Genomic DNA, 144179 nt, shown 5'->3' on the forward strand with positions numbered 1-144179 from the left:
TATCAAACTAGCATTTGGGGTAGAAGCAATGCCAAAATGGTCGTTTGATGAAGGGGCTTCTACTAGTGCTGCATCATCTTAGTTTCTTTTTTTTAAGTAATTCTTATATTACCAGTGGGAAACCTCATTGCGAGGTGAAAACCCACATACAAAACATCACTTGGGGGTTCTACTACAAAACTAATAGCTCATGGATTACATACTAAACACAACACACATAACAAGCCAAACATGTGTCCTTAACTTTCATGTACTACTTCAATGCTTCAAAGCAGCCAAAGAAGCCTTGGACAACTTTTAAGTAGTTTGCATTGATTCAAAGCAATTAAACAATACTTTAATGCTTTTTAAGCAGCTTGTACTACTTGTTTTAAGCAGCTTACACTTTGTTTTAAGCATTTTGTACTACTTTGAATGCAAACTCAATTACTTTTAAAGCTCCCTATACTACATTTGAAGCACTCTACACTTTCAAAGCACTTTGGATTGATTTAAGTGGGGCACCTCTAAAGTACTAAGCACTACAAAAGCTAAGAAACCCCTTGGTCCTATAAATGCTACCTTAGCAAGGAATGCTTCTTGGTATGCATTACTTTGTAAGTAGCCTCTGTTGCTTTGAAAGTAATCTTTATTTTGAAAGTAGTTTCAATAGAGACTTCTTAAAAGTAGTACATGTTGCTTACAAAGCAGCACAGACTAAGAAGCAGTCTCCATTGCTTTGAAAGCAATCTCCAATGCTTTGAAAGCACTCTCCACTAATTTAAAAGCACTCTCCATTGATTTGAAAGCACTCTCCAATAATTTGAAAGCACTCTCCAATAATTTGAAAGCACTCTTCATTGCTTTGAAAGCAATCTTCACTACATTGAAAGCACTCTCCACACTGCTTTGAACTACTGCTTATATAACAATAATATACTACCTTTTTAGCACTCTATACTACTTTTTAAGTAGTATGGACTTATTTAAAGCATCCAAATGGGGTACCTCTACACTTCTTGGACTACTTAGAAAGTACTACTTGTTTTGTACTTCTTTTTAAGCAATTTCCAATGCTTTGTAAGCAGTTTCTAACTACTTTATAAGTTCTCTATGCTACCTTCTAATCACTCTAAACTACTTTCTAAGCTACGTGAATTGATTTAAAGCATTCAAACGGGGCACCACTACAATACTTAGCACTAGAAAAAGCTTTACACCTCCTAGTCTTGGCAATGCTACCTAGAAATTGCCAGTTTAAAGCCTCCACATGAGGCACCCTTATAGCACTTAGCACTAGAGACCACTTAAGGGAAACAAGCAATGCAATGTTACTAAGCACACCACTAGCACATAATGTAAGTGATACGTAATGGTAGAAAAAAGTGCTAAACACATTTCACCATTTTATGGTCAAAGTGTTTCTGAGAGGGATGATTGGACACTATCATTTTTGCAACATCGGGAATTCTATGTGTGCACCCATGCTGCACATAATCTTCCTTTGCATAGCACATACTAACAAAACATACAGGATGGTAGGGATGTCTACATAGAAGCATGTAGACACCCACTACCTCGTCCTTTATTGATAATGCATAAGCAACACTCGTCTGCAATCACAAAGCTCCCCTTATAAACACTTGTATGGGCTTTAGGAGAGAGCCAAAGTAGGAAGTTGACTTTTCTATACTTGTTTCAAGTCATCCACAAAGAGTGACATTGCATAACCACTTCTTTGACTTCATTCAATAGAGAAATTTGTTGCTCCTACAAAAAACACAAGGCAACTTTTGTCACAAGTAAACATTCTAGAGTAGTTCTCAAATAACTTTTACTTCTCTATAAACAAAAAATGCCAACAAAAAGGTCTAGTTATTTGAATTTAGCAAACCTACACTTACATCCAAGGTGGCTGAGTGTACGTCTGAGCCAAGTCAACCCAATGCTACTTTGTATCCCATGATATGAGCTTTGCAATTGCATATAGAAACCTCATCTAGAATTAAAGCCTTTTCCAAAACTTGCATCTCTTCCTTGGCTCTATTGATCTGATCTTGTAGTTCAGTATGCTTGACACTTTAACTTCATCTCTTTGGCTTTTTGCCTCATCTAACGAGGCTCTAACCTTCTCTAGCACTTTTTTATTCTCTTCTAGCTTTTCCCTTATTGCACTCACTAGCTACCTACCATTTGAACATATTCTCAAGAAGCTGGCTATAGCATTATATGGTAGTGATGTGTGTGAACACACTTAGGACCATCGGGCCTCGGGGGTTGTCTAATGACACCCTCTTCCTAGCCTTGGGGGTTGTCTTATGACACCCTCTTCCTCACTTTGGGTGTGCTAGGCTTTGGGGCCCCCTAGCCTTGAATTTTGAACTAGATGGCCTAGTTGTGGCTAGTCATTTTTACATAAAAGAGCCAAAAATAGTAAAAAAAAATTCTGATAAATTTTCCCTAAACTCAACCAAAATTAATAACCTTAAATGACGGTTCCCCTCTTTACATAATCCTTCACTTAGTCTTGCTAACCTCCAACACTTAGTCATGCCAACCTTTAATACTTCGTCTTACCAACCTCCAATACTTAGTCTTGCCAACCTTAAATGACGGTTCCCCTCTTTACATAATCCTCCACTTAGTCTTGCTAGCCTTCAAAACTTAGGCTTGCCAACCTCCAATACTTAGTCTTGCCAACCTCCAACACTTGGCACTAAATTAGTTTCCAAACCACACAAATTAGATGGTCCTAAGGAACTCCATGCTTCCTCCAAAATTATTGCTTGATTTATTTATTTACATACTTATCCCATCATAGATCTGATTACCATGGCAACCTTATTTCTCCATAGATCCCACATCTGAGCTTCGATTTGAGTGTTGTGACTGGAGTTTGGATGGTCTTCACACTTTACACCAATAAAATTGACACTTCTTTTTAAATCTATATTTTTGCTTGAAAGCTTTCTTTATTCATATATATCAAGTCTTTATTAACAAGCATGATGTTTCCACAAGGGGCCTATAAATGGTTCTATTTATTGATATGAGATCATTTCACTATAACTCAAATTATGATTTACAAGTTGAAGGTGAAAATTTTGCTTTAAAAATGCATCTAATTTAATTGTGGCAAGAGATATAGGAGCACCATTTGTAGTTGTTATAAAATTTATATCATTTGGACCGTACTTAAAATTTTCTAATTCAAGTAACAACTTTTTAAAGAAAGATTTTGATTATTTTGAAATATTTTGTAAAGGTTAGAGGGACTAAAGAAAAAAAGTCCAAATTGGTGCTCAAGTGAGCATCAATTTGAGAGAGGGTTTGAAGTTGCATTATATTTTTTGTAATATTTTCTTACTAAATGGGAGTAGAATTAAGAAAAAACCCTCGAAGGGATATCCATATTGGAGGGGGGGAATACGTTGTATCATATCCCAATGGACACTTAAGCTACAACAAAAAAGATTTAGAATACAACAAAACGTTGTGTCATATCCCAATGGCTACTTAAGTTACAACAAGTTATATACTACAATAAACTATCTTCATAATAAGTGGAAGAAATAATAATGAAGAATAAGAGTGAAGCTATAACTACATAACATAAAAGTTTGTGACAATGAGTGGGATTGTGGATAAAACTGTGCACTAATAACAAGAAAAGACCACAACAATGTTAAAAATCAAAGTTTGAAAGTGGTTTCAGTAGCAAGAAAAAGTGTACACAAATGTGATATAAGAATTGAAATTGGCAAAGTTAGGCTTAGGAAAATAGAGATTTCTTCTAATTGAAGGATTGAAGATGGCTATGAGAGGCCAAGCATGCCATTGCAACAAAAGAAACTTGAAGCATTAACTTTAAGACCAAACTAATAGATTAAATTGCACATGTTTTAAGTCACGAATTGAGATAAAGATGCCATTTCCACAAAACTGCACACACTAACGAGTCTATCATTTTGCTTGCAAGTTGCTTCATTGTTAAGAAGAACGTTTGAAGGGGCTTAAAAATCCATGTTGCACGTTGTTACTATCAAAGAATGTAATAATTTGGGTAAAAGTTAGTTGAGCACGGATGTGCACTATTGTTGCCCATCTCCAAGCTTGATAAGGCTTGTGTGTAAGGTTCCTCTAACTCATTAAACCCAAGTCAAGTGCATTTCTTTAGTATTTACTACTTTGTTAGATGAGAAATTTGAAGGTCTTGTGGGAACTTGGGTCCAACCCCCCATCCTTTAATTGGGCCCTTTGATAACCTAGCATATCCTCTCTCTATAGGAGTATTCATGTATACATGGTATGTGTGTGATGGGTAATGCACCCATTGTCTAGTTCAATGATATGAAAGTAAAAGGGGTAGAGGGGGCAAAGAGACTGAGCAATAAGGTGTCGCCACGTAAGCAACAATTAGATAGAGCGAGGGCTGTATGGGTTGTGGGATTCTCATCCACAAACGAAAAAGATAGGGTCTTCTATAATCCATCAGCGCCCACTAATGGTGGTGGCAGTGTGTAATTCTCTGTGTAGCTAGTGACACCCAGCTGAGTTACAAGCGAAGCCATGGCTGCAACAGCTGCTGCTACATCTCTGGCTTCTTCATTTTTGGGTGCATCAACCCAGGAGCTTTCATCTACTATCATGTCTTTTGGTGTGAGCAATGGGTCGCGGGTTGTTGCTAGGTTCGGGGGCAAGAAGGCGGCGCGCCCGCCCCCCAGGAAGAGCGCAGGGAGCATCAACCGCCCCCTGTGGTATCCGGGCGCCAAGTCTCCTGCATGGCTGGACGGCTCGCTGGTTGGCGATTATGGCTTTGACCCCCTCTCTCTGGGTAAGCCTGCCGAGTATTTGCAAATCGATTTCGACTCTTTGAACCAGAATCTCGCCAAGAACCCTGCAGGAGATGTGATCGGGACCAGGGTGGACAGCGCCACTGACATCAAGGCGACGCCCTTCCAACCCTACGCTGAGGTCTTCGGCCTGCAGAGGTTCAGAGAGTGCGAGCTCATCCATGGAAGATGGGCGATGCTTGCCACGCTTGGGGCGCTTGCTGTGGAAGCGTTCACTGGAGTAACATGGCAAGATGCAGGAAAGGTAAGGCAAATGCAGAATTGTGTGCGTACGGTTAACACGAATGTAATCAAAATGCTCCCTAATCTGGTTTAGGATCGTTGTGGAAGAACTGTGGGTAAGGAGGTCTATGTGGTGGCTGTGCTAGGTTGAGCTTGTGGAGGGAGCGTCCTACTTCGGCTTGCCGCTGCCCTTCTCCATATCCACTCTGATTTGGATCGAGGTCTTGCTGATCGGCTACATTGAGTTCCAAAGGAATGCTGAGCTGGACCCCGAGAAGCGTCTGTACCCAGGTGGCAAGTTCTTCGACCCATTGGGTCTCGCTGCAGACCCTGAGAAGAAGGAAGTCTTGAAGCTTGCTGAGATCAAGCATGCCAGGCTTGCCATGGTGGCCACCTTCGGCTTTGCCGTCCAAGCCGCTGCCACTGGCAAGGGCCCCCTCGACAATTGGGCCACCCACTTGAGTGACCCCCTGCACACCACCATCATTGACACATTCTCCAAGTGATTTCGCCCCTTCTCCCCTCCTTGCATCTCCTTGTACCCTTTTCTCCCTGTGTAGCTCGGAAATGTGATACCAATGTAACTAGTTTTGGAATGCATTCCCTCTTTGCTTTACTTGAGAGAACTCTCTAATGGTGATTAGAGTTTTGGTGCTTGCTCTTGCGGATCATCTAGAACTCTCATATCTTGATCTTATGATACTCAGTGATACTCTTCTCTATTTGGAGATTTGCTAAATCAAGTTGTAACTGCGTGTTTGATGTGGGTTTTCAAGTTTAGTGAACTGCGTATGTTTATAATGTGATATGCAAATGATAAGACTTTTAGATTGGAAGAAAATTGTCCCTTCTTGCATGCAGATATTCTAATTGATTATATTGACTCGATTGATAAGCAACTTTCGGTTGTGCGCCGTTTTGGAAACTAGTCAGTAGACTGGCATACTTCACATTTTAATCAACACAATTCGCTTGCTTCTGATTCAAGAAAATGGATTAAGGAAGAATAAAAATTTTAGACGGAATTTTATTATGCAGTTGGTAAAAAGCGAAAGTCGCTTTCCTACTTTATGAAGGAAGTTAAGTTCACTGACAAACTTGAATAGTAAAGGAAGACAGCAATTTGGGTGAGTGTTCTGACACTTGAAAATTTATGTAAACATGACAAATTTATGTAAATATGAAAAATATATGTAATTATGACTTAGACAAACCCGCGTCTATAGGAAAAACTGGCTTTGCAATAATGAATTAATTTGTATTGCTCCAAGGTCGCACAAAGATAAACAGTACATATACAAATTTAGAGAGGTCCTTCTGAAATGTACATGATATGGTGCACATCTGATAATGAAAAGCTTTGAGCTGAGGGGCTTTACACACTGCCCGATCCTGCCAATGCGTGCTCATGGTTTTGACATGAGTTGGTATTCTTCAATGGGCAGGAGATTTACACTGACCAAGCCAGAATCCTTCAAAAGGTTAGTATTCAACACATTATTGACAGAAGACTGCAACTGTACTTGAATTTGATTGGTGGGATGAGTGGGTACCCAAGTTTGGCAGCCAACATTGGCTGCCCATGAAATTGCTTATCATGGGTGCCAATCAACTGCCACCTCACCTTCTACAGTTTGCCTGGGGTGTGCCCATCCAGCCCAATTTAAGCATCCGATTGGCTCCCAACATTAACGGTAGACGGGCAGACCTTGGTGTGTAAAGGTCCTATTTCTAATTCTACATTGAATACTCTTATGGAAGAAAAAGATTCAGAGGAAGGGAATAGGCGGGACTACATTGCACGGTTCCGGCAAGGTGCTGTACAAAAATGGAAAGCATGGTGCTGTACAGAAATGGAAAAGTGAAAAGATGATAAATAATGAGCATGCCTCTTCTTGCATTCTCACATGTGCTAAGCTACACAACCCCACGTATAAAACTTCCTTCAGAAGCATCTGCTAAGAGAGAAATGAGCCGCTACCTCCTGGGCTACAGCTCAGTGATAGCGCCCATGCCTCCCAAAAGTGCAGGTACTGGATTCTAATCTGCCTGGAGGCATCTACCTACTCTTTAGCACACGAAAAGAATAAGCGCAGGGAATCAACCTAAACAGACAATCAAAGCATCATGGCAACATTCACATATCATACCATAGATTTAGAAACCTAGATTATGGACTATCTAAAGAGTGGGGTTAGTAATGGAAATACTCTGATTACTAATAGCGAGACAGCATGTACTCTTCAATACAATGGAGATAAAGCAGCACATGCCCTATTAAGTCATCCTCCATACTCAAACATGTACTACATTTTAGCCCCATACTATCTTTGGGCGTTTGGTGTCCCTTTACTTTAAACATATGTATATGATAACAGATCGCGAACATGTACTACACTAGGATCAATAAGGGAGTGTTTCTGTAGAAGAACTTCTCAGGGGCATTGGTTTCTTTCTTTCTTCTTCTTTTTTTGCGAGCATCTCTTTGTGTAGTGAGGGGGAGGGAAGGGCCGGGACTGTCCAGTAGGAGAAAGGGCACAGCCTACCCAGCTATTTTCCCCACCCTCCGAGAGGTTCCAGCTCACGCACGCAAGGTCACAGTAAAGTCGTACATGATGCGCAGAATCTACCTAAGGATATCACTTTTATTCCTGACAGCTTATTTGATGTTATTGCTTTGGCATTAAATTGAATCGTTTGCAAAGTTAAGCTCTTGAGTGTCTTTACAGAAATGGCTCCCACCCATTCAAAAGGAAGATTTCACCCACCCTTCCCTCATGGGCTGTGGATCTCTTGCGTCCATTCGATAGAAGCCAGCGCATGCCTATAAAGACCCTCAGATGTTCCATCATAAACCGACTGCCATCAACAAATGCATTATAACACGAGCCTGCCTGGTAAAACTGATTAGGTTAAAGCTTACTTGTACACTCTCCAAGTTGAAACAAGCATTATGTATGTCAGTGCAGTAGAGAATTAGTGTCATGATGAATTTGAACTGGTTAAATGGAGGTATCACCTCTGAGCTTCCTTGCCTTCTCAAATCTTTACAGAAGCATCCAGCACAAAATCAACTTGTCTATTCTGTAATGAGCCTAACAATCTTCAGGCTTGCTCCATACAAAGATCTACTGATGCCTGATTAAAGATTCACATGTGACTCCTGGTACATCATATGCCACTCATCAAACAACAGGCACCAACTGTGCCGACAATCTTTCTCTATGAACCACCCCTTTCTGTACAGAGCGAGTTCAATATGAGAAACTCTACTGTTGGGGGCTGAAAAAATCACCTCTACCTAGCTTTACTACATTCTGATACCATAATCTACATGAAACCTAGGCACCGCAATACCTTCCCTTCATTGAGGAGCCAAGCCTTCATAAAACCTTTGTCTTCTTTTACAACATATACATTGCCATCTGTAACCTATGCTCTGGGGCCCTTCGTTACGCCCTCGTTGTCGCTGTCGTCTGATCCAATCTCTTCTTCCTCAAAGTCAATGCCTTCATCTGCCTGGCATTAGCAGCAACCCAAGAACATTAAATGTTGTGAGAACCTGAAAAAGCAAACAAAAAACAAGCAAGCAAGCTCATATAAATTCAACAAAGCAAGGCAACAACATCGCTTCGTGTACCTTGTCTACGTCAGAAGCATGCTTCTCATGGTCAGAGCCATCTCTGTCTGAATCACACATCTCTTCATACTCAAACTGCACATCTTCATCTGCCTCCTCTTCAGAATCACTGAGCTCTTCCTGTTCCATGACTATGTTCTCTTCCTCGCCAAAGTCCACAACATCAGCATTCCCTTTCTCTCTCTGTTTGCACAAGCGTAACTTGTCAGCATGGCCAAGAGCTTTCTTAGAACAAGCCCTCATGCCACCCTTCCTGTTAAGGACAAAGGCCGACACACAAGCGCTCTGCCTTTTTTGGTTATGAACTGAAGCTGAGAGCTCTCCCTGCTTGTGTTGCAATTGCACAGCACGCCTTGGTTCTGGCCGTATGACTGAATCTGGGAGTACTGGCCACTCTGTATGCCCCCTACCCAAATTATTTCGATTAATGGATACTGCATGGGGATGCTTAAGTATGGAGCTTTTCTGATCCACTGTAACTCTGACAGTGTCAAGCAATCCACCTTGATGCTCACCCTCTTCCTGCAGGAAAGGGTGAAGTTCTGCAGCCCCACTTGTGGAGCTTTCTTTAGGAGCTGCCAAAACCTGCCATGAGGCCGGGATACTTTTGCCTTTTGAAGCAGGAAAAAAAGGGTGAAATCCAGGAATATCTTTTGGTAAATGTTGCCCTGAAAATGCTTTATATGGAGATTTCTTGTTTGATATCGGTAGAGATGGCATTCCTCCTGATTCAAATGTTGCCTGCATAAGAAGGGGGTGCATCTTGGCCCAAGGAGGCTTATTGATAGATTCCATATGATTTTCAGATGAAACGTTTCTGCCATGAGAACCTGGAAGCTGAGAAGAGCCTGCAGATATTGTTGTAGGACAGAAGACTGACTTGTTTTTGGACACTGAAAGATCATATGAATTTTCAGGTTGAGAAACACACGATGACAAATCCTTACTACTGTTCTGCTCTCGCAAAGGTTCACCTGTCAAGAAGGCTGGGGTTGGCACCACTAGAGGCATGGAAGTGCAAGTTGAACCATTTGACAGAGCTAACAAGCTTCCTTTCTGGCTTTTAGAACTTCCATTTTGCAAGAAGATATGGGAGGTATTGTTGCCTGTTGAGGTATGATTATTGAACTTTGCTTGAGAGATGACACGAACACAAGGTGGAAGATTCAATGATGGCAAGCCAGGAGCTAGTTTGATTGTCTGCAAACCCTTCCTGGGTGGCCCACTAGTCCAAGAGCCTTGGTGTCTCCTTTTTGATGTACTAGGAGTAGTGTTGCAAAAAGTCTCAGATGTTGAATGACTATATAGAGGGCCGCTTCCCAGCATTCGCAGAGATTTGCTCCCTGACACAGAATGGTTGGGCATACATGAGCTTCTCATGGTGTTCTGCACTGCATCACTAGCTTGGCATGGAGTTGTAGAACAGTTTCCCAACTTGAAGGGAGAGAACCCACATGAAGTGTCTGCAATAGGAAGGGCTGCAGGTGCAGAAGAGTGGCATGGTTGCGGATTCCAGTCCGTCAAGAAAGCTTCATGCAAGTAAACACCAGTTGCCCCACACGCTTCATCTCCACTGTTCACCTCTCCATTATCACCATCATCTTGTGTTGTCAAGAAAGCTTTCTGCAGAAAAGTAAGCCAAAAACACAAAATCAGTGCCAATGAATTGATTCGTACAAAAACATATCCTGGATACCAAGGCAAAAAAGACAGCATTTTACAGTTTTCTCTTGTACCCAAGCATCATTTCCAGGTACAATGGCCCCCCTAAGCATAAACAGTCTTCATGCTATGTACGCTATCTCAAACACCCCAGCAGTGTAGTAGACGGGGCCTTGGTCCATAGGGCTGTGTTGCACATTGGTGAGACATCTACAGAGATTGCCATACCATGCAAAGGCCTTTGTAACACAATTTAGGGTTTAGAAATGTACCATTACGTTGCACCGTGTTATACATTTGATAGAATGGAAACTTGGTGTCGCCATCCGGTCAAGACTCAACACCAGTGGTTCTAGACCACATAGCCAGCATCACCTAACAGGGATATCCAATTGTGCCCAATGCCATGAGAGGGCAGAACATGCCCAGCACCAACTACATTCACTGGGGACCTTCTGGAAGTTAATCCAGACAAGACAGAGAGCAGACAGTCCTCTGGAAAGACTACTGCTAGCAGAAACGAGCATATAGGCATTAGCTAAGTGAACTTAACAGCACTTCTTGGACACAACACACACACCATAATAGACCATTGTATTGCATTCCAGACAGTACATATATGGCTCAAGATGGGAGTAACATGAATACATGAGTCCATTAGGCTATCCTCTGGTGCCAATCTTACAAGACAACTCCTAATCTCAATTATCATCATCCCCTAATCCCTGCCTAGCATTCTCCCTCTTCTCCCCATACTACCCTTTGTAAAAGTTGTTACAATCAAGATTCCCGGCTTCAGCTCATGATGCTTCAGTTCCTGATCAAGAACAGTTGGCATTCGTTGGCAGTGAACTAAGGGGCCTGTTCACACACCATCACCTGGCATGCCTCGTGGACAATACGCCAACAGTTAAACCCTTCTTCTGGCCCTTGACCTGCAGGAATAATTTTTTCCGGAACTACTACAGATCTGGAATTATTTATTCCCATTCCCATCCTTTGTCATCTGAGTTGAGTCAGCTGGTTCATTAATGCCCCCATATACAAACTCTATCTTTGTTCTTGTATTGTATCTGGGCTCATGCTCTCTTCTGTGCTTGCTCATTGCCGCGTCCTAGGCCTATCTTCTCTTCCAGTCTCCCATGCTCTACTTCTATAACTTTGTCTTCCGGAAATCTGATGTGCTCTTTGCATGGCTGAAACGCTCATTTTCGCAGCAAAAGCGTAAGGCTTTGAGTACTCTATAGCAATGGTGTCATCAGAATAGATTTGATTTTCTGGCTCGTTGGTTCTACATACCAGTGCTCGAGGCCCATCCATACGGAGGCCTTCTAGAATCTTCGTGGAAGGGGATCCTCATCGGTTTTTTCCTTTTCAGCCAACCTGGTCGGTTGGTGAGTGGTACTAGGGGTGTCGCCCTTGCATGGGCTTCTACCCCCTCACTCAGAGCGGCTAGTCAAGACATGGCTGTAGACATCTATCATCTCTGTCATGGGTAGTGGTGTGTGAACACTCTAGGACAAGCCAGGGCACTTTTTCCCTCACTAGGAGGTTTTTTCCCCCGTGCACAGGAACACCCTCTTATTTCACTTATGGTGTGTCCTTATCTTCGTACTTGTTTTCGGGTACACTTGCTCCAAGCAAATCTAATCGAGCTGTGTGCCATCTCTCCCTCATGACTGCTTCACTGTGTGTGTGTGTGTGTGTGTTGTATACTGTTGTTGCTAACCCTAATACAGGTCCAACATTTGGTATTAGATGTCATGTGCATCATAGATGCCATGGACATTCTCAGGGCTAGATCCAGAAGAGGCAGCCAAATAAAGAGTAGAACCGAGATGAAGGAGTACAGAGCACTTGTGGCAGAGTAGACTGGCATGGAGAACAAGCTGAAGATCAGAAGTGTGTCGGTTGCTGCAGGACATTGGTGCTGGCTGCATAGAAAGGACTGTCGGCTGCTCTGGAGGTGGTCGGCTGAACCAGCATCAGGCGCATCAAGATCAAGGAGGACCACCCAGTCGGCTGAATTAATAAGCATTTAATGCATTAATACTGGCCGACCAGCAGTCGGCCAGTCTACCCTTTGTCCAAGGGACCTATAAAAAGGCCCAAGTACTCATTGTTTTAGGCATTCTCTCCCACTAGGGGATTGGATCATTAGAGGTCCCATAGGGGACAGATTTTAGGGTTAACCACCTTTTCAGGAAGGCAGCCAAGGGCTGCAAGATATGTACCCTTTTTGTAATATAGTATATACTGAATTTCCAGCACTTCTCACTCTCTCTCTACTCTCTCTCTACCTGCGTTTTTGCATCAGATGGTGCGTTTTTTGCATCAGAAGGTTTCCAAGAGTGTTTAGGGCTGAAAGAAGACTACCTAGAGCTTCCGCGTGTTACATTGGTATCAGAGCATCAGGCTCAGCAAAGCTAAACACTGAATCAGTCCCATATGATGGTGTACAGGTCCAAGGTACAGGAAAGTACACGGATTCGAAGCCCAAGGCGAGGAGCACAGAAGCGGGAAGAACTCCCAGGAGGTTTGTTGGTGGTGTTCCACAGTGCCAGATGGGGATGTCAGTTCCGTGAGCCAGATAGGTTCTCAGGTAACGGTCCCAAGGGAGGTTGATCCTCCAAGGGTGATGTGAGAGTGCCAGACTCAGTTCCAGGAAAGAAGACCAAGACGGTGTTCAGAGTCAGGGCAGGAATGGATGGTGGACTAGAGGAACCAGATGCATTGATCTTCATCAGAGACAGAGTGGTTTGGAGAACAGACCGGATTTTCAGAGAAAAAGGTTTGCCAGGGATGGAAGATGACAGAGGGACTTCGGGACAGGATTGGGATGATGACAGTCATCCAAGAGCAGGTTGGATTCCCGTCATCAAGTTTAGCAGAGGGGGATGTCATGTGCATCATAGGTGCCATGGACATTCTCAGGGCTAGATCCAGAAGAGGCAGCCAGATAAAGAGTAGAACCGAGATGAAGGAGTACAGAGCACTTGTGGCAGAGTAGACTGGCATGGAGAACAAGCTGAAGATCAGAAGTGTGTCGGTTGCTGCAGGACATTGGTGCTGGCTGCATAGAAAGGACTGTCGGCTGCTCTGGAGGTGGTCGGCTGAACCAGCATCAGGCGCATCAAGATCAAGGCATCAGGCGCATCAAGATCAAGGAGGACCACCCAGTCGGCTGAATTAATAAGCATTTAATGCATTAATACTGGCCGACCAGCAGTCGGCCAGTCTACCCTTTGTCCAAGGGACCTATAAAAAGGCCCAAGTACTCATTGTTTTAGGCATTCTCTCCCACTAGGGGATTGGATCATTAGAGGTCCCATAGGGGACAGATTTTAGGGTTAACCACCTTTTCAGGAAGGCAGCCAAGGGCTGCAAGATATGTACCCTTTTTGTACCATAGTATATACTGAATTTCCAGCACTTCTCACTCTCTCTCTACTCTCTCTCTACCTGCGTTTTTGCATCAGATGGTGCGTTTTTTGCATCAGAAGGTTTCCAAGAGTGTTTAGGGCTGAAAGAAGACTACCCAGAGCTTCCGCGTGTTACATTGGTATCAGAGCATCAGGCTCAGCAAAGCTAAACACTGAATCAGTCCCATATGATGGTGTACAGGTCCAAGGTACAGGAAAGTACACGGATTCGAAGCCCAAGGCGAGGAGCACAGAAGCGGGAAGAACTCCCAGGAGGTTTGTTGGTGGTGTTCCACAGTGCCAGATGGGGATGGCAGTTCCGTGAGCCAGATAGGTTCTCAGGTAACGGTCCCAAGGGAGGTTGATCCTCCAAGGGTGATGTGAGAGTGCCAGACTCAGTTCCAGGAAAGAAGACCAAGACGGTGTTCAGAGTCAGGGCAGGAATGGATGGTGGACTAGAGGAACCAGATGCATAGATCTTCATCAGAGACAGAGTGGTTTGGAGAACAGACCGGATTTTCAGAGAAAAAGGTTTGCCAGGGATGGAAGATGACAGAGGGACTTCGGGACAGGATTGGGATGATGACAGTCATCCAAGAGCAGGTTGGATTCCCGTCATCAAGTTTAGCAGAGGGGGATGTCATGTGCATCATAGATGCCATGGACATTCTCAGGGCTAGATCCAGAAGAGGCAGCCAGATAAAGAGTAGAACCGAGATGAAGGAGTACAGAGCACTTGTGGCAGAGTAGACTGGCATGGAGAACAAGCTGAAGATCAGAAGTGTGTCGGTTGCTGCAGGACATTGGTGCTGGCTGCATAGAAAGGACTGTCGGCTGCTCTGGAGGTGGTCGGCTGATCAAGGCATCAGGCGCATCAAGATCAAGGAGGACCACCCAGTCGGCTGAATTAATAAGCATTTAATGCATTAATACTGGCCGACCAGCAGTTGGCCAGTCTACCCTTTGTCCAAGGGACCTATAAAAAGGCCCAAGTACTCATTGTTTTAGGCATTCTCTCCCACTAGGGGATTGGATCATTAGAGGTCCCATAGGGGACAGATTTTAGGGTTAACCACCTTTTCAGGAAGGCAGCCAAGGGCTGCAAGATATGTACCCTTTTTGTACCATAGTATATACTGAATTTCCAGCACTTCTCACTCTCTCTCTACTCTCTCTCTACCTGCGTTTTTGCATCAGATGGTGCGTTTTTTGCATCAGAAGGTTTCCAAGAGTGTTTAGGGCTGAAAGAAGACTACCCAGAGCTTCCGCGTGTTACATTAGAGCATTGGCTATTATGCATCCAGGGGATTCCTTCTTCTGCAACAAGATAAGTGGACCAACTCTAAGACCAGCTGGGGCACTTTTTCCCTCACTAGGAGGCTCTTCCCCCATGCACAGGAACACCCTGTTATTCTCACTTATGGTGTGTCCTTATCTTTGTACTTGTTTTTGGGTACACTTGCTCCAAGCAAATCTAATCGAGCCGTGTGCCATCTCTCCTTCATGCTGCTTCACTCTGCATGTGTGTGTGTGTGTGTGTGTGTTGTATACTGTTGTTGCTAACCCTAATACAGGTCCAACATTCGGTATTAGAGCATTGGCTATTATGCATCCGGGGGATTCCTTCTTCTACAACAAGATAAGTGGACCAGCTCGTGTTTTTTTTCTTTTTACGGCCAATACTTTCGTGGACACTCTGATCCTCTTTGGAGGTCTCCTTTGTAAAGCCTAAGGGCCTATAAGGCCCTCTTAGTAAGGAGCTCAAGCTCCTATGAAGCCCATGGGCTGTAGAAGATAGCACCACCCACCAACTGCTCATCGCCGCCCTCTTCTCCACTCCATGAAGCCACACACACAAATCAGCATATGCCCAAGGCCCAATTCGAGATCCCCCATGTCAACTTTTTGATTTGAACATCTCCGCCACCTCCACCCAATTTTCGGTGGTTCAGTCCATTCCTGGCCGTCGCCGCCCAACTCAGTTGGCGGCGCCACCATTGCAAAGCCAGTTTTTTTTAATCTAAAATTTTTTGAACTATTTTTGCACCATTGCATTCCTGAGTCTCCCAATACCACTTTTGCGTAAAAGCCCCATCATTTGACCCCTCAAAAGTTCTCTGCAAATTTTCAGCCAGTCAAAAAACAGAGCTAAAACGACAATGGCCGGGAGTCTTCGGGCCACTCATCCATTGCATTGAGCTATGGCTGGCAGTGATGTATTCAATTGGTTGGGAATAGAGGACAAGTTGGATGGCTCCAACTACCCTCTCTGATCGTACATGATGTGTCATGTGTTGGTTGCCAAAGGCTTGTGGGATGTAGTTAGTGGCCGTGAAACATGTCCTATTACACCAAAGGAGCAGCAAGCTCCTAGTGGTGAACAAGGAACTGGCATAGTGGAGACTACACGTGGTGAAAACACAAATCCACGTGGTTGTACTCATACACGTGACTCATCACATACAAGTGATTCAAGGAGTACACGTACTGGTGGTGCTGACGTTGGTCGTGCTCCTACTCCGGAGCAAGCAAGATGGGATGCCTGAGATGCACAAGCACATGCTCTCATTGCTCTATCAGTAAAGAGTAGCAATATACCTCACATACGCTCATTCAGTGGACATTGCATTTGTAGTGTGTTTGGCCACTTGCAATGTTTCGGTCAGATGTTTTGTGCACGTTATTATGGTTGGTAATTATGAACACTTGAACTTTGGTAGTCTACTTCGCCTTCAAAGGCATGATATGGTTTCCGTTTTGCCTCCACTTGCAACACCGATCTGCAGCCCCTCGTTGCTGCGTTTTCTGAACTGCAACTGCTGGTAGCTCTACCTTCACCTAGGCTTCATCATTTTCAGCCGAAGGTACCTTCTCTTCAGCATTTTTTCCTCATCTGAGGTGTGGAAGCTGGTCAGCCTGTATTTTCAGGATTGCAGCCCCTTTGTTGGCTGTGTTTTCTTCTCTAGTAGACACATATCATTTGCAAAGGGAGTCTTGTGTGGATTGTGGCTTTGGTGACAGCTTGGTACCTGAGGAGGACATTGAATTTTCTGATTTCAGTCAGCGTTTTGCTGATTTTGGAGCATCTATACCTGCGTTTTTTTCATGGCCTACACAATACCCCGTTTTCTCCTGTTTCTTGCCTTCTATTGGCGGTGGAGTGCAGTTTTTTGTTGGATAGCACTGTTTTGGCTGCGTTTTGCTTCCCAAAGGAGTTTTCTACCCTCAGAGGGGACCCATCTCTAGCTACTTCACTTAAGGATTAGTTTCGGGACCTGTTTTGTATCTTTGGAGACTTTCTTTTGCGACTAGAGTTTGCGGATCTTGGAGGAGAGTAGTTCTTTCTTGACGAGAGTAGTGATCTTTTCAGGGATCCTGAGCAGAGTTTTATTTTGTCCAAGCCTGTGTTATTTGGAGTGTTTGCAAAGAAAGGAGGGTGTTTTGCCTGTGAGGTGTGATCCTGCACAAGGATCACTTGTTTGTTTTGCTGATTCTTGGGATCTTATTGAAGAGTCTTCTACTATTAGTGATGCTTTTGAGGACCTTGTTACCACTGCAATTTATATTCCTGCTTCCCTTCCTCATTGTGAGGAGTCTTATCTCTGCCTCTCTTTTGTGATGCTTCTGAGGCTGCCCCTCCCCCTACTAGTTCTGCATTTGGTTTCATGCGGCATGCAAGGTTGTTTTGGAGGATGGAATTTCAGACCCGATGGGATGCTTTGGATCTCTGGTTGCTAGCCGTGCCTAGGTACTTCCAAAGTTTTTTGGATTTGGATCTGAATCAGGTTGGGCTTGTACCAGTTTGACAACATCAATTTTCAGAGGGGGATGTGGAGTCCTTCCATCTTGCGATGCCAACCTCAGTGGAGTGTGCTTGTCTACAGCATTGGGCAACTCATGGTACGGAGTTTAAGCAAATGGACCCCATCTTTTCTTCAGAGTCTTTACATCTTGCAATGCCGATCTTTCTAGAGGATGCTTCTTTTCAGCGTTTGGCAACTCTTGTTACAGAGTTTGAGCAAATGGACTCAGAGGATTCCAGTGAGGAGCAACCTGCTTCTCCCAGGATTGATTATCTACAGAATCTCATCTTGGTTGGTTTTGAGGTTTTTCATACCTTCTCCAGGTTGGAAACACGACATTCGACTTCGGGGAGTGTTCTTACACTTGGGAGTGGAACCAATATTTAGAGCAACACGAAGCAACCTACATGGTTGTTTTCTTTCAAAGGAGAGGTATACCTAGCAGCTTGTTCTGTTGCTTTTATAGTAGCGAAAACTTCACTTTCTTGCCAGATGGCAAATTTATCATGTTTGATTTCTGTAACTTGGCTAGCTGCCTTGCTGCAAGCAGATTGAACTTAAGTTCCTCCCATGGCAGTTTTGCAAATTCTTTGAGGCCTACTCTCTGTAGCCATTCTACATGCTTTTCAGCTTCTTTGAGGATAGCAGAGCTCAAGTGTTCGAATTCCACCATCTTGTTGGGATAGTTGATTGGGTTGGTTGATGATAGAGAGCAAGAGACATAGATAGCACGATTGCAGAGGGCAGCAATGCTTAAAAGGCTCAAAGTTGCAGTGAAGTGCACGCTCAAGAAGAGGCTACATTCACTAACGGCCGTTGGTAGCAACGCTTAAAAGGCTCAAAGTGACAGTGAAGCATGTGATTAACCCACCTCAGGAAGAGGCTACATTCACTAACGGCCGTTGGCTCCGTGTCCGCTTTTCGAAGACTCAATCGTGTACCGCCAAGATCCTCATGCTTGAGCACGATCTCCAGCTTTTTGAGTATTTATATGAAAAAGACACACTGAAAAAAACAAGAGAAATAATGAGGGGGTAAGGGTGAGCATTTACTGATGTGACCTCCATATCCTTTTCCCTATGCTCACTATTTATGGCCATTTCCTTTGCTATTATTGGCATCGCCAACCCTACAACTGGCTCTTCCTCTCCTATTATCACATCAATCATAAGCACATTATTGAGGATCTGGACGAAAGCAGGGATAGCCCAACAAGATCTATGGAGGTTCAAACAAGATCACCATGATGAGAATGTGTAGATGTAGAAGATGGTGAAGCTTAAAGGTGATGAAGCTCAAGCCATGGAGTGCAAGGGTTAGAAAGAAAGAAAGAAAGAAAGAAAGAAAGAAAGATATATTAAGCGTCTACTAAAGACCCAATGGACCTATGAGACCAAAGTGATACAATAATGTCCATGGCATATCTCATCATGGAATGGAAAATAAAACAGAAAGAAAACCAAAGTTATCTCATTGGGGCATTGCTAACGTACATTTGGGGGTTATCATCATTTTGACAGAGCAATATTGGGCATTTCTCTTCTTTTGTAAAATCTTGCTAACGCATTAAACCCTAATGCTTAATCAAATTTCAAAATTGAGGGCGCATTCCTTGCATTAAGATGTCGCTATAGCCTTCTCTAGCATCATTATTCAACAACCCTAAATTCTAAAACCCTAATTTTTGGAAACCTCAATTTTTGGGGCATTCTTTGTAAGGGACTAGACGCTCACATTGGATTCCATCCTTTGTTAAAACTTAAGACCTTCCCGTCATTTTGCTTGAAACGACTTCCCATTTGCTCATTGAGAAGTTTGATTGAGAAAACTTCCACATGGACAAAACTAAAATTCAACCTCATGAGAGGAGGACTTTGGCCTTTTATTGAGGGCAAAGATGAAGATGCACCTAAAAAGGCTTGGAAACTAAGGGATCAAAGTCCTTATAAGTTATCCATCATGTCACAAATCTCCCGACATCCAAAGAGGCATATGAAGCGTTGGATAAACTCTTTGGAGCTCAGGGGGTAAGAACTCTAAAGTTTCATTACAGATAAGAGTTCTATGGACTCATCCTGCAACCACATGAGAGCTTTGACGCTCATGTGAACAAAATGAAGTCCCTCTCATGAACCAGCATGCTACACTCAAAGCGAAAGTGGAAGAAGATGTGACCGTAGCTATGCTGATAAAGTCGATGCCATATGAGCTTTAGGAGAACCTCATCACCACCTTGAAGAACCTGCCCAATCTTACATCGGAAGGGGTCATAACCTCCTTTAAGGAAGAGGAGAAGAAGATGAAGGACAAAGAAGCAAAAGATGAAGGACAGAGAAGCAGGAGGGAACGACTCCTTCACCAAGAAGAACTACAAAGGTATCAAGTGTTTCCTTTGTGGTAGGAACAACCATGCAGAGAAGGATTATTACTCAAAGAAGCCATGCAAACATTGTAAGAAAAACAAGCACAATGAAAAACATTGCTTTCACAAAAAGAAAGATGCCAACATCATTGAGGAGACAAAGCTTTCCAAAGAGGAAGCAAACTATTGTAATGATGAATGGGCTTTTTAAAAGTCCAAGTTTGTGTTGTTTCAGTTATGTTGTGTGTTGTGACCTGATCTTGTGTGTACACTACCCTTTGGATCCCATAACTGGCCTATGAAAATAGGGCCATGTGATTTATCCTTGACCAAGAAAATTGGCATGAGAAACCATGAGCCTAGATTTATCTTGGACACCCTTGAGGGAGGGATTGTTGGGAATCAAGATCTTACATGTGCCTGTGGAGAAGAACCTTTGGACCTATAAAGGTCTTGTACTTTCATTGAAATAGACACGCAACTATCCCATCATTGACTCATGTAACTCTCTCTCTCTAGAGAGTACTCTAACACACTCTCTCTTTAAGCTTTCACTATCTATGCTTTAGCTTTAGCCATGTTTGTTTATCAACCTCCATAGCCTGCAGCTCAAGCTCCACCATATCCAACACACCTCCCGTGCCATGCTAGTCCCTCAATCAACTTATGACTGGAACTGAGATTATTGCTCAGTCACCCCCCCTTGACTCCAACAAATCCGAAAGACTTCCAAAAATACTCCGATTTTGGGGGACAACCCAGGCAAAGAACCCTAGACCCAAACATAAATAGAAACTAAAAATTGAGAAAGATTTGCCCCTCGATGCCGATGAAGATCCTTTTTCGGCATCATTTCCAAGATTCTGACACTTGGCTGTCGAGTGTGAAATGTGTACTTGCAAGAAGCAGATGTTTCGTGATGATGCTTGCAGTACAGATAGTTGAAAACCTTTTTAGCACGACAGTGGCTAGGACAGAGGATCCGAGTGAATGGACGAGGTCATCCATGATGCTTTATCTCAAAAAGATAAGGATATGATCAATGTCAACCTTTCTAGATGTGTGTTGTTTTGCAAAAGCAGGTGGAGCACAACGGAGAGGTCAAGCTGAAGCTTGATGTCCTTGTCGTGGTCTTTGAAGGAGGTTGAAGTGCGAGGAAAAAATGGTTCACTTATGCAGGCACAGGAGAAGACTGTCACCTATGGCAAAGTGTCACTTCAGAGGAGGTGCCAAGGAGGCACCCTTGTGGAGAAGGTAGCCTGTGTGGAAGATGAGGCAAGGAGGAGCTAGGGGAACAACCCCCAAAAAATGCACGCAAGAGGAGCTAAAAACGTAGGCACGAGAGGCTAAAAACGCAGCTCAACTCAGGGAGAGAATCGCCATGAACCTACCAAGGAAGACAGAGAAGGTGGAGCAACATGTGGCATTGCAGAGGAGGCAGCACACGAAGAGCAACTGTGGCAAGGCGGCTGAGCAGCGCTAGCGGAGGCGGCCCCACGGCCACAAGCACTACTCGAGTGGGTGTTGGGAGTGGCGTCTATCCTCTACAATCTGATTCATACGCTCTGTTTGCCCATCAGACTCGGATGATCAAAGGAACTCATACTCAAAGCGGAAGCACGCTCTAAACGGCGGAGGTTGGCAACAGGCAGGCGCTTGGCGGCATGGGCGGCGGGCTCTGGACATTTTTTGCAGGCGGCAGATTGGTGGTCTTTGTAGAGGCCTGCTCCTACCTTGCGTTTTCAGAAGAGTGGTGATGGGAAAGGGAAAAAACAAGACTATGGCCATGGCTCCGATACCATGAAGAAAATAGGGATAGCCCAAGATCTACGAAGGTTCAAACAAGATCACCGTGATGACGATGTGTAAATGTAACAGAGATGGTGAAGCTTGAAGGAGATGAATCTCAAGCCATGGAGTGCAAGGATTAGAGAGAGAGAGAGAGAGAGAGAGAGAGAGAGAGAGAGAGAAGTAGAGCTCAAGTATGAGAGAGAGATTGCACAACTTGAATGATACTCATTAATCTAAGAATGAAGGACCCAAGTACATGCTTTTATAGGCACTAGGCCTTATCTTTTGACGTAACCCTTAATAAGGGGCGTTCACACCTAAGAGGGTGTTCACACCAGACAAGACCTAAACAGTCCTTTCACACCACTTAGATTCTGACTATTCCTTCTCTTTTTGGATCCAGTTTCTTGAGCGGTTTTTTAGAACAAATCCATGGTATGGCTTCAGCCTATACCCATTGACTTGCTTTGGTAATCTTTCACCATCCAAACTTTCTAATTCAAATGTTCTTCTACCCAACTTACTAAAGATTTTGAAAGGTCAAGTCCGTCTCATTTTTAGTTTTCCTGAGTGTGGTCCCATCCTGGAATTGAACAACATCACTACATCACCTTTCTCAAAGATTTTGAACTTTGAGTTTATGTCCACCTCGATCTTCCTTCTCTTTTGAACCACTCTCTTCTCTGAACCACTTCAACTACTGAATAGCCTCTTCTCTTCCAACTTTAGGAGGTTATCTATCCTATGCTTCTCAGATTCCTCCGAAGACAGTCTTTCTGTTATAGCTACTCTAAGAGGAACTCCATGGGCACAACAGCCTCCAACCCATACACCATGCTAAAAGGTGTCAAACTTGTGGTGTTCTTGTAAGTTGTTTTGAATGCCCACAATGTAGAATGCAACTTCGTGTCCCAGTCTGTTCGGTTCTCATTTACACTCTTGATTAGTATTCCCTTCACGATCCGCTTTGTGGATTCCGCTTGACCATTGGCTTGTGGATAATACACAGTTGACTCCTTGTGTATCAACATGTGCTGCTCCATCAGTTTCTTGATTATCTCATTCAAGAAGTGTGTCCCTTGGTCACTTACTAACTCGATTGGGCACCCAAATCTTGTCATGATCACCTCATATAGGAATTTGGCCGTTGATGCTGCTTTGTAGTCCCTCATTGCCTTTGCTTCAACCCACTCTGTACAATAGTATGTTGCCATCAAGCTATAATTGTTGCATGTTCTTTGGGTTGCAAGTTTGAATAGTTCTACAAAGTCCCAGCCCCATTTTTGGAAAGGCTCAAGAGACAGTACTGGGTTAAATGGCATTATATCTGATGCGTTCAATTGTCCCATCCTTTGGTACACGTCACATTCTTTTGCAAAAGTGTGAGCATCCTTCAGTGTTGTTGGCCACCATAGCCATGCTTGAAACACTTTTCTTCATATCATCTCTCCAGAGAAATGTCCTCCATTGACCCCTTTATGCACTTATGGCAACACAATTGCATGTTCATGCTGCTCTAGGGACGCATCTTCTGAGTATTTGATCAATGCCCATTTTGTAGAGTTGCCCAGCCACCACCATGAATGACTTACTCCTGAGAGTCAGCTTCTTTCTCTGGTCTCTTGATATATACTCCAGAAAGAAGAAGTCAAACACGAATTGCAGCATCTCTTCCTATCAGTTTAACTTTTCACCATCCACTCCGAATAGCTATGCATCTGGAAAGTCGTCCTATTGGAGCTTCTCTGAACTCCAACCTGGACAGGAAATCAACTACTACTGCATGCTGATTACCCGGGGTGTGCTTGATGGTAAAGTTGAACTCCTGAAGAAGCAACATCCATCAGGCCAATTTCCCTACGATCCATGTGAAACTCAAACACGTTCCCCAGCAAAGAGTGCTTGAACTTTTTGATGGAATAGATCATCCCCAATGATTCCTTTTCTATGGTGGAATGGTTCATCTCTCCTTTAGATAGCCTTCTACTCGCATAGTACACTGATCAGAACCATCCCTCTTGTACTTCTTGCATTAGAGCGCTCCCTGTGGCCACATCCAAGGCATCCACAAAAACATGGAAGGTGAGATTATAGTTGGACTGTTGAAGTATGGGTATGGAAGCTAGCATCTTCTTCAAATTTCTAAATGCCTCCAAATATCCCCCAGTCTCGACATGCTCTGCATCCTTTCCTATCAAGAAATACAAAGACATACCCACATCAGCTAGAAACCTCAAGAACCTGTTGTGCCATTTGATCTAGCCTAGGAATTCGGTTAATTCCTTTGCATTTCTTGGTGCTTGCAATTTTATGATGACTTCAATCTTAGCCAGATTCACTGCCAATCCATCTGCTGACAGTGCGTGTCTTAGCAGGGACCCACTAGTAACTGCAAAAGCACACTTTGTTGGGTTTAAGCTCGGCCTTGTCTCTCTACATTTTTCCACGCATAGAGTGAGGTGGTGCAGGTGATCCGCCTACTTTCCAAACACGCTAAAGTCATCCACAAAGACTCTCATGAAGGTGGTCAGGTATTCATAGTGAAGGGAGAGAGTTAGGGTTTCATGTGGGGATAAGTCAACACATCAAGTATGAGTGTGTGACTCCCCTATCACACATGTATATTTGCTCTAGTACACATAGTGCACTTAGTCCATTAAAAGTACTAAGTGTACTATGTACTATAAAACTTATGGGCTTGTACACACTATAAGGGTGGGCATAATGCCTTTACCCCAACAACCTCCCACTTAAAGGCAAAGTGCCCTTAAATGAAGGAAAAGAAAAATCAGCATGTACATGATAATATACAAGGCCATATCAAGGCTGAAACTGGCCTCATCCAATGCCCATCAAGTGTCTGCAATGAGCAAATCGCTCTGGAGGCAAACTCTTTGTCAACAGATCAGCCGGGTTGTCATCCGTATGAATCTTGACAAGCTGAATTTGCTTGTTCTCTATCACCTCTCTGATGAAGTGATACTTCACATCCACATGCTTCGTCTTTGCATGAAAGACAGGGTTCTTTGCCAATTGGATGGCACTCTGACTGTCACAATGCAACAATGGAATATCCCCTGTATAACCCAAATCAACCACTAACCGAGATAGCCATAATGCCTCCTTGCAAGCCTCTGTGGCTGCAATATACTCGGCCTCTGTAGTAGATAAGGCAGTGCACTTCTGCATCCTGGATATCCATGACACAGCACCTCCTGTGAATGTAAACACATAACCGGTAGTAGACTTCCGGTTATCTGGATGACCAGCATAATCCGAATCCGTGTAACCATGCACTAATGCATCCTATTTGCCAAAGCATATGCACATATCCTGTGTGCCCTTCAGGTATCTCATGACACCTTTCACTACTTCCCAATGCTTCTTGCCAGGGTTGGCCATGTATCTAGTAACCACTCCCACTGCAAATGCAATGTCCGGCCTGGTAGCAACCATGGCATACATGAGACTGCCACAAGCTGAAGCATACGGAATCTTGGCCATATCAGCCCTATCACTATCCGACTGTGGGCTGTCCATAGAACTGAGTTTCACATATGGAGGCAACGGAGTACTAGTCTTCTTCCCCCCTTCCATATTGAACCTCTTCAAAACTTTGCCAATGTATTCCTTCTGAGACAAATACAACACATGCTGATTTCTGTCCCGAAGTATCCGCATACCCAAAATGTGATTTGCATCACCCAAATCCTTCATATCAAAGGTCTGATGCAGCCTCTTCTTCAAGGCATCCATCTCTTTACGAGATTTCCCGGCAATCAACATATCATCAACATACAAGATGAGGATCAATAGACTGCCATCCAAAGCTTTCTTGGTGTATAAGCAGTGATCTATGTCACTCCTTCTGAAATCCTGGGATTTCACGAATGTATTAAATTTATGATACCATTCCCTTGGTGCCTGTTTGAGCCCATAAAGACTCTTTTTCAGTTTGCATACAAGCTTCTCCTTTCCATTCACTGCATAACCCTCTGGCTGTTGCATATATATCTCCTCATGGAGATCACCGTGAAGAAAAGCAGTCTTCACATCCATCTGAATCAAGTCCAGATCATCATGAGCAACCAAAGCTAATACAGCTCTAAGTGTGGTCATTTTGACCACTGGAGAGAAGATCTCATCAAAGTCCACACCATATTCCTGCTTGAAGCCCTTAGCCACTAACCTGGCTTTGTATCTTGGCTTTGCATCAGGTGCAACTTTGAGCCTGTAAACCCACTTGCATGGCATAACCTTCTTGCCTGTAGGCAAATGCACCAACTTCCATGTTCCATTTTTGTGCAGAGAATCCATCTCTGACTTCATAGCACGCTCCCAAAGAGCTTTGTCTGTCCTCTGTAAAGCCTCCTTATAACATGAGGGCTCCCCACAGTCAGTGAGCATCAAGTAGTCAACCCCTGGAACAAACCTGTCAGGGAGTCTGGAGGGTCTTGTGGACCTCCGTACCCAATGACCATCATTTGCAGGTTGCTGTCCAGCCTGCATATCACCTATTGGTGGCTCCTGTTCCATGCCATAAGGTTGAAAGATCATGCCCGGTATCTCCTCTAAGTGTGGGATATCCATTGGGATATACTATTTCAATTTCTTCTCCCCCAACAATGCCAAGTGGCCAGAACCTTCTTTGATCTACCATTCTCACTTGAAACACGGCTGGCAGGTGTGATCCCTAACTTCTTTGCTAGGCCCTCCGACATTATGTTCACACTAGACCCACCATCCAGGATTACTTGGGACACCACATGTCCTCTTATGCTAACGAACTGCAATGTCACAATCCTGTACTTTCTCCACATTCCTACAATCTGTGGTTGGTGCCTCTGTATCAATGCTTGAGAGTTATACCAACATCTCTGTGGCAGATACTATGTTCTGGAGCAGTTTTTTGCTTGTAATTAGGCACCAGGTTCAAGAACTAGTCCAAAGAGATGTTGAGCCTCATTTTTCTCAGGTCTTCCCATACCTCATAACCCACTCCAGTCCCGCTAGTCTCCTACTTGCAGGGCTCCCCTTGCTCTGGGTTTCTTCTTTCCTGGCCATTTCCAGTCCTGACTCCATTTGCTTCTTGCCTTTGACATTCACCACTGAGATTCCCTTGCAAGGAGTCTTCAACATCTAGGTTGCTCCAGGCTCTTTCTGGCTATCTTGCATCCTTTCCTCTAATGCATTCTTGCTGCCTTATGGCATCTTGCCTACAGCAATTTCTTCTTGACCTTAATTTTTTCACTTTGTACAGCAAACATCCATCCTTGGTCCGGATCTGTTTTTCGTTGCGTGTCCTCCGGCAAGCTTGGCTAGGGCGGCCTTCACTTCTTCATAAAAATCCACTGCCTGCTTCCTGCCCTTCTTCTTCTGGGGTTTCAACTCTTCTTCGGGATCCAAATCTGAACTATAGTCTGAGTTAGAAGTGTCTTCATCAAATTCTAACACTGAGGATTTTTCTTCTTTCTCCTTACATTTCTCAGACTTATTCTTTTTTGGTTCTTTCTTGTTTTTTCTCAGTACCCTCTCCGCTCTCATTGCTCCTACTTCTTGTTCAAACGTTAGAGTTTTCAAATCAAATGATGTCACCGTTGTCTAGAGCAATGTCCACAAACCACCATGAACCATTGGCTCAGGGTAGCTGATGTTGGCTTGTCAACTTGATCCGCTCTCATCAAGAGTGCTATGAACTCAACATCATAGTCTTCTGTGGGTTTTTTCTTTTGAGTCTGCAGCTTCACCAGCACTTCCGTAGTAGCCTTGTCCTTTCGGAATCTCGTTAGGAAGGCACTCTTGAGCTCTTCAAACATCTGGAAGTGATCCATACCATACCGTGCATACCAATTGGTAGCCTTGCCACTTAGTCTCGTTACAAAGAACTCTATTTTCTAGGCTATTGGAGCTCTTATGGCCAAAAATGTGGTTTCGAATGAGAAGACATGAGCATCCAGATCTTCATCACTCTTTCCCTTGAACTTTGAATATTTTAGTGCCATTGCTATTGGTCGAAGTTGTCTGGCTTCCCTTTGATCTTCCTGCCCTCTCTGTTTTGTCGACCATTGCCTTGTCCTTCTTGAACTTCTTGATTACTTGAATTTCTTGAATTCCCTGGTCTTGCTCCTCTTGATCTTGGAATTCAGCCTCTCTCACAACTTCTTGTTGATCTTACTCCTGCTGTTGCATGTCTTCTCCCCAGAGCTGATTAGCATGATGTGGCTCACCACCATTTCTGTTGTGGGTCTTGGCTGGCTGCACCGATAACGCATTGCTCTCGATGAGTATCCCTCATCCTCCCTGAGGCTTCTATGTGCACAGCTTCTAAGAACCACTTGTCATTCCCACAGCTCTTATTCAGACATGGTGATCCTACTCTCTTCACAATTGGTCAGGCTACTCCCCTCAGTCCTTCCTGCATATGCAAGTCCTCCTAACCTCCCTGCTTCTAAATTCATAGCGGCCAGTTTCTAGCAGTCATCCTTCCTAAAAGTCATCCTCTAAGCTAGCTGGTCGCCTTGGGTAAGACAGGTCCCAAGAAGGATTGCCAAAAGTGTCACCGTCCAATCAAGAGTCAACACTTCAGTGGTTCTAGACCACATAGGTGGCATCACCTAGCCAAGCTATCCAACTGTGCCCGATACATAAGAGGGTAGAACATGCCCAGCACCAATTGTATTCATGGTTAACTTCTAGAAGTTAATCCACACAAGGCAGAGTGCAGACAATCCTCCAGAAAGACTACTGCTAGCAAAAACAAGCATATAGACTTAGCTAAGTGAACTTAACAGCACTTCTTGGACACAACACAACATAGTAACATACACCATAATAGTATAGGCAACGTGGGAGAGCAGAAGGTGTGGAGCTCAGATCAGCTATGGTGGCTTAAATAAAAACATCATTGAAGCATGATTAAACACACACACACACACACAGAGGAAGAAATGAACATGACTGTAGATAAGCACACAGAAGCTTGCTTCTTTCATTGATTTGAGAGCCAATTATAGGCTGAGTTCAAAATTGATCAGAGCACATGATTTGTGATTAGGTGCTAGATTAGGTGCCCATGATAGTGGCCCATGATTCTCTCCACCTCCCTTGATTAATGCACCATGGCCTAGCTTCATGCAAGGGTAGATGCTGCTTTAACTTTTATGCCTTGTCTTACTTTTATGCTATTACATTCTTCTGCCCTTCTGCCTCGGCTTGCTGATATATCAATGTGATGCAGGGTCGGGACGCTTCTTTTCTATTCGAAATGTGTGCTGATGACAATCTCTTTTGAGGCAGCCTGCATATGAAGCCTTTTAAAAAAGGCTTATTAAGCCTTATATTATAAGGCTTATGAGGCTTTAAAGAACTGAGAGCAGCTATGGTGGCTTAAATAAAAACATCATTGACGCATGAATTAAACACAGAGAGAGAAAGAAAGGGAAGAAATGAACACGAGTGTAGATGAGCACACAGAAGCTGGCTTCTTTCATTGATTTGAGAGCCAATTTACAGGCTGAGTACAAAAGTGACTAGAGCACACGATTTGTGATTAGGTGCCCGTGATGGTGGCCCATGATTCTCTCCACCTCCCTTCGTTAATGCATTGTTGCCTAGATTCATGCAAGGGTAGATGCTACTTTGACTTTTATGCTTTTACATGCTATCATTTACAAGATGCAGGCCACTTGCCACACATTTATATTTGGATAATGCTTGACTTCCAACAAATAGAGCATTGCATTGCATTCTCCAATCCTCTGGTGCCAATCTTACAAGACGACTCCTTCTCTCAATGGTCATCATCCCCTATTCCCTGCCTAGCAGTCTCTCTTTTCTCCCCATACTACCCATTGTAAAAGTTGTTACAATCATGATTCCCGGCCTCTGCTCATGATGCTTCAGTTTCTGGTCAAGAACAGATTCATTGCCGGTGAACTGTGGTGTACGTTCACCCCCAAACACTTGGAAACATTTGTATGATTATATTGCTATCTGGCATGTATGGCACACCAATTGCCGAAGGTTGAAGATTTTGTGGCCATCATAGACGATACTTGATTTGCAGCACAGGAAGGGCAGAGTGCATGAAATTGTTGACTTCAGTATGGAATGCTTTAGAAAGAAAGGGAATCAGTCACACAAGCACACCATGAGGAAAGTTTCAAACATGGACACAAACAAGCTTCATTCTCACTGGTAGATTACTTTTTACACTAACCTTCTTTCGGCGCATCTTCTCAGCAATTCTATGCTTCTCTTTGGCTTCACTACTAGCACTGTAAGACTTCTGGCCACCAATAGCTGCACGCCATAGTCGGGACAGAGTTGCTGGGTCTCGATAAGGGACATAATGCTCCCAAACTTTGGTCCAATCACTCTTAAAAACTTTGAGGCCCTGTCAAATAGCACTCCAGTAATTGACTAGTGCGAAGTGCCTTTCGAAAAAAAAACAATGCTACAAAGAAAATGCCAAATCCTCTCTCTCTCTCTCTCTCTCTCTCTCTCTCTCTCTCTCTCTCTCTTTTTGGTCTATACATTGACGAGATCTCGGATTACATAGACAGACAGGGAGGACCAGGAGCACATTTGGCAGGAGTCTTGATACCGATCCTCTTGTATGAGGATGATATTGTTCTTATTTCTGATTCACCAGAGGGGCTGCAGAGGCATTTGGATGCATTACGGGCCTTTTGCGAGGACCGGGACCTTACTATGAACCTTGGAAAGACCAAGGTCATGATCTTTAACACCTCCTCACAGTGGCTAACTAGATCTGCAGTACAGTTTACATACAGTGGAGAGCCTGTGGAGTATGTTACCTCATATGTATACCTTGGGATCACTTTTGCTGGACCTCAGTTCTCAATGCGGAAGGCGGCCGACGCTAGATTGACGAGGAGATATGCAGCCCTTGGCTCGCTAGAGAGGCAATGCTCACAGATACAGTTTCAGGAGCCGAGGACGAAGCTTTGGCTATTTGATACTCTAGTTACACCTGCACTACTGTATGGTGTCCCCCATCTGGGGTCCTAGCTTATACCACAGGAGGAGACAGAGGAGAGAGCCGGCCGAGACAGATACAAAGGAGGTATATGATGGGTGGAAGCCGATGGAGAGGCCCCTAGTGGCAATGATCTCACGCATGATTAGGAGTAAACCATCAGTGCCACATGAGATTGTGCGGGCAGAGATGGGCGCTGCACCGATAGTCACAGAGGCTCTATTCCAGACAGTGACATACTAGCAAAGGCTATGGGAGCTTCCACTTGATAGATACCCCCGGCTAGCCCTAGAGTCCTCGAGACAGTTGACACTTGAGGGAGATACAAAGTGCAGGTATGCACAGGTAGGCACTTGGTTTGGCATGCACGGTATGCAGATGGAGGCACTCCCCCCCTTCCAATATAGCATAGATGCCCCGTCATTTGCTCTCAGCCGCACAGAGCGGAACAGGGTTATTAGGAAGGGCATTGTCAGACTCGATACTCAGAGGACATGGAGTTCACCTAGTCGTCCACTGGGGACAAAGATGGCCTTCTACAGAGATCACCTCCTATGCCTGACAGAGGATAGGTTCATGATCCGTCCACGCTACATGGACATACACCGATCCTTTGGGGTGAGATGTGCGATCGGCCAGATCCGCACCTCGTCCCACCAGCTGAGAGTGGAGACTGCCAGATATGGGCCTAGGGCGGCTGCACCAGAGGACAGGATATGCCAGCTCTGTCATACAGAGCCCGAGACAAAGGACCATTACATATGCCGATGCCCCGTGTACTATGAGATTCAGGGGAGGTTCCACTGCCTCTTCCGAGCTGGGTTCGGACCACTTTCCAGGATCATGGACTACCCAGATCAGAGATGCCTGGGACTTTTTCTTCTAGAGCTCCATAGACACAGGGAGTCCTTAGTGAGATCCAGATCAATTGTACTTGCTCGAGGACCAGCACAGAGAGCTCTCACTGACTTCTTCCATACCAGCACTCCGAGGACCGATCCACCCATCATACCCAGACCACAGGCTAGTGTAGGAGCTCGGCCGAGAGGTGTGACACTCGACAGAGCCACTGAGTTATGCAGAGCTCGACGCCCCAAACCCCATGGCCCTCGCCCACGGCCACAACACCACAAGAAGATCTGGGCCATCATCTCCCATCATCGTAGGACCTTCTCGCGCCAGCTCAGTTTTACCACCTTGAGCACCATGTCACAGCGGCCCATGAGGGATGTATTAGGGTGATATGAGAGCTCTCTACTCATGTACCTAGATCAGATTTTAAAGTTCTAGATTTTTGTTATCTTTCTTTATTACTATTTTGTACCCAGGATTATGTACCTCATGGATATGATGTAACCTTTTGGTCTCATAGGTCATTTTGGCCTTTTGAAGACGTTAATACAACTTCCTTTCTTTCTTTCTCTCTCTCTCTCTCCACATCCTACGCTCCAGACAGGGGGGGGCAAGTCCGAGACACAGGCCAGCGCACCCTTACCAACTTCTTAAGAGCAGCAACGACCCCGCGTACCGTTGACCACGAGTCGACTGGGCCCACACAGCCACCTTGAGGAGTCACCTTGGACAAAGCTGGAGAGCTATGTAGAGCACGGCGTCCACGACCCGTTGGGCAACGGCCCCAGCCGAGAAATTACCAAAGGATACAGGCGATATTGGCACGACCTCGGCGCTTCAGCCTATCTATGCTGGATCGACCTATGTGAGACATTATGGGATGAGTCTATCTCAGCTGCTTCCCATAGAATACCATTTTTCTAGTTCCACACTTTTATCAGATATGCCTTTTTTTGGTAGTTGTATCAGGCCACTAGTTCCTCTTTGGCCACATGTTATAGCTAGTTGTTTTTCAGTTTATGCTTTTCATTTTCTACTCAGGACATTTAGTTTCCTTGAGTTTTGGATGTATTGGTACTTTTGTCTCATAGGCCACTTTGGCCTCTTGTAGACGTTAATATATCTTTCTTTCTTTCTTTTCTCTCTCTCTCTCTCTCTCTCAAGGGCTGGCTCCACTGGCAAAGACAGTGGTGTCTATCCTTTTTCATGCAGATGTAGTACTTTTGTCACCCTCCAAAAGAGCTAGAACATCAATTAGATGCCCTAGAGAAGTTTTGCCACGACAGAGACCTCACAATTAATCCTGGTAAAACCAAGGGGTTATGGTCCTCCACACTGGCCTTGTTTAGTTGCACTAAGATTCATGTATGTTTGATAGAGCTCTAGTGGAGATTGTACGAGCATACGCATACTTGGGAGTTAAAGCCTTAAATTTACAATGATACCAGATGCCACATCATGGCTAGTGAGAGAGTTTGAATAATTGGCATGCCTTGAGAGATGGTGCTTTCAAGCCCACTTTCAGCAGGTTCAAACCAAGGTACTCCTTTTTTATTCCCTTACAGTAGCAATGTATGGTGAGCCATTTTGATCTGGGGACATCCCTCAACTAAAGTCGAATCACATAGAGACTACAAAAAAAATGTTCCCACTAATTTATCGGCAGTAAGCCTCTATCCCACATCGTATCATCTTAGCTGAGTTTACAGTCAAATTGGCATCCACAAAATATGGATTCAAATCGACTGCTCTAGTCTATATAGAGACCACTTTCTCACGCTGACAAAGGAGGGGTTTATTGAGATGCCCGAATACTCACGGATTCACTTATCACATGCATTGAAGATTTATGCTCCATGTTTTATGATTCATCGCACAGGATGACAGGTTACAGCCCTGAGGAGGATGTCACAATGGGAATGTACAGAGCTCAGGATATGCATGGTATGCAGCACATAGGTGAGCTCGCATAATAGCTGTATAACAGCGCTTCTGATCACGTGGGCAAGGTTGAGGGTCACTTGTGCGCAGCTAATTGATTGATTGGGCTTGTGGGTGGTCCACCGAACTTTTATGCTGCTAGTTATTGCTCCAAGGGGTGATTGGAGGTCTAGTTGGAAAGAGGGAGTATGTTACGACTCCAAAAGGTCATAATGTGGCTGGAATGTGTTTTGAGGCTAGGCTTATACCTAGGGCGGCCCAAGTTAAGACACCTAGAGAATAAGTGACTTATGGGTGCCTATTGGCAAGGGCTAACATGAAAAGCTATATTTAGGTATATTTAATAAACAGTGTACATTTCTGCTTCATTATTAGCCCAAGCCCTATATAATTACGTTATTGTCCGTGCTACCTGGTGAGTAGCCTAGCGGTGTGAGTTTGTGACTTAGAAGGGGGAGGTCTTGAGTTCCCGTCAGACTGCTGTGCGGCCACAATTGCACCACCTTCAATGGAAGGCAAGAGTATTTAATCATTTATTATGATTTCTAGCCATTGTACTTGTTGAACCAGCTCTTTTACCTACTGTACCAACCACTGTATTGGCTGTATCAGTCCTTGTACTTGTTGTACAAGATGTACCAGCCATTGTACCAACTATACCAGCTGTACCAGCCACTATACTTGTTGTACCAATCACCATACCTATTGTACCAACATTTGTACCTGTTGTACTAGCCATTGTACCGACTATATCAACTTTTGTACTTGCTGTACCAACCACTGTACCGGATGTACCAACCATTGTACCTGCTGTACCGACTGAATGGAGAGTTGTACTTGCTGTACCAACTCTATTGCATGAAGACCCGTGGTTTTTGGGGAAGAACCAGTACCCACACGGAGGTATATGGATTATATTGTTGGTTCAGCATTTCTACAGCTTGTGTTCCGGCTTGGTTGCCTCGTGTTGGGCTGTGTTATGGCATTTGTATATGGATAATCCGGCATCTCCCATGGGGAGAGTAAGGCCCTCAAAGCTTGTACATGATATTATTCTCCTTGGGTAATAAAATACTCCAAGGGGGGGGGGGGGTCGGCCCATTCCGGCCTCTATGTGGTGTCACACGTGCAAGCTCCATTTTCAGCATTTGTGGATGTTTTGTCCAGCTTTTATGTTTCATGCAAAGTGATGATGGATATATGTTAAGGCTGTGGCCATGTTTAAATGTTTTAATATGCATTGATGGTATCAACAAGTGTGTCAAAGGCCCTAGTCCCCCGGGCACTTACCGCGAGTTACAAAGCAACTACATGGACATCCTCCGGCTTTATCATGGATTTAGCCATCTCATTTTCCAATAAAGATGCAATTTTACAAGGTCCATTTTCTACATAATACCACTTGTTATTTCATTCAAAGACAAAAGAATTTACAAAGGCACATGTCAAATGCTATGAGGATTGCAATTGGCCAGATTAGGATCCACTCACACAATTTGAGATACAAGATAGGGCTATATGGAGATCCAAACTCAGGAGAAGCGCTCGCGTATTTGCCATCAATGTAAGATGGACATGAGACAAAGAGGTGTTACCTTTTTTAATGCCCCGTCTACTATGAGATCTAAGGTAGATATCATTGCTTATTCCATGAGGGTTTTGAGCCTCTATCACAATTTCTTGAGCATCCTAATCAGCAATGTATGGACCTCTTTCTTCTCAAAGCGGCTTCAACACAATTTGATGGCTTCTAAAGAGACCACTCATCAATCACAGACACTTATCACCTCTTTCTTTGAAAATGAAAAGGGTAGCAAAAAGCAAGGTCGGAAGGATATCAACTTGGGACGGCAAAATGAACCTAGGCTGTGACTGCTGTCTCCCTTTCATGTACCGCCCTTAGAGACCTTTTTCACAGAAGACCCTAATTGCCTATATCAGTATATCAGTAACCATAGAAAATACCACCCAAGTGATAGTCACTAAATGGCCCAGACCCAAAACAAGGCGTTCACCCACTCAGAGGCAAAGATAGGTAACCCACAGATCCAAAGCTAACAGCCCACTACTTCACTGCCTATCCTCAACCCCAAGTGAGGCTCATGACCAGAGGCTACATGGTTATATCTAGGAGGCCTGTTGCTGACCATTTTCTTAATGAGGTACTTGATGCCGAAGCTCAAGTTTTTTTATGACTATTTTCTTTTGGTTTATTTCGTCGTATTACATGCCACTGTGCATATTGTCTCACAGACCCTTGTGTTCTTTTGTTAGATATTAATAAAATTTTCTTTTTCTTCCTCTCAAAAATCTCCAGCTTTATTTACACTTTAAATTGATAAGCTATCCACCATGCATACGCCAGAAGGAGAGGGCTTACTCTTAGCACATACTACAGTAGTGGACCAAGACAACCATATTGATTTGAATTTTGGTTGTCCAGAAAGAAACTGCACTTTCACTTACAGCTTTGCTTTTTGGGGTTTTGATTTTTTATCTCTGACATGCTTTGCCATCCACTCATCTTTTTTTTTCCCCAACTAACCTTAGGCCCGAAATCCTCCCATAGTTACCATTTTTTCACCACCCATAGGTGCCCGCCCGTAGACACTTTTTTTAACCGCCCCTAGGCAATGCCGCCTAGGAAGCACCTTGTGGGGTTTTGGACCCACGACCTCCTGGTCCTAGGCAAACACCTTCACCAATTGGACTATCACCTCATTGGTTGCCATCCACTCATCTTTATATGCCTTTTAAGAGAAATATCACACAGAAATTGCCTTATTTTATAGACAAGGGATAATATCAGCAGTAAAGAAACATAGCACGTAAAAAAACATGTTCTAAACAAATTTTTTGTTGACCTACAAATGCTAAATCTTTTTTAAAAAAAGGAACAGTTTTTAAAACACCATGTCCCTATGAGGAGACCCGGAAAATATGAACAAACCTCCTCAATAAATGACTGCTCTTCTTTTGTCAAAGGAGAACTTTTGAGCCTTCGCACTGCCTGAAAGGAAAAATAAGGTTGTGTGTTCAGTTGAGAGGGAAAGGGGACACACACACACACACACTCAAATCTCTAGACTTGATGCACAGTGAGATGTATTCAGCACCTTGATAGAATTTTCCGGAGCCCTAGTTGTGCTCCGATTCTTTTGCCGGACAAAAATCTGCCAAGAAAATTAATGCTATACTCATAACCACCAAGCCAGCCCTCAAAAACACAAAATGAGGAAGGGAAGGGAAGGAGGGTTGTGGTGACATTTCATAAAAATTAACAATGAGCGCATACCACAATTTCTTCAAATAATGAGTTTTGACACTTGAGAGGACAGAAGTCTAACTCTGCTAGGTGGCACCTGAACTGTTGGGTTAAAATCTGGCATGGGAAGCCGTATGGATGAAGATCTGTAAAAGCTTCAGAACTATACCCACAAATATCTGTCATACTGTACAAACAAGGTTCTGGTTTTGGGCACTTAACTTGCTGCTGGCCAGTAAATAGGCACCTACTACTAGAGGGGAAACCTGCAAAATGTTGCAAGGTGATTTGGGTCTTCTCATGGGAGGGAAAAGAGGTAAGATAGTTTCTTGCTTATGTGGTTGGTTTTCAAACACTGGTTGCACTCCCATTCCAGGGTGACTCCTGTCCCTCAAAGGACGGATGGTTTATAGCCTCCGGAAGCGACCGGGAAAGTTTCCCACACATGGTGGATGGTTTTATTGCGATCCCGGAAAATCCTGACCACTCCCACTATGGCGAATTCTGACAATGAGAGGGAGCACCAGATCCCAGCAGAAATTGTTTCCTCGATAGCGACTGCTTCCAGAAGCCAGGTCATCACTTATGACACAAACACCATGTTCCGAGAATTTATGTGTGTCATAACACGCCAAGGGGAACAAATGCAGGCATGTACAGATCCTATACAGACCTTGGAGAAACAGATACCTCTTCAAGAAGCCTCGACACCCATCCCCCCCCCCTTCCCTTCTCCTCCACCAATCATCACCGAGCACCCTTCCCAGAACCATGCTTCAGCTATCTCCCTTGAGGAGTTAACACAATATTCCCATGCGTTATATGAAATGCAAGTACGAGAGGTAGAGCTTCGAACACACACGGTAGCCCGCGCTGCGGCACTCGACGACCAACAACGCCATGTGGAGCATGAGCAATACCTTCCACTTCTCGATGCAAGGTCAATACCCACGACTTCCTCGACTCATCTTCACAAGAAGGTGAACTTCAATAAGTATAACGGTAAACTCGATCTCACAACTCTTCATTCTTGGATTCATCAATTTGAAGCCTACTTTGCTGCTGGTAGGAAGTCAGACATAGAGAAGGTGGTGTTAGCTAGTTGCTACATCGAAGGGGAAGCCATCTCATGGTGGACTCACTAGGCCAAGTTAATTCCAACTATGGAGTTGCTGGCTACAGGTGGGACCAGTTTGTCACTGATCTCAAGAAGCGGTTTCTATCGCCTCCTTATGTTGAGTGACTCCAGAACACGTTTCGGGGATTGCGCCAGATCGCGCTACCTGTCCTACAATTTGCAAACAAAGTCACTCACTTGGCTTTACAGTAGCAAAAGTTGGACACAACCAAAAGAGGACAATTACAGTAGAAAAAGCCATCTCATGGTGGACTCACCAGTCCCAAGTCAATTCCAACTATGGAGTCACTGAATACAGGTGGGACCAATTTGTCACTGATCTCAAGAAGCAATTTCTATCGCCTTCTTATCTTGAGCGACTCCAGGATGAGTTTCAGGGATTGTGCCAGATTGCGCTACCTGTCCTACAATTTGCAAACAAAGTCACTCACCTGGCTTTACAGTAGCAAAAGTTGGACACAGACAAAAGAGACAATTCCTCTACGGTTTGGACACGCAAGTCCAGTGGGATGTGTGCATGTTCAAACCAAAAACTTTTGGCTTGCGCAAAGTGCCGAGATAAAGTATAACGATGGGAAATCGAAGACCTCCCAGCCCGGAGTAGCCAGGGCAGCCATTGCCTCTAGCAAGAGCCAGAACCAGACTAAGTCAAGATCTACCCCGAGAGCCTCTAGCTCCAAGAACTCGAACAACGAATATCGCCTTCCTTCAAACCAGAAGGCTCTAGCCGCCAAGGCTTAGTGATGAAGAGCGTGAACGATACAAGGATGAGGGGCGGTGCTTCTTTTGTCATACAAAAGGACACACTTCTAGGGCTTGCCCTAAGAAGACCCCTTCTCAGACCACCACCCCGGTCTCGACAGCTTCAATGGTGAGCCAACCTCCCACACTAACCCCCCAGGTTGTCTCTGATCCTCCCACTCCCACATCTTTGGTTGGCGCCATTGTCAGTCGCGAGCTCGAAGTTAGGCAGAAGGGCAACCATGACCCGGAGTATGAGCGTAACGAATTGCTCAAGACCTTTGGCTACGTAGGTGGCCAAAAAGTCATTGTCTTGTTTGACAGCAGTACAGAGGACGTGGTCACTGAATAGGCCGCTCGATGAGTCCAATTTTCATTGACCTCAGTAGACAAGAAAGTGGAGGGACTTAGCACGAGTATGACAACAACCATCAAGTTTGAAGCTCGCCGGGCTAAATTAGTCATAAGGACACAAAACTTGTGCAGGATTTCATGGTTGCCCCTCTTGTAGGAGCGGAGCGGCAGACCTAATCTTAGGGATCCAATGGTTTTACTAGTTTAACCGGGAAATTGATTTGGACCAACACACGTTCCGGATTACCTGAAATGTGTCAAAGGCCCCAATAATCATTGAGTGTGAACCCAGGATACCTAACTTTCCGGTCATTAGCCATCTACAAGCTAAAACAAAGACTCAAAAAGACGCGTAGTGTGTGGTGGTGATCTATGTTCAAACCACCCACACTGTGACCAGTGCTTTGGAGAAGTACAAGGCCCTACATGACAGATTCCAGAAGATCTTTCTTCGGGACAATTTACCTCTCAGACTTCCCCCACCTAGACTAGAGGACCATAAAATTGAGCTCCTCCCAGGTTCTGAACCCCCCAGTAAATTTCCATACCGTCTAAGCATGGCCATGGAGACGCAGTTGGATCGTCAACTCCACGAATTGCTACAGTCTGGCTTCATACGTTCTAGCGTGTCTCCATTCACAACTCCGATCCTCTTTGTGAAAAAGAAGGATGGATCTTCCAAACTTTGTGTAGATTATCGTGCGCTCAATAAACTAACGATAAAGAGAAAGTTCCCTATGCCTCAAATTGATTATATCTTAGAGAGGTTGAATGGAGCACGGGTTTTTTCAAAAATTGACCTCAAAAGTGGCTCCTATGAGGTGAGAATTGTGGGCGGGGACATCCCCAAAACCGCATTCCGAACTGAGCGGGCCCACTGCAAGTTCATGGTCATGCCTTTTGGATTAACCAACGCCCCAGCTACGTTTAGCCACATGATGATGCATGTTTTCAAGGACTTGATAGGAAAGTGTGTCTTCATCTTTTTGGACGACATATTGATTTTCTCAACTACGGAAGAGCAGCATGACATTGATGTCGACAAAGTGATGAAATTGCTGGAAAGCAACAAGCTTTATGTCAATGAGAAGAAATCGGAATTTTATTTATACAAAGTTCCCTACCTCGGATATATAATCAATGCCGAAGGCATCCGATTAGACCTAGCTAAAGTGACACAGATCCTAGGGCATTCTAGAAATAGCGTATGATGTTAGGTTGTTTGTGGGTATTTGCCATGCACATTCCACCCACATACACAAGTTTTCCGACGTTTCGGCAGCTCTTACTAATCTACTTAAAGGCGTCAAGACTCGGAGGCAGAAGATCAAGATGACCCCTCAGGGTTTGCAAACTTTCAAGGACCTCAAGGTTGCCTTATATGAGGCTCGTTGTTGAGCATTAGCCTCCTAGGATGATCCATTTCAGGTGACCGATGCGAGTAACATTGCTATCAGAGCAGTCTTGCAACAGAATGGCCATCCAGTAGCTTACATGTCCCATAAGCTAATCCCTGCAGAGAAGAACTACTCAGTTTATGACCGAGAACTCCTCGCAATGATACATGTCCTGAAGCATTGGAAACATTTCCTTTATGGGCACAATTTTGAGGTTCGCACAAATCACCCAGCTCTGCGTTGGCATTAGACGATGCCAAGCGCAAATTGGAGTGACCGTCAGCACTGTTGGAGCCAAATTTTCCGGCAGTTTGGTGGTATGATCGAGTACCTTCCGGGCAAGGCCAACCCTGTGGCCGATGCCTTGAGCAAGAAAGGAGCCATCTCCCACATTTAATCCACTCGACTGGAATTCATTGGTACAGGACTAATGACATGAAGCACATGTTAGAATATTGTGCATCTGTGTGTGGGAACCTTGCCTATTTATTAGGGTTTTATCCATTTTTCTCTTTATTTGAAGGTTGTGGAGCAATTGGCCAGCTCCTAGGGGCACTCCGCCAACTCTTTGCATCACTATGAAAGGGGCCTCCTCATAATCACTTGACTTATCCCATCCTAGCACATTGTAATACTCTCTGCTGGCTATTGCCATTGTAAAAGCCTCATGCTATAATAAAGGTGATCTTGTCAACAAGTGCTCTCTCTCCTTTGCTCTCACTTTCTCCTTTATCTTGCTTCCGCATTGTGCAACTTTATCATGGTATCAATCGCTTTGGTGCTGGCATCCGCATCTCGTTCCCTCATCTGCTGAAGATTGGCGTTTTACTGGAAATGAAGCCTGCATTTTCTTGTATCTGCGGAAAGAAGTGGCTGCGTTTTTGCTTCATTGCAGGTGGCTGCGTTTTCTTCATCTACTGGTGGCTGCGTTTTGTTGTTGTGTTTCCATCCAGGTGGCTGCATTTTCACCCTCCGTGTCGCGTTTTCAGCATAGCAGCTGCATTTTGGTGGGTGGCTGCGTTTTTCTCTGCTTTCGCCATCTTCTTCATCAGCTTTTTTTTTCTGTTGCTGGTGGAGTGTGGGCTACGTTTTCAGCACTGGTCAACAGTTGGTGGTCTTCTTCGAGGGTGGAGCGCCCCCGACTAGTGGCATTAACAGCCTGCCTCTTCTTTGGCAGTTCTACCTACTTCGTGGGTGTTTTCCGGCAAGATTTGTGGGCTTGTTTGCTAGAGTCCAGTCCCACTCTACCTCCATTCTCAGAGGGGGCTAATCGGTCCTTTCCTTCCGTGGCGTTGGAGTTTGTTGGAGAAGTTTTGGAGATTGGTGGCTTGCTTGCAAAGGCTTGCTAGTGCTGTGTATATGGCAGCTGGCTCCCCCCTATACGAACAAGGAGGACATGTTGGACGGAACCAACTATGCCCATTGGAAGCTGAATATGCGGACTTGGTTCATCCATAAGGGTCTGTGGGAGATTGTTCAGGGCAATGAGAAGCCGCCCGAGCGTCCTCAGAACTCAAGGCATTGGACCCAGGTTCAAGAGGGTGAATTCCTTGCGGAATTACAAGAATGGGAGGATCGTGATTCAAAGGCGCACTCCATGCTTGTGCGGACCATTATGAAGGAGGTCTCACCGGCCGTGCAAACTCTTACCAGTGCACACCAAGTATTGTCCAAATTGGAGGATCTCCATGCTCAAGATTCATCGATGCGGGCAGTTACTTTGCAAGGACAACTCTTCGGTCTGTTATTTCCGACTGGTAGTTCTATGCAGTCGTTCCTTATGAAGACCAAGGTTATCCATGACTAGATTACTGGCAATGGGTGTTGCCTTGTCCTCTACTCAGTTGGCTGCACTTATCCTCACCAAGCTTCCCTCGAAGTATGATGTGGTTTCTCGGGCTTTGGGTGCCAGGTCACAACCACGATGACCTACGAAACCCTAAAACACACCCATGATGACCTAGGGAACCCTGAAAACAATAGACGAAACCCTAAAAATGTAGTCTCCTAAGCAACGAAAACCCTAAAGATGCAGACATGACTTGCAAAACCCTAAAACATCTTGCGAAACCCTAGAGAGAAAGAGAGACTCACAAACGGGAGGGCTGGGGGCAGCAAAGTGTCAGGCAGACTATGCAGGGGAGGAGTGCGGAGCACAGGAGGAGGGATGGAAGCGGAAATCAAGGGGAGGCAGAGGCGAAGAGGGGGATGGCACTATAGCAAAGGAGGGAGGAGAAGCGAAGGATAGAGACAAATGATACCCTAGAGGAAGCACAGGGGAAGCGCAGGGGATCTGTACACATCGTCAAGCGTGCGTGATCTTTCGCCGCCTCGTGCGGAGAAAGACGCGAGCCTACATAGCGAAGTTGGAACATGAGTTGTACCATCTTTTCTTGGGACAGGATAGCAAGAAGGCGTGGCAAGTTTTCCAAACACCCAAAGCCCAAACACCTATTGCATCACCGAAGACATGGCATGCTTATGCTACCTCGCTCTACCAGATACCCGGACAGCCACCTCTCCCCCGACCACCAGACAACCGACTCACCTCCTCCACCTTCATCTCTATCGGCATGATCCGCGACGCCATTGACCTCGAGCCCAGGATCATGATGGATTAGTGGCAGAGCACCTTTCACATGCGCGGGATGTGTTCGCGCCACTCTTAGCCCACCTGTTCAATCGGGCCCTTTGCGAATGTTTCCTTGCCAGTTGGTCAACGAATACTATAGTACCGATCCTAAAAGCAGGTGATCCTACGGTTCCGAGTAACTATAGGACCATCATGGTTGGCCATGTGCTAGCCAAGCTCTATGGATCGGTACTAGAGCATGAGTTGAGCAAATGGGCAGACGAGACACATCAGCATCGGGCACATGGACAGGTGGGGTTCAAGAGGGGATACTCTACCCTAGATCACATCTTCACGCTTCGGGCCATCATCGAGGAGAGCTCATGGGAGGAGAGTATATTGTTGCTTAGTGGATTTCCGCAAGGCATTTGGCACAGTACGAGGGAGGCTGATGCAGAGGCTACAGGACATGGGGGTGCCCGCTAAGATGAGACGGGGAGTCTTAGTTTTGTATGAGTCAATCAGAGGCCAGGTCTAGGCTCTGGGAGGGATGTCAAAGGAGATCACCAGCACTATTGGGGTGAAGCAAGGTTGCCCGCTATCACCCACACTCTTCCGGCTATACATTGATGAGATCTCCGACTACATTGACAGATTAGGAGGACCTGGAGCTGGCTTGGGAGGAGTGTTGATCCCTCTGTTGCTCTATGCTAACGACATTGTACTTATCTCAGATACACCAGAGGGGCTGCAGAGACACCTGGATGCATTACGGACCTTCTGCCCGAATAGGGACCTTACAATGAACCTTGGGAAGACCAAGGTAATGGTGTTTAACACCTCTCAGCAGTGGGCCGAACGGTTGCCTGAGTTCACCTATGGTGGGGAGACAGTACAGAGAGTCAAGAGATATGTCTACCTCGGGGTCACTTTTGTTGGACCGCGCTTTACCATGAGGAGGGCAGCGGAGGATAGATTGACTAGAGGATATGCTACACTCGGAGCCCTAGAGAGCCAATGTGTACACATTCAGTTTCATGAGCCTCAGACAAGCTCTGGTTATTTGTTTACATGTTGGTTACACCAGCGCTTTTGTACGGTGCTCCCATCTGGGGGCCGAGTCTCCATCACAGGCGGAGGAGAGGATCTGCAACAGAGCAGCCACCCTCCAATGGAGGGGAGTTTTATGATGGGTGGGAGCAGATGGAGAGACCATTAGTGATGATGATCTCCTGCATGATCAAGAGTAAATCATCAGTACCACATGAGATAGTCCGGGCAGAGATGGGAGCCCCACCGATCGTAGCCAAGGCCCTCTTCCAAACGGTCACTTTCATACATAGGCTATGGAGCCTCTCCATGCACAGATACTCTAGACTCACACTAGAGTCACCAGACAGCTCGCATCACAGGGCGACTGTCACGTGCACACCCATCAGGTGTACAAGAGGCATGGCATCATCAAGTATTAATCAGGACATTTAAACATTATTCAGGCATTTTCAGCATATGCAAACATATGTTTGGGGCTGTTTTCAGTACCAACATCAGTACATTAGCCATCTTCAGCACATAAAGGCATTTAGAGCATTTATGGCATGTAGTCGGGGCTGTTATGATGATCAGCCGACAGCACCTCTACAGCAGCCGACAGCATCCATAAGCATTTATTGCATTTATTGCAAGTCGTGAGCATCTAGGAGCTGGCCGACAGCAGCAAGGCTGGCCGACCAGCAGCATCTCACCATATATATAGAAGCGCATTATTCTTCAGCAGTTGGGCACCTTTCCCTTCAGTGTTTCCACTTTGGGAGCATAGGGAGTCTCCAGCATCAGCATATATTCAGCATTAAGGCAGTTTCCAGCACATCATCATCATCAAACATCAGATTCAGTCCATCATCTCAGCTTCTCTTCAGCGTTTCCTTGCCAAGAGACCAGGGAAGTCAACGGGACAGCAGTTCACTCAGCATATAGTCATCATAGGCAGCATATTCAGTCCATGATCTCATCTCTCCTCAGCATGTCTCATCCATGGAGCAAGGGAGAAGCAGATCAGCAGTTTAGCCAGCATATTCAACACATAGTTCATCATTCCTACCCCCTACATAGAGGGAAGCCGGCATCGAAGGGTGGACCTCAGCATTGGAGCAGGGAATAGTCCTCAGCATCAGCATTCACCGTATCCCTCTCATCCCGAGAAGGATCTTCATCTAGGACAGCATCATAGATCTATTTAGATCTCATTGTAACCCATTCATCTAATATAGCTACATTGCATTGCATTGACACTATTTGTCTATCTCTTAAGCATCATTAAGTGAAGTTTAGTTAGCCTAAGGTTGTGATTACTACGATCAATCTCTCACATGTCACATTGGTATCAGAGCGTTAGGGTAACCAGCCTTAGACCATTTTCATTCCATCATTCATTCAGTCAGTCAGTCATCATGTTAATCGCTTCCGCACAGTTAAACCCAGTTCTCAAAATCTTGCAGGCCATCCTTAGGGATTTCCCCTTAGGCATGCATTAGTGACCCATCCATCTGCATTCTTGCACAGCATATAGGGTTGCACATGGCTTGCATAGCACTCAGTCTTGCATATGCAAGGCATACATGTTTTGCCCATGAGTTCTCTGGGGAAGAATGACGTCCATCATCAAAGGAGTAACTAAAGTTTTGGGTTTCGACTGGCAGGGCAGCAGGGGGTTCTCTTCCACATAAGAAGACGGAAGTTTGCTCCAACATCGCCTCAGGAGGTTCAGAGGTTCAAGAACGACAGAGATGGTGGGTGAAAGGATTCCAAGGATAGGTCAGAGGTGACTCAGGTATTTCCAAGCAGTTTTAGCAGCATTTGCCATTCAATACCCGCAGTAGACAAGTCTATGGCTCAAAGGATTCAACTCCTACAATCGACCTCAATCCCGACAGAAGAAGTCAGAAGGGGGCAGTGGTTTCAGTGGAGAAGGATCACCAGAGGAGTCGAAAGGTTGCCAGGTATACCACCTAACAACAGTTTAGCAGAGGGGAATGTCACGTGCACACCCATCAGGTGTACAAGTGGCATGGCATCATCAAGCATTAATCAGGACATTTAAACATTATTCAGGCATTTTCAGTATATGCAAACATATGTTTGGGGCTGTTTTCAGTACCAACATCAGTACATTAGCCATCTTCAGCACATAAAGGCATTAAAGCATTTATGGCATGTAGTCGGGGCTGTTATGATCAGCCGACAACACCTCTACAGCAGCCGACAGCATCCATAAGCATTTATTGCATTTATTGAATTTATTGCAAGTCGCAAGCATCTAGGGGCTGGCCGACAGAAGCAAGGCTGGCCGACCAGCAGCATCTCACCATATATATAGAAGCGCATTATTCTTCAGCAGTTGGGCACCTTTCCCTTAGCGTTTCCACCTTGGGAGCATAGGGAGTCTCCAGCATCAGCATATATTCAGCATTAAGGCAGTTTCCAGCACATCATCATCATCAAGATCAGATTCAGTCCATCATCTCAGCTTCTCTTCATCCCAGGAGACAAGGGAAGTCAATGGGACAACAGTTCACTCAGCATATAGTCATCATAGGCAGCATATTCAGTCCATGATCTCATCTCTCCTCAGTGTTTCTCATCCATGGAGCAAGGGAGAAGCAGATTAGTAGTTTAGCCACCATATTCAGCACATAGTTCATGTCAAAACCCCATAGGATCTCCTTGTAGAACGCTCCTGGTACAAGACTCGAAACCTGCAAACAAACCAAACAAACAAGACGGGGGTGCAGACCTAACTCACCTCCCAACCTCGACAGCCGTGGGCAAGCCCACAAGACTTGGTTGTCCCCACCGAGCCACAAGCTGAGCTAACTAGATGGACGCACCGACCAATCTCTACCTCGTGACGTCCCATACCGCCACGAAGCTACCCTCGCGGGCCTCGAGACTGCTGCCAGCCTCGGCTGCATGAAGCAAGTGCACGTCTGCACTAGATCCAGGCTCCTGACCATAGAGCTCTCACGAAGTCACGCGAGACTCTATATGACTAATGACTTACCTTGGCCACCCTTTTATAGGCTCTTGGCCGGTCATCGGGCGTCCACACTTGGACGCCCGCCCGTCCATACTTGGGTGCCCACCCGTTAGTCTTTCCCTAACTCAGCTCGCCAATCTGTCTGCCTAGCTCCAAGCTTCCCCAAACCTCGAAGCTAGTCTTGTGTGCGTGTAGCACACAGTAGATACACACACTGCACATGACATACTCCCCTCCCCTTCCTCTAAGAGCTCACTCTCCTGAGCTCACTAAAAAGCCAGGGTAATCTCTCTGAAGAGTAGTCAATGTCTCCCATGTAGTGTCCTCCCCAACACAATCCTTCCACTTGATCTTGTATTCCGTGATAAGCGTATTACGTAATCTTCTTTCACAAAATCCAAGAATCTTTTCAGGTTCGTATGGAACAAATGTCATGTCCTCGACATCTATGATTTCTTGAGGAGTAACTAACTAGTCTGTTCCACCCAGTACTTCCTTAAGTCTACTGACATGAAATACAGGATGAACTTTCACATGAGAAGGCAAATCCAATTCATATGCAACTAAACCAATCCATCGTGTAATAAGAAATGGTCCACAATATCTAGGGGATAATTTCGGAGATCGACCTGTCCGTAAAGTCTCGGAATCTTTCGGAACTCGCAAATACACCATCGTTCCTTCAGATAACTCTCTGGGTGAACAATGTCTATTAGAATAAAATTTGTCTCGGTCTTGAGCACTTCTAATAGATTCCTTCGCAACTTGTAACATTTCTTGCATATCTTGCAAAAAATTACGTGCTGCATCATGCTAAAGTCCTGAGAATCCCACAGTAACAGGTGATCTAGGTTGAAAACCATACATAAGCATGAAAGTACTAAAACCTGTACTCGTATGCTTGGTACTGTTATATGCAAATTCTAACATAGGAAGATAATCCTCCCATGAACTCTCTCTTTTGGATACATATGCCCGAAGCATATCCTCCAAAATCTGATTCACTCTTTCAGTCTGGCCATCAGATTGAGGATGATCTGAGGAACTCAAATTCAAAGTTGTTTCCAACTTCTCAAAAACAAGTTTCCAAAAATCACTCGTAAACTTAGAGTCCCTATCACTGACTATGTCTTGCGGTAACCCGTACAGTCTAAACAATTGCTCGATAAACTGCCGTGCTAATTGCGTAGCTGTAATGGTCTTCCAGGTCGGTAAAAATCTAGCCATTTTTGTCAAGCGATCTACCACAATCCAAATAGAATCGTAGCCTTGATGTGTTCTTGGCAATCCAGTAATAAAATCCATGGAAATACTTTCCCATTTATTACCTGGGATTTGCAAAGGATGCAACAACCCAGCCTGTCTAAAGCGTTCAACTTTATTTGCTTTGACAAACTTGACACTTGAGAACATAATCTTCTACATACTCTTTCATCTTTGGCCAATAAAAAGTGTGTTTCACTAACGATAGTGTCCTGTGTACCCCAGGGTGTCCAGCAGAAGGGGCGTCGTGACACTCCTTAAGAATCTGTCCGGGATCTCTGGTACACAATTTTTGTCATTACGGAATAGTAAACCATTCCGAATCATCCACTGGCCTCCTGCAGCCTCCATGGTAGGCTGCTCAGTCATCGAGTCTTGGTCAATCAATGAGCTCCCGTTCTGGATCTTCTGCCAAAATGGACCAAAATAAATATCAGTCCTGCAAAGCACTGAAATAAGTCAGTAGAAATCTCGATGAACGACAAAGTATTCACCTCTCTAATTCGACTAAGCGCATCTGCGACACTATTTATAGACCCTTTTCTATAACGAATCTCAAAATCAAAATCTTGCATTAACTCAGCCCCAGGAGCTTTACTTCCTCTCAAATCATCCGCATCACACACATACTTGATTAACTGATGATCAGTCAATACCACAAACTTGGAGCCATATAAATAATGTCTCCAAACCTTGAGAGCGTGAATCACAGCATAAAGCTCCTTCTCAAGGGTTGGCCAACGAGATTGAGTGTCGTCCAAAAGCAACAGGTCTACCATCTTGGAATAAAGCAACCCCGATGGCATAGTCACTGGCATCAGTTTCAAGAACATACGGCCGATGCTTCCTTGACTTTATCTTTCAAAAGTCTGAAGGCCATATCCAGATCGTCATTCCAAGTGATAGGCTGATTTGATTTACGTCCACGACCTTTCAACAAGTCGGTCATCGATAGTGTGAGCTGAGAGTACTCCCGCACAGATTTCCGAAGAAAAACAACAAAACCGAGAAAAGAACGAAGTTGTTTCACTGTTCGCGGTATAGGCCAGTCCAGAACCTTCTGAACTCGGTCATAATCAATGCTCAATCCATCTCTAGTAATCTTGTGTCCCAAGTAAATGATGTCTGTCATGAAAAACTCACATTTACTTAATTTAGCATATAGTCGATTCTGTCTTAAAATAGATAAGACAATCGTGAGGTGTCTAACGTGATCCTCAAGAGTATGACTATATATCAAAATATCATCTAGGAACACAACCACAAATTTTCCCAAATGTCATAAAAAAGATCGTTCATCATTTGCTGGAAAGTGGCTGGAGCATTGGTTAACCCAAAAGGTAATACGAGAAACTCATAATGGCCATACCTAGTCCGAAAGGCGGTTCTTTCGACATGCCTTTCATGAATACATATCTGGTGATAGCCAGTACGTAAATCTATCTTCATGAAATATTTCGCTCCTGCTAACCGGTCAATCAAGTCATCTGATCTAGGGAGAGGATAACGGTTCTTAATTGTCAACTTGTTCAATCTCTTGTAATCTATACATATTCTCCAGGTGTTGTCCTTCTTTCTCCTAAGCAACACAGGTGCACCCCAAGGTGATTTACTTGGACGGATCTGGCCCATCCTCAAATAATCTTCGAGTTGTTTAGCCAACTCATCTTCCTCAGCTTGACTCATCCTGTAAGGTGGAATATTGACAGGATGAGCACCAGGGATCAGGTCAATACGATGATCTACTGCCCTTTCAGGTGGTAAGCCCGATGGCAGTTCGTTAGGAAATACATCTTGAAACAAATCAAGTATCTTCTGTAATTCTTTGCTTTCATATACACTTAATTCATTGACATCCATAGAAGGTATAAGAAATGAAGAAAGTGGAATCAATACAAAATGGAAAGCAGTATACAAAGAAGAATCTATTATATTGCCAAAATCAACTGTATTTACAAGAGGTTCCTGAGAGGGATGTATACAATCACCTAAAATACTATACTGGGTGTTCCTATGTTAAAAAGAAAAAATATGACTAGACCAATCTATCTAGACTTGAAGAGTCTTAAACCACTTAATCCCTAATAACAAGTCTACATGTTCTAGGTACATAATATAGCATTCCAGAGTATCTTTGTAGTCCTGAATCCGGATTGGTAGCATCTCCACCTTTCGATCCCATACTTGCCGACCCGCAGGTAGGCGTACCTCATAGGTATGATCGCTGGGTGTCGTATCAAGACCCAATTTCTGCACAAGTTTGTAGTTAACAAAGTTGTGTGAGCTGCCAGGGTCTAGAAGAATGTGGATTCTATGGCCATTCACCTCTCCATGAACTCGGAGAAGATCATGCAAGCCAAAAACTTTAGAGTTGAACAGACAATCAGAACATGTACTAGGGCGAGAAAGTACAGTAACTGACGTACCTGTCAAAGACAACTGGTTAGCTGCCTTTGGCTTGGGTCCTGTGTTGGTCTTTGCACCCTTTTGCTTCGGACACTCGTTACGCATGTGTCCTTTTTCTTCGCAGATGAAGCAACGCCCCTGCTTCTTGAGCTTCAAAGCCTTAAGGAGACGTTTCTTCTTCACTGGTGTCGAAGTTGAATTCTTCGAAGGTTGGTCCAAATACTTTCCTTCAGTCGTGCTAGCCATTGGTGCGGAGAACTTTCTTTTGTACTTGTTTCCTTGCTCGGTAACGGATTTAGACTTGGAAGAGACCATTGTATCATCATAGATACGAGCGGAATGAATGGCCTCGTCCAAAGTTTTGCATTTGTTATTTTTAACCTGTAAACGGTATGAGTCGGGTAAACCGGCTACGAAGAACCCCAAAAGAGTTGTGGGATCCATCTTCGTAGCTTTCATCTACAAGTCCCTAAATCTTTGGAGGTAGACCTCATAAGTGAGGTTCTGCGAGGTCATGGTCAAAGTAGTAAACCGGGCAACATCATAGTCATCCTCTTTCTTGAGGAATTCTATCTTGAAGATGTCTTCGAACTGTGCCCAAGTCGTTGGCTTAGGGTTGAGTTCCTTCCACCAAAGCAAAGCTTTGCCTGAGAGGAAACCTGCTGCTAATTGGATCTTTTTCCCATCATCATATGGATGGAACTGAAAATGGACTTGCCACTTATGTAGCCAAGTGTCCACTATCTACTTGGTACGCTGCTTTTGCTCGCCCCCGAACTGTTCCGGAGTAATGTTGAGGCCTAAAGCAGATGCCAAGGTATCCATACCCGAAAGAGTAGATAGAGTAGTGGTCAACAAAGAGATGGAGTTCTGCAAAGCCTGCATCTGCGCGGCGATTTGTGCTTGACGTTCCGAGAAAGAAGCTTCGAGAGCAACTTTAAACTCTTTGAAATCTGATTTTGACACATAATCGTCAAAAAGGTCGGCAGCATCGGTGTCTTCTGTAGCCGACAGGCCTTCACGTTCGATAAGGGGCTCCAACTCAGATTCTTGGGTCGACATCTTGAAGAGGGCTAGGGGAGAGAAAAATTAATCTTGCACAAATAAGAGTGCTAGGGAACTCGAGAGCTTGAGAGCTTGAAAACTTGAGAGATGTGTGGCAAGAAGCCCGCTTAAGGGGAATATATAGGCTTCCCCAAAAGCTATCTTTAGCTTTTGCTTTTGTGTTTTTTTTTTGGGCAAAATATATATATACATACATACATACATACATACATACATACATACATACATATATATATATATATATATATATATATTAACGTCTTCAAAAGGCCATAATGACCTCTGAGACCAAAAAGTTACATCATGGTGGATCTGATACAATGTTTGGATACTAGTTTATGCGCTCATGGATGAGCCACATGGGCTCGTTTACAGGTTTTGGCGCTCATGGATGCGACATACAGGCTGTTATACAGGTTTATGAGCCCACGAATGAGCCACATGGGTTGGTTTACAGGTTTATGAGTTCATGGATGAGCCACATGGACTGGTTTACAGGTTTATGTGCTCGTGGAAGTGCCATATGGGCTGTCATACAAGTTTATGCGCGTATGGAAGAGCCATGTGGGCTGTTATACATGTTTGTGCACCTGTGGAAGGACATGTTGGATAGCCATATTATATATATGTATGTATGTATGTATGTATGTATGTATATATTCTGTTTTCTTTTTTTTTTAAGAAAAAAGAAAAAAAACAATTATAAAGCAACTCTTGGGGTTTTTTTTTTAAACCTTTACTAAGGTTCAGGAAAAACGAAAGCAAAGGAACCATGGCGTGGGTTTTTTTTTGCATTTTTTTTTATTTTACAAAAGCTTAAAAAAAACAATACGCCTATGCTTTCGCTTTTTCTGTTGCGCCTGCCACCCGTACGCCCGCTTGCCAGCGTTGACGCTTGCACACGTAATCGGCCGCTGCATACGACTGTCGTCAGCACACATGCCTGACGCCCGACTGCCAGCGTGCGTGTACCTACACGTGTGTCCGGGTGAACCGCCTGCCCATGCTGCCGACTGCGCACCTGTGCGCCTGCGCCCGCCTACACATCTGGTGACGCCCGCCTATACAGACTGCGCCTACTGCCCGTGTGCAAGATCCAGCCAGCGACTACAGATGAGCACCCGCCCTGGCTGCGCATACAAGCGCTGCACAACAACAATCGGCGACCTTCTCTCTCTCTCTCTCTCTCTCTCTCTCTCTCTCTCACAAAAACAGCCGACATGCTTTTTCTTTTTTTCTCTCTCTTCAATTGTTCAAACAATTGCACAAACACAGCCCTTCTTCTTGCTAAGCAAACAACACTTTCTAGACCACCATCTCCATCATCACGGGTTTCTTCGATGAAAAAGCAACATACTAATCCGAAAAAACAGTAGTATGCATAGAAAAAACAGCAAGCTTCTCGAACTCATACCTTTCTTTGACCTCATCTTCTCTACCTACCAACTTGCTCGTTCACGAGGCATGCTCTGATACCCCTGTCAAAACCCCATAGGATCTCCTCGTAGAACGCTCCTGGTACAAGACTCGAAACCTGCAAACAAACCAAACAAACAAGACGGGGATGCACGCCTGACTCACCTCCCAACCTCGACAACCGTGGGCAACAGCCGTGGGCAAGCCCACAAGACTTGGCCACGAGCTGAGCTAACTAGATGGACGTACCGACCAATCTCTACCTCGTGACGTCCCATACCGCCACGAAGCTACCCTCGCGGGCCTCGAGAGACTGCTGCCGGCCTCGACTGCATAAAGCAGGTGCACGTCTGCACTAGATCCAGGCTCCTGACCATAGAGCTCTCACGAAGTCACGCGAGACTCTATATGACTAATGACTAACCTTGGCCACCCTTTTATAGGCTCTTGGCCAGTCATCGGGCGTCCACACTTGCCGCCCGTCCATACTTGGGTGCCCGCCCGTTAGTCTTTCCCTAACTCAGCTCACCAATCTGCTTGCCTAGCTCCAAGCTTTCCCAACCTCGAAGCTAGTCTTTAGTCTGTGTGCGTGTAGCACACAGTAGATACACACTGTGCACATGACAGTTCATCATTCCTACCTCCTACATAGACGGAAGGCGGCATCGAAGGGTGGACCTCAGCATTGGAGTAGGGAATAGTCCTCAACATCAACGTTCACCATATCCCTCTCATCCCAAGATGGATCTTCATCTAGGACAGCATCATACACTATTTGTCTATCTCTTAAGCATCATTAAGTGAAGTTTAGTTAGCCTAAGGTTGTGATTACTACAATCAATCTCTCACATGTCACAGCGACACGGAGTGCTAGTATGTCGAGACTAGCACATGGTTAAAGCTACATGGTATGCATATGGACCGCCTTCCACCTTTACAGTACAGCCTGGACTCCCCCTTCCTGGAGTTGAGCCGGAGTGAGCTCAACAAGATCATCAAGATAGATATCATTCAGCTACACATAGCACGCACATGCATCACACCGGGCACCACTAGGGACGAAGATGGCTTTCTACCGAGAGCATCTTCTCCACTTATCCCCTGATGGTTTTGTTGTCCGCCCGAGGTACATGGACATTCACCACTCTCATGGAGTCAGATGTGCTATTGGCCACATCCGCACGTCTTCACATCAGCTAAGGATAGAGACCGGTCGATATGGAGCCGTCTCCCTTCCCCCTGAGGATCAGATTTGCCAGCTCTGTAAGCTGGAGCCAGAGACCGAGGAGCACTACATATGTCGGTGCCCAGTGTACTACGAGATCCGAGGGTGCTTTCATTGCCTCTTCCGAGATGGATTTGGGCCATTGTCCAGAGTGATGGACTATTCAGACCAGCGTTGCCTTGGGCTTTTTCTCCTCGAGCTGCGCAGACACCGAGACCACATCCTACGCTCCAAACAGGGGGGGACATGTCCGAGACACATGCCAGCGCACCCTCACCGACTTCTTCAGGCAACAGCGACTCCACGCACCGTTGACCACGAGTCGACTGGGCCCACAGCCACCTCGAGGAGTCACCTTGGACAGAGCTGGAGAGCTATGTAGAGCATGGCGTCCACGACCCGCTATGCTGCGGCACCAACCAAGACCTTATCAGAGGATACGGGCGATATTGGCATGACATCGTGTGGCACGACCTCAACGCTTCTGCTTGTCTATGTTGGATCAACCTATGCGACACATTATGGGATGAGTCTATCTCAGCAGCTTCCCATAGCCTACCATTTTTCCAATTCCACACTTTTATCAGATATGCCTTTTTCTTGCAGTTGTATCAGGCCACTAGTTCCTCTTTGGCCACATGTTATAGCTAGTTGTTTTTCATATTATGCTTTTCATTTTCTACTGGGGACATTTAGTTTCCTTGAGTTTTGGATGTATTGGTACTTTAGTCTCATAGGCCACTTTGGCCTCTTGTAGACGTTAATCATTCTCTCTCTCTCTCTCTCTCTCTCTCTCTCTCTCTCTCTCTCTCTCTCATCATTGATGGCCGGCCCATGGATTAGCGGTTTGGGGCCTATGGGACACAGACCAGGCCACTGACAGAGATACACATGGCAGTATGGAACTGTAATGGTTCACTATGGGTGCAGCCTGGATGACTGGAGCATGTTATGGTGGGGAGAGACATCATACTTCTGACAGAGACACATCAGAGCCCAGAGAGAGGGCTACCTCGAGTAGAGGGATTCCAGTGGGAGTCAGCATACAGGAGGACCACACGCCAGGGTACCTCGAGAGGGTCGGGGGGAGTAGCAGTTCTATTCAGACGGGAGCTACAGGGGAGACTGAGAGTGGTAGCACAGGATCCAAAGGCCAAATACATGTGGATCAGCTTACAGCTCTCACAGGATAGGGTTATATACATAGCCCTATGTTACTTTCCTCCATCAGGATCCTCCTATGTCATTACAAAGGACATGCCACAGGAGGAGGAGACAGGAGCCTCGCCATACACTTGTCTGTCAGAGGAGATTATGCATTATTCTACACTAGGGGAAGTATTTCTTACGGGCGACTTCAATGCCCACACACAGAGCAGACAGTGTGAGGTGTATGACTGATGACATGGAAATCCTCCACTCTGTGGATCCAAAGGAGATAGGGGCTAGTCGGGCATCAGAGGACACTGGACCAGACAGAGGACATTATGGGGACCACTTACTAGAGTTGGGAGCCACGCATCGTCTCGTTATTTATAATGGGATGCTATAGTGGCCGGGATCAGGAGGGCTGACATGCTTCCCACATGGGGGTCATACACGGACCGGAGGCACGGTGGTAGACTACATTATGGGGTCTTTGGAGGCATCACAACTTGTCACCTCATTCTCCATTCCACCTCGTCCTATTGGGGCAGATCATACATACTTGGCATTTTCACTAGCCGGATCACCAGTATCACCAGCCCCCCACATACCGACGCCACACACTACCATCTACTTCACACATGACATGGCAGACATATACATTGGCAGAGTAGAGGATGGGCTCCTACTCATGAATCCCCTGGCACCTATGGATACCATTACAGCCCAGCTAGCATCACTCCTACACACGGCTGCATTACAGAGCTTCCCACATTGTGTCCGCTCAGGAGAGCCTGCGAGATCTGGGACTACGCCCCAGAACAGATGGTATGATGACGAGTGCAGAGCCCTATACTCACGGCTCCGCATACAGAGAGCCTTGGGAGCCATCACAGAGCAGGAGTCGAGGAGAGAGATGAGGAGACTTACTCGCCGCAAAAGGCGGGCCTTCGCAGAGATACAAGAGCTAGAGATCTTTCATTTCTTCATGAGTAGAGATAGCCCTATCTCATGGCGGCACTTCAGAGAGCCCCGGACACCGACACCTATTGCAAACCCACGAACATGGCACACATATGCAAAGGGCCTATACCACACCCCACAGCAGCCACCTATACCTCAGCCACAGGAGCCTCGACCTACCACAGCTAGTTTCTTTACCCACTCGATGGTAAAGGAAGCTATCCGCCGCCTACAGCATGGACGGGCCGCTGACCATATGGGCGTGCATGGGTGAGCATCTCATATATGCAGTAGATTCTTTGGCTCTTTTTCTTGCACACCTGTTTAACAAGTAGCAAAGGGTTTGCCTGTGGAGTGGACGATGCACACCATTGTGCCGATTCACAAAACAGGGGATATGCTCAATCCGAGCAACTACAAGACGGTTATGGTTGGCCACGTGTTGGCCAAACTCTATGGTGCAGTGTTGGAGCAAGAGCTTAGCTTATATGCTGAGCGAGCAGGTTTATGCTCATCAGGGCAGGCAGGCTTCTTTCTCTACCCACTGACCATGTATTCACTTTGAGATGTATGATTGATCAGGCCAGAGTGAGGAAGAGAAAGCTCTATTGCTACTTTGTGGATTTCCACAAGGCATTGACACAGTAACACGAGAGAGGCTCTTTCAGCACCTGCAGTCTCTTGGCATACCAGCAGATATGACATGGGGCATCTATGCATTATATGAGCAGGTTTTTGGGCGAGTCAGATGCCCAGGAGGTATGTCCGAGACCATTGCTAGCACCATTGGTGTGAAGCAAGGATGCCCACTTTCCCCCATGCTATTTGGGTTATACATTGATGAGGTGGCTGACTTCATTACACGGGGAGGCAGAGATGGAGTTGATTTAGCATGTACCTCAGTACATATTATGCTTTATGCTGATGATATTGTATTAGTGTCTGAGTCTCCAGGAGGTCTACAACAGCATCTACATGCACTCGATGATTTCTGCACACAGAGGGGTCTTACTATGAACCTTGGGAAAACCAAGGTTATGGTCTTTCATACATCGAGACAGGGCACGAGTCAGCTGACATTCACTCTCGCAGGACGCCAGGTGGAGGTGGTGACATCATACGTGTACCTAGGGGTTACCTTCTCTGTAGCAGCCACACGCTTCACCATGGGTTCAACAGCCAAAGCTAGATTGACACGGGGATATGCAGCATTGGCTATGCTAGAGAGACAGTGCCACCAGGCGCATTTTTACGAGCCCCGGACGAAGGAGTGGCTATTTGACACATTAGTCACACCGGCACTGATGTATGGAGCAGCGGTATGGACGCCAGGCCTTGCTACCCATTGGTGGACACAGATAGAGAGACCACAAGCCCTCATGATGGCACGCATGATACGTAGCAAACCGTTCATTACCTCATGACATTATCCGAGCAGAGTTTGCTGCGCCTCCTATGATGGTAGAGGCCATATTCCAGACTATATGCCTGCTAGACAGATTCAGAGAGATGCCACAAGACAGATTGTCATACAGAGCTTTTGAGGCATCTAGATAGCTGGCTGAGGCAGGAGACAGAGGATCATGGTATGCACAGGTCACACATTGGTTCTCACAGCATGGCCTAGACATGGATCATCTACCACCATTCCAGTATGACAGGGATGCACCACCTATCCGTCTCTCTCATAGTGAGAGGAACAGAGTATTGAGATAGGACCTATGGCAGCTCTATACACGAGAGACATGGATATCGCCTACACAGCCTCTTCGAAAAATTGGTAATCTTATAGAGACCCCCATCATGGACTCCATTGGCAACAACCAAGAGAGTCTTCTTGTCAATTACTTCAATGACCTCATCATCAAAGCACGCACCAAGTCTCTTCTGAGAAACTTTGTATACTGAAAACAGATTTTTAGAAATCCGTGGTACATGTAGAACATCATGTAAGGTGGCAGAAGAACCCAAAGAAACATTACCAACATCAATAACAGGAAGCGAAGAGTTGTCGCCAATACGAACTGAAGAAGAGAGAGTCTGGTAGTCCTCCAAGATATGGGCCTAATTGGTCATGTGGGCAAAAGCACCACTATCACCAACCCATTCCACCGCTTCAAGTGTGTCACTAACCTCTTCAGAAGAAGTCATATCTGGGATCACAAGGAATGAATCCTGTGAAGAAGTGGATGAATCTGTGACTGCCATGTATGCAACTTTGGCAAATCCCTCCTCTGAAACTTTGCCTTTATCTTTGGTGTTGTCCTTGTCAGATGCTTTAGAAGCATCCTAGGCTTTATACTTGGCTTTGGCTACTAGAAAATCATCACGACGAGCAAAGCAGCGAGCCTCAGTATAACCTAACCTGCCACAGTAATCACATTCATTGCTTTTGTCCTTGGATTCCTTAGAATCCTGTTTACCCTTGCCTTTGCCTTTGTTTTTATTGTTGTTGTTCCCTTTTCCACCTTTGCCTTTGCCCTTGTCAGAGGCAACAAAGGCAAACTCCGACTTGCCTTTTCCGCGAAGCATGCACTTGTCGTGGAGATAACTCACGACTTCCTCAAAAGGGGGAAGAGGATCACGGAAATAAATATTATCCCTGAAAGAGTCAAAGGAAGCAAGCAGCTTACCAAGAAGTTTATGGATGGGATTGTTGATGGTGCTCCCGTACTCCTCAAGCTGCAGCTTGATACGGGTGAACTCTCCAATCTTCTCAATCAAGTTATCTGTCTCATTGATTGTAGGCTTCTCTAGATCTGAGTCCAATTTGGCAATCTTTGAAGGAGCTAAAGAAGCTCAGCTGAAACAGTTAGGGTTTCATGTGGGAGACACACACAGAGGAGAAGGGAGAGAGAGAGAGAGAGACATGTGGGGATAAGTCAACTCACAAAGTATATGAGTGTGTGACTCCCCTATCACACATGTATATTTGCCCTAGTGCACATAGTGCACTTAGTACATTAAAAGTACTAAGTGTACTATGTACTATAAAACTTATGGGCTTGTACACACTATAAGGGTGGGCATAATGCCTTTACCCCAACAACCTCCCACTTAAAGGCAATGTGCCCTTAAGTGAAGGAAAAGAAAAAAAATCAGCATGTACATGATAATATACAAGGCCATATCAAGGCTGAAACTGGCCTCATCCAATGCCCATCAAGTGTCTGTAATGAGCAAACCGCTCTGGAGGCAAACTCTTTGTCAACAGATCAGCCGGGTTGTCATCCGTATGAATCTTGACAAGCTGAATCAGCTTGTCCTCTATCACCTCTCTGATGATACTTCATATCCACATGCTTCGTCTTTGCATGAAAGACAAGGTTCTTTGCCAACTTGATGGCACTCTGACTGTCACAATGCAACAATGGAATATCCCCTGTATAACCCAAATCAACCACTAACCGAGATAGCCATAATGCCTCCTTGCAAGCCTCTGTGGCTGCAATATACTCGGCCTCTGTAGTAGATAAGGCAGTGCACTTCTGCATCCTGGATATCCATGACACAGCACCTCCTGTGAATGTAAACACATAACCGGTAGTAGACTTCTGGTTATCTGGATGACCGGCATAATCCAAATCCGTGTAACCATGCACTAATGCATCCTGTTTGCCAAAGCAGATGCACATATCCTGTGTGCCCTTCAGGTATCTCATGACACCTTTCACTGCTTCCCAATGCTTCTTGCCAGGGTTGGCCATGTATCTAGTAACCACTCCCACTGCAAATGCAATGTCCAGCCTGGTAGCAACCATGGCATACATGAGACTGCCACAAGCTGAAGCATACGGAATCTTGGCCATATCAGCCCTGTCACTATCCGACTGTGGACTGTCCATAGAACTGAGTTTCACATATGGAGGCAAAGGAGTACTAGTCTTCTTCCCCCCTCCATATTGAACCTCTGCAAAACTTTGCCAATGTATTCCTTCTGAGACAAATACAACACATGCTGATTTCTGTCCCGAAGTATTCGCATACCCAAAATGTGATTTGCATCACCCAAATCCTTCATATCAAAGGTCTGATGCAGCCTCTTCTTCAAGGCATCCATCTCTTTACGAGATTTCCCGGCAATCAACATATCATCAACATACAAGATGAGGATTAATAAACTGCCATCCAAAGCTTTCTTGGTGTAGAAGCAGTGATCTATGTCACTTCTCCTGAAATCCTGGGATTTCATGAATGTATCAAATTTATGATACCATTCCCTTGGTGCCTGTTTGAGCCCATAAATACTCTTTTTCAGCTTGCATACAAGCTTCTCCTTTCCGTTCACTGCATAACCCTCTGGCTGTTGCATATATATCTCCTCATGGAGATAACCGTGAAGAAAAGCAGTCTTCACATCCATCTGAATCAAATCCAGATCATCATGAGCAACCAAAGCTAATACAGCTCTAAGTGTGGTCATTTTGACCACTGGAGAGAAGATCTCATCAAAGTCCACACCATATTCCTGCTTGAAGCCCTTAGCCACTAACCTGGCTTTGTATCTTGGCTTTGCATCAGGTGCAACTTTGAGCCTGTAAATCCACTTGCATGGCAAAACCTTCTTGCCTGTAGGCAAATGCACCAACTTCCATGTTCCATTTTTGTGCAGAGAATCCATCTCTGACTTCATAGCACGCTCCCAAAGAGCCTTGTCTGCCCTCTGTAAAGCCTCCTTATAACAAGAGGGCTCCCCACAGTCAATGAGCATCAAGTAGTCAACCCCTGGAACAAACCTGTCAAGGGGTCTGGAGGGTCTTGTGGACCTCCATACCCAATGATCATCATTTGCAGGTTGCTGTCCAGCCTGCATATCACCTATTGGTGGCTCCTGTTCCATGCCATAAGGTTGAAAGATCATGCCCGGTATCTCCTCTAACTGTGGGATATCCATAGGGATATCTTCTGCCATCTCTGGCTGTCCATTTGGACCATTTTCAGCACCATTTAAGGGCTGGTTTTGTTGCTGTAATGGCTGATTTACAGCCCTTGGTTGTTGTCCATGATGTCCATCATCATCAAAGATGACTCTGCCAGGCTCCTGTTGCCTTGCAGGCTCTTTATACATGCATGTTTCATCAAAAATGACATCATTGCTGCGTATAATCTTTCTATTCACTGGATCCCAAAGTCTATACCCCATTTCACCTCTGTCACCATATCCTAGGAATATGCATTTGTAAGACTTAGGATCAAGTTTGGTGCGTATTTCCCTGCGTATGTGCACGTACGCAACGCAACCAAACACTCTCAAGTGCTTGTAGGACGGAGGCTTCCCTATCCATACTTCCTCTGGCACTTTCCCACCAAGCCTCGTGTTAGGTGACCTGTTTATAAGATGAACGGCTGTCATAACAGCTTCAGCCCAAAAACCATGAGGTAACGCAGCATGTGACAACATAGAACGGACCTTCTCCTAAATGGTCCTGTTCATCCTCTCTGCTGTCCCGTTTTGTGGAGGATCATAAGGAGCAGAGAGCTCCCTCTTGATGCCTTTAGCATCACAAAAGTCCTGAAACTGTTTGGACATATACTCTCCACCATTGTCGGAACGCAAAGCCTTCAGTGTTTTGCCAGTTTGATTCTCAACATGAGCAACAAACTTCTCAAACACTGAGAATGTATCACTCTTCAAACAAAGAGGATAAACCCACACCTTGCGTGTGACATCATCAATAAAAGACACAAAATATTTTGCCCCTCCCAAAGAAAGCTGAGGCATCTCACATACATCTGTATGCACAAGCTCTAACTGAGCATCTTTCTGTCCAAGAGCTTTCTTGTGGGGGCACTGGAGTTGCCTGCCATATATACAATGCTCACAAAACTGAAAACTTGAGAACTTTAGAGAAGGCAAGTAACCAAAACGAGACAATTGCTCCATTCCTTTGACACTCATGTGTCCTAACCGGCTATGCCACATAGAGATTTCCGGCAGCTCGGTTGCATTTACATTAGCATGGTGACAAACACCAGCATGCATGAAGTAAAGAGTGTCCACTTCAGAGCCTCTGGCAACAACCAGTGAGCCCCTACTAATCTTCCACTTTCCACTACCAAATGTGGTAACATAACCAGCATCATCAAGCTGTCTAATAGAAAACAGGTTCTTCTTGATCTCAGGCACATGCCTGACATCATGGAGCATAAGCTGTGAGCCATCTGAAAACACAAGCCTCACATCACCTCTGCCAAGAATCTGGCATGCATGGTTGTCACGCAAATAAACTACTCCTTCATTGCCAGCATTATACTTGACAAACAAGTCTCTGCAACCTGTGACATGAAAGGAGGCACCTGAATCAATGATCCATGAGTGCATACCATGACCATCTCCTGCATGGAGTGAATGGGCATCAAGTGAAGACATGAATAGGACTTCATCCTCACTGTCACCTGCATGTGACACATTGACTTCTTCAATCTTGACTCCACTTTTGCCCTTTGGCTTTGCATCTTTGGCTTCATCTTTGTCTTTGTCTTTTCCTTTGCCCTTTTCCTTTTGATCATTATTCCATTTGTAGCATTGCTTTTTGAAATGTCCCTTCTTGCCACAATAATGGCATTCCAAGTCCTTTTTGGAGCGGGACTTGCTCCTTCCCCATTCTTGGCTTTTACCCCTTTGCTGGGATCTCCCACGTGCATTCATTGCATTGGACTTTCCAACAGAGTTGTTCTTCCTGTTCATCTCCTCTTGAAGGAGAGCCTCCACATCTGCATATGACAGCATAGCATTTGAATTGCTAGTGGCTGTCCTGAATGTGTCCCAACTCTCTGGCAAAGTGCACAAGAGAAAGGTGGCTTTGAACTCATCATCCATTGCCAACTTTTGATTGATGACCTAGCTGACAACACCATTAAACTCATTTAGATGGGCTGTCGTAGAAGCCCCTTCCTTCATTTGAAGACCTATGAGTTTCTTCAACCAATACACTTTGCTTGAGGCACTTTGCTGGGCATACAAGTCCTGCAATCTTTGCCACATTCCCCAAGCTGTCTTCTCTTCACGTATGCTGAAAAGTAAAGAGTCTGACACAGACAACATGATGGTGGATCTTGCCAGCTCATCCATATCTTCCCATTCTTCGGCAGTAAGAGAAGCGGGCATTACACCCCTTTCTTTGATGGGCTTGTGCTGCGTCTTCTGGAGCAACACATTATAGCACTGGGTTTGCCAAATGTCATAATTATGTGAGCCTTTAAGCTTTTTGATGTGAAGCAATGAAGAGCTCTCACCTGTGGTTGCCATAGCAATATGCAACCTTTGACACAGTCAATGCTTGACTCCTTGCAAGATGTGCAAACACTGCACTAAAGCACACAAAGTGCTCACAGTTGTTCTCCAAAGTTTATCTCCCACCGCGGAAGCACGAATGCAACTCTCCTCCCACTGAATGTGATAAAATCACCAAAATCTGGTTGCTGCAGATTTATGACAGCACCTTAGATGTGCTCTGTTCCCCTTCCAAAATACTGTACAACAGTACTAAGTGCTCACCAATGATGTACCAAATCTGTACCGGCAAGTACAGCAGCTGAAAATGAGCCTTTTCCTCACTCAAATCAATGTACAGCCATGCCAAAACTTGTACAAAGTTGTACCAAATCTGTACCAGCAAGAACAATAGCAATAAATGCTCTCCTGGCTGTCCAAATGAGTGAAAAACAGACCTTGACAGTCCCCACCACTGCATACAACAGTCCCGGACAGAAATTGGGCAAAAGCCCCTTGACTGCAAGTGGATTTCTGAGGGTTCAAGGCATAAAAGTCTTCCCTGCTGCTTTGCCAAGCTCAACAAGCACAAAATCTTGAAAAGCCCCTTGATTCAAGATCAATTTCTGATCATGAATGGTACATTAATGCGCATGAAGGCATCCAGAGTCTTCACAATGCTTCCCCCTGGCCACATATACATCCGATACATAAAAGCCCCTTGATTTACTGGCACATTGAGTGCTTGACAGGCATCAACACATTGCCCAAAGCATCAAATGCCAGTGCCTGCATGCAAATCAACCCAATTGGCACAAAAGCCCTTTGATTTGCACTCCAATTTCCTGCAATTTAGCCCCAAATGTGAGATTGCTCACATCATACAGCATGTATGAATGCCCAATGGCACAATTACATCAAAAGCCCCAAATGTTAACACCCAATTTCTTGCCAATTGACCCGGAATGTGACCAATGTCACCCAATGTTGCCAATTGTGCTCAAATCTGAGCCATTAGGACCTGTACCTGCTCAATTGATGATAATGGACATGCAAATCCCAAAATTGAAGCAAATACCTCACAAATTTCTGATTTCTGTTGCCTAAAAAGGAGGGGGGGTCGTATTTGCTGACTCGTGTGTTGCTGCTGCTGCTGCTGTGCAGATGGGCGGTAGCTGAGGAGCTCTACAACGATCACGCCATGGCGGCCTCATCAGCGGCGTCGGGTTTCTTGCAGGGCTCATGCGTGCTCCAGGTGGAGCACGGGTGCGCTCGGGTGACCTGTCGCAAGGAGGGCATCCACCCCAAGTTCTACGGGCAGGTGGAGGTTTTCTGTAACGGGGAGCTGGTGATGACGACGGGCGGGACGCAGCCCAAGTACGTGGTGGATGTGTGGTCGGGCAACCACCCCTTCTACCTGGGCAAGGAGACCGCCTTCCTTCAGGATGCCGATCGCGTGGATAGGTTCAACAAGCGCTACGGTGGTGATTCCTTTTTCTCCGTCGTCCCCATCCTCACCCAGGGCGAGATCATCTTCGAAAAAAAAGAAGAAGCCTGGCAAGGGCAAGGGCAGCAAGAGGTGAACTGCCTCGCTCTGATACCAGTTGAAGGAGCTAAAGAAGCTCAGCTGAAACAGTTAGGGTTTCATGTGGAAGACACACACAGAGAAGAAGGGAGAGAGAGAGAGAGAGACATGTGGGGATAAGTTAACTCACAAAGTATATGAGTGTGTGACTCCCCTATCACACATGTATATTTGCTCTAGTGCACATAGTGCACTTAGTACATTAAAAGTACTAAGTGTACTATGTACTATAAAACTTATGGGCTTGTACACACTATAAGGGTGGGCATAATGCCTTTACCCCAACAATCTTCATTGTTGAAATTCTCCCATACCTCCTTTGGATCTCTATCCACATCTGATGAGCATTACTCTGAGAAGAGACAAACTGTGCCTATATAGATGGAGTCATGCAATGGATGATGATAAGATGAGCCCGAGCATCCAATATGCTTCTCAAAGCAGGGTCCACCAAGTGAGGTGTGGAGGTAGCCATCCACACACCGGCTCCTTCCAGCAACAATTTAGTGTAGAAAGACCAAGTACGATAGTTGGTTGCTGGAAGCTTCATGGAGTCACTGACTTGGGGAGGATTGTAGGGTGGTATGTGGGTAGGGGTGGAAGCAAGACCTTGATGAGAGAAACTTAGAGAGGAAAGATTGGGAATAGGAATCACCTCTAGAGCGGCAGAAGCAGGGGATCCAGGCTGTGATGGTGCAGGAGAATCAACAAGAGAAGAAGCAGTAGTAGAGAAACCTCGTGAAGCCATGTCCTCTGACAAGAAACCTTCTCTAAAGAAAGGGGCTGAAAAAAACCAGCAAGTCCTCCTCTCACGCTGTGCATAGCAAGAAGAAAGGGAGGGAGCGTGGGAAACTAAAAGAAGAGAAAGAAGGAAGATCTCTCCAAGATGTGAATCCCTGTCCTCAGCACCTAGAAGAGGGCTTCAATAATCCAGCCACCATAAAAATCAGCAATCTTTGCTGAAAATTCAGAAATACAACAATCCCAAGTGTCAGATGAAGAAAACGCAGCAATCTTGAGGAAGCCTCTGCTCCCAGAAGAAAACGCAGCACCTTCTACGCTGAAATCTGCAGAAAACGGAGCAAACTATCGAAGCCTCTGCTCCAAAACAGAAAACGCAGCTCTCTTCTGCTCACAGGTCAGCGTTTTGCTCTGGTACCATGAAAGAAAGTGAAGCAAATAGAAAACACAGATGTAGGCCCAGGTACAAGACCTGTAAATGCTGGAAACTGATGTTTATTGCTGAAAACTGAGCACGAGGGAAGCCCGTAGGTGCTGTACAATGGTAAGAAGCAGTAGCAGCTACTAATGACCTCAAGTGAATGCTGAAAAATGAGATGAACTGGGGGAAAGGGGGGTCAGCCTTATATACTCCCCCATATGCTGGTCAGCCTACTGTAGCAGGCCGACAACAGCACAGTAGCATAAAATGCTATATAAATGCTGAAAAATACCCTAAAAATGGTAGAAAAATGCTGAATAATATCTGCTAAGATATGCCAATGCAGGGCCTCATAAATGGCCAATACAGGCATGAAAATGGTGATGTAGACCATCTGGAGATGATATAATCCTACACAGTCTACTCTAGTCTTACTTCTAGCTTCAGATTAACTCTCCTGGGTGGCAGACACTTCGTGGTGATCCTGGACCAGATTAATGTCCTCTTACGAGTAAAACCCAAGTATCAGGAAGCTGGGTTACTCAGAACTGGCTCCATTGTCCAAAGTCGGGGTCAACTGACAACCACATACATGGCTTAGTGCACACATGCAAGGTGAGCTGCTCATAATACCTGGTGTGTTGTCTTCGAAGGGAGAAAATGTTGTTGTATCTTTTCCCAATTAGTGTTGTACATCATGATCCCCATAGCCAAAAGCCTGTAGGATAAAACAAAAACCTTGTAACAAAAAAGAGTACTCTTACTCAACATGAATGCATGTGTGCGTGCATGCAGCAGATGGCTTACTCGTCTTCTGCCTCTGAAAATAGCAAGCGTTTTGCTAAAGCAGCAGGAGGTGGCTTATAAGGAAACATATCCGGGTTAAACAAAGCTGTAAATCCACTGACAGCAGCAGAAATCTCCAGTGGCACCAAAGCTATGCCATTTGATTTTGTATCCTGGACAAGAGCAGCTGCCATAGTCTTTTTTGGTCGATAAGGTTCCCGAGGAGAAACCTGTCAGGACAAGCAAGGACTTAATACACTTGCCCTACCACATTGGTCCTCCAACACTTCTCTTGTTTTCTACCTCCCACCTGATAGTCTTGAATCATGGGCATTGGAAACAAGGGCTTTCGAACAAACTCCCTGTAATCGGATACACTTTGTATACGTTGTTGCTTGAAGACCTCCACAGCTGCCAATCAACTCCATTGAAAGGTTAATGGAGGTAATCAGGCATAACTAAGTTAATACATTTCCTCTCAAACCATGCTAACCTCCCAAATCAAAATTATATTGCAAAAAAGCAACATACCCTTAGCCACATCAGCCACAAAGTCCTTTACAAGGGCAAGTGGAGCAACATCTAGCAATGAGCGTACTGGCCCTGAGTTTGTTGAAGCCCGAGTAAACTTCTGTTGATTGGTCTCGGTATATTCTCCAGCAGGACTAGACATATCAATTGATCCATCAATCACCTTTGTTTGCAGATCAACGGAGGAGCAACTACAGTGTCCATCATTCACAGACATCATTGGACTACATCCAGCATGGCAGGAAGCCTCCTTCTGAGATGAGTACCTTGGAGTAGATTGGTCAGAAGTATGAAGATGAGGAGCATTCACACTACCAGGTGGCTGCAAGTTGGATGAGGTAGAGGCATGGACATAGCGTGGACAGCAGCAGACCTCGGGGAAAGATGACTTCTTCCAGAAGAGTACTTGATCTCGTGTCTCGGCCAACTGCACCAGCAGTCTGTGAGTATCAATAGCTATTTGTTGCCGGGAAGGATCCAACACAGTTAAAGAGAAAACCTGCACCAAGAGCTGCACATGCTCATGTATCAAACACTGCAACTGTCCTCTCTGACAGGTAGTAAATCCATGTGCTCCAGGCTTGCCTTTGTATAACCTCTCTTTCAAGAACTTGTTCGCATCACTGGCAGCATCCTTGCAAACTATGGAAGGCAGTAAAGGCCGTAGTGGGATCTTTGCTGAGCCCAAAGGTCTTTCCTTGTGCTTCCTCTTCTCAAGTCTATGTCCCATTACTGCCCGACGCTTCCTCTTCCGAACCTCTTCTTTACACGTCTCTTCATAATCACTCTCTAGAGCCTCTTCAAGCTCGATCTCAAAGTCATAATCATCCTCTTCTTCTTCTTCTTCTTCTTCTGCCTGCCCACCGCCATCCTGATTGTCTACTCCTGTCCCCTCGTTCAAACTACCCTGAACAGCTGCCACAAACTTGCGGTATTCCGCTTCATCATCCACATTCTGAAAGTAGTCCTCTTCATCTGACTCTTGCAAGAATGTTTCGAGCTCATCTAATGACATGTCGGTGAGAGAGTAATGTGCTCTTGTCCTTCTGCAGATAGCATCCACAACCTGCTCCTCCTCTTTAGTGCTCTCATCCATTGCTGCTTCCATGTCTAAATCTTCATTTCTGGATGGGCCACTTAGGTTGGAAAGTGCAGCAAAGTCTCTGGAATGTTGTTCCAGGGTACATTTGCACCTTGCCTCTGTGTCTTCTTCCTCGTAACTACTGTCGACAGTAGCTTCGCAACAATTCCTTTGCAATGCAGTGCCGACCTCAAAGGGTTTTGCAGTCACACTAAAGCAATGTTCAGCTTGTCTTGAACCCTGGAAGCTGCAGACTAGTGAGGAGGATTTATCTGCATTATCTTCATCATTGTTATCATCTTCTTCCTCTTCACTATCATCCATCTCTTCATTGTCCTCCTTGCTGCCGAGCTCTACAGAAGTCTTTCTTTCCACTTCAAGAAATCCTGCCCCTTCATGTTTCAAAAGATTATGGCCTGTTGCCATCTCATTTTCCTCCTCGAATTCTTCACTCTCTGAACTCAGGCCTGAAGATGCTTCGGGAGAAGGCGAGTGCAGCAAAGATGGATTGAAATCTATGTCTTCTTCATCCTCATCCTCACTCTCTATTCTCTCCTTGCTTTCAAGCCCTGAGCTTTCTGCAGTCTGAGCCTGTGCTGCACCATCTCTATCACTTCCAACTCTGAAACTCTCCATCACCGTACTTCCACACATGCTCATTTTACCCTTGGTATTGTTACCTGATGAAAGCTGTGGACTTACCCATTCAAGATCAGAACTGAGGCATTTCACCTCCATAGATATGCTTTGAGCATCCCCACAAGAAATCTTCTCGTCTAGAGCAGATTTGCCATGCTTGCCTACACTACAATCAATCTCAAAAACCTCTCGAGGCCCCTCTCGAATGTAGGATATGTTACTTGGTATGAATCTGGCTGGAATTTGAGCTTCCTCATCTACATTCTCTGTGCTTTTTGCTTCATTTAGTACTCCACATGTCTCTGTGCTTCCCATCCCAGCCGATGCTCCTGCTTTCTCTTCCATGTTTTCTGTGCAGCTTCCCTTCACACCTGGTACCTCAGTTTTCCCTTCAAAGCTTTCTGCATCTGGTACTCCGGTTTTCTCTTCAAGGTTTTCAGCACTTTCTTCTTTGTCTGGTACTTCAGAACCCTTTGTGCTCTCTCTTACATTGGATAACTCAGCCTTCTCTGCAGATGTGTTTTCCTTTTCCTTTTCCTCTTCTTCTTCATTTGCGTTCTGAGACACGGCCTTTCTTGTCATGACAGTGCAAGCATCAGCAGATGGTGCTTTCTCATATGATTTCTCCTAACCTGATTTGGATGGTAGATTCTTGACAGAGGAGCACCTTACCACCTCCAAAAAACTGCGTCTTTGATTGAGGCAAACATAGTTTGTTGTGTGTTGTGCAGTTTTCAGAACAAAAAACACAGGTAAGGCGAAGACAAACCTGGGAGGTAGAGAGCAGTGTGACCTAAGGAGACTGAAGCGCTTTCTTGTTGCAGGATTTCTTATCGCACGATACAAAACCTTCCCCCCATCTCTCTCTCTCAGTCTGCACACATTCTCTTTCACGCTCTCTCTCTCTCTCTCTCTCTCACACACGCCCCATTGATAATTAGATCTCTCTCTCTCTCTCTCCCCCTCACATACACACAACAAAGATAATTAGAAAGATTAAACTCTAATCAAGTTGGTAAGGGGTTGATTGGCTTACTCTTTCCCCATCTTAGGAGTTGATACGAGGACATGGGTTACTCCTCTCTCTCACACTCTCACACACACTCCATGGATGTACTTCCCACCGCCACATAGAATTGCAATGAGACTTTATTGTATGATCCAAGGGGATCGGCCAAAGATGTACACAAGGAGGGATAGAGTCTTTTACACAGAGAGACCTCTAAAAAAGGGTTGCCTAAGGTGGCAGAGTACATATGAGAGTCTGCATATAGAAGAGACAGACCCATGCCTCTAGGGGATATGTGGCTCAAGAGAAGTGGCATGCTTATTCAAACCCCACCTCCATAAAGAGTGTGATCTACGGCACAATGAGGCTCGATTCATGTGGATGCACTTAGCTAAGCCACAATTCCAAATACTACATATTGCAGTGTGTTACTTTCCACACAAGACATCTATCTTTGCACAAGACTTGCTACAAGATGGACAATTGTCGTATGCCCCTTTGTTTGTAGAAATTGTGGAGTTCTCCCAATAAGGAGATATCCTCTTGTCGGGCGACCTTAATACACATATAGCAACATAGGTGCATATGTATGACTTCCATGCAGACTCAATTATGTGTTTAGATATTGACCCTATGGAGTTGGGGCTACAGACATACTGGGCACATCAGCAAAAGTTTCTTAAACATGGGGGCCATGCACAAGTTGCTTATCTACAACAAGGTATCCCATTGGCCCATGTCAAGGTATCCCATTGGCCCATGTCAAATAGCTTGACTTGCTTGCTTCCCCTATGGTGTGGTGGCTGGGTTACTTGATGGGATCTCCCACTCTTATGCGACATATCCAAAAGTTCACCATTCCACTATCGCCCCCAATGGGGCAAGAATCATACATACCTCTTCTGGCTCCTGCTATTGCCTCCCCCCCTCCCCCCCCCTCGACCTCCCACATCCACATATACCCACTTCCATATCCACATCATGATCATGACTTGGTTTACATTGATCATTTATATTGCCAGACAACCAACCTTAATATGTCATCACCACTCCAAGCCATCACCACACATCTCACATCCATTATGCATGATTCTGCCCAAGCCAACTTCTCACGCACCCTTTATTTCAATTCAATGGGTTGACAACGTCGGAATAGATGGTATGATGATGAATGCAAAGTCATGCAAGCTCATCACCTTCAGAAGAACGTGTGTGTTCTCCTCCATGTGAAAACTTTAACTCATTGCTTTCTTTAACTCTTATTTCTGCTTTCTTTGACGGATACCTTCGATAGATACCTTTCATCTCGGTTTTGGGGAGTCAAGGTCATGAAGCTTTTGTGGCACCCCTCCTTGAGCTGATGAGGGTTTTGTACCAACTCCAAGCCTGTAAAGAAAAGGAACGTGATAGATTGGGCCCATCATGGTGGTGAGACTTACTAACCCACACTAGTGCCAAAGATATCGAAGATGATGGATAAGCTAGTAGCCTCATGGATGATGATGTATGAGGATTGGCGTGAGCGTTCTAGGTTGGTTAGGAAAGGGTGGAGCGATGGGGTCGTCCAGTGTTGTTAGCTTTGGATCTTCTTTATCACCCAATCCGCCAAAAGAGTATGATTTGTCGCCTTTTGGATTTGTTGAAATTGTTGTATGCTCATGTTGAGATAAGGTGTGTGTAGCAAACCATCTCATGTTGAGATAAGGTTTGTGTGTACCAAACCTCCCCAATGGTGCTTCATGTACTGAGCAATATCAGGAGGGAATGGCCCACCTCCCCAATGAGCAAAGACTGATGCTTCATGTACTGAGCAATATCAGGAGGGAATGGCCCACCTCCCCAATGGTGACCACAAGGGTTAGCTTCAAGTATTGGTCCCTCCCAAGTATAAGACCCAAGGTGTCTAGACAGAAATGGGCTATGAGAATAGCTGTTGCCTGGAAGAAGGAAAACTGTACTCTGACAGTGGAGTATTGCAGGCAGAGAGCCAGGCAGACATGGGGCTCTACAGGCTCAGGCAGATTGGACCTACTCCTGTGGAGAATATTGAATAGGAAACTACCAGTTAGGGGCATAACCAGCAAGTGGAGCCAGGGGAACCCTTACTGTCCCAGGTGCAAAACCCATAAGGAATCTATGAGGCATGCCTTTTGGGAGTGCAAGGAGGTGTACCCTGTGTGGGCAGCAGTCAGCAGAATCCTCAGTGACTGTGGAGTGCTTGACAAGGTCAAGTGGAAGCAAGCAGTCATTGGATGCAAGGGCAGGATGAATCCTGCCATATATCAAGTGTGGCAAACACTGAGAGGCTTGATACTAAGCAGGATATGGGAATCTAGGAATGCTATACTACACAGGGGTTCCAGCTGTGACTATAGCTCCATAGGGAGAGCAAGGAATCTAGTGGTAGAAGGTCTTGTATTAGCAAGGACTAGGGAGAGAGGGAAGATTAAAGCTACTGTGGATCTACTGCTTAGGAAAGTCCATAAGCTCCAGTGTTCACCTTAGGGTGCTGTATCTTTTTTGATACTTAATTTAAATTTCTTTGCATTAAAAAAAAAAGGTTTGTGTGTACCAAACCCTAGAATAGAAGGCTATAAAGGGATCAACTCTCTCTCATATTATGTGAGAGGAGAAAGGCACTTTGTAAGTCTTAATTTCGCTAAAGCAACTCATAAGCTTTTTGCTACATGGTTCTCTCTCTCCCCACGTAATCCTTATCTTATGCTGCTTCCCTGGGCTTTATCAACTTGGTATCACATCCAACATGTCGGCCTCTTACTTTCCTTCTTGCTGCTATTGTCTTTGTTGCGCTTGCTTTCCTAGTAAGCTCGCTCGCTTGCTACGCTTGTTGTTCTTGCTGCTCTCCTCGCCCTTGTTGCCTGCTTGGTTCGCTAACCACTAGCATCATGCATCCTAGCACCTTAATCGCTTTTTATCGTGTGTCCGCTGACCACCACCATCCATTGGTCCTTTCCTTGCGCCTCCCTTGTTGCAACAAGCCGCGCGCTGTCGTGCGTATGTCGACCACCGGCATCCATTGGTCCTTCTCCTTGCCACCTTTGGTCCTTCTCCTTGCCACCTTACTGGCTTTCTACCATGCATCCGCCGACCACCAACATCCACTGGTCCTTGTCCTTGCTGTCTATAGAGCTAAAGGCACCTCCCTTGTTACAACTAACCGCATGCTACACGTAGCAAATAGAGCACAGCCAAACACTAGCCAAAAGAGAAACATTAGGCGTGCTGCAAACAGTTGTCAACTTCAGGCAATGCTCATTAGTGAATGAGGCGGTGACCCTCAGGACTCGTGGGTACCCTTTATCCATTAAGGGTAATTTCTTAATAAAAATTACTAAAGCCTTATTTCACATGCCTTGATTAGATTTAAGGCCTCATTCATATGCAATTTCTTTATAGTGTTTGCTATCATCAAGCTTGTTTTTCTGCTTTCGTATTGAGGTAGTTAGACTGCTCTTGTCATTCTTTAAGGCAAGTAGTAAGACCTCTCCTACCTCCCCATCATCATCATTTCGAATTAATAAGTAACAAAGCATAATTGTTTTGGGATACAGAAGCTACGAAACAATTATTTTGGGATAAGCTACGAAACAATTAATAAGTAACAAAGCATAATTGTTTTTGGGATACAGAAGCTACGAAACAATTATTGAAGAAGGATAAAAATATGTCATTGATAAGTTCGATGGAGAAGGATTTCACACTTGGCAAGTCCAAGTGCGGTGTGCTCTCATGGTGGACAAGGGTTTGTGGCCTTTGGTGAAAGACATAAAGGTGGTGGATTTTGATGATTCTAAAGTTGTGGAAGATGATGAACGAGATCAATCCATTATAGCTCTAAATATGGACAAAAGCTCATCCATCATGTGGCCAACATAAAGACCGCTAAGAAAATGTGGGATGAGATGGCAAAGTTGTATGGAGAAAAGGGCAAGCACTCCCGTATCTCTCTCAAGGTGAAATTTGTTGGCCTTGAAATGAAGAGTGGAGAGTCTCTTGGATGCTTCATAAGCAACATGAAGAGCATAATGGGACAACTTGTTGCAAGCATTGATGCAAGAATCCAAGAGGAGGACACTATGGGCGGTTCTTCTCAAGGCGATGCTCGATGAGTTCTCTAACCTCGTAACACCACCCTAAAGAACCTTCCCAACCCTACCTTCAAAGGCATCGAGGCGGCTCTCCTTAAAGAAGATCAATGAGACTGGGTGAAGAATGGAGGATCTACATCCACTTCTCCTACTACGTCAAATGAGGCTCTTGTCATGAAGCATAACCTTAAATGCTCTTATTGTAATGAAAAATGGCATACAGCCGATCAATGTTTCAAAAAGTATCCCCATAAGCTCAAATGTAGTAGGTGTGGAGAGCAAGGGCACACTACTTCAAGGTGTCCACAACATGCTTCTAAACAAGAGGTAGGAAACTTTGTATCCAATACCTCTACTCCTAATGAGTGACTCCTATGATAAAGGAGTGTTGTAATAAGCACACCTTGTAACTCATGAGCCAATTCTTGTACAATCCTATGTTATAAAGGCTTTTCCCCTTGTTTTTGGTGTATGAGTATGTCCAATGCCTTTCCATGTCCCATGGTTAGCATTGAGAGATGGTGTTGAAGTTATTGCATGCTCATGTTGAGATACGGTGTCGGTGTGTGTGTGTGTGTGTGTGTGTGTGTGTGTGTGTGTGTTGTTGAAATATACAAGTGAATAGGGTGTGTGCGGGAACAAGCCCTTGGCTAGAGGCTGTAAAAGAGAATGTGTAAATGTGAGAGAACCTGTGAAAAGGTGAGAAGAATCTATTGGGAGAGAATAAAGGGTAGCATGAGGAGATTTAGGAGGTGTGGAGATATTCTGGGAAGAGGTGGAAAGAATCAAGCAAAAGAGGTGGAGTGAATCAACGAGAAATCAATGGGATTGGATGCTTGGATGTAAACTCTATAAATTGAGGCATTGGCCTAATGAGAACTTTCTGGTTTTTGATTATCCATGCTTACATTAAGTTATCAGTTAATTACTCACTAATTAAGTCTTAATTATCGTCTAATCTCTTTGTAATGATGTTGATTCTAGCATTTGATCCACCATAGCTCATCACATTGCTGTAATTTTAACATGGTATCAGAACCTAGCCTAGAATCCATCAAGTTTATGAGCCCATTATCTAACTAATTAGGATTAGTAGATGATTATCTAACTAATTAGGATTAGGATTAGTAGATGATTAAGAAATAATCACTTTTTAAAGTTATTTTCAAGTAGCCCACTGTATACCCAGCTAGTGGAGGGGCTTGATCTCCCTCCAGGAGCAACATTAGCTCAAGCCACTTTAGGCATACAAAGCTAACTCACTTGTGCTCCAACCCATCAAATCAGCGCAGCAAACCACCTAACTACGAGAGCTCCAGATTTTCGCTAATTTGCAGGCGTCGTTTTCTGAGGAGAAATTGAAATATCTGCTTCATCACATACAATGGGTCTAATTCTTATTGACTCTAGGGGTTTTCAAGGGTGCTCTACAAGCTGGTGAAGTCAGAATTTGATTTGATAAAGTCTACAGTGAGATCCAAGCTCTTTATCAATCTGCAGGTGACTTTGGTAGGTGACTTTGGTAAAACAGAGATTAAGCATTCAATGTTTGGTCAAATCTTGTGTTTCTTGGCTTAATCCTCTACTAGACTAATTGCTATTGATGTCCTTAAAAGCATTTGAGCTCATTTGAACTCTAAGGCCTCAGATCTGGGCTCCCTGCATACTCTGTTTTCTGTACAGAGGATTAATTTGCTAATCAATGATTAATCAATGTTAATCACTTTTTTGGGTGCAATTGAGGGTTCAAATTAACCATTAGGTATCTAATACAGATCCCTATAACTTGAGATTGCAATTTGGAGATGGTTTGATACTCCAACCATTCCGTACAAATTGGTTACCCTTGATTTAATGTAATTTATGGTGATTTTATGCTGATAAATCTATTGTAATAATCTCCTAAACACTAGATTGAGTTGTAAAATGGTAGACACTGCCCTTGAATCTTGAAATTGGATCAAGAGGTAAGACCCCCTTCACATTACGGCACAAGAAATAGCCAAATTTTATGGGGAGCAATTTTACACATCGCAGACAAAAACCATGTATATGCTCATGAGGATAAATCTGTAGGGGCTAGTTGAGAGAAGAGATGAATGCCCAGAGGTGAGAGGGAAAAATGAGTGGAAGAGCAGGAATGAAAAAAGCATTGGGACTTATCGCACTCAGTTTAAATGATGAAATCATTCATCACATCACAGAAATATAATGGGCAAAAGATGCATGGGATGAACTCAATAAATTATTTGGCACACAAGCTAAAAATTTAAAGATAAATCTGTTAATGCAATTCTACAAATTGGATATGAAAAAAAGTGAACCTTTAATCACACACTTGAACAAATATAAAAGCATTAAGCAACAACTGGTAGCTATTGGCAAAAAGGTAGAAGATGATGAGGCACTAGTAGTGCTTTTGAAGAGTGTGGACAAAGGTGAATATGAAAACATTGTAGCAACACTAAAGAATGTACCTGAATTGAAGCTGCACGAGATAGAAGGAGCTCTACTAGAGCAAGAGACCAGAGGCAAAGAGAAGAAATGGCTCGACTCAACAGCAGGAGAAGAAAAAGCATTCTTCACTAGAGGAGGATTCTCTCGAGGACGAGGACGAGGAAGAGGCAGAGTAGGAGGAAGGACCTTCACTTGCCATAATTGTGGAAAGCCAGGACACATGGCAAGAGACTACTACAGCAAACCCAGTGGAGAAGGAACGACATCAGCGAACTTCATGAAGGCTCCTAATAAGGAAGTGGAGTCAGATCATCTTTTCTGAGAGAGAAAGAGAGAGAAACAGATCATCTTTTCTGAGAGAGAAAGAGAGAGAAACCCCAATGTAACCTGCCCCAAACAGAGTAAAACCGCATGATGTAGGCCATGTGGTAGATGTATGTGTGAGCACTTTAGTCAAGGTCACGGGCACTTGTAGTAGCCTTGGATACATAGAGAGAGAGAGTGTCAAGGACTATGAGTTTAGGGACTTGAGGCACTAGTCGCAGACTATCAAGTAAGAGGGAAACTTGGTATAGGGTCCAGGTGTGCTAGGAGTATTCACTCGAGGAGGGGAGGTGTTGAAATATACAAGTGAATAGGGTGTGTGCGGGAACAAGCCCTTGGCTAGAGGCTGTAAAAGAGAATCTGTAAATGTGAGAGAACCTGTGAAAAGGTGAGGAGAATCTACTAGGAGAGAATAAAGGGTAGCATGAGGAGATTTAGGAGGTGTGGAGATATTCTAGGAAGAGGTGGAGAGAATCAAGCAAAAGAGGTGGAGTGAATCAAGGAGAAATCAGTGGGATTGGATGCTTGGATGTAAACTCTATAAATTGAGGCATTGGCCTAATGAGAACTTGCTGGTTTTTGATTATCCATGCTTACATTAAGCTATCAGTTAATTGCTCACTAATCACGTCTTAATTATCCTCTAATCTCTTTGTTAATGATGTTCATTCTAGCATTTGATCCACCATAGCTCATCACATTGCTGTAATTTTAACATGTGTGTGTGTAGAAAACCATCTCATGTTGAGATAAGGTTTGCGTGTATCAAACCCTAGCCTAGAAGCTATAAAGGGATCAACTCTCTCTCATATTGTGTGAGAGGAGAAAGGCACTTTGTAAGTCTTATTTTAGCTAAAGCAACTTGTAAGCTTTTTGCTACACAGTTCTCTCTCTCCCCACATAATCCTTATCTCATGTTGCTTCCCTTGAGGTTATCCACTTTATCAATTGGATCTTTGTCTCTTGAAGGCTTGTCCCCAACCTACTTATAAAGAGCAAAAAGCACGTAGAAGACTTGAGAACTCGTTTAATGCAAAGGGAGATTGTGTCCATTCATTATGAGATTATGCCTTATATACAAATGGCCTTTATTCACACTCGGGCGCCCAAAACTCCTAAGTTAACCAATTGGGTTTACGTGTAGCCAATTTTCTCATAAATATTATAACTTTTATATTGCATTTTTATGGCACTTATTCCACACTGTCATGTACGATAAAGAGCGTCTAGTTAACCTAAAATAGGGTTAACACTACCCCATGCAGATTCTATCCTCAGAATCTAGTTATGGCATGAATGCCATCACCTTGTTTATCGCGATAATGATTATGGTGTGCCTAGAGCCTTTTGAGTGTGTGACAAGGTATGGGTATAGCGTTTAGAAGGTAGTGTTAAATATATCTTCAAAAGTTTGGTGCATGTATGAAGGTAGTGTTGACTATATCTTCAAAAGTTTGGTGCATGTATGAAGGTAGTGTTTATATCTTCAAAATTTTGGTGCATGTATGAAGGTAGTGTTGACTATATCTTCAAAAGTTTGGTGCACGTATGAAGGCAAGCATTGAAGTTGATGTGATAGTCATGTGAAGCCACTTGCTCATCAACTTTATACTTTTTTACTAAGGAAGACCACTTCCTAGAACTCACGACACCCCCTAACTTCAACTGCATTATTCATGAAGATTTGATTCACTCCACCTTTATAGCCATGAAGACCCCCGTTTGCCAGTGCCAACTATGCCATAGGGTATCCTTCGACTATATCAAATATCAAATAGTTCACACATACCTTGAGTAGGCCAAAGATGCCACCATTCAAACCATCCATGTGGCCTACCCCACAAGACTTCTCCATCAATGAGGACATGAGGCCTATGCCTTTTTCAAAAGCCATAAACGTGAAGAATATGACCTTGAAGAGAGTCCTCATAATGTAAGTAGGTAGGGGACTATGTCTTTTTCAAAAGCCATAAACCTGAAGAATATGACCTTGAAGAGAGTCCTCATAATGTAAGTAGGTAGGGGACTAGCCTTCAAGAGATGCAAAAGGTGACAAACCCACAGATGAAGAACACAACCTTGAAGAGTCCTTAGAAGGTAAGAAGGCTAGGGACACATACATAGATGAAGCAAATGACCTTGAAGAGTCCTCAAATCCATAGTCTAAGATGAAGAAGATGACCTTGAAGAGTCCTTTAATGAGGTATATCCGGACATCTCATTGATGTCTTCTATTCTCATTGATGTCTTCTATTCTCATCACAACTTTACCGGACTCATACTAGGGTTTTGCATCCACACTTTGTCTCTTGATGAAGAGTAATCCCAATGCCCTTATGTTTGATGAGTTGGTTGTAGTGCTCTTGCACAGCTGAAGATAAATCCTGAAAAAATGAAACTAGGCCAAAGAAGGAGAAGCAGAAAGATTTAAGCATGGTTGTGGTGGGCTAATACATCAGCATCAAGTGTTGAAAAGAAGGAGTCACATCAAACTATGCACATGATGATTATGCATTCATTATGCACTGTAGTTATTTATGACCCTTCTGTCCATGATATATGCATGTCAGTGACACATCAGCATGTCTAATATTTTAATAATGGTGCTAGCAAGCATATTACTTCTCACATCAAAGATTCAAGCATGGTTGTGGTGGTTGATGCATCAACACCAAGTGTTGAAATGAGAGAGTCACACCAAACTATGCACATGATGATTGTGCATTAATTATGCATGCACTTATGACCCTTGTGTCCATGATATGTGTACGTCAGTGAAATTAGCATGTATGGCATTTTGATAGTGGTGCTAGCAAGCACATTACTTCTCAACATGATTTATTTTCCTCCCCTAAGTCTGCTCCTTAATGAGACAGAGTCACATGTGCAAACAACTTCTTATATCCAATGAAAGGAGTTGGTAAGGTTGTGCTCAATGTTGAAAATGGTGGGACAATCAACCTCTCAAAAGTCTTGTTTGTTCCAAGTATTAAAAAGAACTTATTGTCAATCTCAACCATTGCTAGTAGGGAAGTTCTAGTGATCAGGTTTGTTGATGATAGGTGTACCCTTCGTGATTGGAGTGATGGAAAGCTTTAAGCATGGTTTTTTTTCAACACCAAGTGGTGTTGAAAAGAAGGAGTCACATCAAACTATGCATATGATGATTGTGCATTCATGTAGTGTAGTTACGATCCTTCTGTTAATGATATATGCATGTTAGTTAGACAAATCAGCATGTTTGGTATTTTGATAGTGGTGCTAGCAAGCACATTACTTCTCAACGTGATTTATATTCCTCCTTAAAGTTTACTCCTCAAGGACGCAAATCACATGTGCAAACAACTTCTCATATGCAATGAAAGGAGTTAGTAAGCTCGTGCTCACTGTTGTAAATGGTGGGATAATCACTCTCTTATAAGTCTTGTTTATTCTAAACATTAAAAAGAACTTGTGTCAGTCTCTACCATTGCTAGGGTAAAATTTTTAATGATAGGCATACACTTCATGACTGGAGTGGAGTGATGAAGATATTACTACGGTATCCTATACTAAGTTATAGACTTTACAAGTTGTGGATAGGCATGAGAGATTAGCACATAATGTGTGTTCAGTTACTTTCACCACACGTGCTATGAGTGACATGGAGCTATGGCATACTTGCTCTGGTCACTTGAATTTTGATAGTTTGTTGTGTCTTAAAAGAAAAGACGTGGTGTCATAGTTGCCAAAGCTTGAAGCCCCTGTCAACATGTATGCAAGAGGTGTATTTTGGGCAAGATGCAATGGGCAACATCATTCCCAAAACAGATGAATCAGTAAGGGTTGTCCATAAATTATAGCTTATATGTAGTGATTTATGTAATCCTATGAGGACACCATCGATCAAGGGATATCTCTATTTTGTGACTTTTATAGCTTATATGTAGTGATTTATGTAATCCTATGAGGACACCATCGATCAAGGGATATCTCTATTTTGTGACTTTTATTGATGACTACTCCAAGCATACTTGGATGCATCTGTTGAAATCAAAGTCATAGGTTTTTACATGCTTTAAACAAGTCTTTGTTGAAAATGTGTTTACATGTAAAGTTGGCACCCTTCGTACGGATCAAGGAGAGGAGTATATGGTAAAGGAGTTTCATGTATATGGTTAAAAGAGGCTTAAAACATTAATGCACAGTACGTTACACACCTCTACATGGTTAAATGCTAGGATTTTCTTCATGTATTTTGGTTGGAGGTAGTTATGTGTGCCACTTATGTGCTAAGCAGATGCCCCACCAAGGCTTTGCAGAACAATTACTCCTTATTATGAAGCTTAACTTGGATATAGTAAGGTGATAAATTGCATTTTGCGAGATAGAGCTCAAAAAGCAAAGGATATAGGCTTTACCATCTGACCACAAGGCGGATTTTAATGAGTAGAGATGTTGTCTTTGTTGAGAACTTAGTTTAACCCATGCTTTTATGCAAAAACTATGAAAATGTATACTTAAAGACATCTTTCTTGATACACTCCTATCTTTGTACGATGCCAAGCATCTGTATGTGGAGAAAATGAATGATCAACTCTAGGTGTTGCAAATCAGCTCATATCAACTAAAAGTTAGTTGGAATTTCAGCTTAATAATGAGGTAATTACGGATGATGCAGTGGGGGATGAGGAAAGGGCAGCCAGACATGCATCCAAGAGTATGGCAAAATGGTTGGTGCAGACATTACAAGATTACAAATTAGCTACTCCTTTGCTTAGTAGGACTGGCAAGTTCTCATCATGTATCTTACTCTTCCATTGATCATACTCTCATTGCCAGTATATATAATGAAGAGAAACCTGTTTTTCCTTTAAGGAAGCACATGAAAATGATCGATGCAAGCCATGTAGTATGAGTACGATAAAAAACAACACTTAGTATTTGGCAGATATTTGCCTTAGAGTAAAATGTAGTAAAATGCTAGGCTAAGTCTCCATAATGTAGAGGAACCATTTGATGCATCACTTTATCAGTAGTTCCTCGTCTATCTATGCAATACGAGGCTAGACATTTAGTTTGGGTAGGTTTATGCATAGTCCTAGAAGGGAGTATTGGCACGCTAGCAAGTGAGTCCTAGAAGTAAGCATTGGCATGCTAACCAAGCAATCTTAGAAGTAAGTGTTAGCATGCTACCAAGTGAGTCCTAGAAGTAAGCATTGGCACGCTACCAAGAGAGTATTTTTACTTACAAGGCACTCAGTCCCTTAGGCTATTCTATGCTAAGGGGGGTGATATTCATCTACAAGCTTTCAATGATTCGGATTGAGTTGGATGTTATGATGTGAGTGTCCACTAGTGGCTTTTGCTTTCATCTTGGTGATTGATCCTCAATTGCACACAGTACTCTTACATCAAATACTAATGTCACAAAAACCCCTTATCAAGTACAAGGTAAATTATCTTGAACTAAGGCTACATGCATACATATCCTATATATTTTGTCAATAGCACCCATAGTTGGGCATGCATGATTTTGAGGTATAGAGTTATATAAAAGTTGATCCTATTTAAAAGATCCAGATAAACATTTATTGAACTTTTTTAGTAGAGATTAAAACAAAGCTAAAGCAAGAAGGTAAATGATTTCAAGAATGGTAAAGTCCTAGAAATAAATGTGAATTTGATAAGGAGCTAAAGGTGATTCTTAAGCGACTTAAGAGTAACTATTATACACACTAGTAGTTGATCAAGTAGAGATATAAAGTTAAAAAAGTTTATCTTCTTCTTATGAATGAAAAAGAGACTATTTACATGATTTATATAAGTTTAGATGTCAAATTCGATCACATTTAATTAGGGGCCATCTAAGAATATGAAAGAGAGTGATATATAATTCAAAATTATATAGTTAAGAAATCTCCCCACTTGTCTAATCACACACAAACTAAACTTTGCTTGGCACATTATTATGAAGTGAAATTAATATAATCATTGGAAATAAAGGTTACATTGAGCCAAATATGCTATAAAAAACCTTGTGGAATAGCACCATACCTATGAGAAGGTACATATCATTGTTATTCACGTTGAGAGATTTACCTGCTAAAATATGTGATATGTAAATAAGCACAAGTCATTATAGATATATTTAATAAAAAATGATGTCTTTAAGCAAAGTAAGAAGAAACATCACTAAAATATGTGATATGTAAATAAGCACGTCATTATAGATATATTTAATAAAAAATGATGTCTTTAAGCAAAGTAAGAAGAAACATCACTAAAATGGTCGACTGGTAGAATGAGACCCCAAAAGGAAGAAAGAGGGTAATCCTCATATGTGTTCGATATTGTGATGTTTGGGTTGTTTTTTATAACTCACATGAGCTCATGAGGTTGATGAGTAGCACGCTAGAGATTAGAATCAAGAAGTTGACAAGGTCTACACATACAAGGTTTACACATGTGATGAGTAGTGGTAGGCATTAGAATCAAAAACTTGACAAGGTTTACACATACAATAATGATCTCTTTAAGAGAATGCAAAGGCAAGTATTACCTACACAAGCTATAACAAAAGATGCCATTTTGAGAGTAAACAGAGGGTAGAGGCACAACCAATGCATGCATTGACTCTTTCACTTGATTTAGAACTAAATACACAATAGTGTGTCCTTATGCAAAAGCAAACATGCCTTGTAGGATTTATGACAAAAGATGCTTACATAGCAATGCCAAGCAGAGAGCAAGAGTAGCAAAGATTGGAAAGCTAACTCTAAGTGGCTAGTCTTGATGCAAGGGACACACATGCTAAATTGTAGGAAGCTTAAGAAAATTCTGAACAACTTGCCCATGTGTTCTTCCTTGGACATACTAGTAGACTCAATAGAAGGTATTTGAAAGAGTTTTTATTAGGCATGTAGGAAAAGCTTACTCAGAAAGTACCCTCTACCGCAGTTTGATAATAGAGGGATATGGATCCCTCTCTTGATTTTATTGCAAAAGTAAGCCAATGTGTGCAAGCAATTATTTATTATTATATGCCACACAATCCACATATATCAAGGCTTATGATACACCAGGGCTTGCACACGCAAAGGGAGTTGGTTAAAGAGACTATTTTTGAAGCACCATTATCCACATGTGATGGATCTAAATGAATATAGCTAAGCACTTAGTCATTGATGTGATGGTTAAAGGGAGTCAAATTAGCAATGTTGAATTGCCAATACTCCTTCAATAAATTTACATCATTAATTCGACTTTCTATTACTCTATTAAGATGGAACCTCGTCCTCATCCTTGTGCCCCCCATGTTTGGCCGTGCGTTGATGGTATAGGTTCAAAAGGATGGTTCAAGCATCCAAGAATGGTGGTGGAGAAGTCCCCAAGGGGTAGAGTCAAGCATCCTTGATTTGAAGAGGCAGTGTGCATATGTTTTTTTTTCATGATAGCTATTTTCCTCAATAAGCATTAGAGGAGGTAGAACATTGCTTTATCTTTAAAATGTTGACGACATGCCTAGCATCAGTTGTGCCGACCTTGTAAATTGAATGCCTCAAACTAGAGATAGGGGTTTGAGGTCAATTTTAACCACGTCCAACATGTGCAAGATTGGACCACTATGGCCACACATGTATGATTAAACATTACACATCACATACCCAAGGAAATATTCTACATATTGATTGTTTTATCTTACATATTACACATGTGTGATTTAATAGCAACGTCCAAGAACTCATGACAATTTCAACTTGCAATGGAGGAGGAGGACACATAAACATAAGTGCTATTTTGTCAAATGTTGAATGATGTGGTGTAAAGAAAGAGTTTTATCTACCTTACATATTGCACATCCCAAACTTCATAGTGATAACATCATCATGAAATGTAAGGAATGGATGTGTGGAGGATAATATTAGTTCTCATTGTCTAGATTATGTGATAGTGAACCAACCTCGGAAGAAAAGGGGGAGAAAATTAAACTTCCCCTCATAGCCTACTAGGGGCGATGAGGCACTTGGGGACAAAGGGGTTAAGCAAAGGGTGTTTGAGATAAACATGTATGATGATGCCATGTGGACTATTTGACACACTCCTCTCAAATGCAAGGTTACATGTTAGGCATGGTTAGGTGGACACGACGGAAAGTGCAAGAAATAAATCTATCACATTGGGCAAGGAGTTCTTGTGCTCCTAGATTCTTTGGCATGAGGGAGTGGTTGAGAGGGCAACATCGACAATTCATGTGCAAGAAATAAATCTATCACATTGGGCAAGGAGTTCTTGCTCTCCTAGCTTCTTTGGTATGAGGGAGTGGTCGAGAGGGCAACATGTGGTTTTGCAACGATAGCTTGGACACATGGATAATTTGTTCTATAATTTCTAATGCACCTCTAAGGCCCATATGTTATTTGGCAAGTAAAACAAAGCAAATTGATAGAGCTCTTGGCCTTAAGCATAATGATTATTGAGCAAAGTGCGATAAAGAAAGTGCAGCATATCGTTGAGTGCACCGAATTCACACTTTGGGTGAGAAGTATAGAGTGACAACTACAAATTGTGATAAAGAAAGGGAGCAAATCATTCAGTCCAACATATTCTCACTTAGGGCAAGAAGCATAGAGTGACAATTGTAAAGAACCTAGGGTACATGTGTGTATCAAATCAGGGGAGGGACAATCTTTTTTTTTAAAAGTAGGCAAACACTTGTAATTTATATACTTGAGGACTTTAGGGATGGATGTCAATCATAATATGTTTATAAACTATCCTACCCTAAAGAAATAGGAACATGATAGAATGTTATCAAGTAGACACACCATTCTCCCTAATGTTTAGTGGTGCTAACTATGGCTTTTTATCACTTTTTCACCCATTGTGATTTGGGCAATCATTTGTCACTTTTGTACTATTGCTTTGGGTAGTTTTATGTGATCATGAAATATTTTATGGTCTTTATCACTAACTAGGATCTTAGCCATGTTGTTTGTAAGAGACATTGTTATTAACATATTTCTATAAAAAAATGGAGATGTACTCTTTTGATGTTCAATATGTAAGAATTGGGAGCCATTAGCAAAAAAGAAGAGAGAGAGAGAGAGAGAGAGAGAGAGAGAGAGAGAGAGAGAGAGAGAGAGAGAGAGAGAGAGAGACTCATGCGCACAAACTCGGAGAGAAAAATCATTTTGTAAATCTTCTTTGAAAATTATTGAAGAAGCCCCTCCACACCCTCGAATATGGATTTACTAAATTGAGAAGCTTTCAAAAATTTGAAATTAGGACAACCTGCTCACTCCATCAATGCACTAGGATTTTGGAGTGGATGGGAGAATCAAAAGGTGGTTTTGCTCCTGTAGGTGGTATTTGGAAAGTGGGAAGTGCTTTTTAGGAAAAAGGTGACATGGATTTGTAGTCCTTGGTCTAGATAGATCCATTCAATGGTTCACAACATTCCCATAAACCATTTAACCCGTTTGCCCAAAGGATTTCATTGCTTTGCTTTTTTACTCTACGTTTTATTGAGCTCCTCTCTTTATCTAAAGTACTTGTACCCTTGCTACAAGCTTTTGCAGAACTTTCTTTATCCCATGAGAATTCTCCTTTGATTTGTTGAAGCTTTAGTAATTCACAAAAATCAAACCTTTGGCCTTCTTTGTACCAAATAATTATGTAAACCTTGCTTTTGATTTTTTTTTAAAAAATCCTTCTCTTTGAGTGGTCCCCAAAGCTCTAATACCACTGTCAAGATCTTTATGGACACTTAGATAGGAATTCTAATTCTCAACACAAAAATTAGAGCATAACATATATTTGCATAAATTAAAGGCATAAACCTTAAGAAATAAACTTAAATAAATTAAGAGAGATAGAAAAATAGAGTAGTGCTCATCATCGACACAAGATTGAGTTGAATCTCCCCTGGATGAGTGTGGTCCTTGTACCACTTACCCATATTTATATATATTAGAAAAAGCTTGCTTTTCAAAAAGATAAATTCCAAAAATAAAGCACAAGTGCTTTTGAGTTTTTAAGCGTAAAAGCTCTTAAAAAAATATAGCAAGCAAGAATATAAAGTCTTGGGCCTACCAAAAGTATAAAATACTATTTGGTATGTACAAAGGTATGAGGCCTTAGCCTTACAAAAATATTGATGTCTAAATATGAAACTGTAAAAGGTGTTCACATGTCTTCCAAAATATCCCATAGTGGTCCAACACATGTTCCACCCATAATTAACACATGATCCATCACTTAATCATCTCCTATATCCAAAATAATATTAGTCAGTGCACACAGTTGATTAAACATATTAATCTTGACCATATCATACCAGCGTAAACGTATAATTAAAACACATTACTCCTGGTAGACATCATTCCAGCGCACAGAGCTTGATTAAACACATTAATCTTGGTAGATGATATAAATAAAAGGCACATCCAAAATAAAATATATCCCCATAGAGGTTTTACAGAAAAGTGCCTCGGCCCATTATTAGCCTACCTCCATACATCACTACTATATAAATGGCTACAAATTCCCCCTGTAGTGATGTTGAAAACATGTACAAGAATCTTGTGGCTGATCAATCCCCAAATTGTAATAAGCTCAAAGATTTACAAAAAGCTTCAAACTTCTCTTATGAGAGAGCGTTCGTGAACATATCTACCACATTATCATGTGGTGTACAGACATAAGTCTAAGAAATCTCGCTCAGCTTCACAACTCAAAGTGGCCATTGTTGCTGCTTCTTGTTGAGCCATGATATACATGAATCACCAAGGTGAAAGCAAAAGCCACTAGTGGACACTCACATGTCATAACATCTAGCCCAATTAGCATGCAGTGGAACATCACCCCTCTTAGTATAGAATAAGCCAAGGGATTGAGTGTTTTGTATGTATATGTCACTTGGCAGCCTACCAATGCTTACTTTTGGGACTGTGCATAAACTTGCTTAACTTTTGGGACTGTGCATAAACTTGCTTACTTTTGGGACTGTGCATAAACTTGCTTAACTTGGAGATCCCAAACGAAATGTATAGCCTTGTATTACATAGATAGATGAAGCGTCCAATAGCCTACTGATAAAGTGATGTATCAAATGGTTCACCTACAGCCTAGAGACTAAGCCTAGCACTTGTCTCTACTACTACTACTAGTGTAGCAATAGGCTTACAATATTCAAGATCAAACCATGTAAGTAGCCTCTGTATATGTACTTTGACTGCAATATCACACAATATCATCTTTGGGGAGATATTTTTTGGTGAGCAAGCACTTTTTTGGAATCGGGTAAGTAGATTCCAAAAACATTCCATCCAACTTAGAGAGAGGGAGAGTGAGTGACGTGAAGATATCTTTGCTGCTTTCAATAGAAACATATCTTTTCTTGCAACATCGCTAGGGTTCGTGGGGGTGATGAGGTCATTGGCAAGGTTCAACACTTTTGAAGTTGTGGAATATGCTTCAAACACCAAGTCCATCTTGTCAGTTTTCTTCCTCTCTCTCTCTCTCTCTCTCTCTCTCTCTCTCTCCTTAATGTCTTACACTTTCTCAATTGCATACCACGAAGGTAACACAAAACACAATCGAAACCTCTAGAATGAGGTTGCTAGCAAGAAACCCAAAAAAATTCAAAAAAAAAGGATTATATTAATGAAGAATTTTGCAAAAGTCCCAAAATATTATAGGATGTGAAATGTCAAAATTAGGCATGTGAAATTCCATGTATTCAATGTTCTAAATTAGGGTAGGTTCTCCTATGAGACAAGGCTTTGTATAACCCCAAGTTAGAAAGGATAGGTTGGTGGACATATTCTCATTTTGCCTCATGCCAAGAACTCGTAAATATATGAAGTACAAGTGCTTGCATACAAGATAAGGTTTCGTCTTGGATTCTCGATCTATGAAATTTAGAAACATACAACACTGTTTTTGTCTTTCACATGCACATCGTATTTCCAATGTGTGCATCATTCCCATGTGATTCGATCTTGAAAACTTCATGCTTGTGATCTAGCCTTTCAACTTCTTCAACCACCTTAGCTTTCATTTTTGTAATAAAGTAGGAACTTTATTCAATAGGGTTAATAATGGGACAAGTCCATGTATAAAAGAGGGGACTTGGACCATGGTTGTAACTTTTGATGATCATTTTTAGAAATGGAAACTTATGTTTCTTGGAGCTCATGGCTTCTCTCTTGGCTTGTGGAAGGCTATTTCCATTCTCTTGGTGTGAGAGACTAAACACACTTAGGCATCATGTTTACATGGTGATTACTCATATTTTCATGCATTACATCCCTTCATTCCAATTGGTATCAGAGCTCTTGATTTTGATCATGGGCATGCATGGGTTGTTGGGAAAATTTGCTTGAAAATTTGAGTTTCTTTTAATTTTTTTTCATTTTCTTGTAATCCTTGAGTGATTCTTGACAAATATTCTCTAATCTTGCTTAATCTCATGGAGATGGTGAGCATTTCATGGAAATTGCTTGAATTTTGAGTGATTTTGGCCAATTTTACCATTTTTGGACCAAATTTTGGACCTCTGGACCAAAAATTTGGGGCAGTCGGGCCAAAACTTAGGGCAAGTGACTAATTGCAATTAACTTTTCTGTTAATCATGATTAGTAATCATCTTCTTCTTCCTCAAGCTTTCCATAGCCATGGGATGCTCTTCCTTTACCCGTTTTGATGCCAAACCTTAGGGTTTTTGTAGAGCTTTCTGAGATCTTTCATTTGAGCCTCTTCTTGCTAATTTTTTTCTCAAGATTTGGGAGCTTTTGTTCATTTCTCCATGGCTGAAAGTTGAGCTTAGTCTACCTTCCATGAACCATATCTTGCATTGCTAAGCTCTTGCACTTCATAGGCATCATTGTTAGCATTCTCTTCTCATGAAAGGAGGCAATGAAGCGAAAATGGCGGGCTGCAGCATGCTCAAGCCTAAAAATCAGCGCTGAAATTTGGGAGAGGGAGAGCTAGGCTTCACCTAGCTCTACTACCTCAAGACATGGAAGCCTTACAATAGGGTTTTTAGCTATTATTTGGAGCATAATTTCAAGCCTTATTCAAGCACATGGGAGGTGTATTTTGGCTGCAAATTTCAGAGCAAAAGAGAGCTACGTTTTTCTTCAACAAGAGGCTTCTTCAACATTTTCTACCATTGAAGCTTTCCGAGTGGTATGATCAATTTCTTGCAAGTTTGAAGCATTTGGTGGAGCTTGGGAATGGATTAGGGTTGGACACATTCAAATTTCCCTAATTTTCAGAAATTAACCATTAAAGCTTGACCATTCACTTGCCAATATTGCTTCTCCATGCATTATTGATGGCAATGGTGAAAGGAATTGATTCCACATGAGCTTGGCCAATTCATAGATCACATTTTGAGGGATTTTCTTCATTATGTCTCAATTGGTATGCCATTGATGGAATAGCAAGCTTATGCAATGTTTTTGGAGTCTCTCATGCTCATCTTGATGCCATATGGACACTATGGATGCTATACATAGCCATGCCAATGCTATGTTTTACACATGGGCATAAGAGAGCATTTGGGAAGCATGCATTTGTCAATATGATGTGAAAGGGATTGTTGGAATGCCATTGCAAATGCCTTGATTGTGGTTAACCAATGCTTATGCAAATGCCATGGTGAGGGCATTGTGAATTGTTGGTTTGTGTTAGAGCTTTTGGATGATGGATGGAGGCATGAGTCCATGCTTTATTGGTGAGTTCTAAATTGTAAAAGGACATGAGTCATGCTCAATACTTGTAAGCCAACAAACTTGTTCTATCATTTGATATTATCCACATCATTTTGTACCTACACTCACCATTGCTACCACTTCAAGTTTCTATAGAATCTAGCAATGTGTGAGGGTACCTTGGCATTGGTTGGAGAGGCCAAGGGGAGAATGGCTTGAACTCTTTGTGCCGTGATTGCCTTGGAAAAGCGGTACAAAGGGGGATTAGGTACACCGGTGTGAAGAAATGGCCTCAACCTTCACCTTGGAGGAAAACTCGGTGAAGGGGTGAGAAGAGCTTGGCCGGGAGATCGGCAAGCTTCAACGCGCATCCTCAACAATCCTCACCATCGACTTTGTGGATGCATTTGGGCAATGGGGCCCTTCTTCCGTCATATTGTGTGGATATTGCAAATGCTTTGATGGACAAAGAGTGCAAATGATTGTTCATGACATTGTGGGATACAAAGAGTATTGCATTGTGATTTGAGAAGCTGCATTTTCATTTGAGATTTGGTTCCAATTACAAAGGAGACTATGGCGGAATTTTTCCAACAAGGGAGCCAAACAAGCTTATTGATTGGAGATTTACCCCATGGATACACTTGAAGGGTTATTCACAACTACCAAGGGGAGAAACACCAATCATTTGTAGCCGGATTGAGCTTTGGGACCGAATTTTGGGAATTTCTGGAATTTTACAAAACCCTAATTCAGTCCTAGGGTTTTTGGGATTAGGTCCGAGTGATTACACGACTCTATTCTACTCCTTGAGAGCTTTCAAATGAGCCTTAGAACCCCTTAATCGGATATCACAATCTTGGTCAAAGTAGTCATGTTGACTTTCTGGTCAAAGTCAAATAGAATATACTTCCACTTTGACTGAATCAAAATGCTTTTAGGGGTTGGTTCTATCTTCCGTTAGCTTTCTATAGAGCCATCAAAATCCTAATTCCGACATATATTTTGCATTTTAGAGCCAAAGTACTACTTTCAGCTGTCCCGCATAAACCCTAAAACAGAGAGTACTTGCCCACACCTAATTCTTACTGTGTTCATTTGGGAGGATAGTAGACACCATTACCTACCCATAGAACCTTTTTTTGTCTAATTCCGACATCATTTGGGCATTCTACCAACATCTTGCATTTTCTTCACTATGCCGAAGGGAAGACCACGCAAGGGTGGGGATGTTGTGCAAGAAATGATCATGGGTGATGAGGACATGGAAGGTAATATGGATGCAAGGGATGCATTCATCAATGAAGACAATGGGGGCAATGTACATAATCAAATTTCTCAAGGGACACAAGCGGCGGTCAACCATGACACCCTCATGCAAATGCTTGTACAACGGTTGGAGACCTTAGACTCCAAGCTTGATTCTCATTTTGAAACATTATCTTCACGGATTGGTGTGATGGAGGACAAGTTTGGGAAGTCTCAAGCACAAGAAAAGCATGGGAATTATGGTGACTATGAGCAAAGAAAAGGCAAGGGCATCTTGAATGAGGATTCCATGAAGGCCGTACAAGAGGATCCATTGGGAGCATCCACTCGGGGATTCATGCCGGATGCACGGAGACCTCTTGTCAAGGACATGTTTCCTCCTTCTTTTCATTTGGGTTTGTCTCACCTCAATGCATCAAAGGGTCCTACCTCTTCTAGGGCAATGCATTCAAGGGAAGAGGATGAGGTGTTTGTGAATGATGAGGAGATTGCACTCGATTGGAATCAAATGTCCTTTGCCCAAAGACAAAGGGATGCTCACGAGAAGTGGATGGGATTGTCGAATATCATCAAGAGGGATTACAAAGACTTTACACAATTTATGGAGTCATACTCAAAGATGCAAAGATTCAAGCCCTCTACCCAACATGATAACCCATCCCACATATCTTCCAAGGATGTCAAAGACAAAATCTCACTATCAAAGTTCAAAGGTGACGGGTCATCTCCGCAAGAGTTGGAGGAGTGGGCTACCAAGCTTGACACCTATTTCCAACTTTACCCAAAAAGTGAGCGTGATATGGTACAATTTTCCTCCTTACATCTTGAAGATTATGCTCATCAATGGTGGAGGCACTTGGTCAAACAAGGGAACACGCCATCAACTTGGGAAGGATTGAAGCGGGAGATAAACTTGGCCTTCATTTCATCGATACCATGAAGAATGGTATGAGCTTTGTCAAAAGGGGATGATGGTGAGAGATTACATCAAGAGATTTTTGAAGCTTTCAATGTACGTGGAAGGCTTGAGTGAAGATATGAAGATGAAAAAGTTTGTGCATGGGCTTGAACACTTCATCAAGGCGGATGTGTCGGCTCAAAGGCCTAGCTCTCTCAAAGAAGCTATGAGGTTAGCCGAACTCTATGAGCCAAAGTACAAGAGGTCTCAGCCCATGACCTTCACCAATGACACACTCAAACCAACCACTACTTCTTACAATTTTGGGAAAGGTCCTACCTCTACATTACCATCCTCTAATCCAAGAACTCCTACATCATTTGTTGGGGGTGGACAGCCAAAGAATGGGATATATCAAATTGATGCCAAAAAGGGTAGTGACTTCATGAAGAAGAAGCCCTTTCAACCCTTCAAGAAGACTCAAAGAATGGATGATCCAAAGATTGAGGAGTTGAGAAGCAAAGGGCTATGTTTCAAGTGCAAAGAGAGGTGGTCACCCGGGCATGTGTGCAAATCAAAGAAGATTGTGGCCACTATGATCCTCATGGATGAGGAAGAGAACAAGGATGACTCTCATGACATTGAAAAATGGGAGGATTGCAATGAAGAAGCACATGAGGAGTCACTTGAAGACCATTCTTTCATCACGGAGGATGGTGAGTTTCCGTTTGATCCGGGAGGTGGTACTTGCTGCAAATGCACCTAAGAAGCTCTCTTTGATCACTCCAAGGTGACTCAAGAAAGAGATTAAGGCTTTTGGCACTATCTATGTGTTACATGTTACCCAAGAGGGGATGGAAGGCAGTGGACAGCACATAGATGAGGAAATGGCAACTCTTCTTAAGGAGTATGAAGATATTTTGCAAGTGCCAAAGAGTCTACCACCTAAGAGGGTCTTATTGATGAATATCTTGTCAAATGGAAGCAATTACCCATGGATGAGGCTACTTGGCAATCATTGGAGTATGTCCAACAACATGGCTTACTTGTGGATGACTTTCCGTGACCAAGTGGTATGGTTTACTTGAGCAAATTGGGTAATATGAGGAGAAGTATACATGCTGTAATTTCTGGACAGCTTTGGGAAGGTCTACTATTGGGCCTATTTTTCTACTCCAACAAGCTTCATGGCGTATCCTAATGAAGGATTATGATGTGGGCTACATATGGCTGAGTGTACATATCATTTTCAGCCCAATATATGGAGTCTAAATGAAGGATTTTCAAGGGTCTTCATCGACTAGAAGGGCTGTCATAACAGTCCCACTCATACACTTTGGGCTTGAAGCTTTGTGGACTTGTACACATCCAAATTTTCATTGTATATGTGCTTTGGATGTTCTTGAGAACTCTTAACCACTTCCCATTGATTACATTAGAGTCTCATACTTTGAGATTGTACATGTTATTGATTTTGAGGACAAAATCTTTGGGAAGGGATGGTTTGTAATAAAGTAGGAACTTTATTCAATAGGGTTAATAATGGGACAAGTCCATGTATAAAAGAGGGGACTTGGACCATGGTTGTAACTTTTGATGATCATTTTTAGAAATGGAAACTTATGTTTCTTGGAGCTCATGGCTTCTCTCTTGGCTTGTGGAAGGCTATTTCCATTCTCTTGGTGTGAGAGACTAAACACACTTAGGCATCATGTTTACATGGTGATTACTCATATTTTCATGCATTACATCCCTTCATTCCAATTTTCAAGGCTAGCTTTACTTTTTTTAGTGCTTCCTTTGATATCGACGTGTGGTGCTGCCATTTCTCACGTCTGGGCCAGCTACCTTCGTGTCCATAAGGGACATAGATTGTGGTTCTTTCTTACTTCCTATTAGAAGGTTGTAGCACCACCGCTAGTAGGAGGGGTGGGCAACATAAACCTTTACAATAAGCCTAGCGGTCAATGCTACCATTAGCTTTATGCTTAAGCTTATAAACCATTTTGTACCAATGGCCTTTTTACCATCAGGCAAAACTGCCAAATACCAAGTGTCATTTTTGAGGATTGAGTCATACTCATCCTGCATGACCTATATTCAATGATCATTCCAAATATTATTTTCGTGTGCTTCCTATAAAGGAAACATGTTCCTCTTCAGTGCATACATGATCCATAAAAGAATAAAATGCATGACGAGAACTTGCACTTGTATCCTTCCTATAGCCAAAGAAGTAGCTAATTTGCTATCAATGTCTACACTAGCCAATTTAGCATACTCTTGGATGTCTATATATGGTTTCTCTTTCCTCATTAACTACATCAACACAATTGCCTCATTCATAGGATGATTTGTGGATTGAAATTCAAGCTGATTTTTAGCTAATATGGGTTGATTTGTAGCACCTTGTTGAGCATTTATTTGCTTTATATATGGCTGTCCACCCATTGGCTATCCCCCACTGAGACATTATACAAAGGTAGGAGTGTATCAAAGATTACATGTGAGCATACATTTTACAATGATGTCTTGGGTTGGTCCTGCGTACCCATAGGTTCGTACTCCAACTGATATGCTTTTAGAAAAGGTTATGGGAGAACATTGGCCATATGTGTCATTGGGTATCCCACTACTATCCCACTGCCTTACTGGTAGGCTTATAGCTCTTCATTCGTGACTATCTACTCTTTTGATTTCCCATGCTCTTGGAGCTAGTTCTCTGGGTTCTAAGAGAGTGGCTACCCTTGCTCTCTCAAGAGGTACTGCCTCTCTTCAAACGGCACTATTTTCCCTCATCCTTTACTCCCTGATTGGGTCTAATGAGGAATTAATCTCAAAGTTTATCTCTTGTCTATGACCATAGAACAAGAATTCTTGCTCTTCCATGGGATTACCTCTCCTTGAAGCGATTTCCTCCTGGGAGGTTCTTGTCTACTACCATAGAATGAGAACTCTTGCTCTTTTATGGGAAACATGTTCCTCTTCATTGCATACATGCTCTTCCTATAAAGGAAACATGTTCCTCTTCATTGCATACATGATCCATAAAAGAATAAAATGCATGATGAGAACTTGCACTTGTATCCTTCCTATAGCCAAAGAAGTAGCTAATTTGCTATCAATGTCTACACTAGACAATTTAGCATACTCTTGGATGTCTATATATGATTTCTCTTTCCTCATTAACTACATCAACACAATTGCCTCATTATTAATAGGATGATTTGTGGATTGAAATTCAAGCTAATTTTTAGCTGATATGGGTTGATTTGTAGCACCTTGTTGAGCATTTATTTGCTCTATATATGGTTGTCCATTGGCTATCCACCGAGACATTATACAAAGGTAGGAGTGTATCAAAGATTACATGTGAGCATACATTTTACAATGATGTCTTGGTTTAAATCTAGGGGGGTTACTGGTGCATAGGTTGGTCTTGAATACCCATAGGTTCGTACTCCAACTGATATGCTTTTAGTAGAAAAGGTTATGGGAGAACATTGGCCATATGTGTCATTGGGTATCCCACTACTATCCCACTGCCTTACTGGTAGGCTTATAGCTCTTCATTTGTGAGACTATCTGCTCTTTTAATTTCCCATGCTTTTGGAGCTAGTTCTCTGGGTTCTAAGAGAGTGGCTACCCTTGCTCTCTCAAGAGGTACTGCCTCTCTTCAAACGGCACTATTTTCCCCCATCCTTTACTCCCTGATTGGGTCTAATGAGGAATCAATCTCAAAGTTTATCTCTTGTCTATGACCATAGAACAAGAATTCTTGCTCTTCCATGGGATTGCCACTACTTGAAGTGATATCCTCCTGGGAGGTTCTTGTCTACGACCATAGAATGAGAACTCTTGCTCTTTTATGGGACTACTCCTCTTTGAAGTGATTTCCTCCTAGGAGGTTCTTCCTTTTATTCCTCCTATTGCCTTATACTCTGGTATTCTACAGGTGCTGTGATGCCCCCTCCCTAGACCTTTTTTTCGTATTCCTTGCCTCCTATAAGTCTTGGGGTACATGTGCTACCTTCTTCATCCACATAAGTCATTTGATCCATGGGATGACTGCTAACACTTAGGGAATGTCTTGGGGTACATGTGCTACCTTCTTCATCCACATAAGTCATTTGATCCGTGGGATGACTGCTAACACTTAGTCACTAGGGCTACTTAGGGAATTCTAAGGATCCCTACAAGTCCTTAGGAATATTTGTGATAGTGTAGAGGTTGCCTGAGGCATCCTTATTCTGCATTATTCCCTCATTATCAACTCTAAGACTCCTTACGAAGAATTTATCAATCACATTTGCGAGTTGAGTCCTCACACCGGCTGTGTTTGAGCACTCTGGTAGATTCCTGCACTATCTTGGGCGTTTCTATCTAAGTGGCCACCATGGCTAAAGGCCTAAACCCTTCGATGTCCCCTATTGGAATGTGCATCATCCCATCAGAGTCTATATATGACTCCTTACTCCCACTAACCATTAGTAGGACTCGTGGGATGTCGGCTCAATTCCATGCAATGACAGTATTGGCCATCTCTCCAAGAGCATCCCATTCTCATCAAAGAAGATTAAAACTTGGTCAGTTATATGGAAGCCATAGCATTATAACTTGGTTAGTTATATGGAAGCCATAGCATTATAAAACATATGCTTCATTGTTCCCTATGTTACTAGCCTAGCCCATTAACTCGTTCACTCATGGCCCTTTGTTGGTCTTATAGCTTAGGGCCTTTTGTGGCTCCTTCTAACGACTCTCCTATAAAAGTTTTGAGCTCTATTTTTGTGTTTGGATGTTGAATTGGACTAATTCCCCCTCCATAATCCCAATCTGGTATCCTCCATTTATGAAAGATTCTTGGTCTGCTTCTAAACTAGAATCTAGAACTACTAGGATGGCTAGCTCGACCCTGGTCCTATCTCACTCTCTACTAGTGTTGGTGTGCACAATAATGTTTCATGCTCAAACATTGTGTTCGTTGGGTTCAAGAATGAAGTAGGAATGATTCATCCTAAATGTAAACGCATAAGCACTTGGTCCAATACCAGAATCGCTACTGAGATTCTTTTTATGACTTTTTTTGGGGTTTTTTAATGTTTTTAGATTTTTGATGACTTTTTATCTTTTTATGGTTTTTTTTGGTAATTTTTAAACTTTTGGGTAAATTTCCTTGATTTTTCAATGTTTTTGGTATTTATAGAAGGTTTTATGTTTTTGGGTGGTTTTTCTTTAAGATTAGCAGGTCATAGTCTACAAGTTATGGTCAAATTCCTTACATTGATAATTTTTTGATTTTTTAATACCCCTAAAAAAATTTTAATACCCCTAAAAATTTACTTTAATAGGATCAATGATCCTACTCAAACGATCCCACTCTGAACGATCCTACTTAGAAAATAATCCTTATTGGAGGATTCTACCAAAACGATTTATGATTTAACGATCTAACTTTTGGGATCATAGGGTGATCAAGCTTTCTAGGATCATTGATCTGACTTTTGGAATCAAAACGATCCAACTACCTATCTCAGCGTAGTGCAGGTGGCACCTCCTTTCATTATCACGCATGAAGGGTGATGTGCATGATAATCAAGTGTGTGTATTGCACAATGATGTTGGTTTCCATGATTTCATTTTAGAGAAATTAGTAATGAAATTGCAATTAACTACATCACTGTTACGTGACGAGTGGACGAGTGAAGATCAATGCAAGGATGCAACAAAAAGATGCTTAGGGCTCTTGTAAAGAGTTCCAAGTTGTAGATGAGTGTGGGAGTGGGCTTGACAATAAGCCCACATGGGAACTTTTGGGAGTTTTACAGTTTTTGTATAAAAAGTGGCTCATTTGAGAGCTTATGGACACATTGGGCTAAACTCATGTTTAAGCTCTCTTGAGACTAGCTCTCCCTCTTCTTCCATAGAGGTGCAAGCTCTTCTCTCTCCCCATCTACATTATTGTAAGTTCTATTTTTGTTAATTCAATGCAATGAGTTGATGTTTGTCTCTCTTCTCATGTCAATTCTCTAGTGTGCATGTTTCTTGTTGATAGCTTCAAGGTTTGTGTGCATGCTAGGGAAATGAGTGTTTGAGAATGAAGAATGCTTTGATCTTGTGTATGCAATAGCTTAGCTTTCTTGTGTTTTGTGTATGGATGTTTCTTGTATGCTTTGATCTTGTGTATGCAATAGCTTAGCTTTCTTCTTGTTTTGAATGTATGGATGAGTGGGATGATGAGTGAGTGAGCATGGCAAGATTGAGCTTGTGTGGGTGTTAAGTCTATGTCAATAGTAGTAGTATTCTTAGCATTCTCTCCATCAAATGGATAAGCTTTTGTGCACCGGTACGGGTTGAATCCCTAGCTCCGAAAGGGATGCAAATCCCATTGGATTGAGCTATACGTGGATCATGCTACTCTTGCTACAAGTGAGAGAGTTTTCCGTCTCTCCATTGGCGCCGCTGCCGGGGAGAAGACTTAAATCCGGTTGAGAGTGTGTGGAAACCACCACTATTTCCTCTTTTGGTTGCAAAACCATTGAGTGATTAGGTTAAGTTCGGGTGTGCGATCCCGGTGTGAGTGGATAAGTTTAGGATAAGAAAAAAACCATTGAGCGGTTGAGGTTTCTCCCGCATTGTTTTTTATGTTTTATTGCTTTTATTCCTTTTCAAGTACCGTCATTATGCTTACATTCATTGTTTTTTTTTTGTCATTTCATGCTTTCATGCTTTTCGCTAACATGTAATTAGTAAAAAAATAAAAATAAAAGAGGTGCGTTGCTAAGCTCTTCCATAGCTTATGCAAGCTCCATAGGCTCCCAAGTGTGAAGCCCGCGTAAGGAAGAGAGGAGAGAGGGAAAGAGGAGAGAAAGGAAAAAAAGAGGCGGAGAGAGGTTGCAAATTTTATTTTTTATTTTTGTTATATTTTTCTTTAAAAAAAACAAACACACAACCAGCGGCGGTTGGCTGCCTGGTTGTGAAAAAAACAAAGAGGTGGCCGGCGCGGAGACTGTGAAGAGTGGACGCGTGGAAAGTGGCCGCTGGCTGTAAAAAAAACAAAGAGGCCGCAAGTCAGGCGTGGAGACTGTGAAGAGTGGCCGTGGAGGAGAGTGGCCGTGTGGAAGCGTTGAGGCAGCTGGCCGGCTAGAGGAAAAGCGAATAAGAAAAAGGAGGGCCACAGCTGAAAGTGTAGGGTTGGCTGAAGCAAGACGAGAAGAAGGTGGGAAGGCAGCAGAGGCGAACACAAGCATTGAAGCCGACTGCTGCTGTAGACGAGCGAAGGAAGCGGAGGCCGAAGAAGGAGGTGGCCGGCGAGAGGTAGCTGGGAAGCGTGACGGTGGAGGTGAGGCCGGCGAAGAAGAAAAAAGGCCGGCAGCTATTAAGCCGACGAGAGGGTGCAGTTGTGAAGTGGCGTCTTCCCCTCGGTGGAGCAACGGGCAGCCGAGCGAACGCCTACAGCGACGACGACTGGATCCTGCGCCTCTGCGACCTCCTTCGCACAATCCACGAGCGCAAGCAACAAAGAATCCTGGCTGTGAACGTGGCCGCGTGGGAAGGTGAAGGAGAGCCTGGCTGTGAAGGCAGCTGGCGACGAGTAGCCAGGCGGCAAGAGCTTGGTTCGAAGGCGACTGGGGGCTGTGAAGTGGCCGCAAGAAGGCTGTGTAGACCGGTAGTTGGCTGCAGCAGCTGTGTAGGAGAAGAAGCGAAGGCTGTGTCGACCGGCAGCACCTTCTGTAGCAGACAGAAGGTGAGAAGAGAAGGCTGTGAGACGAACGCAAGCGTTGAAGGCGGAAGGCATGGAGGGCAGCTGGCTGTAGCACGTGAAGGCGAGAAGGCGCAGCAGAGAATCCGAAACGGCGCACGATAAAAGATAAGGTTAGTGATTTCTTCTATTTTTTATTTTTTATTAATTTCTTTATTATTTATTTTTGTTAATTTTCTTGTTAATTGCATTTTTTTAAAAAAATATAAAAATAATAAAAAAATAAAAAAAATATATTTTTTTTAAAAAAAAGAGAGAAAAGAAAGAAAGAAAAATAAAATAAAAAAATTTTGTGTTTTCATTTTGAGTCCATATTCTTTGCATAATTTACATTTTTTTAAAAAACTTTTGTAAAATTTTTGTGCATAATTAGAGTAACTTGCATTTTTTTAAAATTTCTGTAATTGTTTGCATAATTAGTGTAACTTGTATTTTTTTAAATTTTTGTAATTTTATGCATAATTAGTATTTTGTGTAATTAGTAAAAAAAATAAAAAAAATAATAAAAAAATAGGATAGATAGTTACACACATATTTATTTTGGTTGCATTTAGTAGTTAGGTAGGGTTTAAAAATATATATATATATATATATATACATAAATATATATATATATATACATATATATATATATATATATATATATATATATATATATATATATAAACAACAATTAAAAAAATAAAAGAAAAAAAGAAAAAGAGAAAAAACCAAAAAAATTTGACTTTATGTACTTGCGGTCGGGACGTCAGATAGACACTGCCATAGGGCCTAGGGCACCTTCTAGAGTACCTACGCAGGAAAGTGGAACCCAATCGGTAGGAAATTTGGCAGATATTGTTGAAACCTTTTCCGAATCCCAATCTGATACCCTTTCCAGAACAACTAGCTCATTGTCCACCATGGACAATCTAGGGCCGCAATTAGTCATCCCTTAGCCCCAAATAGGACACCCACAAGATCTTTTAATCCATTTGAAGCTGACACCATGGGGTTAACACTCAATGTGAGACTCCAATATGTCTACACGAATGCTCAAGGAGCTGAGATCTTTAGGGATCCACAACAACGGTATCTTGTTAAGATCGCAGACTTCTTCTCAGAACTTGATAGAGCACCTCTAGTCAATGACCAGGGTAACATGTACATGGGTGGAGATGGTGTTCGCTACGAAGTCACCTACCATCCAGAGAATGTAGACAAATTAGGGGAGCTCTCTAAAATCGAGTTCTTAGACTTATCAAAGCTTTCCAGAGCAAGGGAGTCTAGAGATGATTGGCTCATTGAGCCGAACATGCTTGGACCCTCCAATTCCCAGTCCTCAAAGCCATCCATAGATGATTTACTTCTTGTAGATCTAAATTTGGAAAGGGACAGGAAAGGCAAGAGCAAAATGGATCAGGGGGCTGAGAACCAATGGGAGTTTGTACGACAAATTCCAGTGACAAAGGTCTTACAGGATGACCCACTTCAAGAGGTCTATAAGGACTCTTTAGAGGGATATTATGCCACAACTAGATTGCCAGAGCTAGATCTTCCTCTAGCACTTGTGGTGGTAGTTGAGAAGCTTGCAGGATACATAAACCGAATCGTTGATAAATGGGCCAATGAATATCGAACCTTAGATTGGAAGGAGATTCGAGAGCTCACGTGGAAAGGACAACCATTATTCATGGAAGTGTTCTCAACAAATACAGCTAAATCAGGACAGACAGCCTTTCTTGGAGAAACTGTTGCTCCTCCCCTAAGAGAGTTCACTAGAGAGGGACCCTCAACATCAAAGTGGACCACTGCAAGTAGCCCAACCCTTGCACCAAGATATTATCCTACACCAAAAGTGCGACCACAGATCACACCACAACAACATTTCTCTCACTATAACAATCGGAGGGTAGGGGAGCCAACTCGGCCTCCCATAAATGCACCTCATGAAATGCGGGTAACAAGATCTTTGGAGGGGGTTGGTGAGGCAGGCAATAGGGGACCCACACCAATTTGGGATGCATGTGGACCATCTTACCAAAGAGAGAAACAATTCCCACTGAGAGTGAGAGGCCGTAGGCCCTATGATGAGTATTCAAGACAAGTAAGGCCATCAACTCTTCAGAAACTGGTAAAGAAGTACGGAGGGTCGGGAGATCCATATGACCATGTAGCAGCATTTAGGCAAGCTGTTCGAGCTGAGCAAATGACTGACAAGCATACTCAAATTGAAGGATTTGGGCTCACTCTTGAGGGAAAGGCCCTTGCTTGGTTTCAAGCACTAGAGGCTTCAGACAAATCTTCTTTACGAGTTTTGGAAGAGAGATTCATTGCTGCTTTTTCCTTGATGGGGATTCAACATGACACGGTAGCAAACATCTACTCTTTCAAGCAAGGCGAGACTGAGAGTGTTAGAGATTGTGTAAATAGAATGAAGCAATACATTAATCATTTCCCAGAAGATGAGAAGCCAACCCAGAGTCGATTAATTTCTCTCTTCTTAAAAGGACTCAAAAATTCAACACTGCATACACATCTCTATGCAAAGAAGCATACAAATTTCAATGAGTGTTGCCACGATGCTATGGATTTCACAGATAACTTCAAATTCCAAGATGGTTCTGGCCCTGAGGTGAAACCTAGAGATCAGTGGGGTGATGACCAAAGTTCAGGGTCTAGCGCGCTAGTAAATCCAGACCAGATAGCTAACCTAGTACTAAGGAGATTGGGACAGACCTATCACCCACCCATGCAGCCACAACAACAGCAGCAGCGAATGAGGAGTGTACTACCTACAGGTCCTCATCTTTGTGGAGCATGTGGCGGTAACCATAAAACCGAAGAATGTAATACCTTTTCTCCTCTAGTCACAAACCAACCCACAAAGAAGTGGTGCCAGGCCTGTGCTTGGAACTTTACCCACACCACACAGGAATGTACTCGCATTGCAAGAATGAGACAGGAGCGTGAGCAGCAAAGGGGTGGAGTGGCTCCACAAATGCATCAACAGTATACTAATTTTGAACGTAAGCCACTAATGGCACAAGAGCAAGCACGACCTGTTCTTGGTGCTCAACCTCCTGCTCCTGGGACTGCTCCTGTGAGGGTTGTTGACTACGACAATTCAAATATGTGTAGAGACTTGGTAAACCCAGGCTATGAGGAGGAGGAATATGCATCATATTCATCCAAGGAAAATCTCTTTGAAAGTCCCGCATATCCAAGCCAAGCACTGGGGAGGCTCAACCAGGGGAACAAAATTTTTTGATGTTGCTAGGCGGCTACCAACCTAGGACTCCAGGCCCCTCAGGTCAATGGCAGCAAAGGAAAGTAGAAGCCAAACTAATGGGCCCCTGTTATGAGTGTGGAGAACCCCATTGGGCTCGTGATTGTCCACATCGCTCAAGGCAAGCAGCTCGATCCAATACAACAGTACCACAGTTTCCACCAATTGAAAGATATTGTCTAGGGTGTTGTGTAGAACACTTCCCAAAGGATTGTTTGCTGAAACCACATGAGGAAGGCACCTCTCAACCAAAGGTCTCACTCAACCTTGTAGGGACAGTTCCATCGCCACCTTCATCTGAGAATGAGGATGTCGTGCCACTTAGAGTCATGACTAGATCACAGACATGAAATGTCGAAATGCAAACTGATGAGACACCTCGAACTAGGGATGCAAAGGCAAATCTAGTGGACCTACATTCCAATAGAAAAAGGACCACTAGGAGGAAAAACTGCAATAAGCAAACTAAAAGTGCATCCACTAGTTCTCAAGAAATCTCTAAACAAAACATGGGGGATCAAACTTTTACATCCCAAGAAGTGCATGAGGAGCATCAACCTCTAGTGCTAAACAAGATGAGGCTAGTACGACCGAGGATAGTTCTGGGGGTTCTGTTTTTGTGGATAAGGTGAACGAGACTCTAGATGCCATCATCGATGCTCATAGAAGTCGCATTGCAGCTTTATCTGAGCTACCCAAGAAGCTTCAAGAATACCCAAACCCTCGTGAGGAGAAGATCAATCTAGCTGTACATCAGCAACTCATTAAGGAAGCTCAATCAATACTTGAGGGACCACCTCCACCTATTCCTCGGGGCCCAACCTCTCTTAAGCCAACATTAGAAACCATACCAGAAGTGTCATCAAGTCGGGAAATGAAAAGTGAGCTCATCTCACAAGCTCATAGCGAGAGGTCTGCACCAATTGACATCCCATTGAAAGAAGGTATTCTGCCACCACCTAGCCTTGCCTTCCCATGCAATGAGGAAGTTATTGATGCTAACGAGGACATGGCAAATGAGATGTGGGCAGCAGTTCATGAGAAAGTTAATGAGAACATGTCCTCTATTATTTCACCTCCATTCTCTGAGGTAGATTTTACCAGGGGCACAGAAAACAACTCTAGATGCCCAAGCATCCAGGAGGAAGTTCAAACGATTGTTTCTCCTAGAAGTAAGTATACAATGAAAACCTTACCATCATATTTGGGAGAATATGAGAACTGTTCTTAAACCTTGAGGATACCCTCCATGCATAGAAGGTTGACAAAGGAGATGGATATGGGTATTGTGCAAGCTATTTTGTCAGCACCAGTGGCTTGTACCTTACCTTTGCTTGATTTGATAAAGCTTTGACCTGAGTTGTGGAATGATATTGCCACATGTTTGTTAGAGCAGGTATTGCTACAACAGGGTCACCATCATTGTACTATACACCCTGAGACAAAGCATGTTATGCCAGTTCCTATCAACAAAGTAGGAAAATTTTGTGAGGACGATCAGGGAAATGCGACCCTCCCATTAGAAGTGCGAAAAGTAGCTTCAACTGCAATACTTGATAGTGGTGCAGGAGTGGGCATTGTGACAAGGTCCATTTGGGAAAAAGTGGGGCAAACCAGCTATTAGGAGTACCAGGATGCGCTTGCAGCTAGCAGATGGAAGCTTAGAACATCCCCTTGGGCTGCTTGAGAACATATTGGTCACCACATGTGGGATTGAATATGAGCACACCTTTGCAGTAGTGGATTTTGGAAAACATCCAAACTATGAAGTGATATTGGGTAGACCATTCATGCGACAATTTCAAATGATTCAAGATTGGGGATACAATTATTTGTACCTCCGACATGATTCTGTCATCACAAGGGTCAACCTAAAGAATCACTCATATTGTGATGTAACAAGGTCTCCAATAGATGAGTTTGATTCTGCTTCATTTGAGGGCTCAAGAGTTACATTGTCAGATGGGCGAGAAGATCTGTGGATGTGTGGAGCCTCATGTAGGGATTTCAACACTGAGAGACTTAAGGGTAATCGAAGTGTATCAGATGAGGCATACATTCCACAACCCTTCCCTGAGCACTTAATTGATCCACTAGAATGGAGTCATGTCCTTGCAACATTATCGACATGTGCTTTACCTAAGCCAATTCAATTTTGTGACTCAGATGGATATGACATTATTTCTATACGAATGGTACAACCACGTGACCTTCTAGATGATTTGTACTATAGCTCTGCAGGTAGAGGAAGTCTCAGTGGAGGATTTAACACTCGAATATGCTAAGATGCTGATAAGGAAGATGGATGGGACTCTGATTTTGATAATGATGTGATAATCCCTGAGGAAGAGTTAGGAAAGGCACGCCTAACTCTTGAGAGGAAGGGAGGTTTAAGTAGAGATCCCTCGAAGCCGACCTAAACGTAAATGATGTAAGAGCCAAAAGAGAATCCGTAAACAAGATGAGAGGGAACGACGTGAGAGAATACAAAAAGAAAAGGAGGAGGTTAAGAATGAACACTCTCGACCACCACCTCACTTCTCAGGAAAGAACGGATATCTATACTATGTCCAAGCACAAGATAGTATCAAAGACCAAGTAAAACGATCAGATGGATTCCAACCAGGGGAAAAGCTAAAAACTGTTAGCAAAAATCGCAAAAAAACGAAGAATCCAAAACCAAAAATTAAGTCTAAAACCGATTCAAAAGAGAGTGTCGGAAGTGCAAAGATAACGGTTGAACAAAAAATCTGATGCAAGATTGCAACAGAGAGCTCAAAACCACATGGTCTTCAATGAGTGACGACTCAAGTGGACAAGAACAAGGTCTCAATGTTCCCCCCAACTTCACACAGTACACTCTTCAAGATCGGAATATTGTTCTTCAACAGCCCATGCGACAAAAGCCAAGCATGCCAGGGGTTTCATATGATGGTCCAAAAGACGCAAAAAAGATTGATATCACTAAGCCAGGAGAAGAGCCTCGCTATGTGTGGATTGCCACAGACTTGTCCATAGATGAGGAGAAGTTATTAATTCAAACAATAAAGGAGTATCGCGATGTTTTTGCTTGGAGTTATAAAGACCTCAAAGGAGTTGATCCAAGCATATGTCAGCATACAATTCCATTGCGAGAGGATGCAAAGCCAACGTCCTTATACTTACAATAAGAATTTTGCACGAAAGATAAAAGAAGAAATAGACAAGCTCTTAGAGGCAGAATTTATCTATGAGATTGAACACACTGAATGGGTCTCCCCTATTGTAGTGGTGCCCAAGAAAAATGGAAAACTTCGAGTATGTGTAAACCTCAAGAAGGTAAATGCAGCTACTGTACGTGATCATTACCCACTTCCAATCACAGATCATGTTCTGGAACGAGTTGCAGGGAAAAAGGCATATAGTTTCTTGGATGGATTCTCCGGTTACAATCAAGTGTCAATTGATCCAAAGGATCAACACAAGATAACCTTTGCTACTGAAGATGGCATCTTTGCCTATCGTGTTATGCCATTTGGTCTAACAAATGCACCAGCAACCTTTAGCGGTTAATGAGTCATGTATTCAAGGAGTACCTTAGGCAATTTCTTGAGATCTTCATGGATGATTTATGTGTTCACTCACAAGAGCGTGATGATCATATAGAACACCTCAGACTTGTGTTTCAAAAGTGTCAGCTTTATCGTATATGCTTGAATCCTGACAAGTGCAAATTCATGGTAAGACAAGGGAAAATTTTGGGCCATATTGTTTCTCGCAATGGGATTTCAACAGATATGGATAAAATTGATGTCATTGTCTCATTACCTCGGCCTATCAACCCTAAAGGGGTACAAACATTCATTGGACATTGTGGCTATTATCGTCGATTCATCTACATGTACGCTGTCCTACCCAAACCATTATATGCTCTTCTTGTAAAGTTTAATTGGACTGATGAGTGTGAGGAATCCTTTGAAAAGTTGAAGCAAGCATTAGTGACTGCACCCATATTACGGGCCCCAGATTGGAACCAAATCTTTCATGTCCATATTGATGCTTCAAACTTTGCAATTGGATGTATTTTGGCTCAATCGGCGGGTGAACATAATAAGGATTTCCCAATCTCATATGCTAGCCGACAGTTGAACAATGCTGAGAAGAATTATACCACAACAGAAAGAGAAGGTTTGTCCATGATATATGCAGTGAAAAAGTTTCGCCATTACCTTTTGGCAAACAAATTCATATTTTTTGTGGACCATCAAGCACTGCTATATTTGGTGAATAAGCCTTGTGCAACTGGAAGGATTGTGAGGTGGTTTATCATCCTTCTTGAGTTTGATTTTGAAGTGGCAGTCCGAAAAGGAACAACTCATCTTAGGGCAGATCATTTGTCTCGAATCACCTCTGGTGAAGCTCCTGTGGGTGTGGATGATAATATGTTAGATTCAACACTTTTCCTTGTAGAGACAGCTCCTAAATGGTCTGAATCCATCTTAGAAATTTTGACAAGTGGGCAGATACAACTAGCGGGTCCTAATGTGGACCTATGGCGACCATTCAAGTTAATCTCAGGGAGATTATATCGTCAGGGTAATGATGGAGTGTTGCGGCTTATACCTAACCCTGACCAATATGAGGAGATCTTGGAATGGGCACATGCGGGTATCGGTGGAATCCATGCATCAGCTACTACTTGTGTGCGACGTATATCTCAGGATGGGCAATGGTGGCCTACCATGCATGCGGATGCTGAAAAATTTGTTCGTAACTGTGCTTCACATTAAATTCAACAGCCAATTCATAATGTCACATTATTCCAAATTTCAACTACACCAAGTTGGAGTAAGTATATTGTGGACTATATTCAGCATGGTCATACTGATCAAAAAATTCCTAAACATCGAAAGCGTGCTATTGAAGTTAAAGCGGCCAACTATCTGCTGATAGAGAACCAACTCTACAAGAGGGGCAAGGATGGCAACTTACGCATGTGTGTATGTGAAGCTGACTACTTGAAAATCTTGACTCATGCACATGCAGGTGTTGGGGGTGGCCACTTTTCGGGCAATACCACAGCTAAGTTGATTAGGTGGTCTGGGCTTTGGTGGCCAACCTTGCAAATGGATGCCGAAGAATATGTAAAACCTTGTGACGATTATCAAAGGACCAAACCTCCCATCACAAAGGACAATATGCCATTGCGGCCTATGTTAAGCACACGTGCTTTTGCAAAATGGGGTATTGATTTTGTCGGTCCCATTAAACCTCCAGCTCATCACACGCATGCCGAATATATTATAGTCGCAACTGACTATTTAACCAAATGGGTAGAGGCAAAGGCTACAGTCAAAAATGATGCCAGAACCACAACCAAGTTCTTGTATGAGTACGTGTTTACACGCTATGGCTTACCTATTGAGATCATTAGTGATCAAGGTGTGAACTTTGTGAATGAGGTCATAGAGTTTTGCTTCAAGAATTTATGGTAATTCACAAGCGTTCTGCACCCTATCATCCCCAAACCAATGGACAAGCTGAGAGTACTAACAAGATTCTCTGCACAGCACTCACAAAAATTGTTGATGAGGGACATAGGACTGATTGGGAGCAAAAGTTGCACTCAGTTCTTTGGGCATATAGGACAGCCTATAAAACATCTGTGGGCACAACCCCATTTGAGCTTGCTTTTGGGCTAGATGCAATTCTTCCCATTGAATTTCTTGTACATACTCTACGAGTTGCTAAACAATTGGACTGGACTGGTCATGAGCTTTCACAACGCATTGATGAATTGGAAAAGCTTGATGAGACCCGCTTACTGGCAGTAATGGGGATGTATGCCGAGAAGAGGAGACAAAAGCAATGGTATGATAGAAATGTAACAACTGGCCGATTCAAAAAAGGAGACCTTGTGCTCTTGTACACACTTAAGAAGCATAAGAGAAAGCTCAAGAAACATGGCCTAGGACCGTTTGTGATTAATGAGCTTACTCCAAGTGGTGCAGTGCGTTTAGAGACACTAGAAGGTGAGCAAATGCCTAACTTCATTAATGGAAGTCGTCTCAAGAAATACAATGAACCATTAACTGAAGCCATGCTTCAACAAATGCATGCTGCACACACACGGAAAGAAGCACATGACCTACTTAAATGTCAGGCTCAAGAAGAGGCTAAAGCTAGAGTTGCAAAAGCCAAGGAGCGTCGCAAGGCTTCTATGTTGGCCTTACAGTTGGCTACTGATGAACCATATGTCGATCCTTTCAATATTCAAGTGTGTCTTCATCTTCATGAGACTACCTACTTTGTCTCTGCCTTAATTGACTCTGGTGCAGATTATAATGTTCTCTCGTTTGACACATGGATAGCCTTGGGACAACCAACACTTGTGCACATTCCTATTGACTTACGAAGCTTCTCAGGTGAAGATAACCCTATAGAGGAAAAATGTGTCATTATGATGTCCATTCAGGATCACCAGATGTATGTTCCCTTTTATGTGGTAAGTAAGTCCAAGGCAGTGGTAGAGGCTGTTCTCGGTCGATCATGGTTAAGTGCTACCAATTGTTCATTAGATTGGAAGAATAGACAATACAAATTGCAAATTGATTCTGACTGCCTCTTGGGATCTGCTACTCCACGAGCTTTATCATGTCAAAAGGGTGGTGTTTCTACCCTACACAACCCACTTTCAAAATCTGCTCTTGAAGCTCCAACACAAATGATGTGGATAATCGATGAGTCCTCAAGTGAGGGCCATGGCTGGCATGTTCCAACTAAACTAGTCGCTGCTCAAAGAAGGCCAGGCAAGAAGGAATTATCAATTTGGCTACCCAAAGATGCGTACAAACTGGTACCATCTAGCCTAGTTGCTAAGCCTCCTAAAAAGCACATCTTTTCCAAGCCTAAACCTCAGATTGTTACTCGTTGGGTCCCAAAGCATGTTCTTAAAGCACAAGGCTATTATGAGGGTGCAACAGCAATTTGGCTTCCTAAATGCCATGGTTTGCTAGGGGAAAAAGAGTGTATCAATAAGATTCCAAAAGCCACCCTTGGTTTTCCATATCAGTGGGTGCAAAAGAAATCAACACAACCTCTTCAAGATAGGATAGGTGGTTGTGATAGCACCTACAAATCTCTTGGTGTTGACCTTCCCAAAACATGTATTGAAACACCAGTTGTCCCAAATTCTCCGTACTACACAATTCCATCATCAACTTGTGTACCTAAGACAAATCAAACTTTACATGAGTCTCCTTTGAGCATAGATTCTAGCACCTCAATGCCTAAATCCTCTTATCTTGCTCAAATTCCTCGACAATTGCTAACCTTCCCACCTCTTAAGAAGGACATACCCAAAACCAAAGATAAGGCATTAACACTACAATTGAAGCTCTTTGGTAGATCAGTGTTTGAATAATGTGGTTCCTTATGCCTTTAGAGGATTGTGTTCTTTTTGAGATGATCTTGTCTACAATGTTTTTGATTGGGATTGTAATGATGGATATGAGTATTCTAAATTTCATTGTTCTACTCCCAGATAACTCCTGATGGATACTTGGCGCGATACATGCCCACCATGCATTGACCCTGATAGTACTCGACCTGAACATCGCGGGGGTTATAGTGCTCCTCCTTTTCAAACTCATTCTAGGTACTTCTATGCTCCCTTAGGTGAAAATTGCTGTGGGCATCACTTTGTCACATTATTCTATCAACAGCATCACCCATTTCCACATTGTCAAGAGTGTGCACGACTCGTATTAGGAGAAGCTTCACACATTTGTTGGATATGCCGCTCTTACTTTAGACGATATGGCACGGGCTTAATGAAACAAATTGTGGGAATTACACCCCAACGCCATAATCTTCTTAATGTGAGAATACCAGAGAGAGGACCAATTCAACGTAGATTACCTGAGGAGGTTCAAGCACAAAAATGGAGGGATACATGCTTAAATGACTTGTAACCACCTATCTTGCAAGCCCTCCTTCCCAAGCCTCAACATGTCAATTTTGGATCAATATGAGTACCTATATTGCACAGTTCCAAAATCGAAATTGTCTGCTTAACCTTCCCATAGAACCAATGCCATATTTCACTCCTTCCTCTACCACCTTCTCCAAAGGCTGGTTTTTGTACAGGGTTGTCCTTGCATCCTGAGGTCATTGATACCATCTTTCCAGCAGAAGTGGACACGGATCCACCACCAGTGCAAGGGTAAGCTCATCGACTCCACAATAAGATCAACAAGCCAGGGCACTTTTCTCCCACTGGGTTTTTCCCCTCAGCTATATTCGGTGATTGGCACCAATAACAAATTTTATTCCTTTCTTTTCTTTTCTTGTTTGTTAATAAACATTTTGCAGAGATCTCAGCTAAACAAGAGCATACAAACACGCCCCAACAGTCCACCTACTGTGCACACAAATTAGGAAGGGGGAGACATGCAATGCCTACAAAGAGCAAAGAGAAGCAATCTGCACAACATCAGCAAAATGCAAACACAAACATCAACGAGCTCTACAACAGGTGTATTCAAATCATAATCTCTTGTTCTTTATGTGTTTTTAACTTTTGGATACATTGTTTGCATGTTCACACACAGTTGGCTGGTTTAAGTTTTAAATGAGTTGTTACCATGTGGTGAGTAATTTCTAGATTCTTAGAGGACTTAGTAGCAGATATTTCTATTTGAAGAATGTGTAGGATATATACCAACGGAGTATGCCACGTTCTTATGCTCTCGAAGTATATTAGTTATCCCTAGTGGTAGTTACCTCTTAGGTATGGGCTAGTGGTAGTTACCTCTTAGGTATGGGCTAGATACTAGGATATATAAAAAAATTCACGAAAATCATGCCCTAAAAAATATATATAAGTGAATCGAGACATGACGTGTCTACAGCCATGTGGAATGCTTGGTAGGACCTGGGGTTGTCTTAGCACCTTGGGGGATGCCTTGGTTTCCATGGGGTGAACACTGATGTCTAAATGATTCCGAAAAAAGACCTTCAAGGAATCTATCGCCTTGATAGATGTTGGTAGGACTCTGGGGTACATTATAGGCCCTTGAGACTGATGCCCTCATCTTCATGGGGTACTCCTTATTATGACAAAAAGAAAGAAAAGGGTCTATCACCCTTGAGATACTTAGCGGTCTTTAGATTCTCTTGGCGGAGGTCTCTTGGCCATTGCTTGGGTCTCATTGGGATGGAACCTTCATCTTTATCATCTTTTACACACACACCTCAAAAAAAAAAAAAAAGAGAAAAGAAGAAGAGGTCCAATCACCATTGCTCATATTTAGGAGTAGGTTTGCCACTTAGGAATAACTTAAATACTTGTAGGACATTGAGACTACAGTCATAGCCTGCGGTGTACAAGCACACTTGTCTTTACATAGCACTATCTACCACTTAGTCTCACTTTGACTAGTCTTTACTCACCTCTTTTAGCACTCTTTAAAACTCTAATCAGCCTTTCACTTGTATGCTCACGTGTGAAATTGTCATTGCTGGTTTTTTTCTTTTCTTTTCTTTTCTTTTTTTCAATAAAAGGCTTTACTTGTATCCATTGTTTTTTTTGTAGCTTTTGCTTCTACCGCGCTTGAGGACGTGCGCAAAATAGGAAGGGGGAGTGTTGTGTGACGAGTGCACGAGTGAAGATCAATGCAAGGATGCAACAAAAAGATGCTTAGGGCTCTTGTAAAGAGTTCCAAGTTGTAGATGAGTGTGGGAGTGGGCTTGACAATAATCCCACATGGGAACTTTTGGGAGTTTTAGAGTTTTTGTATAAAAAGTGGCTCATTTGAGAGCTTATGGACACATTGGGCTAAACTCATGTTTGAGCTCTCTTGAGACTAGCTCTCCCTCTTCTTCCATAGAGGTGCAAGCTCTTCTCTCTCCCCATCTACATTATTGTAAGTTCTATTTTTGTTAATTCAATGATGCAATGAGTTGATGTTTGTCTCTCTTCTCATGTCAATTCTCTAGTGTGCATGTTTCTTGTTGATAGCTTCAAGGTTTGTGTGTATGCTAGGGAAATGAGTGTTTGAGAATGAAAAATGCTTTGATCTTGTGTATGCAATAGCTTAGCTTTCTTCTTGTTTTGAATGTATGGATGAGTGGGATGATGAGTGAGTGAGCATGGCAAGATTGAGCTTGTGTGGGTGTTAAGTCTATGTCAATAGTAGTAGTATTCTTAGCATTCTCTCCATCAAATGGATAAGCTTTTGTGCACCGGTACGGGTTGAATCCCTAGCTCCGAAAGGGATGCAAATCCCATTGGATTGAGCTATACGTGGATCATGCTACTCTTGCTACAAGTGAGAGTTTTTCGTCTCTCCAATCACCATCCACTTATAAAGTAAAATCTACATTCCAAGGAACTTGATATAATGGTACTCGTGAAGTTAAGGGTTTAGCAATACAATTGGTCCATACAAAGAGCACTATGATTTCTTAATTGCACCCTTGCACTCCACCAACATAATTCTTGGCATGCAATTTTGACACCAATAAAATCAAAATATTGATTATCGTACACACACAATGCAATTTGAGTATAATAATCAATCATTGACTCTTGTTAGTGATTCATCTCTTGGAACTTTTCCATTGATTACTCACACAAGCAAAACAAGCACTTAGAAAGCATGATGATCTATGTGACAAAAGCAAAAAAGATAGAGCACTCTCACTTACACATCAAAAGCACTTTCTTGATGCATTTAAAGATTGTTTTATGGATGATTACCCTTCTCACCTTCCCCTCTTACAACACAAATTTTCTATAAAAACCAAAGAGACCTAACAATGATCTAACTGCATGCAAATTCTTCAGAATAGGCCAGTCTCTAATGGTAGCTACCTTCTTTGGATCAACATGGATGCCGTCATTTAGAAACAATGTATCCTAGGTATTCAATTTCACTTTGAAAGAAAACGCTTTTATCAAGGCTAGCATACAAGTGATTCTCTTTAAGCAAACAAAAAACAGTGTTTAAATGATGCTCATGTTCACTTTCAAAGTTACTAAAAACCAAAATATTGTCAAAAAGGACAATAATAAAATCCTAGTGATGCAAGAAAGTCTTATTCATCATTTAAGTAAAGGTTGTAGGTGAAATTAGTAAGGCCAAAAGGCATAATTAAGAATTCAAAATGACCTCGCTGAGTGCGAAAAGCAGTCTTATAGATATCAGTTGAGTCCATATGGACTTGGTGATAACCAAACTTGAGATCTATTTTACTGAATACACTTGCACCTTTTAATTTGTCAAGTAAATCATCAATTCTACGAATAGTATAACAGTTCTTTACAGTCACTTTGTTCAAGGCGTGATAATCTATGCACATATGATAAGTCTGATTTTCTTTTGCACTAAAAGAACTTGGGTAGAAGTGTGTTGTAAACAGAATATAACATGGTTTAGTGAAGTGTTTCGAGTGCTTTTGCGTTTGTCTATTTCAAGCTTGAACAGTGAGTTGTAATTTGTGGATGGCTTGTGTATGGGTTGAGATAAAGAGATCAAACTCTGGTTATGTTGGAATAGGCTTATCAATTCAAAGGTTTTGAATGAAATTCAAAGGTTAAATGTAAGTTACTAGCATGGATTTGGGTCTCTGGATTGGATGGTTTGTTCAAGGGAAATCGATGATAAATCGATTAATCTTAGAGACATATGATAAGACAGGGTCAAAGGGATCACAGCAACAAGGGATGATTGATATACTTTGGATCTAGGTGTAATATAAGGAGAAAGGGATAAGGGTTTCTCTAAACTACCATAGAGGAACCAATCTGTCTGATTCAAATCTCAGGTCAAAATGATTATAAGGATGGGCAGACTTGGGTTTGAATAAGGGTTTAAGAGCTTAGTCAGAGAGAGCTTGGTTAGAGAACAACCACTTCTAAGAGAAATATGAAGCATGCTTGAGTTGATTATTCATCCTTGCAGCATCTCAAAATCGATCTTAGTGAAGAGGTTAGTATAATAGCAAAGATGATCATAGAAGGGAATCAATGCTTGATGTTCACAAGGAATTCGAGGGGAGTGAGAACCTCTAAACTTGATAACTTGAGAAGGAGCCCATTGGAGTTGTATCAAAGGGTGAGATGACAAACAAATAGGTTGGAAGCCCATTGATCTAGAGAATTAGACAAGGACAAGGAGTTGCATCCATTCAACCATTTTAAGGGAGGGGAAAAATATGCTATTTTAGACCACTCTTGACTCAATAGGACTCAGGTGGAATCATCTAGATAGTTATATGCTCTTGGAATAGGTGCTTGGTGTACCCCATTTTCTTATATTTGTGTAATCATCTAGATAGTTATATGCTCTTGGAACAGGTGCTTGGTGTACCCCATTTTCTTATATTTGTATATCTCTCACTTGTGTTGTGTTTGGTGTTGATAGAGGCCAATAGCCAGATCCCTCACAACGTAAAGAGATAGAACATGAGAATTATGAAAACTGTTAGATATCCGTAACGCCGCTATGGGCGTTACCACGAGAGGGGACGGCCTCTGGCTCACCACCCAGCCATAGAGGAAGAATGAGGATTGCCCCTCATCCCCCAGGCTATATAGTGTGTGGCCTGCCGTCCACACTAGCCTGGCCGCCCATGACTCCGCATGGGTGTCCTCTCCCACTGAACCCCGGACATGGCCATCCGGTCTGTCGTCGGTCATAGGCATTACAGCCTACGTGACTGTCATCGGTCACACGGGCATTACAGCCTACGTGACTGTCGTCGGTCACAGGCATTACAGCCTACGTGACATTACCCCCCCTTAAGAAGAGTTTTCGTTCTCGAAAACAAACTGGGGAAACCTTTTGGAAATTGCACTACGGCGTTCCCAGGTTGCCACCTCCTCATCCCTATCTGTCCATTTAACAAGTACCTCCTGGTACACTTTATATCGGGTTTGTCTGTCACAATACTCTAGAATCTTTTCAGGTTCATGTGGTATCTTTGGTGGCTCTATCAAGTCCACCAAAATCTCTGGAGAAACTGCGTTCTCTAACCCATGAACTGATTTCTTCAGTTTACTGACATGGAAGACAGGATGGACTTGAGAACTCTCCGATAACTCAAGTTTATATGCTACGTCCCCAATCTTCTTAAGGATTTTAAAAGGACCACAATATCTCGGAGAAAGTTTATCACACTTTCCCGTTTTCATGGTTTCTGACTGCACAAGAACCTTGAGGAATACAAAGTCACCTTCTGCAAAGGTCACCTTTCTTCGTCCTTTATCCACATAAGTTTTAGCGCGATCCTGAGCGCTACGAATGCTCTCACGTGCGGCTCTGAGCATATCATTCATATCTTCAAGGAAATCCTTGACAGATTGAATCTTCTCCTTTTCTAGGCCTACAGCCATCGGAGATCTCGGCTGGAATCCATACATTAACATGAATGGTGTAAATCCAGTCGCTGAGTGTTTGGAGCTGTTATATGCAAACTCCAGTAAGGGCAAGTACTCTTCCCAATTAGATTGCTTCTTACTAACATAAGAACGCAACATATCCTCTAGAATTTGGTTAACTCTTTCAGTTTGACCATCAGACTCCGGATGATCTGCCGTACTCATACTTAGAGTAGTATCCAACTTTTTGAAGATTTTCCTCCAAAAATGACTGTTGAACTTTCTATCTCTATCCGACACTATATCTGCGGGCAGGCCATATAGCTTGTAGAGATGTTCAATAAAGAGTTTTGCCAACTCTGGCGTTTTTACAGTTTTCTTCGTGGCGATAAACTTTGCCATTTTAGTTAACCTGTCCACTACCACCCACACCGAGTCATTTCCTCGACTCGTCTTGGGTAAACCGGTAATGAAATCCATGGAAATGCTTTCCCATTTCCCTTGAGGAATCTCCAACGGATGGAGTAGTCCTCCAACCTTAAGACGTTCATGTTTATTGACCTGGCACTTACTGCATTTTAGCACATAAGTTTGGACGTACTTAAACAAACTAGGCCAATAAAACTGTCTTTTTACTAGTGCATAGGTCTTCTGAATCCCAGGATGACCCGCACTTGGACTATCATGACTTTCTTTAAGAATTTGGGCCCGAAAGTCACCAATAGTTGGTACACATATTCTACCCTTGTAGAGTAAGTACCCGTCGTCAATGGAGTAATTAGCATATTTCGCCCCCCAACAAAGTTTATCACTCCCCTTTGAAGCCGTGGCAGTCAAAGGTGATGAAGGGCCTACGTCAGAGCTCTCCGGCTCCAAACTATACCCAAAAGACACGGCTGGTCTCTCCGGACTAACTCTCGCTTCCCTTCCTGTTGCACCTTCGGCGAGTCTCTCCGGACTAGCAATACGTGCCAACGAGGGAGGTGGTCGCGTCTGTGAAGAAGTGCGTACGCGTACAGCGCGCCAGACCTCTGTAAAAGATGGATCGTGTTCACATAAACCACATAGTGACTCCAAGAAAACATTCTTGAAGACCGTGAAACTAAGTTCATTAATCTGTGGCATGCGACTAAGTGCATCTGCCACCACGTTATACTTACCTTTCTAGTAACGTATCTGAAGGTCAAACTCCTGTAGAATCTCCGCCCACCGAGCTTTTCTACCCTTCAGTTCATTTTGACTTGAAAGCCATTTCAAACTTTCATGGTCCGTCCGGACCTCAAAAGTAGCACCATATAAATAGTGTCTCCACTTTTTCAGTGCATGAACTATCGCTAGTAAATGAACTATCGCTAGTAACTCTCGCTCGTAAGCCGAGTAGTTACGCTGCGCATGATCTAACTTTTTACTCTCAAATGAAATTGGGCGTCCCCTTTGCATAAGTACGGCCCCAATGGCCTCATTACTAGCATCTGTTTCCAAAACAAACGGCTCATTTGGATCCACAATAGTCAAAACAGGTGCAGCTCTACTACGGTCACCTTAAGCTTATCAAAGCTTTTCTGTTGGGCTTCCCCCCAACTAATGTTTTTTGTTTTTGACCGTAACTGGTCAGTCATCAACGGGATTGCGATCTTCGCGTAGTCCTTCACATTTTGTCGGTAGAACCCCGACATGCCAAGAAAAATCTGCAGTTCCTTGAGATTCTTTGGCGCTGGCCATTTAAGAATAGCCTCTACTTTATCTGGCTCCATCCGCGTACCATCGGCAGATATAATATGGCAAGATAGTGAATTTCTGTTTTAAAAAATTCATATTTGCTCTTTTTCGCAAATAGTTTGTGCTCTCGCAACAACTCGAACACTAGACGCAAATGCTCTATGTGTTCTTTATGTGTCTTACTGTACACAAGAATATCATCTAGGAAAACTACTACGAATTTTCCCAGATATGGACGTAAAATACTGTCCATCAGCATCATAAACGTCACTGGAGCATTGGTTAGCCCAAATGGCATAACCAAAAACTCAAAATGCCCGAAACGGGTCCTAAATGCTGTCTTCGCAACATCTTTTACTTTTATTCTAACCTGATGATACCTAGATCTCAGGTCTATTTTTGTGAAGTATCTCGATCCATAGAGTTGATCAAACAACTCATCCATGCGTGGCATTGGATACTTGTTCTTAATCGTTATCTGATTAAGAGCCCTATAGTCTATGCACATCCGCATAGATCTGTCTTTCTTCTTTACCAGAAGAATAGGCGATGCCCACGGACTTGAACTAGGCCGAATAAAGCCTTTGTTCAAATATTCCGTTAATTGTTTTTCCACCTCTTGTGCCTCGGAGTGGCTTAATCTATAAGCAGGTTTGCTTATAGGTTTTGATCTTGGCATAACTTCGATGCCATGGTCTACTTCTCTAGATGGTGGTAAACCATCTGGTAAATCATCAAGAAAAACATCCTGAAATTCCTCTAATAAATTCATTAAAGTATCTATGTACTTTTTCTTTAATGTCTCATTCACCTTGGATTCTTTCTTGTTTGAATCACATGCATGCCAAACAGGGTTATTAAACAGTGGGTCTCGTCCAAGGTTATTTTGCTTTCCTTGTTTGTCTACGCAAACATCATTTATCGTTTCATCTACGGAAACAGAATTCAAAAGAGGGTAACAAGCATATACCTCTGCTATCTGGTCTCTGCGGACCGCTGTACACAGCTCCATGGAGCTAAGTGGTGTGGCAGGGACAGTACGGTCGCCCTGCAGGGTGATGACTCTACCTCCGTGCTCAAAACATAGTGTATTATGTAAGTAATTCCGAGCTAGGCTAGGGCCCAAGCCATACAGCCACTCCCTGCCTAGATATACGTCTGCTCTGGCTAAGTGCATGACCTGAAAGTCAAGCGGAGCCTCGTAGTCCTGCATAGATAATGGGACCCCCAATACTACGGTATTCCATACCGTTTTGTCATATCTGTTGGCTATGCCAACAGTATACTCATGATCACTCCGGGTCTCAGTCAACCCCAACTTCTTGACTAACGAGTAGTTCAAGAAGTTGTGGCTAGCTCCATCATCAATAAAAATTGTGACTCTACGGCCACCTATGGTGCCATACATGTGCACCATGTCATGCGGACCTACAGTAGGCTGCCACATCGCTGGTGTCACTGAACAAGCGTGATGCTCATCACAATGACACACTGTCACCTCTCTGAACTCTGCGGAACTGAGAGGGAGTCTCTGCACTGTATGCAACTGACTAGAAGATTTACCATCTTTTTTCGGCTCGTTGCCACTCGTGCTGGCTTTAGGCTTTGGACACTCAGCCTTCGTGTGCCCTACTTCATTGCAATTAAAGCAGCGATTTTCCTTTCGTGCTTTAATATACTGCTCTTTCTTTTGGATTTTGGTGTCTCTTTTTTTTCTGGATGGTCGCGGTTTTTTAGACCAATGACCACTCTGTCCTTCCTGGTCCGTCCTATCCCCTTGTTTCTCACTGCGGAACCCTTTTCTTTTGAGGCCTGACCTCCTTTTTTCACTACCCTCGGCCTTGCTAGAACCACCACGCGCACTACGGCGCTTGATGTCATCAAATATCTGATAATATTGAATTGCCTCTGCTAAGTCTTTAGGCTGTAAGGGCTCTACATACTCAAGGTAATCATCTTTGAGGCCTCTCTTAAAGCCTCGCAATGTCTGGAATGCATCGATTCCCTTTAGCTTGAGTACTATCTCCCTGTAGTTTGAGATGTACTGAGTTAGGGATTTGTTCCCCATCGAGCACTTGTCCCATAACTCCCAGCTTCTCTCTGCCTCATTAATAGGCAAAAATTCTTTTCGAAACATTGTTTCAAATTCCGTCCAAGTGGAAGGGCGAGTTGTCAAACTCATCCACCACTTGTACGCTTTGCCGGTTAATGAGAGACTAGCCTCTACGGGCTGTATACGGCTAGGCTGCTGTCGCAGCGCATGCAAATCTGACCACTTCGCTAGAAACATATTGACTGAGTCCTTGTTTCTCTCCTTTTCCTCGCCACCAAAACTAGGCGGCTTTAAGTCTTTTAACAATGACGAAGCTGTCGCTACGGACGGCCCCGCACAGCAGGCGCATCGGCATGTACTCCTGCAATTACTGGCGAGGCTATGCTCACCCGTGCCGCAGGAGCTCGGCTACCACGAGAAGTCGGAGTACTAGCCGAGGCGGTTGTCAGTGCATCTAACCGTGTGGAGATGCTCTGTAGCATCGTTACTAAATCAGCCTGGACTTTACCCATAGTGTTCAATTTGGCATTAAGATATTTAAATAGTCCACTAGAGAGCTCCGTCTCTGTCAGGACATCAGCAGGGTCCAATAGGTCATAGTCGTCGTCATCATAATCCAAGAGGTCCTCCTCGGTCCCCTCGGCGACGTCAGTGTTCATGTCCTCTGGCTCATCGGCCAGAAAGGGGTCATCAGCCAATGCGACCGCTGTGCGGGCTCGCCGGGTCCTAAGGCGGGGTCAATAGATGAGGAGGGCGCTGGCGGATCACGCGTGATCGGTTGTCGACGAGCGCACTCCGGACCGAACAACGGTCGGGCGTGTACGGCCTGACAATTCGGTCGGGGTCAAACCCGCGACCGAGGACAAGAGACTGGAAAAACCTAGAGAAGTAGAAGGCGGTGGGGACACACTACGCCTAGTAGACATTTTTAATTCTTACAAAAAATAATGCGAGAACTCGGAAATTACTAAAAAAAACGCTAATAAAATGAGCAGTGGTGGAGAGAGAATAGTCACCCCCCTTTTACGGTCGCCTGTCGATTTGTGTTGCGCTGCGAGCCTCTACAAGGATGCTTCCAGGATGCTCCGATCCACGAGAAAAATGCCTGCAACTCATATCAAAAATAAATTTTTGTTCGGAAAGCTGTGCCGAAAAAATTCGGATTATTTCTTACGGGGATTATCCCTCCTCACCAGCTGAGAAAGAGGATCCGTGTAAATTTTTTTTTCATTTTTAATTTCATAAAAATGAATAATGAAAATATATTTAAAAAAATAAATGGTTTTTTTCTTTTTCTTTTTTCTTTTTTCTGCTGTCGCTGGTGCCTACAGCGCTGGTGGTTGGCTAGCCGTGGTGGCTGGCCGTTGTGGCTGCTTTGGCCACCGCCGTCGCTGGCTGGCCGCCTAGGCCTGGCTGGCCTGCGCCGCTGGCTGGCCACACAGGCCGGCTTCAACGCAAGACTCTTCAACGCCTCCTCCAGCCATTTTGTTCACGCAGCTTCTTCGACGACGACGCTCACAAGGGGGTTTCTTCTTCGACGGTTGGCTTAGACTCTTCGCCTTTTCAAGGCAAGCCCCCCCCCCAGGCTCTTCAACGCGGCCGTGGGGCTGGTCTTCTACTCGTCAACGCAAGTCGCCCCCTCCCCCTTACACACGAGCTCCGCGCTGCTCTTGCTAGACATCGGCATGATGCTGGTGGCGTTTCGTGGGACTGGTCTTCGCCCCCCCACACAACGCAGAGTTAATTTAGCGTTTCAGCCCCGAGTTTGGGCTAGTTTTCGTCTCCCCACCGCCACACACAGTCGTGTTTCAATAGCTTTCGTGGGGCTGGTCTTCACCCCCCCCACCTCTACACATAGGGTTCAACGAGTTCTTTCGCAGCAGCCATTCAACGCAGTGAAAAAAAAACAAAACAAAACGAAAATTGCTTTGCTTACCTGCGTGGAGACTTGCTGTGTGTGACGGGGGGAGAGAGAGAGAGAGAGAGAGAGAGAGAGAGAGAGAGAGAGAGAGAGAGAGAGAGAGAGAGTTCTTCCCTTCAAAATCTTGGCCGCCTCCCTCCACACACTCCCTTGTGGAGATAAGGGTGAGAAGATGAATGGTTGAAAACAATCGAGTGGGCTCCAGTCCCCCGTTCACGTGCGGACTCTCACGATCCCCTCGAACCACGCTCTGATACCAGTGTTAGATATCCGTAACGCCGCTACGGGCGTTACCACGAGAGGGGACGGCCTCTGGCTCACCACCTAGCCATAGAGGAAGAATGAGGATTGCCCCTCATCCCCCAAGCTATATAGTGTGTGGCCTGCCGTCCACACTAACCTGGCCGCCCATGATTCCGCATGGGTGTCCTCTCCCACTGAACCCCGGACATGGCCATCCGGTCTGCCGTCGGTCACAGGCATTACAGCCTACGTGACTGCCGTCGGTCAACAGGCATTACAGCCTACGTGACAAAAACTATATGCATGATGATCAATAGCAATCTACCTAGTATGATATGGGGAAAAGATGCATGTTATGCAAACTGCCGCATCAGCATGGTACCTAGTAGAGCCATCCCAAGAAAGACACCAAAAGAACTATGTGAGGAGTGGGAGGAAGCTAATATTGTAGCACATAAGAGTGTTTGGGTGTTCCATGTTAAAATATGCACCAATCTCATCCCTAGAAGGATGGGGCCAAATGGACCATGTACATGTGAAAGGGACCGAATCACTTAGCTTGTGGGTGAAGCTTCTCTAGCACTTAGTTTTGTGTTTAACCACTTATTTTGATGAAACCACTAGGTGGTATTGAGTCATTTGGAATCTATAAAAGTGCACTTGCCTATGAATTAATGTATCAGTCTATTTTGCCTAACCTTGTGTTCACTCTTGTGTGTACATCATTTTCCACTATCCTCCTTTATCATGTGTTTTAACTTAGCTCTAGTCTTTGAGCCTCCATAGCTCTTTTATACATTAATTCAACATTTTAACATGGTATCTTAGAGCCAATAATAGGTAGGGATACTAGGACGACCTCCAACCCCAGATTTGGTGAGATTAGCTCACATTTAATGCTATCTTGTCTTTTTCACTAGACTCCAAAACTGCGAGCCATACCCATAGTAGAAGCTGGTGGAGGATTCAATGCTCCCAGCTCAGTGAACCATTGCCCACCAAACTTCGAGAGCATCTTCTACACCTCAAGGCGATTTGGCTCGTACCACCAATTGTGCAGATTAGCTATCTATCGCACGGCATTATCATTTTCCCAAAATCATATCTATTTTTTGCATAGTCCTAGTTGTATAATGAATTTAGCGTCTAGCACCCACCATTGTCTAATCCTTCATAGAGCTATAGTAGGTGCGCCCATGTGTGCTTGCTTGCCCTAAGAGGGCTTGGCCAATAGCCTCCTAAGCTAGGAGAACCAAACTTCTCAACAATAGAGCTATGTTTTTCACAGCCATAGCCACAAGCTTCTATAATCATGATTAGTAATTAAATATCACTAATATTACCTTGTTTTTCTGGCTAATTAAGTGTTCTCTCTAATCTTTATCACTTGTTCCATGTCAATGTTGGTCTTGGCCTCTCTTAAAAGGCCCAACAAGTTTCTTGACATCAAACCCAAGCCTCTTCCACGCCTTTCACAAGCTTCTAGTTCAAATCTCTCACTCACTAAGAGCTTTAATCTTCAAGGTGACTCAAGTTTGAGTCCAACCCTCTTCAATAATTTCTCTCAAGGGTGTTGCTCAACTCTCTCAACCCTAATGGCATCACATGACACTACCTTTCACTTCAAGGGGAAAAACTTCCACACTTGTTGGCAAACCCGCATCAAGCTTATCCTTATATGAAGAATGGCCTATGGAGCAACACAAGTGGAATGGAGAAGAAGCCAAGGGACCAAGCTACTATTCCAGCATGGGAGACTAGAGATCACAAGCAAGAGCCATCATAAATCTTTAGTTGGATGACACAGACATTCACTATGTGGATGGATGTGAATCTTCCAAGGCTTCATGGGATCAATTGGATACCCTATTTGGGGCTCAATCTAGGAGCTCTAAGTTTGGTTATGTTATGTGCACATTATATGTGCATATACTAGGAGGCTAACCCATATTAGGCTTGTGAGCATGGGAGCATGGGAACAAGCTCTAGTGGAGCATGGGTTAGGACTAACCTTAATGGTTAAGGTTAGGGTCAGGCATCCAAGGGTCACACATGGGAAATGGAGAGTCAAGAGTCACTTGAGGGCCTTCCTATATAATAGGGACATGGGGCACACTCAAGGGATGTTCTCTTGTGTAGAGGATTGTATCTACATTCTTGCCATTTCACTATAGAGCTGAGTGCTGTTGTATTGGAGTTATACCTCTTGGTGGTATGGGACACTAAGGTTAAGGTATGTGGTACTCCATTATATTTCATGTGTGCAACCCTTAGGCTCGGGGGTGGTTGGGTGGTAGAGTTTATGCCAGATTTATTCATGTTTATGCATGTTGATTATCTAGAGAGATCTTAGGGTTTTAACAGTGGTATCAGAGCAATCTCTAGTTAATTGTTGTTGTTTCTACTTTCTTATTCTAATTTTTGGTATTTTTTTAAAAGTAAATTTTTATATTTACTAAATAAAATATTATTTTATTAGTTTATTTTAGTGATTTTGCACGTGGATCATCGATATGGCGATTGGAATGCGTGTTACTACTACTCAATGGACAAATCGACGTTGCGGGGAAATTTTGTGAGTTTAATGCTATTTCTTTCCTATTTTTTGTGGTTTAAAATAAGCATTAATGAAAATTTTTACCAAATACCACATATTTTATTGTGGATATTGTTGGTAGAATGGATTCCCTAAATTTCTAGAAATTTTAGGAATTTTTATCCTAATTTTTTAGAATTTTTTTGAGCATTTTTATGGTTAAAAATGTATTTTTAATGCATTTTGCGGGTTTCGCGGGTATGTTTTCGATTTTCTGCCAATCTTTTTTTTAACTAAAAAGCAATGTGGGGCAGTCAATTGATGCATGGGTTCTCTCCCGTGGTACGTAAAGTTCTTCTCTTCCTCTCAAAATCTGAATTTTTATCTTCCATTTCTCTCTCGTGCGTGGGAACGCATTTTAATAGGATAATTTAATTAAATATTAATCATAATTAAACTCTAATTATGATTAATACATGATTAATTAATCTTTAATCATCCATCTCTAATCTCTAATAGAGAAGAGAAGGAGAGGGTAGAGAGAGGAAGTATTGGAGATGGTGGAGAGAAGAGAAGAGAGAGGAGAGCTATCTCTCCCTCTCTTGGCATTCGTCGGTGCGCACAGACCGCGGGGGGGCAGCCGGCGGGCGAAATTCCCCCCTCCCCCCCCCTTTATAATTTTTTTAAAAAGCTTTTAAGTCAAAAGCTTATAAGCCTTATTTTAAAAAAAATTAAAGAAATATATTTGAAATAGATATATTTTTCAAGTTATTTTCAATTGGAAAAAGCTTGGAAAAATGGAAAAAAATCCTGGAAAAATATATTTCAGAAATTTTGACCTTTCATATTCCCATTTTTTTTTGTCTTTTCATTTTCCCAAAACTTTTAGCTTTCCGTATTCCGGGAAAACCATTGGAATTCTGAAATTTTTTTGACCGTTCGTATTCTAAATGCGTTCGGGGTGAATTAAAAATTTCAAAAAAATTCCTAAAAATTAGTGGAAAATTAGACAAAGGATATTTTTATTTTTTGGAATATTTGGGATTGGTGATTGGCATGTGGTATGTCCATTCGGGCACCCGTGACCATTCAAATTCTTTTAAAAATCTATTCTTTGGTCCTGAAAATTAAGAAATCCATTAAAAATTTTAAAATTTCATTGGATTTGAGAATTGTCAGGCAAAATTGGAAATTTTGTGAATGATGGGATTCTCATGAGAAATTAGGATTATTTTAGAAATTATTTTTAGAGATCCTAGAAATTGGTATTTTTTAAATATCAATGGTATTTTGGCAAAATTACTTACTAAAATTATCTAGAAAATTATAGGTTTGGAGTGCCATAAGATGGGTTTTGGTGTTTTTCAAAATTAACATATTTTGAGGCCCTAGAAAATTAGGAAAAAATCATGGTAATTCTTTTTTCTCGAGAATTCTTATTTTCAAGGGATATTTGGTGTTATAGTACGTTTTTTATGTACTCACACTAAACAAATGCAGGTTATTTGCATATTATTAATGCGAGCATGCCTTGTATTAATAATTTATTCGTTTGGATTGATTCTAGACGATGTTTTCATGATTTTTTAGCCAATGTCTAGCCACCAAATGCTAATTAAAGCATTTTTCTTATGTGCAGTTGTTTCTAGTGAATTAATTTGCTAGAACTTTTGGTCAAGAGGGGTCAAGAGAAAGGTGAAGAAAAGTTTAATCCAAATTCATAGAGAACTCATTTACCATGGCTCACATTGACTTCTCGGTCAATGACAATGTCGATGACATGAGTGATCATCCCAACTCTAGAAGGGAAGATCATAAGTTCCATGAAGAAAAAGAGGAGGCGGTAGCAAAGAGCGAATTTTTGGAGGTGACACAATGTCTCGAGGCTACTATAACAAAGTGCCATGATGAGATGGAATCACTTAAGGTGCAGATTTTAACTCTGCAGAGCAGAGTGCTCTTCTAGCCACCTCATCTACAGCTACCAAAGCAGTTGCTCCGTCTTTTGCACCAAAGGTGTATGGCAGAGAGAAGAAGGAGAAGATACAAGAATGTGTGGATGCCTGGCTTAACAGGTGGAATACACACTTTGCTTTTCACCCTTTCACTGATGTGCAGAAACTACAAATGGCACAGGGTTTAAGGGGAAAGCTTTGACTTGGTGGAAGGATCTAAAAGAAGATTCTATTCCCACTACTTAGCTAGGATTTGAAGTTGCATTCAAGAAAGAATTTGTCCAGCCAGAGAATGAATTCGAAGTTATTGCCAAGTTGGTTAAAAATAGCATGGCTAATCAGTCTTTTGATAACTATGTGCAAAAGTTTAGACAGTTGGCTGCTAAAGTCAAGTCTGATGATCATACTTTGTGTGGTATTTTTATCAATGGTTTATCTCATGATTATCAATATGAGGTGAAGAAGTGCAAAGTTAAAACGGTTGAGGATGCTATTCAGGCTGCTCAAGTTTTTCATAAGACAATGGTTGGCGCCAATTCATCAAAACCAGTGTCAAATGAAAAGAAACCCGCGTTCACTTATTCAAACAATGGACAAAAAAGGAAATTGGTTTTCACACCAAAACCAAAAAATGGTGACAATGCCAGCAAAAAACCAAAGTTTGTAAGGAAAAACTCACATGCTTTAAGTGCAAAGAGAAAGGGCATACAAAGAAATTTTGTCCTTTGAATGAAGCTACAACAACTTTGGCACCTGGTCAAAAGGTAGCACCGAAAAAGTTTATTCCAAGGAAATCTGTACACATTACAGAACTTCAAGGTAAATTCGCTGAAGTTAATGTTTCGCATCTTGAAGGAACCCAATGTTCAGATTGTACTTTCAATAAAGATGTTTATGGTCCAAACGAATTATTTCGTGTTTATGGATGAGTGAAAGGACATCAGGTTCATATTTTGTTTGATCTTGGTAGTACTCACAATTTTATTGACAATATTATGGTATAGAAGATGAAGCTGGAAACCATGCAGAAAACCATGCAAAATGATCACATGTACAAGGTCATGATGGCTGGAGGACAAGTCCAATTTTGGGACAAGAAGGTGTCAAAATTACCATTAGACATCCAATTGTACTCAGATAGGCTTGATTTCCATGTCATGAGCTTGGGTCATGTGGATATAGTTTTAGGAATGGAATGGTTTCATAGCAAAAATAAGAATTTTTCTATTGATTGGGTCAAACATTTGATGTCTTTTCATCACAATGGAAGCCTTGTAACTCTTAAAGGAAACATTGTTGTACCCAAGGAAACTTTTATCAATGAGCTGGAATTAATGGAAGATATTTTTAACTATGACTTTTTATAGTTGGTTATGTATCCAGTGTCTTTGTGTATTCATTTTGATGCAAACACTGTTTCTTTAGATGTTTGGGAAAGTAAAGTGTTAAGTTCCATTAAAAGCGAATTTCAAGATGTATTTCCTAATAAATTGCCTCATGGATTACCTCCTAAACGAGAGGTGGACCATAAAATAGAGCTAGTACCAGGGGCAGAACCCGAGTATTCTTTCGTATCGGCTTAGCCAATATGAGGAGGATGAGGTAGCCAAACAACTAGCTGAATATTTGAGGATGGGTCGAATTAGACCAAGTAAATCTCCTTGGGGTGCACCAGTTCTCTTGGTTAAGAAAAAGGATCAAGGTACCTGGAGGATGTGTATTGATTATAAACATCTTAACAAGGTTACAATTAAAAATAGATACCCATTACCTAGATCAGACGATCTTATTTGATAGGTTGGATGGAGCTAAGTATTTTGCAAAGCTTGACTTGCGAACCGGTTATCATCAGATCTGTATAGCAAAGGAAGATGTTCCTAAAACTACTTTTAGGACAAGATATGGCCATTATGAATTTTTAGTGTTACCCTTTGGTCTCACTAATGCACCAGCAACTTTCCAACAAATGATGAATGATATATTTTGAGAATGATATATTTCGAGATCTATTAGGAAAATGTGTGGTGGTTTTCTTAGATGATATTTTGATATACAACAAAACTTTGGATGAGCATGAGAGTCATCTTAAAGAGGTTCTAGAAAGGCTTAGGAAGAAAAAACTGTATTGCAAATTATCCAAGTGTGATTTCTTTAAAAAGGAATCGTTATCTTTAGGTCATAAGATCTTTCGGGATGGCTTGAGTATAGATTTGGATCGGATCCAAAAGGTTTTGGAATGGCCAGTTCCGCGCATACGGTCAAACAACTAAGATCTTTCTTAGGTTTTGTGGTATTTCTTCGAAAATCTGTTAAGGATTATTCAAAGTTGACTGTACCTTTTACCAATCTTCTTAAAGGTAAAAATAAAAAGTCCAATTCTCCAATTGGTTGGAATGATAAGCTACAGGAGGCTTTCGAAATTTTAAAAAATAAAGTTCGAGATGCTTCTGTGTTAGCTTTGCCAGATCCTAGCAGACCTTACATTGTTGAGACTGATGCTAGTGATTTTGCGGTAGGCTAGGTTTTTACCCACAAAAACAACAGTTAAAGCTTCGGAATTGGCGTACCAATTTGTCGAGCAACTATTTAGACTATATGGTCTACCTTCTGATATTGCGATCGGGACTCTAAGTTCACGGGCTAATTTTTGGCAGGAACTTTTCAAGAAATTGGAAACAACTTTAAGTACGAGTTCCTCTAATCATCCGTAGTCTGATGAAACAGAGCGGGTGAATTAGGTTGTCGAGGATATGCTTCTGCATATGTCTCTAGAAAACCATCAAATTGGGAAAAGTATCTTCCACTGATGGAATTTGCCTACAACAGTTGTAAACATACGGCTACAGGTTTTAGTCCGTTCATGCTTATGTATGGGTATCAACCCAGGGCACCTATTGATGTCGATCTTAAGGACGTTGAGCTTGATGCATCGAGGGATTTCTTGCGTGATATGCAGGAAATGCTGATCGAAGCTCGAGATTCTATCAAGAGTGCTCAGGATAGAGCACGATTTTTGTTGTGATAGAGGACGCTCATCTCGGTCTTTTGAACCAGGAGCATTGGCTTATTTAAAAGTTCCTAAAGACTCTCAGACTTTATCAATGGGAAAGCGCTCGAAATTATCTCCTAGATATTGTGGTCCATTTCGAGTTATACGTCGAATTGGCACGGTTGCAGTATGAACTGAAACTGCCTTCACATGTTAGAGTTCATCTAGTCTTTCATGTCAGTAGATTGAAAGAGAAGCTGGGAGGTGAGGATAACATAGTTACTCCTCAAGAACTCATTGAAGTCGAAGATTTATCTTATGTTCCACACGAACCTGAAAAGGTACTTGAATACAGGGAAAGGAAACTTCATAGTTGACTAATCCCTGAGGTTAAAATTTTGTGGAAAGATAGGGAAATAGAGGATTCGACTTGGGAGTCGGTTGAGAATGTTCAGTGCAAATTTCCTTCTTTTCATTGCAAGAGTGCAATGTTTTGAGAGAGGGGAAGTATGTTATGTGCACATTATATGTGCATATAGTAGGAGGCTAACCCACATTAGGCTTGTGAGCATGGGAGCATGGGAACAAGCTCAAGTGGAGCATGGGTTATGACTAACCTTAAGGGTTAAGGTTAGGGTCAGGCATCCAAGGGTCACACATGGGAAATGGAGAGTCAAGAGTCACTTGAGGGACTTCCTTGAGGGACTTCCTATATAACAGGGGCATGGGGCACACTCAAGGGATGTTCTCTTGTGTAGAGGATTGTATCTACATTCTTGCCATTTTACTGTAGAGCTGAGTGCTGTTGTATTGGAGTTATACCTCTTGGTGGTATGGGACACTAAGGTTAAGGTATGTGGTACTCCATTATATTTCATGTGTGCAACCCTTGGGCTCGGGGGTGGTTGAGTGTGGTAGAGTTTATGCCTGATTTATGCATGTTTATGCATGTTGATTATCTAGAGAGATCTTAGGGTTTTAACATGTTTGCTCATTGAGTTTTTTAAAGTTTATATGAAATCTATAACTTCTCTTACATCTCATCTTAACTATATGCAAAGTCTTATGACCCAACTTATAGGCATCTCACTAAAGGTGGATGAAGATATTTCCATTGTGGTGCTACTCAAGTCATTGCCTCCCGATTTTGACAACATTGTGTGACAAGTTTGACCAACATGCCTATCATAAAGCTTGTTTTGATATTGAAGCTTCTCTTTTGGAGGAAGAGAAGAAGCTGAAGGTCAAACCAAAAGAGGACACCTTGTCCCACACTTCACCAAATGAAGAGGCTCTCTACACATCAAATAAAGGCTACAAAGGGAAGGCTAAGTACAACTTTTCAATCATTTGTGATTTTTGTCACAAACCTAAACACATTGAGAAAGACTGTTTATTTTGAAAAAAGGCTCAAAAGGCCTACATTATGCATGAAGGCCTACATTATGCATGAAGAGTATGGAGATGAAGAAGAAGAGCATGGAGAACCAAAGGAGGACAACAAGAGGCATCATGAAGCCCTCACAATGCATAGTGATTACCTTCTCTAGATCATGTCTTGGGCCCGGCCCCAAACTCTTAATGCCCAACTTTTCATAAGTGTTGTAAATCTTTGTAAATCAGCCACTAACCTCTAGCCCAACTACTCCTAACTAGACTCAAGCTTAAATTGTCATCCTAAACTTGTATGGTCATGGTAAGCAATCATAGTAAGAGGGAAATCATCTAGCATGGATGTTAGGTAAGCATAAGTTGTGGTGAGTCATCAATACCATTGTAATGATTATGTGTTTGAAGGGGGCTGTGAAAATATCCACCAAACACATCCCTAGAAGGATGGGACCAAATGGACCATGTACATGTGAAAGGGACCAAATCACTTTGCTTGTGGGTGAAGCTTCTCTAGAACTTAGTTTTGTGTTTAACCACTTGTTTTGATGAAACCACTATGTGGTATTGAGTTGTATGGAATCTATAAAAAGGGCACTTGCCTATTGTTGAGATATCAAGCTCATCTAGTGAGGTGGTGGACACTGATGACCCGCTTGGGGGATAGGCCCCACACTTACACCACTGGCATGGTTGGTGAGATCATGGGTGATATGCGGCCAGTGGAATGATAGGCTATGTGACAGCCATTCTAGAGTCTGGCATAGTTATAGTGCCAGCTCATTTAGTTGGGTTCACACTATAGAGAACCCTAGTATGTATTTGGTTGAGTACCTTTTCATATGTGTGTACTCTTATCTTTGTATATGGTGTGTTGAGTGTTGAGTGAAGAAGAAGAAGATTTTCAGCCTCTCACCTTGTGTGTTCTCTATTAGGGTTTTGTGAGTGTGTGTGTGTGCTTGCAAGAGCTCAAGCTCTCTTCTCCCCTGCATCTTTTCATGGTATCAGAGCCTGGTTCATGATAAGGACTGAGCTGCAAGCAAGAGAAGCACAAGAGGCGGTACGAGGGTAAGAGCTTCAACTACTATTCCCTATTTGTGTTGGCGACTACACCCTTCTTGGGAGCTCCATAGCTGATGATGATAAGGTGGAAGTCTGTCTACATGGTCTCGGGCCACAATACAAGGCATTCAAGACGTCTATTCAGACACGAGAAAACATTCCCAATTTCACAGATTTGGTGTCTATGTTGATTATAGAAGAGAAGAGCTTGGGTGAAGATCAACAGTCTTCACAAAATAAAAACAGTTCAGAGCAACAGGCCTTCTACACAAGTTCAGGAAGAGGATGAGGTAGAGGAGGCCGTGGACGCGGTCAAGGAGGTGGCCGAATAGGTAATCACAATTATGGCCCCAGCAAACAGCAGCAACAACAGTCCAAGAATTCACAACAACAACAACAACACGCAGGTGGAAGAGGCCAATTCAGAGGCAGGGAGAGTCAAAGAGGTCGTAGAAATTGGCAAAGGCAGTATAATGACACACGTGGATGCTTTTATTGTGGTAAGCCTGGACATGTGCAGGCAGATTGTTATAAGAAGGAGGCTGACATGAAAAATGAGAAATTGCAACAAAACAACTATGCGTCCTCGAGTAGAAACAATGAGGATAATGAAAGGTTGTTTGTTATGCAACATGTCGTGAATGCCATGTCTGAAAATGTTGAAGCAACACATAAAGATGATGTATGGTATGTTGATTCAGGTGCTTCGAACCACATGACAAGTCATGGGGAGTGGTTCAAGGAGATGAAAAACCTTGAAAGACCAGGTTTTGTGGAAACAAGGGATGACACTGCTCATCCAATTGCCCATGTTGGAGATGTGCCATTGTCTATGCAGGAGGATGGCAAAGTGAAGTACCTTGCAGATGTACTTCATGTTCCGAACATAACAAAGAATCTGGTTTTAGTTGGCCAGATGATTGAGCAGGGTTTGAAGGTTCGATTTAACCCTGATGGTTGCTATGTTGAAGACTTTAAAGACAAGTGCAGGTTGGTTGCAAAAGGCAACAGAGTGGGCAGAATGTTTACGTTGAATGTAAACATGCTTGAAGTGAGTGCTGCGATGTTTGCAAATGGTTCAGGAATTGTTGCAGACACAGACATTTGGCATAAAAGAATTGGACATGTGAATGTGTAGAGAATGAAGTCTATGCAGACTAAAAGAATTGTGACAGGGCTGCCAAAGTTTAAAGTTGAAGGTATGCAGAAAATATGTGAAGCATGCCAATTTGGAAAGCAAACAAAGCATGTATTTCCATGTAACATATATGTGAGCAGAAATGCACTAGATGTTGTGCATTCAGAGGTATGGGGTCCTACGAAGACCATGTCTATGGGAGGCTACAGGTATTATGTGACATTTTTTAATGACCACACAAGGAAAGTGTGGGTATACTTCATGAAGGAGAAGGTTGAGTTGTTCACTCACTTTCAGAATTTTAGAGTTATGGTTGAAAAGCAAACAGGGAAATATGTAAAGTGCCTAAGGTCAGATGGAGGGAGAGAGTACTTCTCCAATGAGTTCTCTAAATTTTTGAAGAAAAATGGTATTCGGAGACAGTTTACATGCAGATACACTCCGCAGCAAAATGGAGTTGCTGAGCGAAAAAATAGGCACATTGCTGAGATTGTGCGAGCATCGATGGAAGAGAAGAATATGCCGCATAGCTATTGGGCGGCTGAGGCTGTTTCTATAGCAATTTACATCATGAACAGGACTCCAACTGAAGCAGCCATACATGATGTAACTCCAGAGGAGAGGTTTACTAGCAGAAAACCTGATATGTCTCATCTGAAAGTCTTTGGATGCATTGCATATGTGCATGTGCCAGATGAGCTGAGAACTAAGCTGGATCCAAAAGCTAAAAAATGTGTGTTTATTGGGTATTCCCTTGAGCAAAAGGGATACAGGTGTTATAACCCTGCTACACGTGAGTTGAGGGTAAGCAGGGATATTGTTTTTGATGAGATGAGCAGTTGGTATGCTGCTGAAAAAGAAGCTGTTTTGGGGCTGATGTGAGTGGAAATGTGGTCGCACAGAATGCAAGTCAGCAATCACAGTCTTTGAGTGGACCAGGAGAGTCCTCATCTAGTGGTTCAATTGATAGACCATGGGAGTGGCAGGCTGCGTCATAATACCAGTCCTGCAAATGTGATTAGTACATCACATAAAGGCAAAGAGAAAGTGGTTGAGTCCCTTAGTATGCCTGACATTTCTGTACGGCATTCTCATGTTGATGGAGAGTCTAGTGGCTCAGAGATGAGCCTTGATGAGGAGCTTGGGATACCAGCTATGAGAACACCTGGTGTAAAGAAGGCTATGGAAGCCATGAATGCAAAGCTGCAAAGATCTGGAAGAGTGAAGAATCCTGTGTAAAGGTTTACCTATGATGGTTATGTGGCACATCACTATGCATACATGGCAAAGGTTGTGCAGGTTGTAGAGCCCACATGCATTGATGAGGCTATTGGAAATGTGTGTTGGGAGAAATCTATGGATGAGGAGATGGATGCACTGTATGGAAATGAGACTTGGGATTTAGTGCAATTGCCTGAAGGCAAGAAAGCTATTGGATGCAAGTGGGTGTACAAAGTAAAACATAACAGTGATGGAAGCCATGAATGCAAAGCTCCAAAGATCTGGAAGAGTGAAGAATCCTGTGCAAAGGTTTACCTATGATGGTTATGTGGCACATCACTATGCATACATGGCACAGTGATAGAGGGGTTGTGCTTGTTGTCATCTATGTAGATGACTTGATCATTACGGGGGACCATGATGCAAAGATCTTTGATGTAAAGATCTTGCTTAGACAGAAGTTTGAGATGAAGGATCTGGGGGAGCTCAGATATTTCTTGGGCATTGAGGTGATTAGGTCACCACATGGTATTGGATTACTGCAGAGACAGTATGGCTTAGACATGTTATCCAAGTATGGTATGACAGGCTGTAAGCCTATCTCAGTGTCATTGGATCAGAATGGCAAGTTGAGTGGTGCAGATTCAGGAGAGATTTTGGAGGATCCTACTATGTATAGGCGCATAGTAGGAAGCTTGATCTACATGATGATCACCTGGCTAGATTTGAGCTATGCTGTTGGGTTGGTGAGTCAGTTTATGCAGGTTCCTCTCGAAAGCCGCATTTGGATGCATTGAGATGCATACTGAGGTATGTGAGGTCTACTCTGCATTGTGGACTACTTTATGAAACTGGGACAGAAATATGTGTACATGGGTACACAGATGCTAATTGGGATGGTAGTATCTCAGATAGAAGATCTACTAGTGGCTTCATGTTTTCTTTGGGGACTGCTGCTGTGACTTGGAGCAGCAAGAAGCAGCCTACGGTTGCTCTATCCAGTACAGAGGCCAAGTACAGGGATGCTGCTATGGCAACATGTGAGGTAGCTTGGTTGAGAAGGCTACTTGCAGATTTGGGTCTATCAGTAGATAGACAAGTTATCATTTTCTGTGACAACATTAGCAGTATACAGTTGGCCAGGAACCCAGTTTTTCATGCTCGCATGAAGCATATAGAGGTCAACTACCATTTTGTAAGAGAGAAGGTTTTGGTAGGAGACGTTGACCTTGTTACACAGGATCATGTAGCTGACATCTTCACCAAAGCATTGGGTATAGAGAAGCTTCGCATATTTAGGGCTTCGCTTGGTGTACATGAGATGGAGTTGAGCTCGAGGGGGAGTGTTGAGATATCGAGCTCATCTAGTGGGGCGGTGGACACTAATGACCCGCCTGGGGGATAGGCCCCACACTTACACCACTGGCATGGTTAGTGAGATCATGGGTGATATGCGGCCAGTGGGATGACAGGCTGTGTGAGCCATTCTAGAGGCTGGCATAGTTATAGTGCCATCTCATTTAGTTGGGTTCACACTATAGAGAACCCTAGTATGTATTTGGTTGAGTACCTTTTCATATGTGTGTACTCTTATCTTTGTATATGGTGTGCTGAGGTTGAGTGAAGAAGAAGAAGATTTTCAGCCTCTCACCTTGTGTGTTCTCTATTAGGGTTTTGTGAGTGTGTGTGTGCTTGCAAGAGCTCAAGATCTCTTCTCCCCTGCATCTTTTCACCTACGAATCAATGTATCAATCTGTTTTGCCTAACCTTGTGTTCACTCTTGTGTTGTGTACATTATTTTCCACTATCTTTCTTTATCATGTGTTTTAACTTAGCTCTAGTCTTTGATCCTCCATAGCTCTTTTGTACGTTAATTCAACATTTTAACATGCCAATCATTTATACATGTGCTAAAATATAAGAAACACAAGCTATAACCATGTGGAGTGGCCTACATCATGGTAGGATATACCTAGAACTATCAGTTGGATAAAGATTTTGGAACCTGAACACAAATCAAGTGTTAATCTCAAGAGATGTTAGGTTCTAAGAAGATGTGTTTCCATTAAAAAAGAATAAAATAAATACAAGGAACCAATGCCAATAAGTCACATTAACTTCATAAATGATTAAGCAAGAGCTCTAGAGTCATATGAGCCATGTGAAGAATCAACATAGATATAAGCATCAACCAAGGACATTACATCCACGAGACACAGATTCAACATGAACCTAGTGAAGAATTAGCATAGATATAAGAATCAACAAGGGACATTACATCTAAGAGACACACAACATGAAAAATTGTAGAACTATCTCACTGTGTGAAACTTGTCTCACAAGACAAAGAAACTTGTTTGCACAAGAGACATGAAGAATAATATTTAATTACTATTACAAACCAATGGTATCCACCCACTCATGTGCTCTAACAAGGATGATCTAGGTAGACGATGCCACATATAAGGACATATAGTGCAGTCATCTCGATATGACTATGAAGACTATTGAACTAGTCTATATATAATGTCCAGGGTTAGTTATATGAATACTATCATGAACTAGTCTATATATAATATCCAGGATTAGTTGTAACATAGGTTGACCTATGTTGACCACCTCCTATGATGGGACCAAATTAACCATATCACCTATGTCGGTGACCCTATGACTATATGGAGCAAGTCGACCATATCACCCATTGATTGGGATCATATTAGACTACAACACAAACCTTGTTTTATGCATAGCCTTTAGACTCATTTGAAGTTATCTGAGCACCTTTTCAAGCCCTATAACCCAAGAACAAGGTGTCCTGAGAAGATCTCCTTCTACCCAAGTGTGCGGCCAACATGCATCATACTTGGCATGGTCTCCATAAGGTATCTCCTAACTATCAGCTCCATATGGCTCTAACAACCAATGTCTAAACTTGGGACTGGTGAGTGCTTGGCTACTCCTCATATAGGGGGCCTTATAAAATAGAGTAACCCATCTAGTGTTCAAATTGGGGACTGGCATGTGCCTACGTGCTCAACATAATGACTACTCTTGATATAGTGGGGCTTACAAAATAGAGTAACCCATCACCTCACATAGTGATAGTGACAAGGGTGGAACATTGATTTCCAAAACCCCCTCAATGTCTACTATTAACCACACTGGTTAACATCATTTTCAAGTGGGGTCACACTTCTTGTAACTCATTATCATGTAATTACGCTAAGCCCTTCATGAAAAAGATATATGGGATGACCGACCTTATGACTTGTGTAATGCCGGTCTCACAAGAATGAGCCTAGATGTACATAGAGCTAGGAAGTCAATTTTGGCCCCCCATTGTAAATGGGCAACTGGCCATTATAAAAAGTGAGCTCATGTATATAAGTGATTTATGAAATATGAAAAGGGACAATCTCATTATCACAATTGAGTTTTTCCTTCTCTCTCTCTCTCTCTCTCTCTCTCTCTCTCTCTCTCTCTTGTGGCTATGGTGGTAGGCTTGTATTGGTTGATGCATGCTTACTTGATTGTGGTGTGTGCATGTAGGTGATGATTCTTGTCTTGCCTTCTCTTCTCCTTCTTCTTGTCTTCTTCTTGAGATCACTCTTGCATACATAAAGGCATGGAGTAGAGGTAGAGCTTTCCATATCTCCCTTCCTCTTTTCTCTCTACCTAGCTTGTGGAAACTTCATTTGAGTTACATAAGTGGAGGTGGAGTGAGCCCCTAGCGGCCTCACATTGGGAAGTTAACCCTCATTAGGGTTGGCTAAGTGCTAGATCCTTGCATGGTCTTCCTTCTCTTCTTCTCTGCCTCTCTTGTGCAAGGTAGTATGTTGATTTGGTTAACATCTTTGGTGCTGCTACCGGGGATGGGCAGGGGATGGGCATTTAGCTTAGGGTCCTTTGCACTCTATCACTTGCTAGAGTCATTGCATAGTTTGGTTGGAATGCAAATCTACCGGTGGTTGTATGTTTGATATGTTTGTTTGTTTGTTTGATCTTGTCTACTTCAATCATGGAGTTCACTAGAGCATAATGATCTTGGGAGACTTTATTAGAAGCAAGAGACACAAGTAAGTGCCTAACTTTGCTCTTGAAGTTCATGAATTTTTGATTTCTTCAACATTTGTCAAAACTTGCATAAGTAGTTTAATCCCTTAATTAGTCTTACAAAAATAGGCTTTGTTAAGCATTCTAGGTACCATTGAGTAGCTTGGGACTAGCTTAAGCCACTCACAAAAAATCATCAAGGAAGGACCCAAAATCTTAGGAGAAGGATAGGCACATTTTTTTTTGGCTTTGCCAGCCTTATGAGAAGAGTACAGCCATATGCTTTTTAGAGCCATGGCTGTACCTTCCTTCTACGCAAATATTTCCCAAATATGCTTCATTAATATGAGCATGGGGCATTCAAGGAGAATAAATTACATTTATAAGGGCATAAAGAGCATTAAAAAGGGGTACAAAAGTGCACTGTTGTACTTTTAGGAGAATATTAGTGGGTGGCTGTCACAAGACACGTCACCCCTGCACAATTAAGAGATCTTCTTGATCCAAAAAGTGTATGCCCGTACCTTTCCAATTGTGCACCCGTTCCTTCATAAGAGTATGCTCGTTCCTTCCTCAAGAGTACACCCATTCCATTTGCCTAGCCACCTACTGTCGTGTCCTTCTCAAGCACATGCCGGTGTCTTCCTCTAAGCGTATGCGTGTACCTTCTACCTAGCCTTGTTTATGTCTTTCACAAGCATATGGCCGTGTTTTGAGTAGCCACACCCGTACCTTCTAGAGAGAAACGCCCATTCCTTAACCAACGTACAGCCGTACCTTCACAAACAAAAGAGATTTCTAAAAAATCAGAAACAGTTCAAGGGGGGATCCAACACTACCCCTTCCCACATTCATGCACTTATGCTTGGGGAAATTGGTGTGCGAAACAACCCTTTGTTTGATGATGTAAATCTTCGTGACGTTACCTCACTGGTGGTAAGATCAGACCCTTTGGTCAACACAGTGTGGAGCCAAATAGTGTTGGTCTTTGATAGCATGAGTGAGAGTGAGGAGCATCCTAGCATGGGGCGCACTACACCTGAATTAGAGATAGGAAGACGAGTTGCCTAGTGCATGGACATACCACCTACCTTGGAGCAAGACCCAGAGTCCTCTACGCATTCACAAAGAAGTCTTGCTTCGAGATTCTAAAACTTTATCCTAGGAAATGCATAATCAGACAATCCGCATCCTAGGGATAGAGGCATGGAACGCTAGGCTAAAAGAGAGCCCATGTCACCTCAAGACCATAGATCAAAAATCAGGCAAAGAGGAAGTAACCCAACCCAAACCAATCCACTAGTCTAGGGGGCCATGCCAACCACTAGAACGGCTGACTCACACCATGACCGTAGGCCTATGCCAAATGAGGTCAGGAACTAGCTCTCCACCACAGGACCTGAAAATGTCCTATTGAAGAGTGAGAGCCTACCTGGCCCAATCATATCAACCCGCTGCACCAATGTACCAACAATACCTAGCTCTGCGGGGTATACCTTGGATATTATATGGGACCTTACAAAGCACAAACCAGTCCTCCCTTGAGACAAGGATGGTATATTATCCATCAGGCCCAGTTCCCCCGCATATCTTATCCCAACCAGCACCATCTCCAACCTGGTGGGTAGTAGTGACTCTTGAAATGTTGAGGATATCCATGGAAATAGGGAGGGGGTAGCTTCTGGAATCATGTCACCAACACCAACTCAGCCAACACCAACACCAACTCAGCCAGCACAAGAGTTGAGACAAGTGCAAAACAAACTAGCCAACATTTCTAAATTAATCACCAAGTTCGATGGAGCTGGAGATCCCATACAACATTTAGAAATGTTTAATAAGATCTGTGAAGCATTTGGCCATGTGGACAACTAGGTTAAGGTGAGTGCCTTAGATGGCAAAGCTAGACAGTGGTTCAGATCGCTAAAGGTCAAGGATAAGGCCACCTTTGAAGCCTTTAAAGATGCCTTCAAAGTTGGATACTCTCGCCAAGGAACCCAATGGAGCACAGTTGAGCAATTGCACAATGTGAAACAAAAGGATGGAGAAACCATCCGAGACTATATTAACCAAGTGAGATATCTCTATTCTCGCTATAGTGATAGAGACAAGTTCTCATATGAAAGGCTGATTGGGAGATTCCTTGAAGGCCTTAAGGACGTACCCTTGCACAACTCCTTATACGCTCTAGCCCACTGGAGTGCTATGGACTTTGAGGATAATTTCAAGGGAACTCGTTCTCGAGAACTGCATGAGGACACATCCAAGGCGTCATTCAAAACTACTAGCACAAGATTTGATGGGAAAGGCAAAGAGACAACAGGTTGAATAGTTGGCCGCGACCTTGATGCAGCAAATGACCCAACATTAGAGAACCGACCAAGGTCGGGGATCGAGTTGGCTGCGGCCTTGATGCAGTAAATGACCCAACATTGAAGAACCTGCCGAGGTAGGGATCGAGTTGGCTAACCCCATCTTTACACAAAGAGGGAGTTAGTGTGGTGCTCGATTTGTCGAGCGAACCATACTACCACAGAGTGCCCACATTTGAGGCCCCGTACCACTTTATACTGCGCTTATTACCAAATATGGGCAATCACGAAATTGCAAATTGCTATCTCCAAAGAGTTGCTCAAGCCCGAGCCCTACCCTAAGCCTTGCTAGCAAACCCTAGGCAACCGTTGGCCTTGCTAGCACCAGCACTACATAACGCACCTCAACCAGGCTGTGAAGTGGCTCGAGAGGAATTCTTATAGTACCAAAAGTGCCCTTACCACCCCCTGTACTTCCACACAGCCCCCATTACCTCAAATCACCCTCATTTAGTTAGTTAACCTTAACTGAAATCATTAAGAAGGTGATGAGGGGGAAGCTGCTGAAGGGACCACCTTTGAGCCCTTCAAATCAAACAGCCCACCCTCCCAGATCCTAAGTCACTATGTGATGGAGAGAGACCAAATGTACCCCATATACCTAGCCACCCTGACTCCATGGGGACGGGACTTGAACAACGTGGCTAAACAACCACCCATGCAATGCTATCATTGTGCAGGAACTCACCAAAAGTAGCTAAGTGTTTGGTTAAAAAAGGGATTGCAAGAACTCCTATGAGTACTTCCACCTTATAATATTGTAACTACCCCCCACTAGAGAAACTTGGTTATAGAGTATCTCAAAAACATAGGAAATGATTGCTCGAAAAGGATAGACACAGAAGTCTAGATCCCAATACCCTATACCTGTAAGAGCCTCAAAATAGACAAAGGTGATCCAGCTCAGGAAATTGCACCCATTCCTAGGGATATTGTAGGTTTCTCCTCCATATCGTCTCAAATCCAAATCCCCATTGGCACCTTACTCCAAGGTAGCTTGAGCTTATGGAAGAATTTGAAAGATTGGATCAAAGGATGCCTAGGAGCAAGAATACAAGAGCCTGTAGACATAGATAGCTTTAATGAGATTGATGAAGATGAATTCATAGAACCCCGTGGAATAACTAGCACCCCCACTATTCGAGCTAACAAACTCGGGCAATACTTCGAAGTAGATGAACTCAACCTAGCACTACCCATAACCTTCGATGGCCTTTAGGTCACTGCCATCTTAGATGGAGGGGCATGAGTAAGCATTGTCAGTAAACAATGCTGAGAAAAATGGGGAGCACCTACCATGGATGACACAGCCTTATTGGTGAAACTTGTTGATGGATCCACTGCATAGGCCTCTTGAGGGACTTGAAGATCAAGATTGGGACCAACTTCTGACACACCTTTGTGATGAACTTTGGCCAACAACCCGTTTCATATGATTGCATCCTAGGACACCCCTTTATGAGAGAAATGAAAATGATCCATGATTGGGACATGGATCACATCTATATATAAAAAAGACCAAACAATCAAGATCAACCTGTGCACTTGGAAGGTCCATCCCATGAGTGACCGCCGACCCTTTGCAGAGGATTTGGTAACAACAACCCACTCCATTGCAGTCCACTTATGCCAAACATGTCACAAAACGATTGATGAAGAAAGGGATAGCATGGAATTTGTACCCCTCCCAAACCCGGAAGACTATGAGAATTGGATGCATATCCTTGCTACCTTAGAAATACTTCCAAGACGCACAAGAACCTGGTTTGCATTGCTGACGGGCAAGAAATCACGTCTCTCTACATGCTAACCATCGCATGTTTGCTCGAAGTTGCGAATCATAAGCTTGGAAATGAT

The 144179-nt window shown here is 43.0% G+C and overlaps 2 protein-coding genes across 3 annotated transcripts; one reads left to right on the forward strand and one right to left on the reverse strand.

Moving 5' to 3' along the window:
* Positions 1-4363: 4363 nt before the first annotated feature.
* Positions 4364-5670, forward strand: LOC147613683 (chlorophyll a-b binding protein CP29.1, chloroplastic-like). The gene is made up of 2 exons (XM_086781644.1): positions 4364-5076; positions 5201-5670. The coding sequence occupies exons 1-2, from the start codon at positions 4549-4551 to the stop codon at positions 5558-5560; spliced, it is 888 nt and encodes a 295-aa protein (XP_086637770.1). The 5' UTR covers positions 4364-4548; the 3' UTR covers positions 5561-5670.
* A 2277-nt stretch (positions 5671-7947) lies between these two features.
* Positions 7948-70464, reverse strand: LOC147613684 (uncharacterized). Of its 2 annotated transcripts, XM_086781652.1 has the most exons (10): positions 68059-70456; positions 67793-67926; positions 67572-67672; positions 67283-67491; positions 67109-67193; positions 36645-36701; positions 36479-36538; positions 29953-30129; positions 8695-10317; positions 7948-8573 (listed from the first exon to the last, which is right to left on the reverse strand). In XM_086781652.1, the coding sequence occupies exons 1-10, from the start codon at positions 70092-70094 to the stop codon at positions 8487-8489; spliced, it is 4569 nt and encodes a 1522-aa protein (XP_086637778.1). In that variant the 5' UTR covers positions 70095-70456; the 3' UTR covers positions 7948-8486. The 2 variants fall into 2 exon arrangements, with proteins under 2 accessions (XP_086637778.1, XP_086637777.1); XM_086781651.1 differs by having other exon boundaries at positions 67793-70464.
* Between the last annotated feature and the right edge of the window lie 73715 nt (positions 70465-144179).

The sequence above is a fragment of the Cibotium barometz genome, chromosome 43 (assembly GCF_041138505.1).
Source record: "Cibotium barometz isolate CiBa-2024 chromosome 43, ASM4113850v1, whole genome shotgun sequence".
NCBI classification, from domain to species: Eukaryota; Viridiplantae; Streptophyta; class Polypodiopsida; order Cyatheales; family Cibotiaceae; genus Cibotium; species Cibotium barometz.

What these genes read in the sequence shown, in the direction of transcription:
- LOC147613684 (XM_086781651.1), bottom strand. Translation starts at nt 70,094, where the DNA reads ATGACAAGAAAGGCCGTGTCTCAGAACGCAAATGAAGAAGAAGAGGAA. An exon ending in TGTGGCTGATGTGGCTAAGG is followed by an intron (nt 67,673 to 67,792) that starts GTATGTTGCTTT and finishes GTTGATTGGCAG; the next exon opens with CTGTGGAGGTCTTCAAGCAA. An exon ending in CCATGATTCAAGACTATCAG is followed by an intron (nt 67,492 to 67,571) that starts GTGGGAGGTAGA and finishes TTGTCCTGACAG; the next exon opens with GTTTCTCCTCGGGAACCTTA.
- LOC147613683 (XM_086781644.1), top strand. Translation starts at nt 4,549, where the DNA reads ATGGCTGCAACAGCTGCTGCTACATCTCTGGCTTCTTCATTTTTGGGT. An exon ending in CATGGCAAGATGCAGGAAAG is followed by an intron (nt 5,077 to 5,200) that starts GTAAGGCAAATG and finishes TGGCTGTGCTAG; the next exon opens with GTTGAGCTTGTGGAGGGAGC.